A 142848-nucleotide genomic window follows, 5' to 3' on the forward strand; every position below is an offset into this window, starting at 1 on the left:
GCCTCAAGCTGGTCCTGGGAAGCAGGGCCGAGCATCTTGGCTTTTCTTGGGCAGTGAGAGAGGTGGTGCAGGGAGGTGGGATGGGTTGGTGGAGGCTGAGCTGTCCAAAATCTTGCTATTGGCATCTGGCGGCATCCATGTAGCTCTGCCAGGCAGGGTGAAAGGATAGACAAAGCTACTATCCAAAAATCATCTGCAAATCGTCAGAGTGTGCACATCCACTTTTCCTCATAAATGAAGACACCAGAGGGGTCTGGGGGTTTTTACAGAACTATTTTTTCCCAATTGTCCTAAATTCTTCAAAGACAAGCATAGGCTCCTTGTGTGAGGGCTTTAAGGTGACTGCCAGAAAAGTGAATTTATGGCCTTGCAGGTGTCAGAGAAGCAAAAACCTGATTGCCTGGGTCAGACTGGGGCAATTTTAATGTGTTTGAGCTCCTCTTGCTTGACAATTGTAATGTCAGATGCTGACAGAAAGGCTGGGTGGCCACAAGTCTCTCCATGGGGCCAGCTGGACACCAAAGGCAAAAAGGCAGGTGAGGAATGATCCTGGGCCTGGGTGATGGATCTGCTTGCAGGGACAGGGTGAAGACAGGGACTGGTGTCACCCTCAGCAGCACAGGGTGGCTCAGGAGGGTCCCTGCAGGCCCCTCCCCTCTGCTCCAGGGCTCTCCATCACTCTCCTGCCCCAGAAGGGGACAGCCAGATCCTGCAAATCTCAAGGTGGTCCCCACATTTCTAAGCAGTTTTTTTTTTTTTTCCACCAAAGCAGGAATATGATGAAAGTTGGGTCTCTGCATCCCAATTTTCTTGTCTGGCTCTGAAGCATTAAAGCCTGGTCAGGGCCTTAAACCATCCTTTGTTTAGGCTTTCTCAGGCAGGTAATTTCCCTGTGCTGGGGTGCTGATGGGGATGGCAGGTTCCCCCTCCCTGCTTTCCCCCCACCTCCCCAGTCTTTGATCACAGCAGCTCTGGAAACTAAGCTTTGAAAATACAGTCATTTCATGGATGTGTTGATTAGGAAATGAAATTCCAAGAAGCAAATGACAGCCCAGCTGCACTGCCTGACTCTGCAAGGTTGGAGCTCCCCACCAGGAAATGTATTCTCATATTTTTTTGACACATCCAGGATGTTGTATCATTAATAAAAAATGCAGACAGAACTTCTTAAGAGAAAATGACTTAGAAAGAAACTACCTTTTTCCCCCCTAGTTTTTCCTGTGAATCTGTAGGCTTCCTTGAAGACAGCTCAGTTCTTTCTCTCTTTTGCAGAGCAAAATGAAGCACAGATTTACCCTGGAGCAGTGTCTTCTGGACATACAGTAAGACCCCAGGGATTTGTTTCTCCTGGCAGGCTGCTAATCAAGGTTTCCAGCTTCAGAGAAATTTGATTTCACTGGGGGACAGAGAGAAGCTGTGGGCCTTCATGGTTAACTCTACAGAAAAATGACCCCAGCCTTGCAGGGCTGTGAGGACTGCATTCTGTCTAGTCCATCCAGCTGGGATAGGGAGAGGTCTAACTGATGTGTCTGCCCCCACTGCAGCCGTGATGCCATACACTGACTCCAATTAAGTCTTTCTTATTCAAACAGCCCCAAATCCATCTCTGAAAAACAATCCTTTCTCCTTCCCTTCTGTAATAATAGCACTGTGCTTTTTTGAGTATATTTTATATTATAGCGTCGTGCTATTCTGAGCATATCAGCCCATGGTGGGAGGATGTTTTGGGGCTGATTCACCTCAATTTTGTTTCTGAGAAAGCAGGACATTCAACAAGGCTGATGGCAGATGTTGGGCTGATTTGGTTTCAAAGTGGGTTCAAGGAGCTCCTGAGGCTTCTCAAGACTCACAGAACTACTGCAGGGAGGAAAATCCAAAAAAGGCCATGCCTGTGTGGGGCAGCCATGTATGGGGCTGAGGAGTGGTTCAGACCCACTGGAGGGTCACAGCTGCAGCAGCAAGTGGGACTTTGCAAGTGTCTAGATTTGCTTAATGTTTAATGTAATGTTGTTTAAGAAGGTCTGAAAAAAAGATGAGGTATTTGGAAGAACCTTTTTGTGAGGAAGAAATACCTCTGCAGGAAGAAGATTGTTTGCTGGGACACAAAGGAGCACTCAGTCCCTGGCTGGCAGTTCAGGTTTGTTGTGAAAATGTTATAAAGGGCCTTCCTGTAAAAGGCAGATCACTTTTTCCTGAATGCAAGGAGGAAAGAAGAGCCAGGGAAGCGATACAAAGGAAACCTGTCAAAGCAACAAGCCAGGAAAAGCAGCTTTGCAGAAGTGCTTTGAAGGGCTGCACATGCTGTGACAGGGGATGTATCAGAGCCAGAGAGGCCAAAGCATGTAAGATGAGAGATGATGCTGGCCTAGACATGAAGGGCCTTCTCCTACTCTTCTCTAGCTTGTATATCCAGAAATAACTAAGCAGACAGGGTCTGACTTCCAAACACTCTGAGCAGAGGTAGACACCTACAGCCTTTATCCCTGTAGACCTTCCTTCTCCCCAACACAGAATGGTTAAAACTATTTCTCTCTCGATGGGCTGCCTCCTTTCCCTGGGTGCTGCTTTAAAATCACAAAAAAAAAAAAAAAAAAAAAAAAAAAAAAAAAAAAAAAAACACAAAAACAAGGGAAAAAAAAACAAAAACAAAAACAAGAAAAAACAGGTCAGCCCTTACACCTGTGGCTCGTTTTGCACAAGACACCCGATTGGGAAGGGAGTTTTACTGGTGATGGCAGGAAGTCCATTTAGAGCCCCCAGCACTTGTGCTGCAGCAGCCCCTTTCCCTCCCACTGCTGCTGCCCACGGAGGCACTCCCACAGTGCCAGAGGCTCCCCCTGCCGCGGTGGGGATGCAGGCAGGGGTGGGGCTGGAGGTGGGGATGGAGGCAGGAGTGAGGATGGAGGTGGGAATGGAGGCAGGAGTGGGGATGGAGGTGGGGATGCAGAGTGGGGTGAGGAGGGAGGAGGCTGAGCAGCCCCAGCCCTGACCACATTCCCCTGGGGTATGAGGCTGCTCTGGCTCCTCCAGATGGTTGCTCTCACCCATCTCCATCCCCATCCTATCCCCGTCCCCACAAAGAGCAGCTTGCAGGTGACATCTTTGACACCTCCAGCTGTCTTTCTGCACATTGCAGCTTTTCATCTCTGGCAGCTAATAGCAGAGTGCTGGGGGAAGGGAACATATGCCAAAGCAGCTCAGCTAAGGTACATTCTCACTAATCCCATTACCTGCCCCCTAGTAAGAGAGAGGGTTTGATGTATGGCCAGGGAGGTACCAGAATACCTCCCCTCTTTCGGTGGTGAAGGGGATGCTTTTGCATCTGTGTGGGTTGCAGGAGGCAGATCCGAGACGGGACAGGGAATGGAGAACCTCTGTGTGGAGGGATACCATAAAAAGCAGAGGCTGGACACAGCCAGGAGCACATGTTCCTGACAGAAGTGCCCCCGGGAGTGTGCTGGGTAGGCAGCTGCAGTGCAGCACGGCAGGGCTGGAAGAAAGGCAGAGGCTGAATAGATCTGCAGGAAGAGCCGCCTTCCACCGCTGCTGCCTGCAGGGCATTTGCTGAAAGGACAGCCTGGGGCAATTAGAGGGCATGAAACTTGGGCTCAGCTCAAGGAATCTCGCTCAGCTGCAGGGAATCTCACTACCCGCACCCCCCCCCCTTCCAAACACCTTTTGTAGCTCGACAAGCTCTTAGCGATGTATCCCATTAATGGCTGATCCTACACAGTGAATGCAGGTGTCAGGATGCATGATTCAGGCAGCAGCAGCAGCAAGGCGATGGCTTTGCATTGTCAGAGGGGAGGAGCTGTCCTGGTACCCTGGGGAGCCCAAAGGAGGGTGAGAATCTGAGCTGCCAGGTGATGCTGTCACCATCTCCAGGTCCTGTCTGCTCCCCACTGCTCCCGCCTGAGCTCAGCTGCATCCTATGTCAGCCATGATTTCAAATGGAGCTGGTGCCCAGGGCCTGGCTGTGGGGATGTGGCAGTGACAAGCTATGGTGCCAGCGGGGGCTTGGGAGATACTGCAGAGCAGTGATGGGGCTACCTGTGGGGCTAGGCCCATGAGCATCATAACAATGCCAAAACCCTCTTCTTGCCTTTTGCTGGCCAGCCTGACAGGAGGTGAGTAGCTGTGAAGGATGAACTGGTGGCCTTTTCCATCTCTCAGTGCACAAGAAAATATAACTTCTGCACCTTTTCCTAAAATACATGGGAGTGCCAAATGTGCAGGTCTGCTTCTCCAGAGCCTGGGGCTGTGTAACTGTTGGCTCTGCTGTGTGGCTGCTGGAAGGAGCTGAGGACCAGCCTGAACAGGAAAGAGACAGACTCTCCAGGTTTGCTTTACAGCTGGGAGAATCCTGACCTGTTTCTGCTCTCTTCTGATGGATAACTTTTCCATAACTCCTGCTTGTGTTTGGGACTCCTGCAACCCCTGCCAACAGTGTGTGCTCTCACCTTTGCATGCCTGGAGCCTTTCGGGGTCTGTGTCTCACCAGAGGAGTTACAACAGAGGGTTTTCCAGGGACTGTCCCCTTCCCTACTCTGCTTGCCACTATCCAACTCATTGGCCAGAGAGGAGGCACGGGCATGCACATGTTTCAGTATGTGTCTCTTTTTAATGCATTTATTTTTAGCTTGTTTTTGTGGCCCATAGAGGATTCCACAGGAAATCCTGCAGCCATGGGATCATGAAAAGCTCAGGTTCCCGATTGTGTTACATACGTTAACAGAGATGTGATCTATACAGGGTTTTTTAAAAAGCAGCTATAAATACTTCCTCCAGCTGCACCAATATCCCCTCGTCCCTCCTCTCTCCATGGCACCTGTTGACACTCGTGTACCCAGTTAAGATTAGCTGCTTCACAGGGAAGGGGAGCCCAGACTCTGGAGCCATCCCTCCCAGCCCTGTAGCAGGAGCACCTGGCTCTCCTGTTTTGGGACACGCCTTGGGCTGTCAAAATTTGCAAAACCCCAAATGACCAACTCCCCTGATGGGTTTGCTTGGGTGGGGCAAGACCCAAGTGGTGTGGGGCAAGACCCACAGCAACCAGCTCAATATGGTGTGGTGGCACTTTGCCATCTGAGCCTCAGGCTCTGTCCAGGCAGCCCAGAACTGTCCAGTTCTCAGCCCTGCTTCTTCCCAAGCTCAGGCTGGCCAGGGAAGCAGGGATGCTCAGTGCTAGTGTGCACACTCACATTTCATTCTGGAGCCGTGGGGTGTGCTGCCAAGTACATCATTTCCCTCCAGCTGTGGAAGCTGATGGCTTTTTCACACGACCCCTCTGACCCCTCCAGGCTCACCAGAAAGAGTAATGCCTGCAGGGCTGGCCTGTGTTTGTGAAATAGAGAGATATGCAGGCATGGAACTTGAGTTCATGGCATTCAAGTGTGCGGGAGACCTCTGGGTCCTTTTGACTGGATGCAGAGGGGCTTCTCAACTGAGAGAGGCAGCTCTCAGTCTCCCCACTGCCTCTGAGCATTGTGGGGGAAAGGTGCTGCACAGGGTGTCCCAGAATGAGCTAGGACATGCCTGGAAGAGGCATCTGCTGGGAACATGTTCCATTCATTACATGACACACGCAGCCTCCAAGCTCTACCCTGAAACACTTTTCCATGGAGAGAAATCCCCAGCAAGGTAAGAGGGACCTGTGCCAGGGGCCAGTCCCTGCTTCCCTGCAAAGATGCCAGCCCGTGCACGGGGGATACTGCTGTGCAAAGTCCAGCTCCAAGCTGTGCCTGTTTTTTCCCTGTCCACGTGTCATCATTCCTGGCTGCTGGTGAGTCAGCCCATGGCACTGCTGGGTGCCTCCACAGCAGCTCTGCTCTGCTGCTCTGCAGGAAACCTCAGGCATCAGGGGAGCCCATAATATAGAGGCTGCAGACAGTATTCCCCTTCCATGCTGGGAGGGAGCCAAGACTTTCTTAAAGGTTTGTTTATGCAGAAATTATTCAAATCATAACGAGAGATTCCATCATTTGCCACTTTCTCCCTTATGCAAGAAGCCAATGCCATAACCCTTCACACTCCTCTGGTCCTGGATTTGCCTAAAGAGTCTATCCTGGAGCCAGAAGAGCTGTCTGATGAAATTCAGTTGAACCTGAAACATGAAATATTGGCTGCAGCATGAGACTTGATGTGGGAACAGGAAGATGTATTCAGTTCACAGTTAAAGCAATCAGAAATTTACCCCATCACTTGGAAACTCTTCTGATCCCCGCCTACACTCTCCCAAACTACACCTCTGAGTGTGCCACACTCCCAGGCTGGAAGCTGGGCTGTGTCCCTCTTTGCCAATGAGGAGGATGGATTGTGAGCCAAGCAAAGTCCTCCTGCCCGGTAGACCCTGCTGAGATCTCGATGTGGGTCTGTACAAGGGGGTTCAGACATGTCTTGTCAGCCCTGATATTGCTGTACTCCAGCAGACCCAGAGCTTGTACAGATGGGATGGCAGAAATCCAAGGAAAGGCTCATGATACCAGCTCAGAGAAGAGCAGAGAGGGGAAAATGGGGTTGTGCAGGCTCAGCTGATAGAGAAAAAGGCAAAGTCAGAATCAGAAGACAGAGGGTTAGAGGTAAATATATTCTGTTTATGTAGATCTGATGTTCATTAATGGTTTGGTTGTCCAAAACACCACAGTGAAGCCCATCCTGGGGAAGATGCTGTCACACACTGTGGGACACACCAGGACTGCCCTGGTTCTCTGACTGACCAAGGCCTCCTGGATCTGGAGAAGGTCTTGCCAGCAGGATCAAATATAAAGAGTGGAGGAAAAGAAACAGAAGTATTAGCTTTCTTCTGCCCTGCTCCTCCCAGGCTGTCACTTAAGTCAGGGCTCCTGACAACCCTTTCAGATGAAGTATACTCCAAAAATGCACGCTGGGGTTATGTAAGACTCTGGTACCTTTGGTGACTCACACGCCTTGCCCTAACACGCCATTCCCCAGAGCCGTTGTGTAACCTCACCGGGAAAGCACGCAGTGGCCAGCCCCAGGATGGGGAGCTGCTCTGGGATGGGCAGCCATGGCCCCAGAGATCTTCCTTCCCAGGGAAAGGCTAACCCACTGAAAGATTATCCCATCCCTCTCAGACATGGAGACAAAGGAGTCCTGCTGTAGTGTTGGTCCTGCCACTGGAGGGATGGTCGGGGAGATGAAAAGAGTGAAATTCCTGAGATGAGAAAATTTGTGGTTGCCATCCAAACCTATGGTTTTCCCTATTGTGTGCTGTAGTGAAAGGTCTGCTAGTACTTGTAATTAAAGGGTTCATTGGTAAGAGAACAGGAATAGGGATATCTTCTGCCCTTGTCCAGGAAGCCTTCTTCCTACAGTGAAGGAGCCTGAGCTTTCTCTTGTTTAAGCATGGAAACATCAGGATAGACTTTGCAGCCAGCAGTGGAGATACTGACTGTCCCTCTGGCACAAAATGAGGATGAGGCCTTTGAGCTCCTGGAACTTGTGGGCACAGCAAGAGGCAGTGAAGAGTGCAAGCACCCAGAGGCAGCTGCATTGGAAGTGGGGACAATATTCCCAGCAGTGGTGTGGGGACAGAACAGCCCAAGGATGTCAGGATGGATAAGCCCATGGGGGAAAATCACATGTGTCTCTATCTCAGTGTGAGAGGCTGTGCAGGAGAGGGACTGTGTCTGTGTACTGAGAAGCAGCCTTCCTGGGGCACCTTGCACACAGGTCCAGTCTGCCATGTTTTGCCATCTCATGGGACGGCATCCCCAGTAGCACAGAGCAGAGGGCCTCAGCTTCCCTCCTATTCAGACTCTGCAATTGTTGGAGTCTACACTTGCTGGGCACAACTATCTACTGGACAGCTGTGCCTCAGCATTTTGTGTGGCTGTTGTTTGGTTTGGATTTTCATCCTGCCCATATTCTGTGTTTGAATGCATGTGCTGTGAGTCCAGCTCAAACAACTCAGCCCTCGAGGCAGCAGAGTTACGGCAATGTGGGTATGTTTGAGGAAGGCTGGGAACTGGCAAGCCAGCAGCAACCTCTGCTTCTCTGAACTCACAGTGCTGAGAAAGTTCAGACTTCATCCTGCCTTGCACTTGTGTCTGTCAAAGAAATGAGAGGCAAAGAACAGCATGTTGCAGGTTTGGTGCTGCCTTGTGACTCCAGGGCCAGCTCATCAGCTGGGACAAGTGAGGTAGCTGCCCTGAGGCAGTCCAGATGAGCAGGTATTTTCCTGACATCTTGCCAGTCCTTGATTCCTGTCCAGGACTCCACACCTACCCTAGCCTATCTTCTGGAGCAAAAGTGATAGGTTTGAATCATGCAATGGATTTACTGCCTGGCTCATAAGCTGAACTGAAAAATAAAGTTAAAGAAACTTGTCTTGTTTAACTAAGGATCTGTTTTCCACTGTTTTGTAGGTCTGTAATGGAGTGATAACATATTAGGGCTGAGTCTTGGCTTCAGGACTCCACTTTTAGACTTGTATAAAATCACAGTAATACAGGCATCAGACTAATTATTTTTTATACAGTTATAAATGATACAATTTTGCCCCCTTGGTCCATAGCTAGAAATCACGACTTCCCACATACAGCATATGCAACGCTTTATTTTTAAAAAATAACTTCCATCTTTCTAAAGAGTAAAGGCAGAGCAAAAAAAATGAATTAATATGACCTATTATTAAGCTATGAAATGCTTACAAGCTCATAAAACCATGCATGGACTCAGCTTCCTCAGGAAAGAGGGCAACTGCAAGGAATTTCAGAGCCAGCACCTTGCCTGATGGAAAGCAGAAGCCACTGACTTCGCAGGAATGTCTGTTCCTAACTGCAGAACTGGTTCCCAGAACCAGCTCACCATGAAGCCCAGAGCTGGTGGAGTTGAAGGATATTCATGAGAAGCAAGCCAATTATTTTCCCCGATTAATAAGGCAGAATGATCCTCAAGCCGTGCTCCAATGGCTACAACCACATGGGCACCAGGAACCAAGGCTGCAGGAACACGCCCTGCCTCTGCCAGCCTCGCAGGCTGCTCAGGCACAGGATGTCTCTGCTGACTGGCAGCATTCCTGCTGTCACCATGGCACGGGGTTCTTTCTGTAAAACCTGTTTCAGACATATTTTGTCAGGCTCTAACCACCAGGGCTGACCCTAGATATGCCAGCTGGCTGCCACACCAGGAGATCTCAGTCAAGGTAGTCTGGCAAGGGTGAGGCTGGGAGATGACAGATTTGTCCCTGACCTTTTGGGATAGCTCTGGGATGAAGAGGTAAAGAGAAGAGATGTGGGCATCCTGGAAACAGATGGGGAACATCTGAGGTGGGGTGGGATGGCTGATGAGGGGCAAGTTGGGATAAGGAGCTAGGGGAAAGGAAGAAGTGGACCTCAGAGGACATGGGACAGCAGGAAAGAGGAGTCCCTTTTCCCCATTAGGATATGTCCTCAGCAATGTCTGGGGAGAATCACATGTTCCCACCTGTGTTTCTCTCCTTCATCAGCTGGAACCTTCTGGTCCCATGCCTCACACTGGTTGACACTTTGTGGATGGCAGCCTTTCACTGGGACAAACACACTGCTAGATCCCAACACACTTCTCCCCGGTGGCCTCTATACTCTGGCTGGGCTGCTGACCCTGTCACCCCCCAAGGTGGGCCTGCTGGGCACTGCCATGTGCTCTGCTGGAACCCAGGAGCAGCCCCACAGGTGTGAGCATGTGTGCAAGTGACCTTCAGAGAGCTGAGGTCACGCAGCAGGCCGCTCCAGGGGCACGAGCAAAGCTGCCTCTGCAGGTTTCCCATTTCACTGTTTCCTCAAGGCTCCCCACCCAGGCTCATCTCCATGCACAACATGGATGGTTCCTACCAGCAGAACAACACCAGAGCCACAATCCTGCTCAGAAAGATACCTGAAGCAGCTCTGTGTGAGCCCTAAAGCAGTGTAACTGCTGAGCATAGAGGAAATCAGCCCATTCTGCTGTGCTAATATTGCATTTACATTGCTCCTGGTAGAGGTACCTGCTGTAACCCAGCTAACCCAGCAAAGGGAATTCCTCTCCCACACACAGCTCTGCTCCCAGTGCAGGGAGAGTGTGCAGGGGCCTCTGGGAAGGCAGCATGAAGTCCTGTAATTAAAGCCTGGATCCTAATGTGCAAGTACTGAGAGACCACATGCTGGCTGGTTTTCTTTGTAGCTTGAATAGTGTTCCTTTAATGTAGGTGGGTTGTTTTTTTGGTTGGAGGGTTTTTCGTGCGTGTGAGAAACATAACTAGGCCTTCATCTTTTATGCATTTCCTTGTGCCTTCCAGACCCAGAGCTCCTCTCCATCATTTGACATCATTTCTAGTTCTGAAAGATGCACTTACTAGAAAAAGACATAAGGGTGTTTTCATTGCAGTACATCATATTCACATACATAAAATATTAAAAGCAATATAGATGAACCCAAAAACAATGCATCACTTTAGAAATAGTATTAGTCTTTTCCCTAGGTGTTAGAGAAGGAGATAAATCCTACCCTGTAAGACATTACAGCCTCCATGGACTCCCAAGGGGAGTGTGTGCCATGCTTAGAGATACCAGGAGGGTCTGTTACAAGGGGAGCAAAACATTTCCTGCTATATGCATGCAGACACAGAGGAATATAAACATGTGTGTGTGTATGGATGCTTACACAGCATTTGTCAGCACTGCCAAGGAGCACTGGTTGTGCCTGCCTCACGCTGCTGTCTTTTGAGGACAGAATGCATTTCCTGAGTCCTCTCCCAGTCTGTGCTGGGTCTCCCCAGAGGTACTGAAATCCATGGCACAGTGCCACGGAGAGGCCTGCAGGACGTGGCACTGAATGGCAAATGTAGCCCAATGGAAACAGCAAGTTTTTCTCTAATGGACAGCCCCACTAAAAGAGCCTTTCAATGTCCTCCAATATCTTTGTTCAATTCACTGCAGTCAGACTTTGGCCCCAGGTGAGCCCAGGCTCGGTCTCAGGGGACTAAAGGTGATGCATCTGACCTTCAGCAGTGTCCCCTGGAGACAAGTGCCCTCACAGGTCATCTCCCTCACATAAGAAAGCAAAATGGTTTTCTTCCTCCTAAAGGGTATCCTAGAGGCTCAGCCCCATAATAACCAAATGCAATACTCACTGAAGCCCAGTAGGATGAGGAAACAAGAACTCAAACCACCCAGGATCACACCCAGCATGGGACCTAATGCAGCCTGTGAGTTCACTCCTCTTTGTGAGAGGAGCAGATTTACTCCCAGGGTTAGAGTCTGCATGTTTTTCCAGCTGCTAGCTCTCTCCCCATCCCTCAGATCCATGTGTCTTCCCAGTCTTTCAGTTCTTCATTCATGTCCACATGTGTGTTCCCTTCTTCCTCTCCCACTGGGAAGCCTCCCACAGCCCACCCATCTTCTCCAATGCCATCCCTCACTTCCCCTCCTGGGGCAAGGCAGCAGGAACCAGCACTGCTCCCACGTCCCTGCTTACTGGAGTTAAAACCATCCCATCTGCTAATGTAGACACACAGAAGTGCTTTCAGGAAAAGCTGTTTGGAAAACAAGAGCAAGCATTTAAAAACCTGCAAAATCCTCTCCATTCCATTATCTTCCCTTTTTTCAATCTTCCCTCTTTTATTCCCCTTTTTTCAACAGAAAAGTCTAATATTAATAATTATTGGTGTCTCTTTTTCATGGGTATTTGATTCCATGTTGCTGCTGAAAAAAAAGGGTAAATATAAAAAGGTTCCTAAAGCATTCAGAGTCATACACCCACATTTCTCTCCAATATTATCTTGCTTTTCAAAGTTAGACTGAAAAATCTACAATTATTGTAAAAGTTTTAAAACAAATTTAAAGGTCTGATTCCTCGAAGCTCAGGTGGTCCAGGATTCAGTAGCCACCAAAGAAAGTAAAACCAGAAGCAATAGAAAATATGAAAATCCTTTTACAGGCAGAAAATGTTAATGGGAGACATGTTAAAGGTGTTAATAGTGCCAATGCCATATTCAGCATCTCCTATAAATGGGGAAGGGAATGTTACTGTTGGCGACCCTAGGCAATGACAGGAAGTATTTATTAGCTCAACGGGATCCTATATTTGCAAGGGTAAATCCAGCCAGCAAGAATTATCACTCTGCTGACAGACAAGCTGAGGGGCCAAGGAGAAGGTAGGTGGCAAAGTGGGCATTCACTGAGGGAAAGGGACAGTGCAGAGGCCCCCAAAAAGCAGCACTCTACAGGCAAGAGGGTTCTCAGGGCTCCCTCCTGCCCTGTTCAGAGCAGCTCACAGCTGTGGCTACTCTGATGGTATTTTTATGAATGGTGAAAAGATACTTTAGTCCAACAAGTCATAGAAGTACTGGGCTAAGAGAGAGAAGGGCAAAAGAGAATAAAAGCAGTGAAAGGTGATTAATGCTATGTAGTTGTAGGTAGATGCTTGCCTATAAATCATGTGATGGTGTGTAACATGAAAAGAAAATTGAAGCAAGTTATTCAAAGGGAAACTCCATGGCACATGGAAAAAACTCTTCAGCTATACATCACAGGTTTGATTTTCTCTGCTCAGAATACCTGCAGCAGACATGGACTTCACTGCCAACAGGGACTATTCATTTGTTATGGTTGTATAGTGCCAGGCACTTGAAGCAAGTCCTACAAAGCTCTGTGATTCATACAGACCACAGACCTAATCCCAGAATGTTTATTGTCATCAGTGAAAAAAGGCTAAGCTGTGACAGGCACTCTTGGCCAGGAAGAAGCAGAGCTGGTGCCCTGACTATTTTGGGACAAAGACGTCCTGTTCCTCCAAAGCCTGAGCTGGGAGTACATCTTTCCCACTGGGAAGCACCAGCCAGGCTGGCTACAGGGACAGCCAGGGGGAACCTGGCCCTCTACAGCAACTTCAGATGCCTGCTCAGCTAAATACAGATGCAGATGAATAAAAGACTTGAGTTTATTTCTTGTGTGTGTTTGAAATGATGATAGTCTTAATTCTTGCTTTTCATTTTGATAATAATAAAGCATTCCTTCTAATTCATCTTGCTCTTCTATGCATCTTGAAAACTGTCCCATGCTTAGATGATAAAACATCCCCTCTCCCTCCAAAAGTGTTTTTATGTTGTTGTGTGATGTGAATTATAATCAGGATCGGGGCAACAGCATTAACGTGATATTTTTCCAATTCAGTTTGAAGCTATTGACCTTCTACCATTTGTAGCCATAACACCAGGTTGTGATACAAAAACTCAGGATAAACATGCAAATAAAATATTTCTTCCTTCCTTTTGCAAATGTTATTTATGATTATAGAGTTATTATACTATATTGTTCAACCCCCCCCTTGTTTCAGTAGGACATATAATGTTGCTGACTTTGTCTGGGTAATTATCAGCACATAAGCACAGCAATACAGATGCCTGTGATATCCAGTAACTTTTTGGGCAGTGGGAAAGCTCCAAAGGAAAGCAAATGTTGGAGAAGGTTTCGGAAAAGGTAGAGAGAAGGATCTAAGTAATTATAGGCCTGTCTCCAGACATGAGTCCCAGCAGTATAATGGAATGACTCATATGGATCCAGATTAACAAAGAATCAAAGGAGGAAAATATCATTAATGCCAATCAACAGGAGTTTATGGAAAGAGACCCGTGCAAACTGACTTGTTATCTTTCACCAAGGAGATTGTAAGGTTGAGTGATAAACGTAACAAAGCTGATGTAAAACACTTGGATTTCTTTGAGGCCTTCAACTTGTTGCAGCAAGACATGGTGATTAAGAAACCGAAACAATCCAAAGCCAACGTGACACATACAAATTGGTTGTCTAACTAATCATCCCTGAGACACCACCATGGGGTTCCTGGAAGGGTGCTTGGGGCATTGTGAGCAGCAGGCACTGCTTACCCCCAGGGTGCCACCCTGGGACCTTCAGCTCAGTGTCCCACCCCAACCATTTATTCAGTCCTGTCCTTGCATCCCTTCCCTTTGCTTGCTGGAAGACCTCACTAATCAGCTGTGTTTTCTCAGAGTTGTTTATTTTTCCTTTCCCACCCTGGATGGTCTGTGCATTGTGTGAATTTTCAAGACGGCAATTACTTACAGACAATTTTTTAACATCAGAAAAATCCAATACGGTCCCATAACCCTGCACAATTGGTTCTTCATCTTCACCAGCTGATATTTTATCAAGAACTGCAAAGAAACAAAAGGATTGCTGATAAGGTTTGTGGATGACACCAAGACAGAGGAAAAAAGGTAAAAAATAAAGGATGTGTCAGCACTACAAGCAGACCAGTTTACAAAATTGCATTTAGATGAACAATACATATTTGAGTACAACCAAAGCTAAAAATCACACCTGTAGGAATAACAATAATAAAGGGTAGTTTCAATATAAGAGATACCAAAAGGGCACATGAGACACAGCTGAATGTAAGTTTCCAGAGTTCAGATTACAGTATCTGAGAGGGCTGAATGGGTTCTTTGGCATCAGCTAAAAAACCTACGTCACGTCTGTATTTGTGTTTCACGTTATTACAGATGAAAAACCATGTTCACATCTGGTATCCACAGCACAAACCAACGAATAATGTAGAGATGAATCAGAGGAAACATACATGCTACTGCTTACAAATTTGAATAGGATGCCTTTTGATAACAGACCCCAAGACTTCAGTCTCTTTAGTCTCTTGAAGAGATGGGTGTGGGCTAAACTGGTTCCCAATTTGGAGTAAAAGTCTGATCATCCATGACACAAAAACAGTGTGGGAAAGTTCCCATAGCTGTAAGATTCATTAGCAGGCATACCCAGAAGAGAAGCAAAGGTTTCTAAAAGCACAGAGGAACAATCACATGGACAGTCTTCCTAAATTGCTCACTGATTCCTTGCCTCTGGTAATATTTAAATAAAAGATACAACCCAAATCAAACACAAATTACTTCAGGGAAATATACAGAGGGACTTCAGGGCTTGGATCTGCTAAAACTTTGGAGACTGTATGAGGAACAACCTGGGTCTTCACCTAAAGTGCCTTCAGAAAATACTGAAGCTCAGCCTAGGTCTGAACCTCGACACACACTCTAGTATGAATAAGGTGGATTTAACAAGTGTGGGCTATACCAATTTTTAGGATAACCTTTACCCAAAAGCCCTGGAATTTATCTTACTGCAACAAAACACTTACTTCCCATTATTGCTTGGGCACACCAATTCTTAACCAGCACTTGAAAACATGACACGTTCAGGAGTCATCTATTCTTTTCCCATCATTGTGAATAGAGTCATTGATTCAGTATCAACCACACAGGAAATGGCATAGGAGGCACAGTAACATGCCTGACTTAGATGGCAAAGCATCTAGGATGTTGCTCTGGTGGGGTCATGTGCTAAGAATGGAAGAGGCTTGCTATAAAACACCTATTTTAGCTTCAAACCTACAGAGTCAAATCCAGAGCTAGCATCACCACCAATTGCCTACTTGTCCTTTACGTTGCCTTCGTAACCCACATGGTGTCAGGGTCATGGAAAGCCAAGGAGGTATTTTCAATCCCCTGTTTCTCTAACAGTGACCTTGTGCCAAGCCATGAGAGCAGTGCTCTCACTGTCTCTCTGCTGCACTGTGATTCTGTCCTGGAGCTATGACCCATACAGGCATTTGCATCAAATGGCACCGGAATTAGTGCAGATCAGGCACTTGATAGCAATCCCACCATGAAGGTTCACATGTCATGCACCACACTGCATGGCTCTGCAGGCAAAACACAGCATGCCCTGCCCTGCAGGAAGGGAATTACATGAGGCATGCAGTCCAGGAACCACCACTGTTTGCTCCTGTTTGTCCACAGCTGCAGCCCAGCCTCTGAACATCTCACTGGAGCGATGCAGAGCAGTCACAGGGCCGTGGCCACTCTGCTGTCCCCAGGCACTTGAATGGACCAAAGGGAGAAGTGAACACACACAAAATCTTCTCCCACCTCTCAGATCTCAGTCTCTGCTTGACACAAAGCTGAGAAGAAAGATCTTTTCCCTTTCCAATGTTTCTCTGCTGTCCACATTACATTTTGTTCTGGCCTTGCAGGAGGTTGCACTTGGGCCTCATCATAACTGAGCATGGACTATTGATTCAGGTTGCAGACAGTAATCAGTCCTTTTCTATCAACAGTTTTGTCATTAACATTTCAAAAATAATATGCTTTTTCCTACCATAAAACCCTGTTAAGATTATGTATTGCCTGGAAGTTAAGATTTTAAAACCAAATACAAATACTGATTTCAAACACAAGGAATGACTTCAGTTCTAAAGACAACACTAATGATAAAACAGCCCTGGAAATATTTCACTGCATGTGAAAGAATTCACTTCATTACCGTAGAATTTCTACTAGAAAAAGAAAAAAGGCATTGGAATAAGAATAGTATTAACTATATCCCAGTGGATGTAACATATTTTAAAATGTGTTTTTCAAAGGCTTAAGGAAAAAATGAAAAAGTTTCATCAGGGTTAATGACTATCAATCTAAACTGGAATTTTTGTACAAACTAAATTATTTAATACCTGGGCAGGTTTCCAGCTGGTAAGCACTGTCATAGCTGCAGAATACAACAGAGCACCTATAACAATTACATTAGCTGATTCTCTACTTGTCTATACCAACTGATGTCTTTCAGTCTCCAGCCTTTAAAGAGTGGTGAGTGGAATACAAATTCCTCAATCAGTTCTGCATTTGTAATCCTTCTTCCAAAAGTAAGACTCAAAACCTGTGCATATGAATACATTAAACTTAATCCTTATGTTTTGCCCAGCAATTGTAATCAAGTCCAACATTTTTTGCTCTGACTGCAAATGCTGTTGGAGTCTGCTCTGTGCAGTGCAGTGTTAGGAGGTTCTTAGTGTGGCTTTTAATGGCCAGAAGAAAAAAAATTCTAAATTCTTCACCACAGTGATGTCATTCTGTATCTTATTGTTTTTTCTATGAGGTGGCAGCCAAATGAGTGACATTCAAAAGCTACCTTAACTGGCAGAATCTGCTTCCTGTATGTTTTTGAGTCATATTCTCCAGCTCTACTGCCAAAACCAAGTTTTTATAACTGCTAGCACTGTAGCCAGTACCACTCAAAACACAAATTGCAGCCTATTCTGGTAGGATACAAACACTGTCATTGAAGTCTCCCTTACAAAATCACTGCCACCATTACTAGTGATAGCACAAGAACCAGAAACCATGATAGGATTATCAGACTGCTTTCTGAGTTTTCAAAACCTTTATATAGGAAAAGAAATCACCCTCTGATTTGTGAATGTGGCTTAAGCAGTACCTGATAATACACAGAATATTTATGGACAACAAAGAATGACGAAACCCACACCATCAGCTTTTTTCTAAGGCCCAATTTCTAAGAAGATCATGAATACATTTTGAAATTAACTTATCTGTTTAAATGGGAGAAGCAGAATTTGGCAACAATGAAATGCAGAAGAAAGCACCTGCTAGGCAGTTTGTCATTCCCTGTGCAAGTTTTGCTACACAGTAAAACCAGCTCTAATCAATGTTGTCATTTAATGGCAATAAAATAGCAAAATCAGCTACTGTTATTTTTGTGGTCTCAAGCATTTCTTCAGAAGCTCTTACTTCAAAATCCCTTTGCCAATCAAAAACGTGACTCTGAAAGATACAGTCATCCCCCATAGCTCCCCGGCTCCCTGTGCCCTTTCCCCAGCCCCTTTAAATTTGGACTGCAAGTATTAAATGTAGGTTTTATCAAGGGCAATAGTGGAACTTCTACTGTATCAACAGGCCCAGGAATTCCATCTGACTATCCACCATTGTACAGTTCAGATTTTATCTGAGTGACTACTGCTTCCACGGAGCAGAAATGCAAGTATGTAAAACACAATGCTACATTTAATGCCTCTTCATGCCCGTGCACCCAACTTGCACAGATCAGGACAGGCACACTCTTCGGTGCAAACAGCATTACGTGTACTTCCCACACTCTGCCAACAGCTCCAACGTGGGCAGCTCAGCCTGCCCATGCTGGCTGGAGTGCCCACGAGTGCAGGGTGAGAGCTCCAGGCTGGGTAACAACCCAAAGAAACCTCTGCCCAATTGCTGCCCTTTTTCTGACTTCGTCATAACTCAATTACAATTTTTTATAAACACATCATAAAGAACATATTCTACTGGCAACCAAAAAATAAAAAGATGAAGCAGCAGCAGTGGCAAAAGCAGAGTCAGGAGATCTGGATACTTTTCCTGGCTTTGCTTTAGATTTGTGACTGACCTTGACAAGGTAGATATAGACAAATCCCACTCCCTGCTCTGTGCAAGGGGTCCTGCCGGCTTCCCAGGGAGAGTGGCTCTACTATGAGTATGCATTGTCTGAGCAAATACACACGTGGATGTGCATGTACACACAGAAATACAAACATTTGCACAAGGGGTGAGTCCTGAAATCCAAAATACCCATCACTGACACAGAGCAAGGCATCAGCTTAATGAGAGGTCGGAAGGAAAACCTGCAAGTCAGATGTTGTGGAGCATTTTGTAGTCCTGATGATTAAGTAACAGACATACAACATTATTGGGCGGCATTCAAAGGCCATCTTTCCTTGTTCATGTCTCTAAAAGCAAGGGAAATATCACCTATATTGTAGGATGGATTTCAGTGTTGAGCTGGCAAATATTTATGAGAGCCATAAAGTTTAGAAGTCTAGTTTAGTCTTTCCACTTTAGAAAGACAAAATGTTACTGCTAGGCTGCCAGATCCACAGATAATGCCAAGTTTCTACAAATCCCACCAGACCCAACTTTTTTTTTTGACAGAGGTTCATATTTTTTCTGTTAAAAAAAAAAAAAAATACCCCAGAAGTAGGTTTGGTTTCAAACCACCTACATGCTGAATATACAGAAGTTATTTCTCTTTCTTGTTTTTCATTCATAATTAGATCTACTCATGACTATACCAAGATCTTCTTCATAGACTTAAAAAGGACTATGCAGAGTAACTACTGGATACACAAAGAATGTTTTGATAGCTCAGGCTTCCACCCTCCTTCAACAAATGAACCAAGCATCAGGCTGGTATGAAAATGCAGTGCTGTCACACTGTATGGGTGTCTAATGGCACCAGGTGAGATCTGCCAACAGCAGCCTCAGACCATCACCAGGTGTGAGCTCCCTTCTGTAACACACACCATCCTCTAGGCTGGGAAAGCCAAGAAAAGGAAAGACGTGCTTTGGCAGATGGCCCAAGGACAGAACCCTGAACACAGATGACCATTCCTGGACTATGCCTGCCTGTGTCCCTTTCCCTGGCTGTGAGTGGGCAGTGGGGTCTGTCCTCTTCCCCAGCCAAGGGCTGGCTCTGTAGGGAGATCTGCCATTTCTCCAGACACTCTGTGCACCATCCCCTCTGCCCCACAGTGCTCCCCAAAATCTGAACTCCCCACATCTCCTCCCACACTGGGGTGGGCACATCTCGCTGAGGGCCTCTTTATAGAATCAGAATCAGAGACTTTTAAGGCGTTGGAAGAGCCCAGTGTGCCAACCCACTGCCATGGGCAGGGGCATCTCCCACTAGACCAGGTTGCTCAAAGCCCTATCCAGGCTTCAACACTAGCAGGGATGGGGCATCCACAGTTTCACTGAGCAACCTGCTTTGGTGCCTCACCACCCTCACGGTAAAAAAGTTCTTGCTAATATCTAATCTAATTTTCCCCTCTTTCAATCTGTACCCACTACTGCTTGTTCTATCACTACAGCTCCTCATGGAGTGTCCCTCTCTAGCTTCCCTGCAGACCCTCTCAGACACTGGAAGGTTGCTGAGGTGCCCACACCACCTTCTCTCTACAGGCTGAACAGCCCCAGATTTCTCCATCTTTGTAGGGGAAATGCTCCAGTCCTCTTAACAACTTCAAGGTCCCCTCTAGATTTGCTCCAACCGTTCCATGTCCTCCTTGTCTTGGGGACGCCAGAACTGTATGCAGTGCTCCAGGTGGGGTCTCACAAAAGCGAACCCCGCCTCAAGCCGTGCCGCCCCGGGGCTGCTCCGATCCCCGGAGGACAGCGGGGCCGGCACGGAGGGCAGGGCCGGTCCCCCGAGGACTGCGGGGCCGGCACGGAGGGCAGGGCCGGTCCCCGGAGGGCAGGGGCCGATCCCTGGAGGACTGCGGGGCCGGCACGGAGGTCAGGGCCGGTCCCGGCCCCGAGGCCCCCGCACACGCCGGGCGAGGGGCGGGACCTTCCGGTTCATGTCGGCGCTGGGCTGGCGCGGAGGAGCAGCGCGGCCATCTTGCCTCGTCCGGGAGCGGCGGCGGGGCGGGCGGGGGGCAGGCAGAGAGGGAGGGAGCGGCGGGCGGGCACCCACCGAGCGTCCGCAGCCCGCGGGGCGCCGGCCTTCTCGGAGCCTGGGGCGGGCCGCGATGCGAGCGGCGGCGCGGTGAAGCGGGGCCGCGGCGGGGGAAGGAGAGGGCAGCCCCCCGGGCGGCGGGCCTGCGCTAGCCGTGCCCCGGCGGCAGCGGAGAGAAGCCGGGCTGCGCGGCGTCCTGCTGCCGCCTCCTCCCGCCCGCCCTGCGCTCACCCCCTCCCCCCCGGAGCCGCTCCCTCACCGCCTCCCTTTCCCCGGCTCCATCCCTTCCTTCGGCTCCATCCCCTCCCCGCTGGATGAGGCGGCCCCCTGCCCGCTGCTGACCCCTGCGGACCCCGGCTGTAGGATGAGCCCGAAGGACTCGGAGGGGGCGAGGCCGCTCCGCTCCCTGAGGAGGATCTAGTGGGGGGGCACCGACGCGACGCCGCCCCCCGCCAGGCACCTCGTCCTTCATGGTGGCTTCCTACGACCACCATCTCGGAGCAGACGCGCAGCCCGGGGCCCGTGTGTGTGTCTGTGCGCGCCGCCGCCGCGGCCGCCCGAGTGAGGGAAAATGTCCACTCGGACTCCATTGCCCACGGTGAACGAGCGCGACACCGAGAATGTGAGTACCGCGGCCGCGGGGGACCCGCCGCACCGCGCCGCGCCCGGCCCCGCCGCGCGGGCATCGCCCCGCGGGGCGCTGTCAGCAGCCGCCCGCCGCCTGTACGCTGCATAAATTGCCGATTTATTCTGAATTGATTGTTTTTTTAACCCCTCCACAGCACGGTTCGCCGGCTCCGTGGCGTTTGCGGGCATCCCTCCCCCTCCCAAACCCGGTGTCCCCTCTTTAATTCCCCCGGTACTATTTGAGTGTCGCAGGGTGGCGAGGATCGGGTTGGTTATGTCGGTAACGGGGATTCGCGGTGGGGAGCGCTGGGGGGCTGCTGCCTTCTCCTGATATGCAAACTTACTGCCAAAGCACCCGAATAAACCTCTGGTAAACAGATGGGAATAATTCAGCTTGCCTAGGGGTGGGCTAGGTGACCTAGATAATAGGCCTCTTCCCTGCTTAATTTGCAGGGTTCTCGATGGTAATGACGCTGTTAGGCTAGTCACCTGTTCAGATGACATTAAAAGGGTTTCTTTATTGGAATTACCCTTTGCGCAAGGGAGCCTGTTCCCTTCACACCGAATACCCCTTTTTTTTTTTTTTTTTTTTTTTTTTTTTTTTTTTTTTTACCTTGACAAAGCCAAGGTTTAGGAATTGACACTTTATTTACAATATTAAGTCAGGCACAAAGGTCGTATGCTAAAGGAAGAAAGAACAAAAAAAACAAGCTCGTCCTACCACATGAGCATATAGCAACAAACGAAGCTCGGTAGGAGACTCCCTTTCTGCAGATAGAAACTGTGTTTCTCCTAAGTTAAAACTTACTTGATCCTGGTGTGTCCTGTCTAACCATTTTTCTGCATAGGCTCTGACATGTCCCCAAATGATAAACAGAAGGGAGTTGTCACTCACTGTAGTCTAAAATGAGTTGATAGGTGAACTTTGTATTCAGGTTTTTGTGAAGGCTGTCTGATATTCTTTACAAGATAGCAAGATCGATGCTAAGCTTGACGGAGGAGGCTTTTTTTTTTTTTTTGCGTGGGCTTCTTATGTTTTGGACTGGCATAAAAGGTGGGAACTTTGGTTAAAGATCAGGAAAAACTGTTGGATTGTTCTAGACCATAAATAGTCTGAGAAGAGTGATGGTAGCCCCATTGTTTAAAACAAGACCAGACAAAGCGTTAGAAAACATGCTGCATGGAACAATTACTGCATTACTAGGGATTTAGATTTTATTGACATAATAGGCACTTCTGACTTCTGTGATCTTTATTTGCTTTAGCACTACAGGCAACCTGCAGGCTAAGGGCTGTATTGAGCAAAAAGCCAACTAAGCATATTTGGTTGTAAAATCTCAATGAGCTTCCTGTCTTGTGGAAGAAAATAATTAAAATATTATGCGGCCCTTCCTATGCCATGGGGAGAGTTGAAGTTGAAACGTACTCTACAAAATACTGTGCAGAGTTTATTTGGATGATTTTGGTCTGTACTAAACCTGACTGGACTTTTCAAGCTCCATGTGAATGTTTGGAGGCCACATAGTAAATTATTTTATAAAATTTTCAGATCAGATTCCCCAATTAATTAAAACTCTGCTGTGGATAACTTAACAGTGGAAAGACTTAATATGTGCTTGAGGAAACATAATTATTCAGAAGCTGTGTGTTCTAGCACTTGAAGTTAGGTTTTTACATGTCTTCCATTTAAGGCACCTTGTTCTCACTTCAAAATATTGGTTTAACACTTCTGTTTAGATATCTTCATAATTTGACATACATGGATTGTCTTGCTTGCAGATAAGTTGCCTTAGGTTTAGAATAAGGCATATTTTTAAACTGCTGTATTCTGTGCCAGTGTCCATAGAAATACCTGTAGGTAGTGATATTGACAGGGAATGATTAATCCAAGTACTCGCCAGATCCAGTCAGCCAAGCCCTCCCCAGTACAATACCATATTCCTCAGGAAGCTCTCTGATATTTTGGCCATCAGCTATCTAGAAATTTACCAAACTCTATTTTGTTATGCCTTGCTTAGAAACTGCATTTTAATCTGACATTTAGTCTGTCTGAATTACCCCTACAGCTGTGAACGCCAGGTCTGTTTTTAAATGCCAAATGCAATAATTTTGATACTTCAGCTAACTGTTCTTTACCCCAAATCTGGGTGTGTTATGTGGGCAGGTAAATTGAGCCTTGGTTCATTCTCTTTCACATAAGAGAAGTCTAATTAATTAATATTCAGAGGGCTCTTTGAAGAGGCTTAGGAGGTGCCAAGGTATTCAGCTAGCCTTTGGGCCATGGTTGTGGACCCCATTAATGCCTTCTCTCTGCTTGGAAGGTTACTACTGCTGACAAAGGCTTGGCTGGTGTTGAATCTGGTTGAACTGTGCTGATCATAGCTTATCCATGCCTATACTTGTAGTTTTGAAAATGAAGTTAGCCTCCAGAATGACAGTGAGTGTAAATTTTCATTGTCTGTGCTTGCAGTTAACCACATTTAGTGGTTGGCAGGTCCTGTTGAATAAAAAAGTGTAATTGCCAGTACTTGGTTTTTATTTTTTTTTTCCTAAGGCTTCTTATCAAGACATGCTGAAGTGGAAATACTGTCACAGTGACTTTCCCCAAAAGTTGCTCAGAGCTACCAAGCCTTTAGTGCCTTTGAGATTAAAGAATTTGGCTGCGAGTCACCTGGTTTTGAGAGGAAAGGCATCCCAGATGATCTGTGATCATAGGAACTTCACACTTGGACAGTTGGAAGCTGGCTGGTGGCCTGCGATGAGCTGGCTCCTCACCGCAGAGACACAGCAGCTCCTCTCTGGCCATGTCTTGTGCAGCAGTGGCTGCCAGCTGCTTAGGGGACAGAAGTGCAGGACAGGATCAGATCTCTGTCTTTTTCAAAAATATGTCCTGCATGTGAGAAAGAAAGCAACAGAGACAGCAGAGACCTCCTTCATGCAAATCTGGGAGACAGGATAGACAGAGAAGAAGGACTTTAGATGACAGAATGAGTAAACCTGTTTTACTAGTGATGAGAAGGAATGGAGAGAAGATGGAGGAGAATAGAGTGTGGAAACACAGTGGAAAAGGAAGATAGAAGGTGGAAAACAAAAGATGAGAGGAGTCACAGAGGAATGTGCATATGGCAGGATGGAGGACAGCCAGTGACAAAGAAATAGGAGCAGAAGGAACAAGATTGTGAGGAGTAGGACAACTATTCATTAAAAAAAATATTCAAAGAGTGGGAAGATGATAGCAAACTATAGATAGAAACAAGGAAATACAGGTGGTATGGAGGTTGGAAGATTACTTTTTTTAACAGCATGAAATAGAAAAGAAAAATCTTTGATTAAAGAGTTTAATTAAAACCTCCGTGTTCGTTGCACAGTTGTGGTTTTTTTTGGGGGAAAAAAGGTCAAGTCTTTTGAATGTGTTGGTTCTGCAGGCCAATCTGAATTAAATATTTAAATAATTACAGGAAAAGCAAGACTAAAATATACTCTTATCTCCATGACTGTGCCTAATGTGAAAAATTTGCTATTGAAAAATGCCAGCATGATGGCAACTGTGCTTGCACAAAAGGAATCTGTGCAGCAGAAGTACCACCCCTTTTTGTTGTTTGTTTCTTTTTTTTTAAATTTCAAAAGATTTAGCAAAGGCAGAGTTAGGTACAAAAATGTATTTTAAAATAGTGGGAAAGTTAGTGCAGTATGTCTTAGTTTATTACCAATTAACTATGAAATGCATTAGAGCATTTGCAGACAATATGCAAGCTTGCATTGTTCTATATATTATTTATCAGTCTTCTCCTATTACAGATAGATCTGTAATTTGAATGCTTTCTTCCGTAGCATGAAATCCTGTGGGTTTTTTTAAAGAAGGGACTGAGGAGGGAAGAGTTCCTGTGGCCAAGACTTCTGACAGATTTTCTTCTACTGGACCATCTACACTATTCCATATTTTTCACCAGTTGTAATAAATGTTCTGGTTTGAATTAAATTGGGCAAAGATGGCAAAATAACTAGAAATGAAAAATATTTTAGGAATTCACCTGGCATGTATTTTTTAGTGCCAAAATTCCCCAGAGCAGAAAAAAATGCTGATGCCCGATAGGCCTGGTACTGTGCCCTCAGAAAATACCTGGTGAGGCTGCATGACATTGCGAGTCTTCAACTGCTAGTATTTTCACATTTTTGCAGTGAGACATTTAATTCTCAGCTGTGCTGAGCAGCCTGTGCTGTGGTGTTTAATCCCTTGGTTTCAGTCAGCTCTCACTGATGGGAGGCTGCTGGGGGCATCAGCCTCGGGTGCCCCTTCCCACCCGCGGTTTGTGCCAGCGCTGATTATCACGGGGCTCTGAGATGAGTCTGGTCAGCTCTGATCCGACTGCTAGAAACTCTTAAGAAAAATGGAGTTATCCCCATTCTGTGGCTGTAAAAAGAATATCCAGTGCAGGTGGGGAAGGTTAGAAATGCTTCCTAGTGGTTTTGTTTTGGTTTGAATTAAGCCAGTCATAGCACCCTAGAGCTAGGGTAACTTGAGTTGTGCCTCAACTACAAACAGATACATATTTACAAGTGTAATTTGGGATGTTTTGTTCCTGGAAATAATATTTTTTTCCCCCTTTCTTACATTATTTCAAAAACAGAAAAAACAGGTTGTGGGACCTTACTCCAGAAAATGTTACATAGACTTAAATCATTAGCACCACCAAATGTGGCTTATATTGCGGGCTTAGAAGTAGCAGTCTGAAAAGCAGAACACAGCTGCATGAATTGCTGAAAGAAAATAAATGAGAGTAAATACAGTATTTAGTACACTGAACTTCACAGTCTTCTTCCTGGCTTTTGTTACCCACTCACCTGATATCCTTACCTGCTTGGTTCTCCATTTTAGTTCTAGCCAAAAGATATATTCATGTTGATGTAAGCGGACAGTTCCTGTTGACAACATGTCTCAGGTGACTCAAGTCAAAGGAATTCAAAGAGTGGAGGCATTTGTCTCTCCCAATCTCCATTTCATATGATATATAAGTAGCATGTGTCTGCAACTTCCTCTTCTCCTCAGTCAAGTAATGCTGCCTCATGGGTGTCAGCCAGATCAAAAATGGAGGTCACTTTTTTTTTAGGCTCATGGCATATCAAGGTTGGCTCTGCTTAGCGTGGAGATCTTCTGCCACTAAAATTCTTTAGAACATATGATAAATAGGTGCATACTGCTCTTAAAACAAACCTGAAAGATACTGAGTACACCTGTGATGAGGAAGAAACCCTTGGGTTAGGAAGAATTCTTGCCCCATAAAGCAGCAAGTTGCTGAGCTCAATATGTGTATATATACATGTAAACAGAAATTGACTTTCAAATAAAATTTGTTCCTGCAGGGTTAAAGCCTAAGCAAAGCTTTCTATCTGCAAGCTCAATGTGGTTTTTGAAAACCAACTGTGAAGTGGTTGGTTTTTTTTCTTTTTTTGTTTAGCATGTAATTACTGACAGTGATGATTCTGGAAACAACTTAGTTGGCAGTATTGTTGATGAAGAATAGAATATGGTTGGCTCTTTAGCTATTATTCCCCAGGCTGATGTCAATAAATATCCATTTTAATCAGCAGTAAAGGAACTTTGGCTGGAAAGATATGATGAATGTCAGATCTTGATAATGTGAAGCAACAAAAGAGCTTTTAAAGAGCTTTTCTAACCGGCACCAGACTTATCTTTTTGATTATATAAGCAGGATTTCTTCACTGTTGTGTTGTTCAGTGCTAATCATGGAATTACAGATTCACTCTCTTTCATATGCTGTATAGAGCATGAACCAAATACTGCCAAATACATCTCAGAGGCTGTAGTGGTTTTGCATGGGAGGACTCTTGAGCCAGACCCTGTATGTCTGTGGGGGGAGCATCCTGCCTTTGCCATGGACTGTTGGTGCTTGGCTGTCAGTGCTTCCCCACTCTGGTCTTCAGGGCACTGTTGCACTTGTCACTAGCAATTCCCGCTCCAATTCTCACTGCTGGTCAGTAGCCAGAATTCGGGGTGTGCTAGTGTTGCTTTGGGTAGCAGTGTTTCCTTTGCCAGGTGAAAGTGTCCTGTGTCCCTACTGTCCCCCTCCGTCAGGCTGCCCAGTGTAGGCTGTTCCATTGCTGTGCTCACTTTGAGCTGGATCTGCTGTGTCCTGAGCATTACCCCTGGTTTTTTTATTTTATTTTGCCTTCCCCATTGAGGTGTGGAGGAATTAGGAATGTGTGTCAGAGGTATAGCTTCCATGTGCTAAAGGCTGTTTACTCTCCAGGTTCCCCCTTTAATCCGGTGGTTTGACAGATCTGACCTAATTAGAAGAGCCACTCGTTTTCATGAATGTCATACCAATTACATGAATGAACACTGTGACAGGCTGAGAACTGCGCAGTGAAATCTTCCCCTTTTGACAATGGAAGCATCCCAATTAGTGTTTTCTCTCCCTTAACATCTATATTATATTTCTAGAAGGTCTGCTTGTCTCCCTTGATGAATTCTGACCCTTTCAGTTGTTCCACTCGATCACAACATCCATAATGGTTGGGCTGTAGCCTGCATCAGTGAATAAATCTGCCCTCATGGGTTGATAACTTCAGTGCCATTTTAGGTGAATAGCATTTTTCTTCTCAGGAGACCCTTTAAAATTTTGTGAGATGGAAGCGATGACTGTTTACCCTTAAGATTGATTATGGAGTAAGCTAGTCTAAAAACTGCCTTTTAATTATAAATGTTGGAACCAAATAATTGGTTATGTAAACATCAACATATGCATACTGGGTCTGACACAGCCCACCTCACTCCATATCCTGATTTGTGCCTTGGTCGCTGGTAGAAGGGAAGTAAAATCAGGACAAGTACAGGACATCTTCACCTGATGCATTCCTTTCTCATAATCTAGGAAAGTACTGTCTTATAATACATGATGATTTAGGGAATCCCAGAGCAGTAACTGGTATATAAACAATTGTGGATGAGTGTTTGCTGTGACACCCTTTGGTGGCTGCCAGAAACGTAAGTCTGTGTTTTGACTTTCCAGCAGAATTCCTTCGTCAGCAGTTGCAGGATGCCCTGCTGTGCTGTTTCAGGGATATCTGGCTCAGTAAGATGCTACCTCTGTGCATATCCTTAGGGCTGCCTTTTTGCTCTTACACTGAGTAGTACTCAGCAGTCTGTGTGTTCTTGAAGATACTAATGAGAATGGGAAATAAAATACAACACCTTATTGGGAAGGGCTGCAGTGAAATTTTGTCTTTGCATGTTTATTTAAAATATTTTTGAGTTTTTTAAAAAAACAAACTATGGTATGTTTCATGTTAAGTTTTTCTGTAAATGAGAGTGCTAGTGGGAAGTGTGTAGACATAAATTACCATTTTTTAATATCTTGTGTGCCCAGGTTAAGGTAATGAAGCAATTTAGTGTCTCAAATGTTCATGTTCTGGAATGCTTACATTATTAACATTATAAGGTATAGGCTTTAAGTACAGTTTTTTCTTATTACAGTTAAAAAAGCTGAATCAAACGAGGCTGTCATGATTGTTACTGATCTGACAGCTTTCCAAGAAATTCTATAATATCACTTTGTAGTATTTCATACAGAGGTTAGGTAACAGCTAAGGTAATAAACATTCCTAGAGACTTCAGTAAGATTAAATTTTATTTGTTCATTTTTGCTGATGATAAGCTAGTTCTCACTATTTAATTAAATAAATGCTGTTAAAAAGTTGATACCATTTGTCCCCTACATTTCAGAAAGAGTTTCCTATTTACTGTAATTAAACATGGATTTTTGCAGGTCTTGGACATTCTGATTTCTTACTGTTTTTCAGCTTTTTGAATGGATATCAGATTCTGTTTCTTTCAGGTTTTTTCCTCAACTTTTGGCACCTTCTTAAGCAGTTCAAGAACTTTGGTACTAGTCATCCCCTGCCCTGTGTGTTTCTAATTCTCTGAATGTTAAGATATCTGAAACCATATGGATGCTGGATAAAACTAACATCTACCAAAAAGATTTCAGTTGTTGACACCCTCATACTTCATTTGCTTTTTACTTTTTTTCCTTTTCTTTTTTCTTTCTCTTCATGCTAATCATTATCTGGCTATGAAAGGATGTCGGCTCATCATTGGGGGAAGGCTTTTGCGAAAAGGTGGGTTTTGTGTTGTGTTCCAAATGTAGTTGGTCTTGAATTCAGTCCCTCCCTTGCAGTAAGGTCTCTCACAAATGTGAGATGTTTTACTTCATTTTCTTCTGGGTTGAGTAATAATAGGGTGGGGTTGAGGGGAGGAGGAGAATGTTTTGTTTTGGGTTTTTTTTTTTTAATGACAAAGGTTGTCCTGTTGGCTTGAAAACAGATGGTGCAAAAAAGAACAAACATTTAAAGTATTTAAAATATTTTTAAATGCAACCTGATGCATGCCAAGATATGGAAAAAAGTGCTTTATTGTCATGAGTGGATTTCAGGAAATTTTTCTTTTAAAAGAGGTGGTGACTGGCAAACCTGAAGTTGCACAAAGTACCCCATCACCTTGCCTCAGTTTCCCTCTACAGTGTAATGGTCTTGCTTTACATGCAGACAGATATTTTGGGAATCTCTCAGCCATGGTGAGTTCATTAGCAAGTGTAATTTATACACAGAAAGCACCTCCAGGGAAATACAACTCACCTACCACAATGTATGGAAACTTATTACAAATGAACACATGCTGATTTTAAATTCTGTGTTTTTAAGACAAAGCCCATATCTTCTTGCAACCATATAAATGTGGACCTGAAAAAGAAGCCTGAAATTGAACAGAGTTTTGGGGGGTCAATATAGTGAGGAAGGCAAAATCTGGACATTTGAGGGAAAAGACAAATGACATTCATCTCAGTTTGGAGAGCAGATGATGATGCTATTGAAATTTCTCTGGGCTGAGATTGGCACTGTTGACCTGTTTGCTGAGGAAACTGCCCTGGGAAGTACTTGAGCACAGCCAGATGCTGTACAAGCCAATGCATGATTTGAGCTTTTGTTGGACCACCATATTTTGCTTTTTGCCTACACCGTTTAGCTTTCCATCTGCCTATCACGGCTTCTTGAAAACGACTAGGCTGGGAGGAACGCTTCCGCTCAGTTTTGAGTTTATGCTCTTCATTTCCATATGCAGAAGAAAATCCATGTTGAAATGGACAATCTGTTTTCTGTGGTTTTTAGAAAGCTTGTTGTCTGTTCAGTATAATAATGTAACTGACAGAGGAAGGACTTGCTGATAGATTTATTTATGTGAAGTGGAATATAGTCAAATTAGATATGGTTGCAAATGGCTGGATTTCTACAGAGGAAAACATGGCTTTGAGCAAATCAGTTGGAGAGAACTGAACTGCTTAGGAACACACAGCTTGATACTTAAAACCCACAGCTGAAAAAGATCATTTTCTTGTAAAGAAACAATCTGGGTTGGAGTGGAAATGCAAACCTCCATACAAGGAGATTGTGTTCAGTTTATCAACCCTAGTCCAAATGAGTTCACAGCTATTCATGCCGCCCATTAAATGCAAAGCTGGGAAGCATGAAAAAAATTATAGGACACAAGAAGTCATTTCTCAACAAGAGGACAGTGAAGCTCTCAAGACACAATTACTATGTGGAATAGAGTTTGTTAGTATAACAGAATCTTTCCTTTTCCTGATAGTGCTTATGTGAAGTAGGGTGTGAGTCAGATCAATTTTGGCTAACCTGTTCTCTGGCTTGTGACTATGTCGTGCCTGATGCCCACATCTCAGCTGCTTCTTAGGCTAGCTCAGGACTAACAGTGATTTTGTTCAAGCACAAGGCAGCACAACTACTGTGTTTTCAGAGTCAGCTGTTTGGTTCAAAAGCTGTTGAATTCAAGTTGTTGAATCTATCTGCTGGAGAGCCTAAGCTAACAAGCCCTGCTGGGAGGCAGTCTGGCTCCTGCTGAAGCCAGCTTGTGCCAAGTGCCCAGGTGTGGAAGGGCTGGAGTTTAAATAGTTCTGATACACTTCTTTTTATGAGGAAGGTTATCAACTCAGTGAAGTGCAGTGTAAGTAGTACAGTTGTATTCCTGGGATGCTGTACTTGAACTGAAATGAACTTTAATATATCCAAGAAATATCCTTACAGCCCTGTACAGAACATCCTGGTCCCTGATTACCAGGGGGAGCAATGTAGGAGGATGTTAACACCTAGAATCAGCAGTTGCTGCTTTTTTCTAGCTGGTCTGAATAATTTGACACTGAAAGGTATGAAAGGAGCTGACAGAGAAGTTTTCTGCATTGCGTGTTGCAAGGTTTGTTAGAAGTCAAAGTTTAGGGAAATACAGAGGATTGGCATTGCTGTGCCAGTGCACACGGGGGTGGCTAAGGTGGCCTGAACATTCAGCACCAGCCTGACATTAAGGACATGCAAAATACTGAAATTTTTAATATGGGATTTCACTGGCTTTAGTAGATCCTTCAGTTGTTGCTCGTCCTTCCTTTCCTTGAGAATTACTGATTGATAAACACCCATTTGTTGCAGGTCTCAAGATATTATTGAGAACACTGAATTAGTATCAGGCCTTGAATTTTTACTGGATGTTGTTACAGACGTGCTTCTTGTTCTTGTGCCAGTTATTAGTGGTTTGGAAAAAACGTGTACTCTTGCTCCTGAAAACTGTGATAAAATTGCTAGACTATGAAATAGGGCAGGATAGGCCTCTTATTAGGAACACTTGATATTCTGCATGAAAAGAAACTTTGCATTTCACTTCAGCCAAATGTGATTGTGCATGTAAGGATCCAGGAATGAGAAGCAGTAAATCAGGGTTGGTGTTGGGTGGTCAGGTACAGATGGTCCTCTGCAAAGAGGGTTGGTTCTGCCCCTGTGAAGCCAGTGGAGTGTTGAGCAGAAGACGCAGCCTCTGTGTTTAGTCCTGCTGCTCCTACTCTAGGTATGGTAGGTCCACGTCTACCACCAACCCCACAAAAAGGTGTTGGAAGAATAGAGGACGGTTCTCAACAGAAATACAGGAAATGTTTCCTTGTCTTTACTCATTCATACAGCAGCCTATTTAGGGAGCTCAATATACATATAACTTACTGAAGTGAAAGGGTGTTGTGACCAGAGAAATGAAGTACCTCAATGGAAAGTGCAAATCTTGTGGCAATGCAGTAGCAAGGCAGTAAGGAGAAGCTAAAGCTAGATTGATACTAAAACATTATGTATTTTAAAATAGTAACTATTGAAACAATGTTCCAGGAGTTGCCCTAGACTCCTATCAGTAGCATTTCTTAAATGAAAGTGTTTTTAAAAATAATTTGATCACAACTGTTGCACTCAAGTTAACGAATCAAGGAACCCAAGATGTGAGAGTATATGGTCACAAGGGTACGTCAGGCAAATGAAACTTGCCAAGTGTCATGCAAGCACGGATTTGTTAATTTGTGCCTGTACCATGGTTGTTAGCTCTTGAGGTATGATCTCATCCTCACACTACAGTGATTTGCAGACTGAATGTTGCTGTATGCCAGTTACTTGGTTGTCCCAAATGGGTTTCAGCAAGAGGAGGAGTAGTAGAAGAGCAAGATCTGGGGTTTCTGGGAGGACTATGAGTTTGATGTGTCATCTTTGGTGGAGTCAGGTATCTGTTCCACATTTGGAGGCTCCTAAACATTTCTAACTAATACTTTAATGAGTGTGGTTGGTGTATGGACCTCAACCATGAGTTAAAGAATGTAAGAGGGCACCTGCTCTTTCATAACAGATTATCAGGAAGTGAAAAAATACTTCAATCTTAACCCTGTAATCTAATGAGTAAAGACTTATAGATAATATATAACCATTCCTTTTTGCAATCAGTAGCTGTTCAGGGAAATGAGAGTGAAAGGAACTTGAAAGATTGCAGACAATGTCTCAGATCTCTGTAACAGGCTTTCAGCTTATCAATATTCAAAGTTTCAGTATATTCGGTAAGATTTCTTTCCTTGTTCTCCAGGTCATCCTGGGTGTTTGCAGTCATGTGGATCTGTAGGAACACAAGTTTAGTACCACAGGAAAGAAAACCCTCCTTTTTTTTTTTTTTTCCTTGCTAAGTTGTTTAAGTTGGCCAATAAGGGTTGACAATTTGTGATCTTGGAAAATCTGTATTTGCATTTCCTTTCTAAAGGCTTTCCTACACTAGTTATGCACAGTAATGCAAATGGGTAATACCATTCAACACCTCTATATTTTGTACCTGATCTGGCAGTCCATGTAAGTTACTTAGAAATGCTCAGCTGTTGCTGCAGTGCAGGTGATGTTCCACTGTCTTGACCAGGTGATGAGGTGAATACTGTGTCATGAACTGGGCACCACTTTATTGCCCCCATCAGAACAAAGTTTAGCGTGAGTGTGAAGTTTCAGTTGGATCCTTTGAAGGTTTCTTCAAAGGCATTGCTGATGTTTTTGAATGCTGTCTGCTTCTCCTCATTGATGTGTTTTGTCTGTATTCCTCAGCCTTACCGTGTGTGTTTTTGTTGCAGCACACGTCCCATGGAGATGGACGGCAGGAAGTTTCCTCTCGAACTGGGCGCTCTGGAGCTCGCTGCAGGAACTCCATAGCCTCCTGTGCTGATGAGCAGCCACATATTGGAAATTACAGACTCCTTAAAACCATTGGAAAGGGGAATTTTGCAAAAGTGAAGCTGGCAAGGCACATCCTAACTGGCAGAGAGGTAAAGTGGTATGGGTGTAAACAGCAGTGAGTTGCTGTGGGTGTGAAGGTTCTCTTGGAATAGCATCATCTAAGTCGGTGAACACAGAGCACATTTTACTAGAGATATTGCCACTGATGTAGAAAAAAGTAGAAATTGAAACCTACTTTTTTTAGTAATGATTACAAAACAATTTCTCTTGGAAATAGTTTCTTAAACTTGTATTTTTGGTGAGTCTCTGTCCAGCTGAATTATGTTAAAATTTGCTACTAATATTCTTGGATAAATCTATTTTCAAAAACCAGATCAATATGCAGCAATTAAATAAGCTTGTTGGAAGGACTGCCTCTTAGTGTCTCTATACTGCAGGGCTGTATTGGAGGCAAAGTCAGGCATGAGAACTAAATGTTGTCTTAATTATGTTCCAAGTAGCCCAAATGCAGTGTTTTCTTGCCAGAGCCGTATATCTCCCAGGAATCCTAGGGTGGATCATCCCAGTGTGTCTGCAGTGCTGGGTGGCTTTGGGAAGATGCTTCAGTTTGTTCAGGGATGGTCTGTGTGTCAGTGATGGTTTGCTCAATGTGTGCAGTATAGACAAGCTTTCTCTTGCATCTCTTCTTTCAGTTGAACCCGGCTCCATATTTAGTTTCTGCATGCCATTGCAATGTAATTAATCACTTGCACTTAATGGTGGCTCTGATTTGGTGAGCTATAGTCCTCTCTGCTTGTTACAAGAAGGTGTTTCTTGGTGCTGTTTTATTAAAAGCAACTCTGAAGTACTGAAAGAGGGAGAAGCACCTTGCTAACCTTTTCTTGCCAAACCTGTCTGATGAAGTAAATGTTTGCTGATACCAGCAAGGACTTTTACAGAAGCTGTGTTGCTGACTGCAGTGCTTTAAGGGAATTTCTTTTCTGAGCTAATACAGGGTTCAGTAGCAGGAACAGAGGGAAGAAAAGAGGGGACATCGTTTTGCAAGAGCTGTTGAGATAGATTTTTTTTTTTGGCTGACAGTTCCCATTGTCTTCTGATGTTAATGTTAGTTCTCATTTGTGGAGAAAGTTTTTGATTAATTCCTTTCCACTTAAGTTCCCTCCTCTTTTTACTGATACTTAAGATGGGATATGCAAGTACTTGGTTAGTATTTCTTTGCTGTTGTTATAGGTATAGAACTTGGAGATAGATATGTGCCACACTTTGCAAAAAGTGAAGTACATATTTCTTTACTTGCAGATATCTGTGTTGACCTCTGGTTCATTATTATGTCATTATTTTTGTTTGAAATTTCAACAAATAAAGGGGACAGTGTAAAATTTTTGGCTAAATTTGGAAAGATTTGAGTACTAAGTTTCTTCCACTCTCACAGAATTGATGTAGTTCTATCAGTTCAGAGCATACATACTTTCTGGGTTGTGACCACTGGAATGAGTGTCATTCCTTAGAAGGGAGCAATTAAGCTTATTTTATAGGAATATCTTCAAGATATTTAATTTTTTTAATAGGGAGAAGGGTAAAATTTCTCTTCTTGCTGGATAAACTGTACAATGTTGATAATTTTAGACGTCTGTGACCAGAATTGTTTCCAATCTTCTGGACAGCAATTTCCCCAATCTCATTACTTCACCCTTGCCCTTACAGAAGTATTTATCTGATCAATCTTCAGATTTTGCTTGGCTTTCTCAGGGCTGTTAAATTGATGTGTTTTGCTTGTGATCAGCAACAGCACCAACCTTGTATGTTGATTCTCAGTTTCATTGCTAACTCATCTCCAAGGTTGTTTAAATTGGTTTTCCATTGTGTTTGATGGTGCCTCTTAACTCCTTCAACATACTTAATCATCATGCTTTGACATCCTCTGCCAAGGCCACTGATACACATATTAAACAAGATTGGTCCCAAAATCTTGTCCTTGAAAAACTTACTCATTTATTTCCAACTTAATATCTCCTTAGCCTCATTTTTTTGGAAAAAAAAACCCACAACAACTCTGTGCACTTTTCCGCTTATCGAGTTGAAAAATTTCCATGCAGCCTCTTAGATGAGGCTTTTCATTAGCCCAGGTAGTCATATCTTGTGTCTTTCCATAGGGTACAGTTAACTGTAGGAAAATATGTTGCATTTAAACCTTCTCTTTCCTTGGTTTTTCCCTGCCAGTTTTGAGTTCAGGAATTTTATGATGAATTGGAAAAAAAAAAAAAAAATTGTCTGCTCATTTCTAAACCCTGCTCTGCTGTTCTGTTCTTGGTAGATGCTAGGAACCTGTGCTGCAAGAATGCTTTTTTTTCTTTCTCCTTTGAAAATCTGCTTCTTGTAAGAATTCCAGGGTCATATTCTCAGCCTGGCCTCAGCCAGATGGCACTTAGCTTTCTGAATTTGTGATTTCCTGCTTTACACTCTTTCTCCTGCAGTCTGTCCTGTCTTTGTTCCTGTTCTTTTTTCCATCTTATGTACCAAAACCTAATCTAAATGCTTAGTTTTGGGAGTTGCACTTAAAGGAGTTTTCATCTCTGCTGTGTTCTTGCTGTATTTGAACCCCACTTATCATTTCCTTGTTATCTGTGTCTCTGTTCTGAATGTCCTTTTAAGTGATCATGTCAGATTCACTTTTTGGCAATTCCTTCTTTATATTTCTGTGCTGAGTAGCTTCCAAATCCTAAAGCAGATCAGCACTTTTCTGTCACTTCCTGGGAGGAGGATATGTTTGTTTAAGCATTCTTTTAGGGTAGTTGCTCATCTCCTTGCATCTGGAGTCCTTCCCTGGGAGTTTTCCTGTTGCCTGAGATGAAGATTTCATGTGTCCATCTGGAGTAAGTTCTAGGACTCTTTTGATTCCATTTTTAGTGTGTCTGCAGGATGCATGATGAGTGCCCATCTTCAAATTACTGAAGGGAAGAAATGTTCAGTCCTTCAGGGGATGATAGAACATCAGCCTAATTTGAGGGGGTCAAATTGTCTTGCAAGGAGTGTGTGACCAGAGATTAGGTTCACTGCATTAGGGCTGGTGCTTGGACACACCATCCTTCTTGGTCCTCTGCCTAGGAGAGTGTTATTTGTAGGCTGTCTGCCCTTTTGAAGCCACAAGTCTTCATTGTCAGTCTGCTTTTCTTTATTCTTTGACTGCAATCCATGTATTTTCTGTTGTAGTTTTATCAAAAAGTGTTTCCTCTGACAAGTTTTTCATACTTGGCAAAATTAATCTAAAAGATAAAACTACCTTCTGCTATTACTGAGGTGGCCAAAATTATTATGGACCCTTCTGTTCTTTAAAGACATGTTCAGTTAATAGCCAGGGAGCTGAAGTTTCCCAGTGAGGCTGAATTCTTTCAGAACCCAAGTCTGACTCCAAGGAATCTATTGTCATCTTTCTGTTCTTCTCTTGGAAAAAGTGAAATTTAAGAGGGAGAAAGCATTCTGAATAGTAGCAGTTTGGCCAATTTGCTCAGTGTCCCAACTGATTTCTTTAACTCCGTTATTCAAATCATGTAGGAGGTATGTTTTAAGTCACATTATTGTGAATGGTGAAAGCAAACTCAGTTTTAATTCTATTAACAATTTCACACAGAATATCATGGCAGTGGTGTAGTAGTGTAGGTGAACTTGCATTTTTCCAGCACTGGCCCCAGCTCACAGTGCATGAAACCATTCCAAATGCACTTTATGTAAAGAGAGCAAAGTTTCTGCTTTAAAAGGCAATTCAGTGTTTTATTAATTGTACTTAGAAAATTCTCCATGTGACTTTCTCAGGCTTGTCAGAGCGATTTGGAGACGTTATCAAGGCACCTGAAGTTGTTCCCTGTTCTGATGATGGGTTCAAGCTCTCACAGCCCATGTTAACACATTGTACTCTCAGTGTTCATGTGGGTAGTAATTCTCTAAATTCATCCTGCCTTTAAGGCTATAATTAGTGCACTGAACAGGCCTGAGAGTCTGTCTTCTGGAAAACTGAGGTCTGTACCTTCCCTGTATCTCCAGGGCAGAATTTGTTTGACAGTGTCAGAGCTGAGGTGAGCTGGTTTTGCAGTAACATGGTACCTTAAGGCTTGGTGGGTTAAAAGAAGTTTACATCTTTTAAAGATTCACCAGAATGGTACAGCCCAGAACAAAAATGCAAACTTTTCTGAGTGGAATGTGCTTACTAAGTGAACAGCTGTGGGTAGTCTTGGGGCACCAGGTCACTTTCAAATAACATAATCTGCTATTGACAAAGGCAGTGCTCACTGCATCCAGCATTATAAGAGTCCAGCATCATAATCTAGAATTGTAAGAGATTGTAGGAAGCGAGTAATTTTGAGCTATTGTCACAAAGTTAACAACAAGCATAAAGGTAGAGATAAAAATCTTTCTTGGTTTCGTACACAGCTGCTAATATAAAAATACCTATTGCTTAATGTCCTTCTCTCTTGTATTTTTGAAGTGATTTCTCAAGGTTTTGCAATGGAATTTTGCCTTGGGAAACAGTGATCTATAATTTCAGTAGCTTTCCTTAGAAGAAAACACTCCCCAGAGTAAAAACATTCTTAGATGGCTTCTCAGTCATGTCTCATCGTATCTTGCAGCTAGAAGAGCTCAAAATAAGTCTTGAATATCAGTTTCAGAAAACACCATATCCATTATGTAATTCTGTGATGCACCCAAGCGTTGAACACTGTTCCCCTCTTACCCTCTCCATCGTGACAATCCATCCCTGTGTTTTTGCACTTGAATGTAGGGATATAAATTGGCTTTGATGTAAGATGTTCTTTATTCCATATGTCACCAACCCCAAGTCAATGAGGTGACAAAGATAGCTCAGAGTGATGCAGGGAAATGGGAGCTGTGGCATGGGAAGGAGCAGCATCTACTGTTTGAGCCAAAAATTGAAGTGGAGTTGAAAGCCTTTGCTCTGCACCAGTGAGGTATTATAATCAGCTGAGTTGCAGCATCTTGCCTCTTTGAGAGGCACCATCTCCTTCTGTAGAGTTTCTTCTGGTATGTTTAGTCTCTAATTTAGAAAGGAAAAATACCAATTGGCATGTAATTCTAGAAAGATTCTCATTTCTTGTTCTACCTTGTCCAGTATCCAAACAATTGCACTGAAATTTCTGTTGCCTATTCATTGCTTCAGATCTTCAGGTTCTGACTAGTTAGCATGGTATGGAATTTCTCTTCTGCTTTTTGTGTGAATTTTTTATTATGTTCTTTAATATTTCTGTGCAGCATTTACTGAAAAGAGGAGAACAACGGCCAACATGTTTTTGTGGATTTCCAAGTGATACTTTTTTTAATACCCATCAGGGAGCAAATTGACACAAATATTTAGTGAATTTCCAAAGATGAACTTACTTCTTGCCAAATATGTGTGGAAATGCTTTCAATATGCTCTGAAATCTCTGCTTTTAGAAACTGCCAGTGCCCAGTCACTAGTGTGTAATCTGTTGTGTAATTACACTGTGTAAATATTATCTGTAGGCACACTGCTCTCTATCGGGGCACTGTCTGCTGTTGGAGCTTCCACTGTCATGACTGTGATGGTCTTAATGTCAAGTCAAAGACTCAGCAAGCTTCTCATCTTCATATCCTTAAAATACCAGGGTTTTTCTATTCCTGCTTCTAGTTTAAATACAAGTATATAATTTGCAGAAGGACTTAAGTGTTTTTTGTGTAATTTTCATGTTTTCCATGTCTCTTACTGGATTTGAGCATGTTGTAATAACACTGTATTGTTCCTATGGAAAATACTGATCATGAACTCTTCCTTTAGGTTGCCATAAAAATAATTGACAAAACACAGCTGAACCCAACTAGTCTACAAAAGGTATGTTTTTACATTTAATCTTTCAACTCTATTATGACTTGTTTCTTCCCCACCTCCTTCCATTAACCCTGAATGCCTGTGCTGGAGAATCTGAAGCATTGCATACCTTTGCACACATCTGACTACTGTATTTAATAACTGGTTTTGTAACAGATATTTCTGACGGCCCTGCAGTTGTTCAAGCTGAATTCGTGTGGAGCTGTAAACTGAGAAAACAGTGGTATTTGCCACTTCCTTTGTCTCCCAAGCAGAGCTGACTCTGTAGAGAGGACCTGTGGTTTGGTGTCATGCCCCCATGTCTCCTTTGTGCCAGTTGCTTTGTTAAACTTAGAAATGCAAAACTTATGTTCTGTCCTCTTAAACTGGCCTTGGAAATACTGCCTGTGGACTGAAGCCAGGCAGTGTGTGTGCCTTTCACGTACCTTGCAGCAGGAGAGGTGATGCAGTTGTATGAGACAAATAGGGCCATGTCTATTCTGGTTTCTTCCCTCTAGCTCTGAATGTTTAATGTGCTGTTAGAATTGTATCACCTTATCTTTTTAGTACAGGTTGATAAACCCTGCTCTTTCATTAAGCAACCCAGTCTGTTTGGGAGTCCGTGCAGGAAGTACATTTAAATGTTACTTTTACTTGGGACTTCTCTAACTCTGTCCTTTTAAGTTCTGCAGTCAAAGGCTTTTTGTTTACTTTTGAGTACTTTGATAAAAACCCCCTTGAAATATTTCTGTTTGAACAAGAGAATATGCAGAATTTACCTGCAAACAAAATGAAAGAGAGTAACTAGAGTAACCTGGAGAATATACCCATTTGTATTTTATACAAATACTAAAAAGATCACTTGAATAGACTTTTTATCAAGATTAATGGTGCAAAAGTAAATTGGAAAAACACACAAGTTCTTACATTTTATGGTTTCATTGAGAGGCAAAGAATAACCTGTAGAAGAAAGGCTCCGTCATCCGAGCAGGTGGCAGCTTTGCATGACTCTGTAGACAGGGTAAAAGTAGATATTCTGGTTCCATTTTTCTCAGAATTTTTCTCAGCTTAGTCCCTGAGGTTATTGGTGGTTTCTGGGCAAGCAGGGGGAAAATAAAGTGCAAATCAAGTAATATGGTAGATTAGATAAAATTGATTTCTGAGGCAGATTGCAACTTGGAATGCCTAAATAAAAATGGTTGAATGCTTGAAGCGCTTGAAAGTGAAACAAAAGCTATGTGATAAAAATGGGAAATATCAGGGCATGGGAGGAATAGTCAGAGAGAAGTAAAGAGGCCAAGTTTTCAGTTAAAAATGTAAAATCATAGTCCTTCAAATGGTGTTACTTGAGAGTGGGCTCTAATGCCAGTTTTAGCTCATATGGGGGTACAATACAAGCCTTTTACAAGTCACAGGTGTTCAGTTGGAAAAGCTACAAGCTGGAAGTGTGCGTGATTACTAGGTTTGGATTACTAGATTTCAGCTGGCTCAGTGTCCACTCATGGCTCCATCTCTGTTGTAATTTAATTTTTATTTACAATTTATAAAATTAGATTATGAAGTGTGATTTGTAGTGTGATCTTGTGTACCACTGGATTTCTTAACTGGGAGTCTGGAAGAATAGTACCAAATATCAGGGCAGATATCAGATCAAATTTATGGAGTGAAATTGCAAATGTGCTCTCCTCTCTAAGCTCATTTGTTACACGAGCACAAAAAGAATTTAGTAAGATGTATCAGTTTTCAATTCAAAAACTGAAAGCAGTTTTATTAAATTCCTGCTTGCCATAGGAAGCAGAGTGAATGCACAACATACAACTTGCCAGCTTTGCCTGACCAAGGCTTTTTATGTTGCAAGCCTTGGCCCCTTCCCCCAGCACTGCCGGCAGCGCCGCAGCCTCGGTGCCTTTGGAGCCAACTGCACACACGACCTGTGGATGTGGGGGAAGCTCAGATGGAAGTGCTTCTGATCTTGCACTTCTGCAGAGAGAGATAAAATATTTGAGGTATGGTGGGGAGGGAAGGGCTGTGCCCAGAAATGGGTGTGGTGTGCAGCGTCTCAGCTGCGGTGTAGCTGCATGCCCGAGTCATCCTTAGGTGGGGAAACAAATGGTGATTAAAGGCTGCCAGTTCTGATTTCTTTGTGTTCCATCTTGCACATCGATGCTTCAGCTGCCAGGAAGAAGTTAACCTTGTTAAGGGCTTGCTTTGCTTTCCGGAGCAGTAATTCTTGGTATGCCCTCGCTGCAGCCCCGACAGCTCCATACTGACACTCAGCAGCACAGCTCTGAAGGGTCGCGTTTCTTGTCTGCTGCTGAGGAAGTCCTGTGGCAGCCACATGCAGCTACTCTTTACTGTTGTTTTAGGACCTAATTACTGCTCTGCTGCTCTTGCTTAGTGAAGAGGAAGCTGTAATTGGTACTTCCCTGCTTTGAAATAAAGGGAATTCTTAGAGGTTTTTTCCCATGCTGGCGGTGTTAGTCATAATCACTGTTCTCCGCAAATGGACTTGTGTATGCAATTCTAGTGGATATTGGTCTCACTGCAAACAAGTGCTGATGCTACAGAGTTCACTTCCTCCTAGACAAAAAATAAAACAGCTTGGGTTTTTTTTTTTCCCTTTGATTTACCAATGCCATTATGTGCAAGGGTTTTTTTAGCAAGCTCATGTAATAGCACTAAATTATTTCTCATTTTCCTGTTTTAGAACTTGGCTCCTCAGCCAAATATTTTTGTTCATTATGTGCAGATGTTTTGCCACTTACTTGGGCAATACTTATTGTTAAAGAATTTAAGTGTTCTTAAATTCTTAAGTGTTCTTAATCAATTTTAACATGGTTCATGTCCTTTCTGACCATGGGTCAATCAGTGTTTTAAGAACTGCAAGAAAAGTATGAGAATTTTAAATGCCCAGGCTCTTCTGTTTGTAATGAGTATCTCTTTCTGTTTCCAAGTTGTGCTTAGTTTGAGGCAAACTTGTATTGTGTAAAGGCTTTTTGCTTGAGGCTCTTTATTAGATGTAGGGCATATTTCAGTGAGCAGTTACCAGGAGAAGCCTAATACACAGGTCAGGCTTGAGCTGGCTTGGGACAACATCCTGTGAAAAGCCTCCTCCTTTAAAGGAGAAGGTGACCAAGAGATGTTGGTGTTCTGCAGCTGGCACCGACTCACTTTTTAGCAAACTTTTTCAGTATTTTTAAAATAATTTGTTACAGTCTTGTGATAGCTACTGTGGGAGCACTTCTAGTCTGTCTTTTGCTGTTTTCAAAGAGAGTTAGCCTAAAAGAACCAGCTCCATTGCTGGTTTGTTGGGGTTTTTTTTTTCAGTTTTTTGGCTCACAGCATTAATTAAATGGCATTCTTTTCCTGTATCTGACATGGCTTGCACTCAAAGGACCAGACCACAACAAAGCTGAAAGCCATTTGTTTGGCAGACTAAGGATGTTTGTCTTTGCTTGGAAACGTTTGTAGAGCTCCTGTTGACGGAAAATGAGCTGTTCAACAAGCTGGGAGTAGTTTTGGTTCTCAGTATTAGAAATTAAACTTTTGAGAACTGTTTTCAATTGTGTGCCTTTATAGTTTCATTATGACAAGTAATTTCCTAATACTAAGAAAAGAAGCTTCTGTATTGAGAACCTTCGTGTTATATTTTCTGATATTACACCTTGTTCTGTGGTCCTGTGGGCAGGGAACCTCAGAGGTGTGAGGTTTTATCATACCTGGCTGTTTGCAATGAAATTTATTGTGTGATGATAGCTACTATGTCATTTCCTAGAAGCTGATGCACATAATGAAATCTGTAAAACCTTTATCCAGCATACTTTGGGAAAGTTGTATAATGTTGTACATTTTATTCCTCTGTCAGAGGAAATAGACCACAATATGTATTATAATGTCAGGCATTTGCAGATATCCTGTGTCAAAATGTGACATATAACAGCTAAACTGACTAAGGGTGCACAGTCTAAAGTGCATTTTTTAACTAAAATTACAGTTTGGCGATGGTTGTATCCTATTCTCAAGTAATTTTATTTTTAATTTCCTCTGAAGCAGAAATAGTCTGTTTTTTAAGAAAGCTTGTTCCTAGTCACCCACTTGAACAAATGGCTCATGAAGTAGGAGCTGCTTTTTGACATTCTTCATTTGGGTTAGTAAAGCAGAGTAGTCATTTTGTGGACCAGCATTTTGGTGAGGGTCTGACCCAATAGGCTTTATCTGGGTATGGAGGGTGGAAGATATCAGATACCAATTGAGAGTGAATTAAGCTCTCTTTGAAATTGTAAAAACTGATAAGAACCTTTCAGTTATATAAGCTGTGACTAAAAGTATTAATGGAGTATTCAGAATATATTATATACCAGTTTAGCTGAAATGAATGAAAAGCAAGAAAAAAATAGCTGTAGATTCAACTGCTTTTAAATTCCTGATGATCAAGAGAGGGATGATGTAGTCTACCCTGTCTGATTACATATGAAAAAGCTCCAGAAATAACATAGTTTAAAAAAGAAAAGAAGGCAATTTTACCTCTCTGGAGGATAAAGAAAACGTGTGCACAGAGGTTTTGAAACTATTTTGCATGGCCAATAATTTACTTGATCAATCAATTGTGATTTCATTTAAGCAGCTTGTCATCTAGCAGAGTGTCAGGCACAGACCTGGGTAACAAGATAATTAAAGCATTTGGAAAACTGTTTGTTTTTTCTCTGTTCAGGTGGTGTGCCAATCCCAGCTGGTGCTGTACCAGGGAGGCCTCCTGGGCAGTGCAGTGAGGATTGCTCCTCAGATGTTGGCATTTGCAGAAATTCTATGATTCTGAAATATCAGAAAGCAGAGAATGGTTAGAACATCTGGTCTCCAAATTGTGAATTTGTCCTAGTGATTTATTTAAAACCCACCCCTTGCATTTTCTTTTATTAAAAATCACAAAGGCACAAGGATTTTATTTTGTTGACTCTTTGGTTGTTTTCTGTTTGTTTCTAATGTTTCATCTTTTTTTTAATTACAAAGCTTCACCTTTTCTTTCCTTTTACTGAGTACATACACCTACAAGTTTTTGAGTGGTTACTAATATGTGTAGATGTACCAAATTCCTTCACTTTATCTGAATCTGACTCGAGCCAAATCTTTCAGCAGCACTTTTTTTTTTCCTTACTGTAATTAACAATGCTGCTATGCCTATCCTATATTTACAAAACTCTTGGGTGTTTTCCTATGTCTGCATTCACTTGGAGCTGTAGACTTCTATTCTGTTTCAGTCTCTTGACATGAAGTTCAATATGATGTTAGGTTACTGATATTCCTGTAGAAATTTGTGTTAGGTTTCTAATAAAACCTCTTGATTACTCCCACGTTTTGAAGCATGTTGTTAGAAAATAATTTACACTGGAGAACATCAGCCCTCTGCAGACTTGGGCTGGCATGGGTGAGCTGCAGAGAACAGCTACACACTTGGCTGCCATGTAGTGTTGTGCATAAAAAGAGAATTCTTTGGTTCTCTGAATACAAGAGTATTTGTGCTTTAAGTTTTATTTGTGATAATATTTTATCTTGGAACTGCTTTAATTAATCTGCTATTTACCAGCTTTGTTCAAAGCAGTGTTTCTTATTGCAGTAACACTATCCGTGGCATTTTTAGTATTATGGTTATGAGTTTTTGTGTGTCTTACAATAGTCTTTTGCAGAAGAGTTTTGAGAGGTAAAAATGATTAACAACTCTTCAGTCATGACTTTGCTTTCATTTCTAGTTTGTTAAATGTCACTCCATATTTTCATTAAGTTGCAGAAGGACAGAGTTTGCTCTGTGTGACAGGCAAAGTTGAAATCTTCAGAAATAGTCACTCAAGCACAGCCCTCTTCACATGAGTACTGGCAGTGGGGGAGGGACGGACAGGACATGAAACATGACAATATCCTTACAATCAGTACACTGTCTCTGGATTTAGGGCAGGGGATATAATGTCATCCTGCAGCTTGAAATGGGCAGCTGTCCCTCACCACCATCCTGCTGGGGTGGGCTGGAGATGGAGTGCTTTTATATGGGGAAGTTGTGTGTTTTGTGAGAGATTTCTGTTAAATAATTGCTGTACCTTGTGTGTCAGTCAGGGTTAGCAGCAGTGCTTGCAGAAAGGGAAGCAGCACGATGGGGTCAGGAAAGCACCATTTGTGTTCTGCCCTATGCATTTTGGCGAGTATGTTCAGCGTGCTGCGCTGTCCCTGCAGGCTTCAGGCTGGGTCTGGGAGTGAGTCAGGGGGGCTGTGCTGGCAGAGCAGGACTGCTGTGCCTTGCAGCAATGCTTCTGAAGGGCTCAAGGGTGGTCTTGTCTTCCCTTCTCTCTGTAGAAGTTGCTCCTTGCTGGTGTAGTTGGATAACATGGTTTTTGCACAATATAAACAGCTGATGTTTCACCTGTGAGCTGCTGTTGTAGCACGGTAATTCTTGGGCTTTAACAAAGTACTGGAGAGTGCTGAACTCATACCAGTAACATACTGCAGTGGTCTTCTAAAGGTGTTCTGGTGGGGATTCACAAAAATTTGGAGGTATACTTTTTGTGAAGGGAGTGAAAGATGTGTGAGGTGTACTGGTTAGCAGGAAGTTGCATGGGCTCACAGTGCTCCTCTGACCCCAAAAATCTGCAGACCACAGGGCTATGGTCACTTCTTTCCTGAGCAGTCTAGAGTTCTTCCTGGGTGTTTGCAGGTTTTTGAGGGTTCATTTGTTTGGGAGGGGTGTTAAGCAGGCATTTAATTCTTCCCTTCAAAAAGTGCTTATTTAATGAACTTCATTGATAATGTTTAATAATGTTTGCCCTTTCTGTTTCAATGACTATATCAAAGTCTTCAGTCTTTAAGGAGAATGGCTGTTTGTTAGTGATTTCATTAACTTATCTCATGTTTTATGTTTATTTCAGCTCTTTAGAGAAGTAAGAATAATGAAGATCTTAAATCATCCAAATATAGGTATCTTGTTTCTTTCACATAATTTCCATCTCTGGAGAAGTTTTAGCTTTTTCACTATTAAGATTGCTGTAGCATGAGTTGAAAAGATTATTTTGCACTGGAGTGTGAATTTACTCTAAGATAGCAGTAATAACTGGTATTTCAGAACTGTGTGTTTAAAAAAACAAAATAAACATTGTGATCCCATTGCCCAGAACTGTTATTTGCACAGCTAACTGATAAATTTGCTTCTTTTGAGTATAATATTGATTTTTGACTGAATTCAGGCTCTCATTAAAAATTAGCATATACACCAAAACCAAGAAGTGGTCAAGAATTTTTTCGAGTTTGTGCATTCAAATACTGTGGTACTCCTATGGGACTGGCAGCAGGCTGGTAACTGATTTGTCACCACACGTGTCAGTTCAGTGCACATATGTGGCTATTGCTGATGCTCAAATCTGTGCATGTTCTGCTTAGTTTAGTTATGTTCCCATGTAAAAGAACCAAAGTATTGGTTCTTGAGGATATGTTGTTCTGTATGAGTTGACCAAATGTGTTATAGTATTTTCTACTTAGGAGCATTAGACAGAAAGCTTCTTTAGAGTAAATAGTCTGATATTATTGAGTGGCAGGCAAACAGTTTGGGCATTTTTCTCTCACAGAATTCTGTGGGGTGTTAACATAATGCTTCTGCAGCTAGTTAACTGATGACTAAATGTCTTCTTTCTTTTCTAGTGAAGCTATTTGAAGTCATTGAAACTGAAAAAACTCTCTATTTAATAATGGAATATGCAAGTGGGGGTAAGTACCTCTTTGCTGCAGTGACACTAAGCAGATTGCCAAGTGGTAGAAAGCACTTGCTTTCTTGAAAGTTTTGCTTCCTTTTTCAGCAAATATTTATGTCAAAGTAGTCTTAAATATTAAGCAAAATCTTTAATATTCACTGGGACTTGTTTGGTCAACATAAATAATACATGTAACTTGTAAAACCAGCTTCTAAACTTACTACAACTTAGTAACATTTGCTTTTTTTTGCACAACTCAAAATAACTGGGAATCTTTTCTCAGCCACTGATTGTTCCTGCCCATAACAAATACTAATGTTCTTAATTTACTGTATTCAGTTCCCTACCTCTGGTGTCCTATTTTGTATAAGATATTTGGTAAAATCATGTTCAGATGAAACATTTCTGTGTTTCTTTAATTGTTGCTTTCAAAAGCATGAGCACTGCAACTTCTGTTTTTAGATGTTGATGACATCTTATATATCTTAATCACAGGCCTTCTGCTGTCATGAATTGTTAGGCTTAGCCTTATGCCATTTTAGAAGGAGCTTAAATGCTCTTCCTGATTCTACAGGGGATGGAAAAATGCACATTGTGCAGTGTCAGATATTTTCACCAGAGCCAGAATTAAGGTACTCAGGCTTAAGTTACTCCTTGCTGGCTAGAACTTAATATCACTCAGCTTGTCAGTGTGACCCTTGAGCACCAGCATCTGGGAATCTCAAGCAGTTGGGGCTTTTCTTTAGGTGCAGGAAGAAGACAGACTTTTTTTCAGAGAAAATCAGTGTTGAATTCAGACTCTAACATTAGATTATGTGAAGTTTAATCAATTGCTACAAATAAAGCACGATTCTCTACCCACCTGCCTTTTTTTCCAGCAGCTTCCTAAATGCTCATCCAAGGTTTGCCTAAACAGGAACAGAGTGGGTATTATACCATTAAAATATTGACTGGTACAGGTGGTTGGGGAGACCTCTCTGTTGTTTGATAGTACTAGACTTAAAAGTGAAGTCTTATTGCCATCTAGTGATTGGCTTCTAGGAGGTAGAAAGGCCAGTGGTTCTCTGAAGGGGTGAGGACCTTTCCTAGGGTGATAAGGGAGAGGTAAGTGCTGTACTGGTCTAAAAGGCCTTTTGATGTGCCATGCTGTGCAGGACAGGAATGGCTGGCAGTCACAGTGGCAGGCATCAGCTTCCCTGTTTTCTCTTTATCAAGGTAGAGGTCATCATGATGCACATGAACTCTGGCTGCAGGATGAAAGACATTATTGCTACAGCTGCAGCACTTCACATAAATTGGGGATAATTCTTTCGCTGGTGTCTTTTTCCCTGAATTATGAAGTGTTCAGGTTTGCTGCTTCAAGGTTTTTTAAGAAACAGCTGTGAAATACAGCTGGGAGAGTTACCTGAGTTGAGTATTACAGAATACACTGCAGAAGGAAGGCTATTTTATGGGAAGTCCTGACATTCCCTCAGATGGCTCAGTGGTTGCTTTTCCTGCAGTGTGAACTCCTTTTTTTATTGCAATCTGGTGGAGTTGTGTCTTTTAAAAAAATAAATATGATATTACTCAGCTCTTCCCTTGTCAGGTGGCTGTCTACAAAACCATGTTTCCTTGCTCAGTAGGGAATGTTTAAATATTTGAACCACTTCTGAAGTTTTTATGGTTTTTGCATACTAGTGAGGACTTTTTAAAACCGTGTTATTATTCTGTGTTTGTAGTTCTTACGTACATGACTGTTGGTTTTTAGTAAAAAAAACCTCCCATGCTTTCACAAAAATGTCAGTGTTTGATGGGCCAGTGGCCTGCACCTAAAGCTCAAACATTGTAGTCTGTATTGATGTGTTCTAGAAGGACTGCATTGATTAAAGAGGGGAAAAACTGAAACACAGATCTTCAGCAATCTTTGGTCATCCACAGCTGTACAACAGTGGCCTTGTTCTGTGTGTTTTACAGGTATGATGGCTGTGTGAGGGATTTATCAGTGTGTCCTGCTGTGCTCATTCTTGTGACCCTCCTTGTGGGTACCTCTTCCAAGCCTAGGTTAAAGCTAAGATTTTTGATTTTGTTCAGAACCATTTTATACACATGCACAAATTGCAGTTCTAGTGTTGGTATGATGGCATTTACAAATAACAGCAGTTGTTCTCATATATGAAACTTTTTTTTTTTCCCTGAAGCAAAAGAAACTCTTGTGAGAAAGTCTGTGAAGGGGTAGATGTCATCTTTGTTTACAAAACAGAAGTATGCTGCTCAGTTTCTATCCTGAGTAATTGGAAGGAAATGGTTTCCTTTGTGTATATCCAGTCACTCATTATTTTCTTGTAAAAGAGATGATGGTGCAGTAAATTGCACAGCAGTTGTGCCTTGTTCTCTTGAGCTGTCCTGTAATCATAAACTTGAAGTACAGTAATTCCAGTGAAGCTGCTGTGGGCAACTGCTGAGAAGAATCTCTGCATTCTGAAACTGGCATTAATGTATCTCATTTTTGAATTGTAGGGGAGGTGTTTGACTATCTGGTTGCACATGGAAGAATGAAGGAAAAGGAGGCTAGAGCTAAATTTAGACAGGTATGTATAACATTCCTATATGTCAGCTTTCTTCTCACCCCTGTTTTTAATGCTGAAATGAGTAAAACAGCTGTCCTTTGCATTTGACTTACAGCAGTGTTCAGCATGTTGTGGGCTTGTAGCTCTGAGTAAGAAAAAACTTATGTCACAGCAGTACTTTGATGGAGTCAGAGTCTGTTCAGTGGTTCTGGTTTCCTTAGTGCTGAGTGCCAGGGTGTCCAAGAGTGCCAGAACACAGAGACTGCTTGGTTTGGAAGTGTATTCCATTCCAAAATGCATTTCCTCTAGGCTGATTTCATATGTCCTTAGCTCAGCAGGTCTGTAACATTTTGGAAGTTGTTCAAATGTAACAGGCTACTAACAGGCCAGTTTCAAACTGCAGACAGTGCATGTAGTAGGGATCCATTCACATTCATCTGCTTACATGAGAAGATACTGTTTAATACTTGTTCTAAAAAGTCACTGAAAAGTAATGTCTAGACTTGTTAGTTTAGCTTTCTTTATGATGGATAAGCTAGCCCTGCCAAGGTGTTGGAATTTCATTGATCTGCAAAAAGCATTTCCATTCTACAGTCAAGCAGTACTGAACATAACCAGATATTTTTGCATAACTAATTTAAATCCCAACGTCTGCTCTTGTAGCATCTGGAGTTTCAGATCTGACCAGTCTTACACACTTGTTTTCTGCTCTTGTGCTGAAATTTATAAATGCCTATTCCCTCTGGCTGCTTGGATAGCCTCTGTAATGTTGTGACAAATAATAAATGTCAAGATTATGCTCCAGCTTAATGCTACTTGAAAATAATGAGTAGGGACAAGAGTGTTTTTTGAATGGTATATAGGGGTTTTGAGCTGCTGGATCAGGGCAGTGATGTGTCAGTCAGTTGCTCTGTTGGAAGGGGAGGCTCTGATGGTTTCACTTCTTAAGCGTAGCCATACATAATTGAAATTTGATGTAAGATATGAGACTTCAGGAACCAAATTCATGATTTTGCTTTGCTTTCTCTCATCTTATTAAATCTTGTATTTACCCTTTTTAATCTTTTGGGGGGAAAAAACACACACCAAAACCACCACCACCACCAAACAAAAAAACCCAAAAGCAGCTGTAGATTTCATCTCCCCATCTTCATCTTCTTCATTTGTGATTACTGGAGTTACACAGCTTGACAGTAAGGAAAACTTTTCTTACTCTTCAACAGTCTTACATGTCTTTTTAAAGCTGCTGCCTTCACTTTCATATTTTGGTAGGTAGAGAGTTTTCCTTTGTGATTGAAGGTTTCTGGTTTGTGCTTCTGTGCAGTGTTGGCAGTAGAAGTGGTGGGATGTGAAACAGTCATTCCCACTTCAGCCATCTCTTCTAAATCCATGGCTGGTGCCTTTGTAATGTCACTTGAAGAGCTTCAGAATAACTTGAGAGGATTGACTGTTCTCTCTCAGATGTGAATATTGGAAACTTCTGCTGATAGACTCCTTGCTCTCAGTCCTCAATTTCTTTCATCAGGAGCTATGTGGAAAAAGATCTTGCAGTAATTACATTAAAATTACATGTTTCTTCAATAAATACCTTTTTTTTTCCTAACAATTTTACTCCCCTTTAAGTTAAAACATACAGAAACAGGTCAAACATGTTTTACAGGTACACTTAGTGCTTAATTTTATGGGATAATGTGGGTAGTACAGGATATATGTAGCTTTCAAAAAGAAGTGTGGAGGAAAAGAATTTAAAAGGGCCTTACCTGCTGAGCTGAGTGTTTGACCCATCAAAAATTGGGTTTATGTACTCTAAGCCTGATGATTTTTTGAGTTGGTTTGTTAGGTATTTTTTGTATTTCAGTAGAATAAATGCTGTTTATAAAGATACATAGATGGCCTCCCTTGTTTGCACTGGAATGCACCGTTCAGTTTTTTCATGCAAGTCTCCTGGTGCAGACAGCTGTGCTCTGTCCTCCCCCAACAGCTGATTTCCTGGTTGCTGAGCTCAACCAGTTTTAGAGGACCTTGATCTCAAAGAAGGGAGGTTCTTGAAAGCTTCAAAAGCTTCAGTTCCTGGGAAAAAAAGAGAGAAGCCTGGAAATAAGCAGAGGAGAGAAACTGTAGCACAAGCTGATTTGGCTTAGCTAGAGAGAAAAGCATTCATGCTGGATGAAAGTCAGGCAACTTTGATCAGAGCTTGGCATTTTATTAGATGCTAAAGCTCAGCCTGAGGGACAGTGTCAAAGGAAGCAAGGAAATTATATCTTGCTGGGTTCACAGGTCATGAAGCTATTCATTTCACCTTACTGTAGCCCTGGAATAGCTTTGTATCACTTTTGGTCATTGTTGGAGGAAGAATGCACTCTGCAGACCTTTATCTGATGCAGTGCAGCTGTTCTCTGTTAGATAGAGACTTATGACATAATAGTCTTCTTTTTTTTTAAATTTGTTAACTGTTTTAGCAGACAGTGGCTCTTTCTAAACTGAAGAAACAGTTGTGCCATGGTATTGAGATTAGTTCTTACAATAAGTTGTATTATATCTGGTTTTCAGATCATGTTTCTTCTTTCACTAGATGTGATTTCTGGATCAAACCCTTGTGTTTTGTCTGAGGAGACACTTCCTCTCTAGCAGGCAAAGAGCAGGATTCAGTAATTCTCCCTTCTTTGCCTGTTGAAGATAAAAAGGAACTGGATTTTAGTCCATTTTGTTAAACACGTGTAAGGTTTTTAGCAGGAAAATAGAATGTAAAAGACAGTAATGGTATTATTTCACTTGAGAAGGTACAAAGTCTAAGAATACAACTATGCTATCCAGTTCTTCATTTCAAACTCCTTTTGTGTAGCCATGTGTGAGAAATTCAAATTGAGAATGTTTTGCATTCTTAATGTCACCTTAATTATTCTTCCCCATTACAGACTTCCAGGCAGTTCTGGTTCAGTTTCATCCTTTTTCCACAAAAAATCTGATGCAGAGCAGCAAGTCTTGTTATATTTGTGTGTATTAATTCCCTCTCTTTTCTGCAAGCAATAAGATCTGCCCTTTTTCAGTGTTCTCACTGTTTCCCTGCTGAAGATGTTTAGAATTTTTAATGCTGGTAGATGTTAGGACAGATGTTAGAAAATTATAAAATCCAGAAAATACATCTTATTGGTGTGTTCCAGTAAAGCAGCAGAATGCTCTTAGCAGTGTGGAAGGGGCCTTGAGAGGTCATTCATCCTTTTGTCATTTAATCCTTTTAGAGAATGGTTCTTCTGCCTAGAGAGAACTTCTTCAAAACCTATATTTATACAGATTTTTTAAATCACTCTTTAGAAAAGTTTTTCAATGTTCCAATTGTTACTTCTAGCAAAAAGCTCAGATGCCTTTTCTCCCCTTCTCTTCACCTGCCAAGTGTCAGAAAATTCCTCACACAAAAAGGTTAGGAAGTGAGGGAGCTGTCAGTGGAAACAGTGATGGAAGCTGGAAGACAAGGGTTTCAGTCTGGAGCAGCCATGCTTTGTGCTGTTTTTCATTCAGTTATGTTCTTCAATTATTGATGTCCTACACATTTCATTATTTCACTTCACATGGATTGGAGTCACTTCGGCAGTCTCTGTGCCATCCTGTTGCAATGCAGAGGAGTTCAAAAGCATCTCCAAAGGAAGCTACTGATTGATCATCTGCTCAGCCTTCTGCTCTTAGGCAGTCACAATAAAGCAGTTCAGGAGTGAGTGGTGATAGTGCTGTGTCTCTGCAATCCTGAATAAAGCCTGAGGTGTTTGTCATGCTGTCAGCACTGGAAGCCCCTGCAGAGTGAGCTTGTGACTGGGGCTGAGGTAATGGTAGCAGAGAGAAAAGGAATGGAAACCAAAAGGAGGGGACAAGTGGTGGCATGGGAGCACTTTGGCAGTTTCAGTAACTGTAAAAAGCTGAACTTGGAGTCTGAAAGAGGGAACCAGCATATAAAGGAAAAAGCCAAACCAGAATGAATGTGTAGGGAATGGAAATAGTACTTCAGCTTTCCACCGTCTGCTTGGTTCCTAAGGTGACATTTTGCATGGGAGTGATTCAATATTACAGGGCACAGAGATCACTTTGGTGCTTAGGTTTCAAATACAAAACTTACTGGTGCATCAGTGATTTGACCTACCAAGAACCTACCAACACCTTTCATGTGCTCTAAATGCTGAGGGAGAGAACCCTTGCTCCTTCACCAGTACAGGAGATCCTTACACTAGACTGGTGATCTGATCAGGAGTTTTCTTGGAACAGTAATGCTACCTCATCTTTCTGCTGGGGAAGTTCTTACTCTTGAATGAAGACTGAAAATATATTTATTTAAATGTAGTTACTATTTTTATGTGCAGTTCCACTTATTCTAACAAACCACAACATCTGCCTCAATTCTGGCCATGCGTGCATGACAAAATGCATTTGACTGCATTTGTGGTCATGTAAGAATAATACTTTATCCAGCTTTTCCATACATGTGAAGTTCTGCAGCAATGCTTATGACTCTGAGAAGCCATGTAGTATGACACTGCACTGTGTAAATAGCTTCTATGGTTTGCTATATAAAGCAGGAAAATCTTTATGATATTTGGAAATTATCATGGAGGAAATTGTTCCATTATGCTTGAGAGACACAAGAGAGTTTTTCCGTTGAGCTTGCTATGGTATACAAAACACACTTAACCATATGTACTTAGACAACAGATCTCTGTCAGATGCCTAGTTGCTTCTCATTCCACAAATTTTGACAAACTGGCTGTTTCCCAGTAGTTTCTCAAGTAATCAAAGCCTATTTCTTACCCTTTTCTCTCTGGCATGGCATGAAAAATCACCTTTGGAGAGGGCCTGGAAAACCTCAGTCTAGGGGGAAAGCTTTTATAGCTGTATACAGTATTGGAATGGAAATACTTCAGTAACCTTTCTGAAAGTCATTGCTTCTACTGGTCTATAATTAGCCCCACAGGAAAAACAAAATCCTGGTTCAAGTATAGGAGAAAGCAAATAGATCAAATAACATTGAAGTTATTCAGCAGCTTTTTCCTAAATATACTGGTCACTGTAGGAGTTGGTTATGTAGCTCTGACTGGATAACTTCATGTCAACTTCAGTAATAAATGTTGAAATCTTTGATTAAAGCTCCTGCTTCTTTGAGTTGTCACTTACATAATTTGGCTTGTTTTCTATCCAGATAGTATCTGCAGTGCAGTATTGCCATCAAAAGCATATTGTTCATAGAGATCTCAAGGTGAGTAGGAAAAAGTGTGTGCAGTGTATGTGTGTCAGCTTCTGTACCTGTGGGTGTGACCTGTATTGTTTATAAAATACAGCTTATACTGAGCTTTCTGATTTATTTATTTATTTACATATGTTATAGTGAGTCTTGAGAAATATTTGCAGCTTAGAACCATTTTAAATAAAAGGAAGAGGATTTATAAAGCTTTTAAATGCAAACATTTAATGGCTGCTGAAAGATAACCTCTCCCCCAGTGGTCGCATTCAGATCTGATGCAGGTCAGTGTTAGCTGAGAAATCTTTTTTTATTTTTTTTTAAGTGGTAATTTGATAGAGATATGACAAGAATTGATGTTGAACAGAATGAATTACCAGTAGTGATAATGAAACTGAAGTGTGGCTTCTTTGTAGCTTGGCATGAAACAGCATAGCTTTTCTTTAAACTGTGCCTTTTATATTAATAGTACTGCTACGTCATTTGTTCAACTTGTCATAGCTTTGGAACTTTAAAAAAGCAAAAAACAATACCACCACTAAAAAAAAGAATACTTGAAAACACTTTAAAGGTTATGTTTATTACCAAAGTATTGCAAGAATACCACATGCTATCAAGTATGGATAGTGAGACTTTATCTTATTTTCATCTGAATAGATCAAAATGTAAGATACATTTCTGTGGAGAAAAACAGATGGTAACAAGCTTTCAGGCAGTGAAACAGCTCCCATAGTCTGAAGCCATTGTACAGAGATTTTTAAAGCAGGACATGCTAATGATTGACTAAAGCACACCTAAAGACCTTGCAAGGAAGGGAATGTTAATGGATATTTTAGTTTCTTGCCTTTTAAGAACGAGTAAAAGCAACGAACAGCATTCTAAATCAAGTATTTTATTCATCTACAAACCATTCTTTCTCTTCCAGGCTGAAAATCTATTGCTAGATGCAGATATGAACATTAAAATAGCTGACTTTGGTTTTAGCAATGAGTTTACAGTTGGAAATAAACTGGACACCTTTTGTGGCAGCCCACCATATGCTGCTCCAGAGCTCTTTCAAGGGAAGAAATATGATGGACCTGAAGTAGATGTTTGGAGTTTAGGTGTTATTCTTTATACTCTCGTGAGTGGATCTCTTCCCTTCGATGGACAGAACTTAAAGGTAGCTTTTTGTGGACTATGTTGGCCATGGTTATCTAATATTTGATCTAATGTTTTAAGGGACTTGCTGCTTACAACTTACTGTCTGTTCTTGTTCTGTTACCAAGGAACTTAGAGAAAGAGTGCTAAGGGGAAAATACAGGATTCCTTTCTACATGTCCACAGACTGTGAAAACCTCCTCAAACGTTTCCTGGTGCTAAACCCAACAAAAAGAGGCACTCTAGAGGTAATTGCACAAATGAGGTGCATGAAATTTTGCAAACTGCATTTTTGAGCTGTAATTTATTATTTCCATACTGTTCCTGTGCATTTTTGGGGTGGGCTTTGAAGGTGGTCATGTGCTTTCATTGTTGATGAAAGCACATGACTCTTCAAAGATACTGTTTACTGGGGTTGTAATACATCTGACTCCAGTTACTTTCAAAATCAATGTGTCACAACACTTTCTATGTTATATAACTTTTTTTGGTGGTTAGCTTGTGGATTCCTGCATCAATGGATGATCCACCACGTTGTTTTCCACATTTTCAGTTGTGAGCTGGAGGTATTGGCTCTTGTAGTTGCCTTTTGTACCCTCATGGAGGAGTAAAGTCCAAAACAGGGCTTCCATGGAATTCTGTTGGTGAAGCTTGGAATTCCAAGCCATGTCAAACTTGTCACACTGCTCCTGGTCTGCATAGCAGGCTTGTGGCTCTCAGCTGTGAGCTGGAATACAGCTGACTGTAGGGAGCAAAGCAATAGTTGCTGAAAATGTTCTGGAAAATAAAAACTAGGAAAGACCTTAGTGTTTGTTGCATAAAGAAGTTGTTCTTCTCACAGCTTGTTTTCCTTGCTGCTAAGTGTACTGTAGTAACAAAACTTTTTTTTTTTCGTAGCAAATTATGAAGGACAGGTGGATCAATGCAGGGCATGAGGAGGATGAACTTAAACCTTTTGTTGAACCAGAACTAGACATCTCGGACCAGAAAAGAATAGGTAATAGAGTCCTTTCCAGGACCACAGTACTGTTTGCATGATGTGGGAGGGTTGTTTTTCTTTCCTCCACCACCACCCTGTATTTGTTTGACATTTGGAAAAAGTAACTAATCCTTTCAAACTGATCCTTGATCAGGTTTATGCTCTCAAAATTAATAATTCTGTTTTAATTCTTTAAATGTTCCATCCTTTCTCTTGAACACTCAGCCAGCCTGAACATCAGAGTTTCAGGTACTTACAGAATGTCTGCTTGGTTTTAGATATTATGGTAGGAATGGGATATTCTCAAGAAGAAATTCAAGAATCCCTTAGTAAAATGAAGTATGATGAAATCACAGCTACATACTTACTGCTAGGAAGGAAGTCATCAGAGGTAAGTACCATTCTTAAAACTGCAAAGAAGCAAATCAGAAAGTGTCCTTAGCAGAGTCAGAAGCAAAAATTAAGTCAGTTACTGTAGGCATTGTGTTCCTGCACAAAAATCCATTGCACTTAAAGTCATGTTGTTCTACTCATCAGCAGTCCAAGTGAAGCAGATTTGTTCTCACCTAATTTTGAGCCATAAACTCTTGCCTTTAGGCTCTCCAGAACTGCCCTGTTTGCTCAGCAGTTACTGTCCTGGCTAGTCTAGGAGCTCTGCTGTGAATGTGCCAGCTGTAACTATTTTAAGAGAACCAAGGAGCAGGACTGACCAACCTGAAGAAGTTCTTGCATTGTACATTGCCTTTCCATACAATGCTGAGAGGGCTCAGCATCAGTAAGCTGCTCTTGGTTCCTCTGCTGGAGGAGTTGGTGTAGTGGCCTCTACAAAGTGTATCCTCTCTTCCTGTTAAAATCTTGGAGAACTCTGAGGGAAGAGTTCTGAAAGGAGAAATGGATTTTCTTTACTGATTATCTTTGAGGAGCTGCAAATTCCACTGAGTTTTACCTAAGACAGTTGTACAACAACCTTGAAGAAGGAGGGACCTCTAAGCAGCTGCCCATGCCATCAGTAATTTCCCATGTAGCAGAGCCACCTTCCACCCTCCTGTTCCTGCTCCCAGAAGGTGGTGGATGTTTTGTTTTGTCTGAACTTCTCGTTTTAATACTCTCGTTTGTATTGTAGTTGGATGCAAGTGATTCAAGCTCCAGCAGCAATCTTTCACTTGCCAAAGTTAGGCCAAGTAGTGATCTTAATAATAGCACTGGACAATCTCCTCATCACAAAGTTCAGAGAAGCATATCTTCCAGCCAGAAGCAGCGGCGGTACAGTGATCACGGTGAGCATTTCTCATTTTCAGTCTTGCCGGGTACAGTGACTGCCAGTTCTGCTCAGTTTCTGCATTTGTCTCCATCCCCCAAGTGTAAGGAGCATAGTTCACAGCATGGTGCTTAAATATTTCAGTGAATAATTGATTTTTTAAATTGGTTTTGTTATAAAGGCTTCAAAAGAGCTTTTAGAGGAGCACTGAATACACCAGCTTAATTCTCTTGTTCTGCCTTGTGTTGTCCCATAAATTCCTGACTATGCTGGCAAAATCTTGTTACACAAATTGAAGAGAATGTTGCAACCCCCTTTTTCATGAAAAGCACAGCACTCCTCCCCCATGCTCTTGTATGTCTGTTCAGCTTTTGTTTTCTTTTGACACTAGTAGGTCAGCTTGTGTCTAAAACTTGAAGAAATGTCAGTTTGCCAATATTTCTGGTTTCCTGTTTCCTGAGGCTAGTGTCACTTGGTTGTCCCCCAGGAATTCAATTTCTAAAGAACAATGACTCTGACAAACTTACAACTTTTCTGCTTAATGAGAGTGCAATGTAGTAGATTAGGACTTTCTAAATGTCTTAAACATCCTCCTGCTCAGACAACTCATGAAAGGAAGCCCAGTTTAGGCAGTTTCTCTGCAGAGATTGTTTTGCTTGGGTAGTCTTCTGGGATGCCAGTTACTGGGGTTTTTGATATTGTGAAACAAGTTTTAGCTACATAGTATATATTTATATGTTTATGTATTTATATGTGTTCTTTATGTCTGTGTATATACATACATACACTTTTTGATTAACTCTTATTAAAACATTTAACTAAGAAGTTGATGTAACTTGATGTTACAGAGGTAACATCAGAGGTGTGAGATGTCAGAGAACACAATCCTGACACGCCCCACAGACTTTACCCAGCCTGAAGAAGGCTGTTGAAGCAAGAGGGAGCTTGGCACTGTTGAAGGGGCTTCCTCATTCTCAGGTGTGGGAGCAGTTGTGTGTTCCTGGCACACTTGGGGAGGCTGAGCCACTGCCACTTCTGCAGGAGCACAGAGCAGCAGCCACCAGTGCTGCTGTGCCCCAGGGCTGTGTCACCACCTGCCTGTCTCAGGAAATTGGCCGGAGCAGCACATGGCAGCACTGTGCTAATGAGGGATGCTCTGCTTTGAATGAGTCAGTTGCTTGTTAAGTGACTTTAAAGTGACTCTAAAGGGTTCTTCTAGCAAGCCAAATGAGAAACCTTAATGAAATTCTTGGAACTTTCATGGAAATCAAGTTGTTTTTCACAATATTCTACTGTTTCCTGAAATACATGTATTTCAATAATTTAATTATCTTTTTGCAACTCTGGTTGTCAGTGTTAACTGTGTTGGTTCTCATGTGTGAGTACATTTCCATTGTGATAAAAAATAGTCACTGAACTTCTGAGAAGAAAAATCCTTTTCCTGTTTCTTTTGTTTGTTTTTTAAGCTGGACCATCCATCCCCTCAGTAGTGGCATATCCTAAAAGAAGCCAGACTAGTACTACAGACAGTGACCTCAAAGAGGAAGGAATTCAGTCAAGAAAATCCAGCAGTAGTGCTGTTGCAGGAAGAGGAATTGCACCAGCTAGCCCAATGCTTGGGAATGCCAGCAATCCAAATAAGGCTGATATTCCTGAACGTAAGAAAAGTTCAGCTGTCCCTAGTGTAAGTAGAAACATTTATTTATCAAAACCTTTAATTTTTTTGAGGTGTAAAAAAGTGTTAAATGTGTGACTTACAGGTGGTGCTGATTTTACTTTTCATTTATCAAGAGTAAATGTAGGTATTTTTTCCCTTGCAATGTCAGCTACTCAAGTCACCTCTTAATAGTTTTGAAGTAGTCAGTATTCATAATTAGCACTAGTAGCTCTTGGTAAACAGACATGATTTGGGTATTAAGAAAAAATAAAACAAAAAAAAAGGTAGTTATGTTGCTCCTGATATCACCAACCACTCCTCTGTGGCCTCTGTACAGAAGAATGAAATCTCTATTTTTGTTATCCTGTTTTATAGTTTCATGTGTATAAGGAACCACCTAATCTTTGTCCTCAAACATTACTATTTTATGTCATAGTTATGTTGTTAAGATTATCAAAGAAATGTAGTTCTAAAAACCCTTCAAAGATGTATTTCAGCCTGTATTCAAAAGCAGTGTGCCTGGCTTTTGTCCTTGTGGGCTTCCCCCACCTGCCTCTAAACCACAACAACAACAATAAAAACATACAAAGGAGCACAAGTAGTAAATGGTTTAGCAACAGGCAGTGTGCCAAAAGAAAATCCTTTGTTCATTTTGGCTTTAACTTATGTTCTCTGTGGTTCCTCCCTCAAAGGCAAAGTTGGAAATCTGTTTTCACATAATGCTTCAGTCATGTGACATTTAATTTCTGAAATGTTGGGATTTTGTATTGAAAAACTTCCCTCTTTTCAGAAGAAAAAAAATTTCAGTCCTTTATTCAACTTGTTCAACTTGCAACAGAACTTTAATTTTTTTTTTTAACTCATCCCAAAAAGCTGTCACAGTTCTTTGGCCATAATAATTAGCACCATTACTTACAGCAAATGAGAACATGACTTCCTGAGCTGCAGGACAGTCTGAAGCAAAAGAAGTGAAATTAAACTTACTTTACTTTATTGGCCCTGTATTGTCAGTTGGCTGAGTGACTAGTAGTGACTTGCCTCAAGGATATCAGCCCAAGAGTTTCCTTGGGAAAACACATCTTCTACTGTAGCAGCAGTTACTCATAAATGTGAACAAGAATTCAGGATTTTGCGGACCCTTTTTGTTTTTGTGGTCCTCCACAGTTTCTCTTTGTTCTTGATCAGTCCAGAAACCCTTCAGATTTGGTTTTCTTTTAAAAGACAGTTCTTAGCTATTGAATCTCAAAATTCTAGGATAATCAAATCAGTTTTTGTCCTACTTTGAACTTCACATCGTATTGTATGGTGCCTTGTTCAAAAGATTTGTGTCACAGTTACAACACACTTTACATTCAGTATCTTTTCATCTGCTATTCTGTGCCACTCCCAAATATTGGGGATTTATTCCAGTAGGCTTATTTCAAATTTCTTACTACTGTACCTGAAATAAAATTTCAGCTCCTAACCAGACAATGCTTCCCTGTCTCAGTGTGCAACTGATCAGCAGTGTCCAGCTGATCTTTTACCTGCAGGGATACCAGGTGGTGAACGGGAAATCAGACTTACGTTGTCACTCAATAATTAGTGTTTAAAATTCTCTCTGTTTATAGCTCTTCACACCAGACAGTTCAAACTCTTTTTTTTTCCTTTCATTTTTATCCCCCCTGCAAAAGACTGCAAAGGTGACACTTTGGCTTTCTGGTTGTTGGGAATGATAGGAAGCACTGAGTTTTTACTCATTTCCTGCAGCTGAGTAGGGAATTCTGTTTCTTACACTGCTGGCATGCATCTAGAAGGAAAAAAAAAAATCGAAGGAGTTACCATATTGTCCTGAGGTTGGAAAAAGTTTGAGGTGAAGAGAGTTTTTGTTTTACTGAGCACTGAAGTCCTGAAATCTGCAATATGATGGAAAAACACTGAAGAGATGTAAAAATATCCAATAAAAACAATTAATATTTTCACAGAACAGCAAAAGTAGTAGAACCAGTCCTTGCTGGAGACCCTTAGTCAGATGTGTGCTGCTGTTATTGAGTAACAGAGCATAAAAACCTGCACTTAAGGATAAGAGTCGTGCTTGGAGAGCAGATAGCTGAGTCTGGGACTGGAGTGAGGGGCTCCAAGCTGTACTTCTAAAGTTGATAAGAGTGTTTAAACTGTTGTAAACAAAATTGTTCTGCAAGCTGAACAAGTACACATCAAAAATCTTCAAGCTATTTGGGCAAATACCAAATTAATAATGAAAACCTGCTACAGACATTGGATAGTTACCAGGAAGTGGTATATCTGTGTTTTAATAATTCTTTGTTTGTTTCTTAGAGCTTTGAATTTTTTCCTCAATATTATAATAAAGCTGTCCCAGAACCCTTAGAATAGCTTTGAGAAAACTGGAAGAGGAGAATAGGTGGTACATTTGAAAAGTCATCCAGGACCAAAAACCATACTAGTGTTCTTAACTAAATAGATTGGTTCACTGTTGTAAGTCAGAAGTTTTTTATGAAAGTTTTTCATCAGTACTTCCTCTGGTGTCTCTTAATGGGAAATAGCCTGCCTGAGCAGTGCACACAAGACTCTCTCTAGGAAAAGAGGAGGATTCTGTACCACAAATTCATCCTTTGTGCAGTGGACCTTGTGCATGTGCTCACAAGTCTCAGCCTGTGCTGGGCTGTGTCAGCTTCTCCTGCAAAGAAGGCAGACAATGCCATGAAGATGAACTGAGGCAGCTACCCCTGACCCTGGGAGCTGTCATTCCATCAGGGAATGGGGTGCTGCTCACACCAGTTTCCAGTGCTGTGCACCTGTGCTATTTAGTCATGTCCAGAGATTAGCAGTCTGTAGATGGGCTGAACAAAAAGTCACAGCTGAAGAGCTTCCTTGATGAATCGCGAAAGGTCACACACTAGAAAGTGGAAAGGCCATAATACCAAGACTATTCTTGCCAAAACTGAAATTTGAAACCTTGAAGTGCTTAAGCTCTTCCTCTGACCTCTGAAATCTGAGTCAAACAGGAAAAAATGTATACTGATGCTTCCATCTTTGCATCTTTTCAGAATGAGCTGGGAGAGCGTGTCCTTGCAGTCCTCTCATTTCAGATATGAATACCAAAACTCCCAGACCTGAAAATGCATAGTCTTAAAAGTCTGGTCCAGCACAGAGATTGCAGTCTTGTCTTTCCAGATGTGCCACATGACGATACATTGTAAGGTTATGTGGTGTTTTCTCAAGGGAAACCAACATTTCATGTTCAAAGGGGGCAGGTGGAAAGAAGGAAGCCACTGATTATTGTGCTTATTTCCCACCAGAAGACCATTGTTGGATGTTTTAGGTGCCTCATCCCCTAATATGTTCAGAACACAGAACAAAATTATCTGCAAATACTAATAAGCAATATTTCACTGTACCATTGGTTTGTGAGGCCTCCAAGAATTGTCCTGCTCAGTGTGACCTCCCAAGAGCAAATAAACAAAACCTCACCTTAGGTGCACAGCTTTCATTGCTGGCATGCTTAGTAAAGAGAGAGGTGTTTATACAGTGATAAATGTCAAAGTGGAAGAATTGGTGGTGAGTTTTTTTTAAATAAATAAATGATTATGAAGACAAGGGATGCATAAGGAATAAAGTGTAAGGAAAGGGGCAGGAAGGCTTCTGCTGATGCTTGGCACATGCTTATCCCTAAGGAATATCTAGTGAAGAATACTTGAGAACCCTTTAGACAGCTGCATGCATCTAACATGTTAATTAATTGTTCTGCCAGTCTAAAATATCCTTTGTCTTTGTGCTTTTTAACACCAGGAGGTTGTGCACTTCACTGTACATTTGTTTAAAAAGATGTGTAACAGACAGGTCAGCAGTCTCTTAGACGAGATGGCTTCAAGGTTAAATAGCTCAGGGAATGTGTTGCTTGAGACTCCCTAGATAACAGATATTTTGCCTTAAGGCACTGGAGGAGCTTTTGGTATTTATTGAGGATACTCCACTTTAACAGTTCTATTTCAGGTTCGGAAACAAAAAAGGTTTGGCTACTCTGCTTTTGTGCTTGAACTAGTTTTTCCTTTCTTTTTTTTAATCCTTCTTGCCATGATTCTCTCCTGTGACCGTTTATGCGAAACCTTTTCTTAATGCTATTTTTAAAATCCGCTGAGTTTCCCTTGTCCGTCATAGCATAATTCTTCAAAGAGCTCCAAAAGGTTAGTTGAGCATGAAGTCCCCTGCCTGATTTTTAGTGGCCCTCCTTACTCAACATGTGCTTATCCAGGTGCTGACCAGTCATTCCCTTAAGCTGACCTCCTCCAAGACTTTCCCCAGCAGTGATGTTTGAAGTTTATAGCCTTTTTTGCTTCCTGCTTTGCCCCGTGATCCTTTTCTTTAAAGAAAACTTTTCAAGGTTTTTTTCTACTTTTCCAACCATTTGCAGTTTCCTGTGTTTTGTTCTTGGGGTGGGGAGAAAAAAATACAAAGGCTTGCCAGCTTTTACATCCTCTACGACCTGGGGGTGCATGTTTGTCTGGACCACCCTGCTTTTCCTACAGTAATTGCATCTAACTTTTTATAATTCTGTTATCTGTGAATTACCTATAGCTTCTCAGTCGTTCCTGGAAAATTGACCGCCAACTTGGGCATATCTCCACCCTCTTTCTCTGTAAAGACAGAGGCAAAGTAATTCTATTTCTTTTCTCCCCTCTAAAGTAAGGTCTGTAGTTTAAATCCCCCTGGTTCTCTTGTCCTCAATGTATTATGCTCGTATCGAAATGTGTATTTTAAAAAATGTCTTACTAAAATTCTCTGCAATTTGTCTCTTATTCTTCCCTGTTTTTAAAACTTGTCTAGTGTTTCATAGTATCTTAATATTTCAAAGTCTATGTTTACCTTCCCACTGAATTTTACCACATTTGTTTGTTAAGTCTTTGCTTTTCCTATCTTGTTTAAGGGTATGGTTTTAACTTAAAGGAAAATTCTACAATCTACAAGTGGTAAAGTATTCAAAAATAGGCTATAAAGACACAGGCTATGCAGATGTAGAAGAATGCTGTATATACTCAGAATTTGTAATTCAGAACATTTGTAATTAAAACCTTTAAGGAATATTAATTTTGAGCCATCATTATGAAATACATGAACAACCTGTTAGAATTATTTTTTCTGATTGCAATATTCCTTACAAATACTAGATGGAGTTTGTATATTAAGTTATTTAATTACTGTAAGTTTAGAGCTGCATAGAACTAGCATTAAGTACAAAGCCTTCAGTTATATGCAGACTAACCTCAGAAAAGCCTTCTGTGGGGAATAACAAACCTATGTTTTTTAATTGTAGAATAATACTACCCCTGGAGCAATGACGCGGCGCAACACATATGTTTGTAGTGAAAGAACCACTGCTGATAGGCATTCAGTGATACAAAATGGCAAGGAGAACAGGTATATGAAATGTCTTCCTATGGTGTATGTCACTTGTCTTCACCTTTCCAAAAAAATTCTAATGCCTAATTTAAAAATAAGTGGTTTTCTAATGTAATTCATGATAAAAGGTGAGTATAGATCTTTGGTTATGGAGCACCTGTAAGTATGTTGGGGCTTGATTTTTTTTCCTATATTTAATTTGATAGCCTTTATACTTAGAATGTAAATGGAAGTTTCTGATTTCTGGTTAAATACATGAAATGTTTGTAGCAGCCTTCATCTTAAATCTGTTGTGAACTCCTGTGGCCAAATTCTTCTGCGTGTGCTTGCAAAAGAGCCTTGTTTAGTGTCAGAGTACAAAGTCAATCTCTCTTAATTCTCTTTTTATATTTCACTCTAAACTCGTTTCACTGGGATTATTTGAAATACCATTTTTGTTACAAAGTCTCAGGGAGAAGGTATTTTTTTCTGAGCAAAGATGAAATGGTGATCCACCATTGTCTGGGACTAACAGTGTTCCTTGCTGATCCTCTGGCAGTTTAGTTTCCCAGGATTTACAGAACTCAGCTGCTTCCCTCCTCAGGGTATCTCCATGTTCTGAATGAAAACAGTCAGAGAAATAACAAATCCCTTTTAATTTACTGAATGAAAGCCTGAGTAGAGCATGAGAACTGGAGCTAAACACTGTATGTGTTGGCACTGTGGTCACATCATCTACTGCCATCCTGTGAAGACTGAGAAGAGCTGTCAGAAATAAAATTATAGTGAATATAGATATCAGGTACAGAGTAGCAGTTGGGAGGAACACCACCAAATTTCCTGCCTGGCTGAGGTATTTTAATTTCTTGTTAGAATTTTACTGCTGTCAAAAGATGGTAACAATTAAGTAGTTAACCCTTGCCAGGAGAGCACTCAGATAGCTGGTACTTAAAAGAATGTGTACCCCTCTACTATGCTTCCAAATTTTCTCCAGCCCTTCCTAATATTATTCCTAATATTATAATATTTTATAAAGGGTGGGAAGAAAATACCTGTTTTCTAACTTGTGTTTTTGCACAAATTTTTTCCCTCCTTTTGGCAGTTGATGAGGAATTGTGATGTTGACTGGAAAGCCTGTCTATTCCCTGTTTGATTCCTGGAGCCTAGGGATAAAGAGCATGATTTTGATCCTGTCTCTTCCTCCTAGCTTTCTGCAAATGGAAAGTGATTAAGGAAAGAGTCAGGTATAAGTTTGAAGACTGCCAAAAGTGTAGTTGGCCAGCTGGGCCTGCAGTCACCTGTCTTGTGAAGTACAGCACAGCTCTTTGGTGCTGTCCCTTGGTGTGTCTGTCTCAGCCTTCACTGGTTACTCCTTGTTAATGTTACCAAGTTGTTTATGGTAAAGGTCACCATCCTTTCTCTGATTTGATGTGTTAATAGCTTTTTTTCTTTCCAAACACTCTTTGAAAAAAATTAATCTTTCTGTCCATAATAGTTTTGATAATTTTTTATTACTTGATTACTTGGTTTAGTACCATTTCTGCTGATCCTTAAATTAATATCTTGCCTACAGTTTCTTAATTACATTTTTAAAAGCTACTAGATATTGTTTACTAGGAATGCTTGAGATTTAGATGTTTCCTTAATTTGGGAGTAAAGTTCATACTCATAAAGAACTATCTTATGAAGTAATTTCATTTCCCCAGCTTTCAGTTTCTCAGGAAACTGATGTTTTTCTGGTTTGTCACATATAGACCTTAAATTCAAAGTTAAGATTGAGTAGCACTCGACAGATACATTAGTTGTGGTTTATATTCATAATTGGTTATCCTTCTGTAATTTACTTTTTATTGTCAATATGATATTTAAACATCATTTGCTTTTTCTATAAACTAGCCTTTTTTGGGTCATTATTTCAAATAATGAAATAATGTCTGAGAATTTATATTTGCATGGGTGAAAAATGTCTTTATAGCTTTTATCATGCATTTTTTATTATTACATTCATTACTTTTTATAGAGGGTTAGAAACAGAAAAGGTAATGAGAATGCATTGCTAATTGTATTACAGCTGGAGACCTTTCATTGTCTGAAATGCTTCAATACTAAACTGCATGTTCTTTTTGGCACAGTTTCAGAATTACCATGCTTTGGCACAGAATTTACATCTGAATGTATTTTGTTGCTGTAACTGGGTAAAGCATTGACTGGTCACAAAGTGCAGGGACCTTTAATGCAGGAAAAATCAACATGGTGATTGATGGGACTGGCTCTTCTGAATTAATCTTTAATGATGCTGTACTCTCAGCTTGGCAGAAAGTAACTCTAGAAACTTGTTCTTTTTTCTTCTGTAAAGCAAGATCTGAAGTTGAACCTGGGCTTTATACATATCCAAGGTTTAGTTAAAAATTACTTCTATGCTTTTGAAATGTCTCTTGGTGGCAAATGTTGCAGGCTAGAGTAATTGCAGTAATTGGTTTATTACAGATTAGATTTTAGATTTTCCATAGCTACTCAGACTGTGACTCACTGAAAACTTGGGAGACTTACCAAAAAGGCAAGATGCACACGTTTAAAATCTCTAATTTTTTCTGTAGAGAAAGCATTAAAACATTGCTTATTCTGCTTTTATCTCCCACATTGAATTCTGAGAGGGCACTGTTTCTGAAAGTATGAAACCTTTAAAGAATCAATAGTCACTAGATCTGATGTTGGAGACAGTAGTCTTGAAGACCCATGCCAGACTGATAGAAGCAAAGAGTTCTGAGTCTCCCATCTCTCTTTAACACATTGTGTGGCTGACACAGGCGTTCTGCTGGAGACAACTCCTTTGGCTTTCCTCCAAAGCCTGAGCATTAATTAACACACTTGGGGACTCATGAAATGCTCTTCATAATGATAGGCAATTGCTTTAAATCATTTGTAACACAAATGATTTACAACAGCTTCAGATTTTTAATAAGCCTTGGCACTAATTGGTGATTGTTAGTTCACTGTTCCTGTGTTCCCAGGCTAGTAATCCAAAGAAGCTGATTTCTAAGCATCAGAGGAGGAGAAGGTCCTTTAGTGATACCTTTAGATGTCACATCTTTGGAGGCAGGTGACTAAAAATTTGGGTCTTGTATTGTAAAACTAGATTCTTTATCTTTTGCAGTAAATATAGAGGAAATGAGCTGGAAGAGCTTGAGAGACTAGTGACCAGTTTTGTGACTTCAGGGTATTAGTTTTGAGATGAATTTTCATTTTCTGAAAATTCCTTAAAACCCTGGGGTAATGTAAATGCTGGGCCTGTATTGAAGGCTTCATTGTAAGTAGTGCTTGTAGTTGTCATCCTGATGGATTCAGCATTGTTGAGATGCATGCATGACTCAGGTGAAGTTTTTCAGATCCTGAAAAGTTAAAAACAAACCAAAACCAAGTATGTTTTGCTAAGCATTTTAGCTACCAGTTCAGATGTCTGAGCTGTGTGGTGCTTTGCACTGGTGCTTTGGGAGCCAAGCCTGAGAAGTGGGGGAGCTGACACTTGTAGCTGCACTAGCATTTTTCTCTCCAGAGTCTGATGTACCAGAATTCAGTAACAGGACTTGGGGTTTTGTGTGTAACCAAGAAGTAACTTGGAAGTGAACATGCAGTGTCATGAAACTGTCACTGAGAATTTTGGATTTCTTAACCTCGACCAAAATTTCTGAATTATGGCTGTCTTACTTTTAAAGCAAACTTCAAATGAATGAGGTGGTGGTGTAGTCTGAAAGGCCCAAAACATCTTGTGGCTTCTCACTTTTCTCCTATCCTTATCATTACTAGATAATGTGAAGGCTGCAAAGAGTATTTTGTCCTAAATAAATAACTAAATGTAATTCTCCTATTTGAACATACCATGCAGCTGGCAGCTTACTGGCCATTCTGCTAAGACAGTGCTCTATACTTTCCTTCAAAGCCTGAATAGTAATTTGGAAAATTTAATGTTCATGGTCAGAGCAATACAAGATGCTCTTCAACAGTCATTCTTCTTTCTTCAGGGAGCAACAAGCATGTTCAGTGCCTACTAAACGTACAGGTTCATTATTAGCAGCCTTTTTCTTTTGGCCTCTCTGGAGTTGTTAAAGATGGTGGTATTTTTGGTTTTGATTGTACTTGTGAAGTGTCTCAGTTATCTGATGTAGATTTAACAGCTTGCCCAGCTTTCGCTAATTTCTTTTAACATTCTGATACATTCTGAAAACAAAGGATTTTGCTGTAGTAATGGAGCTATCATGAGTCTTTTGGAAAGTACATTTGGTGGGGTTTTAATGCATTGTTTACTGTTAAGAGCAATACAAGTTAGATCAGTGCTTTATCGTAGAACTTTGGCATAGAATTCTGAGTTATTCAGGTTCTGTACATCAAGGAGGGTATCACTGCAAACTAATGCTAATGGTAAGAGCATGGGCACTTACAGATGTGCAGTGCCATGTAAGTAAGGATGCTTTTTAAGGGGAGTGTAGGGCAGTTACTGCTGTACTTAGAAGAGGAGGGCTGTTAGAGTTCGTGTTCTTTGATAAACCAGTTAATAGAAGGAAAAGTTTGCTTTTTTTTTTCTATGCAGTAGTTTGTTGTTGGTCCATCATGCTCTTCTTTCTGCCTCTGCCTGAACCCAAACCCCCTCGCAGCCTGACAGAAATGTTCGCTTACGCAGCTAGCCCTGCTTCAGTTTGTACCACATCCTTCTCCAGTGTTCGGCTGCGACATCAGAAGTCGATGTCCATGTCAGCCTCTGTGCACACGAAGATGATGTTGCCTCCAATAGACAATGGCGCAGATAACTTCAGGCCTATGTAAGAACCAGAAATCGTTGTGACACTAACTTATACCCACTGCTTCTTAACTTTGTGCTGTGGAATTTTAGTCCTAGATTGTTCTAGTATATTTTGCCCACAAGATGTGTGTTTCTTCATTTTTTTAGTCTCGTTTACATTTGTCTTGTGGTGTGTCAGGCTGTCTGTGACATAATCCTGCAATAGTGAACCTTAATTTTTTCCTATTGTTAGGAGTATTGGACATTCCCTATTGTCAAAGTTTGTGGGAGACTTTAACTGTGTATCCCGAAGGACTTGGAGCGGTTTGCTTATAGAGAATTTTGTGTAGGATACTTTCAAATTAGCAAGACTTTCAAAGATGTACGCACAGAACGTGGAGGGAGAGACATTAAAGTTACCTATTCTCTTTCCTGGGAGGAAACTTTACCGGTCTATTCTTTTATCAGTCTTCTCAGCAAAACACTGTAGGCCTGGTTTATCTGGTCTCTTCCAGGATACTCCTGTTGCACTTCTCTGCCTATGTAGGTTTCTGTTTCGGCAGCCTCTTAATCCTAACTTCTTACAAGTTTTGATTCCATACGGTGCTGTAATAATGTTGGTATTTCCAACCTTGGCCTATATCAAAGTGTCTGCTTACGCTTTACCGTAGAACGTAGCGTTTTGTGTTTCCTGCTGAGCCGCAGTGCCCGTGCGAAGGCGTTCTAGCGTTGGTTTCTTTGTTTTGTTTTCTGCCCTAGCGCTATTCCCGATCAGAGAACTCCCGTTGCTTCCACCCACAGCATTAGCAGTGCGACCACCCCTGACCGTGTTCGTTTCCCCAGAGGGACGGCCAGCCGCAGCACGTTCCACGGGCAGCTGCGCGAGCGCCGCACCGCCACCTACAACGGCCCGCCCGCCTCGCCCAGCCTGTCCCACGAGGCCACGCCGCTCTCGCAGACCCGCGCCCGCGGCTCCACCAACCTCTTCAGCAAACTCACTTCCAAGCTCACCAGAAGGTAAGCCTCTTCAAATGCCAGTGCAGCGTGTCTGGTTTTTTTTTTTTCCTTTTTGTAGTAGAAACACTTCATTGCTGAGGTGATTTTTGTCCGCGTTCACTGATTAATGGCCGAAGATCTGCAACTTAAAATGCAGTTGCTTGTGATTTTTTTCATAGGTCTATTTTGGTTACAGAAGCCATTTGTTTTTGGGAGTTGAGTCAAATGGGATTAAATGGGAGACAGTTTGGTCTGTGCTGTTTCTTCTGTGCTCTTCAGCCTAATGTCTGCAGAGATTAAACATTTCAGCTCAGTTGAAAAGCTGCCTAGTGGCTGCATAGTCCATCAGTAGATGGCATGAACTAGGAGCCCAGTCTAGATATTTGATGTAGCATTAGAAGGTCAGGTTGTGTTTCCTAGTCACTTAGTCCATCAGTGTTTCCAGCATAACTTTGCTGACAACACAGAAATATCACAGGTGAAAAGGTAGGGGCAGGAGACAAAAGCTTCTGTTGGCAGTAGTGCTGTCACAGGCCATCTTAAAATAATGGCAGTATTAGTGTTTCAGTCTAGGCAGGAGTCTGGTTAAACCTTAAAAAATGTACTCCTACTTTGGCCTTTAGTTCTTGTCCAGATTCTGTGTTAGCTGTGAAGGTGTGGTGTTCCAGCCAAAGCCAAGCTTCAGCAGGTGTTGCTCCTGCACTAACAATTTTTATTCTAACTGAACTTCTAGCTTCAAATCCATGTATTATTTAGATTAGTTCTACAAACCCTAAAATTGAATTTTTTTTTTCCCTTCTCTGTTTAAAACCTGTCAGTTCCCATACCACACACTTCAGACCATTGATCTCCACAACTTGCATTTGCAGAATTGAGAGCTTGTTTGTCTTTGCTGTAAGATAATCATCAAGCTTTTGTACACTCCTTATCAGGTGAAGTTTTTTGGACAAGATCATTCTGATCTTGGCCTGCTAGTTTTTGTTTTAAGCTTATACCACGTCAGCAGCAGGCCATTTCCTTCCTGTCTGACTATGGATGCCTCCCTCTCAGCATCACCTTTCCTCCCATTCCTACAAAATAATGCCAAGCCACGCTCCAGTTTTTCACAAATGGCTGATTTCAGTTTAGAGAGTGAATTTCTTTAAAAATGTAGAAGTTGCTTCTTTGCAAAACAAGAACATGAGAGTCTGGCCTTTGTTAAATGTTTTAATTAGCTCAGTTCTCTGCCAGGTAACACTTCTCTGGGAAAAACTGTGCTGTAGGAAATTTCGTTTGGGTTTTTCCCCTTCTTTTTATGTTGAGAGAGAGAGAAGTTTAATTTGAATATTTTTTAAGTGTTAAAGCATCTGCTTTATGTCAAGTGAAGTCTTAATCAGCCACATCCTTTTGGCATGTCTTTCTTTCTGTACTTTTGTTTGTAATATCCTTACTTAATTTTTCATTTGACATTCCAAATGTGGATGCTCAAACTGTGAACATGCAAACTTTTCACTCAGTTGTTTAGGCAGCTTTCAAACTTCCATCATTACCTCAGAGTTTCAGCTTTTGCAGTGCAGTGTGGTTTTCTTGAAGAAGTCTTTCCCCAAGACTTTTGACAGTAGTTTAAATTCCATCTGGACTTGATTAAATAACATGTGTTTGTAACACAATAGCACAGTTACAGACTATTAGTTTGCTCTTGGAGGATCTCTTGCAGCTGAGGCTCTGTTATATTCAGTGCTGTACAAACTACTGAGGAGGTGGATAGTGCCACTGAAGGACATGGTTATGTTTCTTCCTGTTAAATAGACTTTTTTTTAACCGTATTACTCATTAATTTACTGTAGCATTCTTTATGTGGGATCAGAATTTTTTTGGTTATGAACTGCTTATGTTCTGGGGTAGGTAATTGTTACAGCTTCTGCCACTAAAATAGCTAAATATTTAAGGCAGTTTTTAGCACAACATGGCTGACCTAATGTTATGAAGAAAGAAAGAAAGAAAACTAACTCTGAAGATGCTCAAGATAGAATTATGGTAGTGTTACTGATTTTTGCTTTCCATGGTAAATATATGAAGAAAATCCAGACATATTTTTATCTGACCGTACAGATTTCAAGTTCTAAAGTGTTTTGACACCAGTACATATTTTAATTCATAATAAACACTGGTTACATATTTCCCAGAAAAAATTGAAAGTTACAGTGCCAGGAGTTTGACTCTTCAGCCCCTAAGTCATCTGCCTAATCTGAGAATGTATTAAAGTGTAATTTAATTGTGCATTTAAAATGAGATATTTCTGCATGTTTCGCTCTAAATGCCTTTTTCAATTTATTTTGTACAAATTTTTTTGTTAATTATTATTTTGGCTTAATTTCTTTTAGAAACATGTCATTCAGGTTTATCAAAAGGTAGGATTTATTTATATTTAAAAAAAAGTGGCTCCTGCAATTAACAAAAGATTTGGCTTTTCTAGCCTTGGTTTTCTGAAAACTAAACTTCCTGCTGAGAACTAAATACTTTCTTTCTTCAGAGGAAAGCATAGAATAAATCCATTAACTCATGATGATACCTAAGAATCTGTGGCACCATCTGTGTTGTATAACAAGATGCTAAGCATGCCTTGTGAATTCTTCTTTCTTTGATAGAGTCGGTAGTGCCAAAGTAATTCTGTTCTCTGTACTAATACACTTAGCATGCTTATGTTTGAAGAATGAGGTGTTTGATAACAATGATGAAAGTATAAACAAAACATAAGGTTACAAGCAAACTAAGGTAAGTGTTGTTAAATTTATGTTATCTCTCTGTTTTATGATATTGAAGAGAAAAAATGGTTTGAAGCATTGCCTGCAGCTGAGCACAGCTGTGAGTTGAAGTTTTGTGTGGAAGATTGAATGAAGATTCAATAGCTGTATATTTATTTTAAAATGGGGTGCATTTGTTGGAGTGAATTGCAGCTGAAGTGCAAATAGAGCTCTTCAGTTCTAAACAAAAAGTACAACATTTATGCAAATTTATCAACAAAAGGGAAAAGCTCAGAAGTCTGATTCACATTTCAAGCCAAAGGATTGAATTTCGTTTTGCAATTTGGGAATGAATCAAGCTGCTGTACTTCTCATTAATCCATTATGATTCATGAAAATTGCTTATACAATTTTGATGTGCAGGTAAATTTTCCACTGGAGTTCTGTAATAGCCTGTTTAGTTGTGCCACAGCTTGGAACTTCTTAAAGGGTGGTACTTCCAGTTTCCTACTACTGATCAAAAGCAGGGAGATGGGGCCAGGAACCAGGCATCTGTTTTAACCTTCAGAATACAAGGCTCTGCTTGTGGCTGTAGTTTGGAGTTAGACCATTTCAAGGAAATGCTTAGATTAGGGAGTCCTGCCATATGTAAATTGCTGCCTGAATGTGGATTTATTATGTACAGTGCAAGGCTAAAAGTACCCTACCTGATGAACTGAGTAAATCCCATGCCATGGTGATGAAAATCAGTGCTCTTCCAAACATGTCCATGTTTGGAACTGGTGTTGGTTGGCTTGGCTGGCATTGTCACAGCTGACTTGAGAAAAGCAACAGCTCAGTTAAGGAAAGAAACCATGCAACTCAGCCTACAGCTGGAACTGGGCAGGGACAGTGCCTTTAACCCAGTGTGCATCATCAGCTGTGGGGTGCAGCCCACTTCTACAACAAAGCACTTTGATCTGTGCAACCCTCCACAGCTGGATGCATCTACATTTGTTCTGAAGAAAGATGGGAAATGCTAATATGGGTACAGTTTTAAGCTAGCAGGTTATTGTTTAAATTTGAGACTTCAGGTAATTTTTTGGTAATTTTTAAAAAATTACCTTTGACTTGAGGCCAGGAGTCTTAGACATGGTGGAAATACCTACTACATCTTCCATGAATGTGTCTTTTTGAATAAGAAATTTGTAAAGTCTCACACAACCTGCGCAGGAGCAGTGTTCTTTTTAAATGCTGTTTTAACAATGTGTGGTGTCCCTCCATACCTGATCTGTATGTAGGTACAAAAACTGAAAATGCTGGGGCTTTTGGCAGTTTCTCCTGGCTATATTTGCTATGAATTCTACTTGAGCTCACTGTCTTTGTAGTTCTGAAAGCACTGCAGTAGCCCAGTAGCATGTGTACATTGTGCCACAACATCAGTTCTAGGGAGCTGAATGAAAGTGGATGATCAGTCACTCCTTGTTGAACTGCTGAGTTTTAATATTGTGCTCAGTACACAGAGGTATCAAATATATATATATGTGTGAGTATATATATATATATGTATCTTGTACTATGCACTGTCTTTACCAATCTGCATATTGTGGAAGTCTTAACTTTTTTTTATCTTTGACAGCAAAAATGACTCTGTTCTGGATTTTATTGCAGCATCATTTCTCCATTTCCATAAATTGATCTTACTTTATCATCTTGCACTTTTTGTTGATTTTCAATATCTTTTTAGACGGTTTTCTTTGTGTTTACTTGGATATTTAAAACAGCATACAAAGATGTAAAGAACAGGAAACACAGCATAATCTGGGACAGATGTGTGGAAATAATCAGATTTGTGAAAGCCCTTCATAAACCATAAGGTAGATAATGTGTAAGCATGGCATGACGAATGAAACAGAACTTGTCTATGTATTTGTTCCATTCTCAAGACCAAGGAGCACCTTAGTCCATAAAATCAGTTTATGTAAAACACAAGCAAAGGCAGAAAATTTAGAGCATAAACTAGCACAGAAGTGAAGATTGTATTGGCAATTGAGAAGGCCTCTGACTCACAATCCCCAAGCAGAACAATCCTGGCAGCACAGTAAGTGCCTGTTCCCAGAGCAGCAGTGCTGGGCTCTAGAGCTGGACCATAACCATGTCTGTCGTGAAGGAAGGAGCACCTTGAGAGGCTGGCACAGCTCTCCTAAGCTTGGCATAATGGCTCACATTTGAAGTTCTGTGTCACTTTATGCATCTCCTCCTGTTCAATGAATGGAACACTGAAGCATGGAAAAACTGAGCAAAGTGAGGGTTCTCTGAGAGGCTTCCATGAGAATGTTTATTATTTCAAAGTGGCAGGTATATTTTAAATAATGACCTTTCTTAGATTTAGAGTACTGTGGTTTACAAACTGAACACTTTGGCTTAATTTCAAACTGAAAAGTGTGTCAGAACATCACTAGGGATTTTTCCTTACAGACTTTTCTGGACAGATTCCAGCAACAATAAGGCTGTTCATTGTTGGGGAAACTGGTTGTGCTCCCATTTTCTACAACCTTTGGCAAGCTTCAAAACAGAACACCAAAAACCCAACAAAAATCTGTAAATGGTTGCAACTCTAAGCTGCCATCTTCCACTTCCTAGGAACACAGAAGGCTCTCTGAAGTTTAAGTGCTTTTAATTTTTCAGTTGAGAAGTGTTTTCTAACTTGTTGGTGGCTTTGCCCAGTAAAATAATCATCTGAAAGGGGAGGATCTGTTCAGCTGGTACACGTGGTGGTTCCTACCTACCCCTTTTTTGGTCCTGTAGAGCTCTCCTAGGGGATGACTTCATGCTCTTGGTATATACAGGCATGAAAAATCGTTTTCCACCTTCTCTTATATCCACCATAGATTAGCAGCACGAGATCTCATGAAAATAAAGTCAATAACTGCCCACTTTGCTCTGGGACTTCCAATTGTCTTCTTCTCATTTTTTCTGTATCTCTTTTGCTTACAGCTGTGCATTTGCCAGTGGCATTGTCCCTGTTGTACCATGAGCTGTGTGGTACCTCAGAGAGCTGGGTCCTGCTCGGATGCTGCCAAGACCAGCAGCTCTCAGCTGAGCAGCTTTGCACCCTGTTAAGTGCAGCTCTTTGCAGTAGCCCCTGAGTTGAATTTGGGCTGATTCTGTGGCCCATGCAGCCAGTGCTGCCACCCTGCCCCTCACAGTGCCAGGACAGCTCCTGGTCCCCTGTCACACGGACTGCCAGATTCACCTTGCGAGGCTGATCCCTCACCAGAGCTCTCAAAAGGAAGGAAAGGAGGAAATCACGCCTTGTAACACCCCACACACCCTGATATAAATACCACTCTGCATCAGAAATAAGGTTACTGTCTTACATTCCTGTCCCTAGACACCTGCCACCCAAACTGCAGTGTTTGTGTTGCTCAGGGAAGCCATGTAGTGCCTTAGTCTGGCTGAAAGCAGTGTACAGGCAGCATCCCCCTGAGCAGAGGTAATGCTGATATATTGACCCATCCTCCTTCAACAGTGGGAAGGTAGAGAAAGATAATTTCCCCCTTAATTCTTTTTGACCCTGGGCTTTCAATAGATGGTAGTGACCAGCAGTGTAGCCTTAAGCACTGCAAGAAGACAGAAAGCTTAAGCTTGCTCTTGGGTGGGGAAGATGCATCAGTGTGGAATTACTGGGGTGGAGTTACCACAGCTAGAGAAATCTTGGATTTGCCTCCTAAAGTTCTGTTAAAATGTATATGCATCTTCTTCTTTTGCATTAAGGTATTTTGGCATTGTTTGAACACACAGATCTGATGAGCATGCAAATACAGATGGTGATCAGGCTTGTCTGTAAATAGTTGTGGGGATTTTTTCAAATATATACTTTATTCCAAATAAAACTTTTAAATAACATTAGCCTAAAAATCTTTGGGAGTTATTTCTCTTTCAGGAGGTTATTAGTAAATAATACAGTCACTTCAATATGCTTTGTAACTTTATTTTCACATTTTCTGCTTTTAGAACTTCAGATTTATTCCATGAGTTCTGCAGATTTAATGCATAAACATATACTGTTAAAATTAGTTATGGTCAGTTTAAAAACTTTAAAAATGGAAGTTTATGGACTTCCATTTGGTTTGACAATATGTTACTTTCTGAGTTTGTCCTGAGCTACCAAGTTCTTTACATCTTTGTTGTTTTGTATTTTAACACACTTTGGTATGATTGCAGTATCTTTTAGCAACTACTCAGATATTTTATATTGTAGTGAAAGATTTGTCTTCTCTTTCCCACTTCCTTTTGCTTCTGCATTCTTTTCATTGAGGCTCCCGACTGAATATGAGAGGAACGGGAGATTTGAGGGCTCAAGGTGAGGGTAAAATTTTTGTTTAAAACATTACTTAGGTGAGTTTGAACCTTTCTTCCCTTGATTATGTGGCATAGTGGCTTCAGGCAGCAGCTTTTTTTTTCATGTAAGTCATTGGAACTAAACAAAGAAGCATTTCTGTCTGCAAAACAGCTATTAAAGCACTGACTGACTTGGTTCTAAACTTTCATCTTTCCTGTTGCCTTTTTCCTTGTGTGGTTTTTCTTTTTTTTGCATTTTAGTCATTGTAATTTGCTGTTGTCGTGTAGATGTGTAGATGAGTGGTCTCTAGTGAGGCTGCAAATGTGTGGGATAACCACTGAAAGGTGATAAGATATTTCTCATCTCCAAAATCACAGGTAGTTAAATATTTTTCATGTTATACTCTTCTTGCAAAATCAGCATATCAAAAAAATATTAGAAATTATCAAACTGCTGGGTTTGCCGACTGCTTTCAAGTAGAAAAAGCTTCCAAAAATTAAATGAGCGTTGAATAAAAATTGGGGGTTTCCCTGGCCCCTTACAGCCCTATTAAATTAAAACCTTAAAACAAAATTCTCTTTAATTTGTGTGAAGAATTTTGTAACATCTGGCAAATCACATTGCATAGTCTTATGATTCTCACAGTCACAAGAAATCTTTTAATAGAAGAATTATGAAATAGGGTATATTTGAGAAATATATTTATTTAGTTGTGGCCTTGCTATCACTTTTTATTTAACTTTTTCATAATTGCCTGCTTAATGGTAGTAGAAATAAAATGTGATGTAACCATTGCTATCTATTTCAAAGAGCAGCTTGGCTTAATATGGAGGCTCAACATGAGACCTTAACTGCATGGTTGGGGGCCAGTTAGGTTAGCTAATAGTTAAATATGACAGTCCATATATTTAATTAAATTTGAAGAGGTGACTGACAGTGTACAAATATTCACAAAGCAAATCTGTGTTTTGTCCCTAGAGGTCCAAATGTAGTTCCTTATTCTTTAGCTGCATGACTACTGATTTTAATTTAAGTAGAAAAATGCAGACTAGAAATTTCTGGAACATTTCCTTTGTCCTGTTTAACTTCACTTACCCATACCAAAAGGAAAGCTTCTTTATTAAAAAAAAAAAAAAAAAAAAAAAAAAAAAAAAAGTTGCAGACTTGGGAAACACACCCTCAATATTTTGTGCTTCATATCTTATAAGTGTGGCAATAATTGTACCCTCTCATCATCTTTACAAACTGTGTTGAAGAGATGTCTAATAGTGACTTCCAGCTCTCTTTATGCACATCCCCCTCAGAGGCACTTAACTGCAGAGCTTGTAGCTGCAGAAGATTTCATCACTTTGCCTCAGTCAGTGGTTGGTATATGATGAATTTCTGACCAACTCAGGAGGAAGCATCTCCTCTCTGAGCAGCCCCCAGGGCTTGCAGCACGGTGTGTCCCTAGGGATCATCTCAAACACGCCCCAGCAGGGAGGCCAGAGTGGAACTGAGCCAGCCCAGGTCTGGGGGCTCAGGTTGACCCTCGGCAGCAGGTGGGTGACCCTGGTCCTGCTGTCCTTCCTTCTGCTTGCAGCCAGCTGCTGTGGGGCTCCAGGGGCCCTCCCAGGGCTCTGTCTCCTGGCTGCTGTCCAGGAGGAGGTGCAGAGGAGCACCCAGCACCTTTGTGCATGGGCTCACCCCATTCTGTGTAAGTTGACACCTCCCGGGGCTGGGCTGAGCACCTCCTGCCACAGGGAGCTGTTGTTTCAATGTTCCAGAAACTTCTAGCACAGAGCTGGTGTTTCAGCTGCCCACATGGCCCGAGAGTAGAGTTTTGAGCAGAACCTGCCTTAAAATCAAGTTGTAGGTGCTGCATGTAGTTCTGCCTCTAGAAGGTTAGAAGGTCATTGCCCCCGTGCTCCTGAATCCAGTGAGTGCCAGTTGTGTCCCAGTGAGTGCCAGTTGTGTCCCAGTGAGTGCCAGTTGTGTCCCAGTGAGTGCCATTCCTCCGTTCCAGCCCCAGCAGCTACAGCTTTCCCTGACTGTGTGTGCGTACAGCAGCTGGGGGAGCTGGGCTTGGCCACAGCCAGAGCCTCCAGTGCTGCTCTGGTGTGCATTGAGTGGTGGCTTCCCTAAGGTGGCCCTGGGGAGGGTGGCTGGCGCTGCTCACTCCGGAATTCCTGTCTTTCAGCCGCAATGTAGCTGTGGATCAGAAGGACGAGAACAAGGAAGCCAAGCCTCGGTCGCTGCGTTTTACGTGGAGCATGAAAACCACCAGCTCCATGGATCCCAATGACATGATGAGGGAAATCCGAAAGGTCCTGGATGCCAATAATTGTGACTATGAACAAAGAGAGCGTTTCTTGCTTTTCTGTGTCCATGGAGATGGGCACGCAGAAAACCTCGTACAGTGGGAGATGGAGGTGTGTAAACTGCCAAGACTGTCCCTGAACGGAGTTCGCTTTAAGCGGATATCGGGAACATCCATAGCTTTCAAAAACATTGCTTCCAAAATTGCCAATGAGTTAAAGCTGTAACAAGAAAAAATAGTTAAGTTGTAAATTAGTTAGCAATTTAAAGTGTTTTTGAGAATTCCGATGGAAATGTATAGAATAACATTTAGGCAATAACTTCTGCATCCTTCTGAATAGTGATATTAAAAAAAAAGCTGCTGAGCTGGGAGGGAGAGTTGGACTTTTTTATAAGTGCACTACAGCATTAAAGTTGCCTACTATGTAAAATATTACCCCTTCTGCTTTATTTCCATTGCTTCTAAGTCTTTGACAACAAATTGAAACACAGAATATATTCATTTAAATATGCCTCCTGTTTGTGTGGATGTGTGAATGTACAGTATGTGTGTATAATATATAAAGTATTATATGTAAACGATTCATTTACAACATCGAGCTGTACCAGTACCTCTTTTTGGGCTAATTTTGGTGCTAAAAATTGAAATGGCCAAGGAGGAAACACTTGAGTTAATATTTAAAATGACTGAAGCATTAACCAGTAAGCGCAGGTTTACAGTTCACTGCTGTGTTAAGAAAAAAGTGTGTGAAGGGTTTGGATTTATGGTTGTGAACATTATTAGTCCTGTTTTCTAAGTAGATCTCATGAGATGATTAAAAATTCACTTCTACTGAGTAAGTCTTGCATTATATTTTGCCCACCTATTTATTATTTAAGTCTGAATCAAATTTTAATAATGTAGTTAATTTGTGCATTAATATTTGGGTAAACGCTTCCATTCTTCTGCTTCTGCTAAACTACTAAAACTGTATCTTTGTCCTTTTGGCTTACGAGTATTGATCGCAGCTAAGAACATTTCTCTGTTGTTCCTCTGGGGAAGGAGGCAGTGTAAAAGGAGGTGCTAATTGTTGAGTAGTGGTTTTCTTTCAGCGCGAGTTTGCCACCTCAGACTAGGTCAGGCTGATACAAAGCACAAAGGGGCTCCCAAATCATGGCCATCCTCTGCCAGGTCCGAGGCCTTGCTGCACATTGGGGAGTGCTGTCCCTCGCCTTCTGGGCACCCTCAGCACTGAAACCCAAAAGTGGGAATCAGATTGGCTCCTGATCTCCTCTGTCCAAAGGTCCAGTTTGCTGAACTACAGCCATAGGCAGGAGCAGTTGAAGCTTTTCCTCGCAGCTCTCTCCCAAACCTTGGCTCGGTTTGGATGGCTCTGTGCCAGCATGTCTGGCCATGCTGCCGGGGGAGTCCCCTGTCCCCTGTCCCTATGCAGTGTGGCACCTGCCCCGATGAGCTCTGATGGCCAGCTAGCTTTGGGTAGGACGTGGAGCTGCTCTGGGATAGCCCCCACTTTTTAACCATCACGGCAGTGAAATGGATTTGATTTTGCAAACTAGAATGAGGAGATTTCAGGCGTTGTTTCCTACTGATACTCAGTTTATTTCATCGAGGACTTGTGTAGATAATACCCTGCATTATCTACTCCACTTTTTGTATTAATGTTTTGTGGTTATATTTCAGTGAAGCACTTACGCATGTACTTAACATGTGCTTTAAACTGGAGCCTAAATTTGCATTTTAAATTTGCAGTGAGCTAATAGTTACTCTTAGTACACAGTTCAGATTTGACCCGAGGTGAAAATGCAAAGTCCTTAATATTTTGCAAGTTAGCTCTTGTGATCTGTAGTCTGTGAAGGCAGCAGACTTCCCCTCTCTTTCCCCCCTAAGCATTGGTATTGATTATGCTAGTTTAAAGGGTAATCATAGTTGTTAAATGTAGTAAATATTCCTGAATTTGCATTTTATTCTCTGTATATTCTGTATCATGCCATGGCTTGAGAACTCCAGGTGCTACCGGAGTTCAATTGGCTTTCAGTGCTCTGCCCATGCCTGTGCTGCTCAGTATGGGTTTTTTCCATGAAAACTCCATTTTGTAATAGCAATAAGACATTTCAGGGCAGTCATTGTACTTTCTCAGGTGAATGGTCACCTATCCTTTCACTCCCTACATTTTAAGCACTCCTCCAAATGTATTTTTTTCACCTGGCAGTGCACTTTGTTGTCTGAACTGAAAAAGTGTTCTGATAAATTATGTAAATCTGTATTTGATGGAAGTTCCAAAAGGTTTCATATTAAATGTTTTCTGAAATACTCTCTTCCTACTTCACCTGTTAAGTATGTAAGTGTTTCTAAAAAGTGCACCAGTATCATACTTTGGATATTTAAAGTTTGTACTTTGGTATTTTTCTTAAAGTGTTCTCAAAAGGTTCTTTCAGTAAATCTTTATTTGAGGTATTAAAAAAAAATCACCTATTATAATAAGGAAAATATTTTTAACAGCTTCCTTCCCAAATGCCTTGTAAAATTACCTTCTTGTGAGAATATTTAGCACCCTGCATGCTTGCTGTTCAAGCCTCTGGGAGCTGCCTGGGAAGGAAAATTCTTTCTTCACCTCTCCAAACCAAAGATGAACTGCTTCCCCAGCACAGGCATTTTACCTGTTCATATTTCTTGAGAATCTCTGTAGTTTTGCAGGCACCACTGCTGATGGGACTCTGCAGAACCACACTTGGTTTTTCTCACCTTAAGGGACAAGTTTTAAAAAGAATCAGAGGTCAGTGTGTGGCGAGGAGGCAGCAGCAGGTCTCGGTGTTTTGTGACACCTGAACAGCAGCCGAGAAGTGTTTTTATTTCATGACATGGCTGAGTCCTGGAATGTGTGGTCCTAGTGCTGTGTTAGGGGGGGATTGTAATGGGCTCATGGCTGAAGGTTTGCACCACTGAAACCTGTGTCAGCCTGCACTGATGACATCATCTGTTTGCTGGACAGCAGCCGAGAAGTGTTTTTATTTCATGACATGGCTGAGTCCTGGAATGTGTGGTCCTAGTGCTGTGTTAGGGGGGGATTGTAATGGGCTCATGGCTGAAGGTTTGCACCACTGAAACCTGTGTCAGCCTGCACTGATGACATCATCTGTTTGCTGGATCTGGCAGAGAAAAATGTATTAAGAGTTTGGGTTGTGGGGTTTTACTTTATTAAATAAAAGCATTTAAAGATACACACATAAAACAAAACAGTGAACACTGAGCAGGAACCAATTCAGATATACTTTTTCTTATGCAAACCTTCCCTGTACTTAAGATTTCTGAAACACTTCAGTTTATTTGACCTCTTTACAGGACCTGAGGTCCTTGACCATATTGAGAAGTAGAGGGAGGTAGGCTGGAGGAACAGCTAGTCCTTCTGGGCTAAATGTTTTGCACACTACTTCTGTTCAAGCTACAGCATCTGGTCCAATCTTTGGGGATTTAAGGACTTATAGTACAGATTTGGGCAAGGTTTAGCTTTTTTTTCTTGAATTACACTGAGGCTTCAAGATCAAATATAGCAAGATACTGTATCCTATTTTTTTAATTACAGAAGTTTGTGTCAAAATAAATTAGATTATTTATAAAAATATGGAATTAATATCCACATGTTTATGTTGCAGAAATGAAGTGCAGGGTTCAGTAGTCCTCCCAGTCATATGGAAAGACTGTGGCATATCTGGAATTTAAATAACAGCTCTCCAATTCAGTTAAAAGCTCAGCTATACATGGGCCCATTGGGATAATGTTTGGATGCTTTTAATCAGTATTTCCCACAGCTGCTGTGTCACAGACCATGTTGTGGATTGCAATTTAATTAGGCCTGCAGCCAGCCCAGAGAGCTGTTCTCCCTGTGCAGCCCTGGAGCAGCAGTGTGTGCCCGGCCCCCTGGGCTGGAACCTGCTCGGTCACAGTGGCCACTGTCCCCAGAGGGCTCAGGTACCCCCTGGGTGTGGGCAGAGGCCCCTTGAGCCAGTGTCACTCTCTGTATTTCAGGGAGGGGCTGGTTGGGTGTTTCTTGCTGTGCTATCCAAGACCACATCTTTTCTTAGTAACCTAAAGTGTTAAATATTTAGAGAATTTCAGTAGTTGATGGTATTTCTGCCATCTGGGCTGGGGGTGGGGGGGTCATACTAATGTAACATTTTGGTTTCTGATTTACAGCAGATGTTTAGGAATAAATACAGTTTTGGAAAGCTGGTACCACTGTGGATTAACATTTAATTTTAAACATGTAGGCTTGTAGCTGTCTATACTATCTCATTTCTGTAAGTTTTCACAGAAAAGTCCTGGAGCTTTCCAGTAAAGACAGGCTCATGTTATTACAGGTCACTGGTGCTGCCAATTAAACCCCTGATTTCACATTCTGATGAAGTGGAGTTTTGAAAATTCCACCTTTGACTGGAGTTTTTCCCCCCAGTAGCAGTGAATCATTTCATTGATTTCACCACTGACAATTACTCTATCACTTCATAGAATAAACTGTTATCCAGCAGGAGGGGGCATGAGTTTTGGATAAAGCTCAACCTAGAGAAAAGAATAATTTGTTAGAAGTTCAGCTTTTTCATACCCAAGACCAGAGTCCTTCATTGCAACAGCAGTAAATGCTTAAAGAAAACCAAGACCAAGGGGGATATAGGAATTGCTGTCTCTGTGTGTGCTCCTTACTTCTGGCAAATTAAACAGCAAGAAAAAGTTTAATTTTTAAAATTTTTGCCTTTAAGAAAAAGGCAAACCAGTAAACTTGGATAACTTGATGGTTTTCATGTTCCTGTTTCTGCCAGTGTCTTTTTAGTGCGCTACCAGGTACTGCCTACCAGCAAAGGGGCTGGATAAAATGAGCAAAACCATGGAGGAACAGTCTCTTGACCACTCAGTGCTTCTGAAGTTGAAACAGTTTGGTATTCAGAACAAAGGAATTTGAAAGACCCTTAACTGTTCTCTTTTAGCCTTCTAAGGATGCTTTAACCTTTGGTACAAACAGCAGGCTCTTGTTCCAGCACTAACAGAAAACAGAAGGGTGTCAATACCAACGCTGTGAATCCTGCGAGTATCTCTGCACAGAAGCCACAGTCAGGGCATTAATTGCCAGCTCTTGGGGGTTCACCTTCACCTAGGAGTGCCATTAACACCTTGTAGTGGTTGTGACTTAGCAGGTAAGATGTTTATTGCAAGGGAAAAAAATGCTTTTGCTTGGTTTTTGCTTATGTGTGCTGAGCACTTGGAACAGCATCAGACTGGGATGTAAAATCCATGAGAAGTGGCCATGGTTATGGTTGCTGTGGGAACCACAGCATGGAGTTTCAAGGCATAGATATGTTGCAGTTCTCATTCCATTTATACCCTTATGTTATCATTTAGCATCCTTAAAAAATTCAGGGCATAAAACCAAAATATTTGTACAGTTTGTGTTTCCTTGTAGTTGCTGATAGCACTGAATGTATTAGGTGAATAAAATCAGATAACAAAATAGCTCACCACGAAAATAATTCTGTTAAAACATAGGGGATGCAAAATCAGAAAGTAAAATTCTACTGGCATTTCAATCACATGGTTTTCAATCATTTTCCTGTCTTGAGGTAAACTCTTGTTTGCTTGGAGGTGCCTCTTACCAAGACCTGAGCGCGAGCACCACAAACAGCAACAAACATCAGTCTCTGAGCATGGAATAGGTTCCTCCCCTGGCTCACACAGTCAAAAGGCATGAAATGAAGTGTTTTCACACGTGTTTCCACATGGATGGGAAAAGCACACTGAGAGGAGCTTGGAGGCATTGTCACAATGGTCCTGTGTCTGTGGTGCCCAGAGGAGCGGGGGCTGGTGGCGAAGGGGTGCCTGCTGAAATGTCAGGGGTGGGTGGGTGGGTGGGTGGATGGATGGATGGATGGATGGATGGATGGATGGATGGATGGATGGATGGATGGATGGATGGTCGGTCGATCCCCTCTGCAAGGCAAAGCGAGCTGCAGAGGGACATGCAGTGTCTGCAGCGGCCACAGGATGTCTCCCAAACGCAGAAACAGCTCTGGTAGGGGTTCTCCTGGAATTTTTTTAGACAAGAACTCCATGGATCACTCCCTCCCTGTGATTTCACATCGGTTATCTGTGTTACCATCTGCTCAGACACCTTTCACTTAATTACAGAGGAAAACTGACCACAAGGTATTGATGGAAACTGTATTTTTCACCTTAAACACACCCTAATGATACTTCTTTTTTTCCATTAAGTTGTATTGCTTTCTGAGCTGAAAGTTCCAATGGGCTTTACCTCTCCCATGGAAAAGCTATAGGGCTACAAAGTCCTTTTTCATTTCTTTGTTAAGCCTTGTTCACTCTCCTTTCCTAAAAAATGACCATTTCAGGCAGCATGCTCTTCTGCTGAGAAGGGCAAAAGTCATATTGAATATTTAAATTCATTTGCAGCTCATTTTACGAGTAAGAACCTTTGGTTTCCTCTTCGGAAATTTAATTACTGAAGTTATTTTGCTGTTCATCCTTTAGTAATCAGTCTAATCAAGGCTGTAAATTGCAGCCAGCCTTTTCTAAAATAATCTGGGATCGCTTGCCATTTATATTCCACAGTATTAGTAACTCTCTAAAGCTTTATGCCTGGCATTTTCCATGCCTGCAGTCTATTTTATTCTTCAAACAAATCATATCACATGTGCTTCAAGTAAGCAAGAAGTGAAACTTCCTTATTTGCTCAGGAGTTTTTTTCAAATTGCATATTTTGCTCCAGCTTTCACTTGTATTGTAATCCAAGTTTTGCTGTTGTGGGATTAATAGTGACTGGTACTAATATTTATCACTGGGGTGCTTGGACTTGGCAAGTGGGAATGGAGAAGCTGTTTATTTCAGGCTCCTTGGTGCTTGTTCTGTGAAGGAGTCCTGTGTCTCATCCCCTCCTTCCTGCAGTCCCAGAACCATGGGCTGCTGCTGAGCCCTCTTCTGAGCCTCCCTGGAGAGTTGGTTGTGGTGAGAGGCGTGCACAGGGTTCAGCCCACTGTGTGTGACAGCAGCGGGAGCAGCAAAAGCAGAGTTCTGCTGTTGGGAAGTCCTGTTCCTCAACACTGATCTGGGAGCAGCCACCAGAGTCACTTTGTTAGGTCAAATATATTTTTGTGGTTTTATCTAACTGACCCCTTGATGAACCTCTTTATCCTTGGCTTTCAAAACTTGTTGCTTACTCCTTATCTCCAGAGACAAGCCTTGGCTGAACCCTTCTGAGCTAAGTCTTGCTTCAAGGGACAGTCCCTTTTTAAGGTCTCCTGTGGCCTCAGAGCTCCATGAGTCTCTACTGACCAGATCTGTGAGTGCTTTTCTGGCTGGAGAAAAAGTGCTCTGGAGTCCCTGAAGCATCTCCGTGCTGGCCCATGGTGCAGAGCATGGCAAGAGCAGCGGGATCTCCTCAGTGTTCAGTGGCTGAAGTGAATCCAGACCTGCAGGATGCTTTAGCTCAATTAAAGTCAAGGCTGTAATGAATCTAGAATTTACAGCAGTCCCTAGGATAGGGGGAAAGAGAGTCATCAGTTCTGGATAGCTTCAGTTCCTGGGTGTTTTCCAGGCCCCTCATTAGGGAATCAACCACCTCACCAGAACACTATTGGGTGTATTCTGTAATGCATGGGGGCAAAGATGGGCAAGGAACTCATCACCAGAACACCCCATAGGGGGCTGGGAGGCCTCTGGGTGCTCATGGACAGGGCAGGGCTGTCCTGCCCTTGGGGCTGTCAGGGAGCAGCCTGCTCCCACTGCAAGGCTGCCACAAGCAGGAGCAAAAGCTTGTCCTGGCCATGTTGCTGTGGGAAACCACATCCATTTCTCTTCCTGGTTGCCCTTTAACTCAGACATGGAAATGAATACTGCAAGGTGAAAAGGGAGACATGGTGGGAGCTTACCAGTGACAGAAGAGGAGCTCAGTGAGCCCCACTTCAAAGGGCCCTTTGCTTGTGTGGATTTGAGTCTGGAGCTCAGTGCACTGTTTCCCATATTGTCTCACAGTCTGTTGGAACAAACAGCTCTTGGAGTGAAGCTGCAGCCCACAGGAGCTGCATGGAGGAGCTCCTTCCTGCTCTGAGCTCTGCTCAGGGCACAAGCAGGGAGGTTTCTCTCTGACCCCTCTGCCGTGCTCACTTGCAGGTGCCACAGCTCCAGGGGGCACAGACTGAGCCCAAGCTCTCACACACAGTGTGTAGCCACATGAGGCTTGTTTCTCTGGGAAACCAGCCCAAAAACTGTGACAGTTCACAGCAGGGACCAGAGCTGCTGGCCAAGAGGCATCTCATCTTTAAAGGTCACTTTTTAGGTCAGAGCTGCACTCGGGGTGAATCCTGATGGAACAGAAGAGAATTCTGCTGGGTGCAAAGGGGAGCTGAGCTCTGCTTTGTGCACCAAATAACTTGGATAGTTTAAAATATCAAAGATGCTTCTCCAATTTTCTGTCTACTGCTGACATTATGAGCTGGGTCTGCCAGGGTGGGCGTTGCATGCTGCAAAATAGTCAGGGAAAAAAATGGTCTTATGTCTGGCTAATTCTGCTGAAGAAATGGAGAATTGTGGAACCAGGTTTGCAAAGCAGTAGAAGCAAAGGCAGTGACAAAAGCATTCATCAAGGATAAAAATAAAGCAGAGGGACAAGAGCCAAGGTTTATAGGGACAGACACATGCTGTTTATTTAACCAGCATCCAGCACTTCTCATTAACTTACTATTACCTCTACCTTACCCTCCCCTTCTGTCCTCCAACAACATGTGAGAATAAAGACTGCTTCATCCTTGCGTTTTTTTGTCACTCAGATGATGCCTTTTCCCAGTTTTCTGTCTTGGGAGCAGTAGCATTCCACATTTCATTGCAAAGCTGAGTTTCATTGATCTAGCAGCAGAGTTCAGGGAAGGCAGGGGATGAAAACAAGTCCTAAATTGGGACTGAACCAAAGATAGACATGCTGCTAAAGGAAAAACCAAAAGCCTGGAAGTAAAGCTCTGGATCTGCTGCACTGAAATTTGTGGTTATGCTGATTGCACCTGTTACACTGGCTATGCTGGAGGATTTTCTGGATGCCTCACAGCCAGGCTGTAGGTGTGGAAGTGCAATGCAGAAGAGGAGGCACCCCCAGTCCTGATGGTGACTAACCAAGGCTGGCACAATATTCAAGGCGAGAACTGAGCCTCAGTCTCTTCTCAAAGGGGACTGAACTGGCTGCAGAGCACCCTCCAGCCTGGCTACTGCTGCAAGAGGCATAAAAACAGGTTGCCCATGGAAAAGGTTGCCATCTCCAGTTTTGGATGCCCTATCTGTGGAACAGTTCAAGGCCAGCTTGGATGAGGCTTTGAGCAGCCTGGTCTAATGGGGGCTGTCCCTGCCCATGGCAGGAGAGGTGGAACTAATGGACTTTAAGGTCCCTTCCAACCCAAATCATTCTGTGACTCTATGAGCAGCTTATTTAGCTCATAGACTCAATTTATGCAGCCTGGGAGGACCCAATGAGTTGCTTGTGCTCATTTAGAAATCAGTGTATGTGCAAAGAGTCTGCAGTCACCAGCAAACCTGGGCTCCCAGACCAGTTCTTCAGCCCATAGCTGCCAGTGCTTGTGTGGTGCTGTACAACTTACTGTTGAGCCTGAAGGGCACAGAGCCTCCTTTCCTCATGTTTCTGGGGCAGACAGCAAAGGAAGTGAGGTGTTAAACACAGTAGGAGCTAGAACACAGCCCTGCTCAGCCTTGATGCCACCGGAGACAAAAAGGGCTGCCAGCAATCCCACTCACCAGCTGCCGTGTGGAAAATCCTAGACTGTGCTGAGATTTAGGGAAAGGTACTAAAATCTGTCTTTGTGGGTGATGGGGGTCCCTAAATAGGCCATGTCCTGAGGCAGGACACTGAGCAGAAATGGAGGCAAATCTAGAGGAGGAAAGGTTGGGGTGATCTAATCTTGGCTTCTATTTTCCAGCAGGTGAAATAGATCAATGGATTTGAAAAAGGAGTGGCAGCAGCTCCTTCCCTTGGCACACTTCTCCCAGGCATTGCTGGAGGATTGGGTCAGTTTTTGGGACAGTCTCTTGTTCCTCCTCCCAGTGCTTATAACAGGGACCCACTTCCAGTGCGTGCTCACAGTGGTTACCCCTGCCTGCAGCAAGGGTCCAGCCTGGCAGTACACAAGAAACAAGAGCCCCACTGGCACATCCCTCTCCAGGTGTGGTTTTCCACAGCTGAGCACCCTGGTCTGCTGCTGTGTTACCTTGTATCCCAGAGCTCTGGCTGGCAGGGGTGGCAGCTGCCCCAGGCAGGGGCGAGCGGGAGGGTGAAGGACAAAACTCTGCCTGATGATAGCAAAACGTCTCTTCCTGTCCCAGCTGGTTTCATTTCTCTGTTCTGGTCTGAATACACACTGGGTTGGGGCCAGGACACTTCTGAGCCCTGGTTTCTTGTCTAGTTGCTAAACCAACTTCTTCTTTGGCTGGCTGGATGCTTTTCGGCTGCCCTTCCACATGGCCAAGACTGGTGCCTGTGTGAAAGAGGAAGGGAAGGTCCTGCTCTCTCACTCAGAGGGAGTGGTGCAGTTTGTACAAGTGTCTGTCACAAGGCAGGAAGAGTAGGAGTCAGACTTTCCCAAGGCTCAAGTTAGATCTCTGTCTGGCCACCGCGCTGACGTGTAGGACAACAAAAGCACTCTGTTGGTAAATGGAAGTGGAGTAGTTTGAGAAGGTCCCAAATTTTCTTCTTGACAAAGTGAGGTGATACATTTTCACAGTGCTATGAGAACCTTCCTGAAATTTTCTCTCCTGGAGAAGGGATTCGCAGTATGCAAGGAGGACCTTCAGGTTTGTTTTATAGTCACAAAACTCAGCAAAGAACTAGGAGGAAACAAAATACCACAGCCCTGTGGTTACTTGTCCTGTGCTCAAGCTGCTGCTGTCCTTCCTGGAGGACATAAATATTCAGTCAGCTCTGAGGGTCAGCCACTGAAGTCTCTGGGGAGCCAGAAAGTCCCTTGGATCTTCACTGTACAGAGCTGGTGTCTGTTTGAAGCTGCTGAAAAGGACTGTGCATCTCACTGACAGCCTATGGCTGAGGCGTGGCTGCCTGTGTCACTGGACCTGGGGAATCCTGTGCATGTCCCAGGGAGGGAGCTGGTGGATCCATGCTGAAGTCTCCCTGGATGGGTAACTGTGACTGCCTCACTTCCACTGCTGAAGGAAGCAGCAGGCTGTTTTGTGAACCTCTCAGCCTGCAGTGATCCATAAAAATCTCTAGCACAGGCACCTGCTCAGACTGTCTTATGCTTGAATTCAAGAGAAGCTTTCTCCTTTGGCAAAGAAGTGAAGCCACCTCTGGTTTGCTGCTAGCCAGGAGCATCACCCCTTCCCCTCCTGCCCCATCCTGAGCTGTTCCTGAGCTGGCTGCCAGAACTCCATCCCTCCTGCCATGGTCCTGCTCTCTTGGGCAGCACCTCCCTACCTGTGACATGCTGCACACATTGTCCCCGGAGAATACAAAGGAAGGAGCACTTGTCACCAGGAAGGACAGGTCTATCAGACATCTTTTGAAGCCTCACAGCCCTGGGAGTGGGCAGGGCTGAAGTAATTTGTTCCTGGAGCCAGAAGTCTGGAGGAAAAACAGTTATGGAAATAATAACAACAGTGACAATCAGAGTAGGTGGGATCGAGCTCAACACTAAGACAATGTGTTGGCTGGAGGAGGCATCTGTTTCTGTGGAAAAAAGTCATCTGCTCCTGTGATGAGCCTGCACCCCTCCCTGCCTTCGGGGAGCTGGGAGGAGGAGGAGACAGGAGGGATGGAGGTGGCTCAGTGCACACAGACCTGGCTGTGCCTGGACTAAAGGCAAAGTTTGATGCCTTGGTGTGTGAGTAGGAAAAAGCAAGGGAGCTCTTTGCCCCTTTCACTGCTCCTGGACAGCATCAGCTATGGCTTTTGTGAACCTCTTAACCAAGCTACATCTCAGTGAGGTGGAGACATCAGCAGAAGCCCTAACACTTTGCAGGACACATCATGTCAGATTTGGCCCCACTCAGCTTGGTGGACTCTGAGGTGACAGTAGGGACCATTTGTGGTTTAAAACAGCTCAGTTCACAAATTGCAGTAACTCTTGGTGACCTCAGGTGTGGCCTGCAGGTGAATGTCTGGAAACAGAGCTTCAAAGGCAAGTGGAATCCTGTCCACAATCTGCTGCTATGGGGTCAGCCTGGGGGGGGTGAAAGCAGTGAAATTGGAGGTCACAAACCCTGGTCAGTGAGGGACTGGGCCCTTCCTGCTGGCACTGTTTGATCATGGCTCATGGTGCAGGCAGCTTTCTCCTGCACAGCCCAGTGTCCCTGAGCCCAGCCCAAATCCAGGCAGGCGCTGGGGTTGCTGGTGCACCTGCATGCTGTGACCCCTCAGTGTACGCTGTGTCTGGTGGGTGCTCATCTGACCCGTCACCCCCATGGTGGAGCTTGTCCTGCCAGAGCTCAGGGGGCCATGTCCCCCTCTCCTGACATGGTCTTGTCACCTGCAGAGTGACGTCCAGGCTCACAGAGCATCCCTCAGAGCTGCAGGACTCACAATCCCACACCAGTGTGGGTCTGTCCCAGGGCAGGGCAGGGGGTGCAGCCCCGCACGGGCAGTGGGGTGGAGGCTCAGCACGCTCGGCGGTGGCAGCAGCACCCATCCCGTTTGGCATCCCAAAACAAACCTGACATCCTAATGACACTTGCCAAGGATTTCTCCTGGGCTGCAGCTTCCAGGCTGCGTGAGCATCAGCCCGGCTGGAGGTTAAAGAATATCCTTTAATAGGAGCAGGCAGCGCAGAGTGCAGCGCGGGGAGCGGAGCCTCCGCAGCGAGGCAGGGCCGCGGCCGCGGCGGGGCCGGCATGCCCTGATTTGGAAGTCTCTTGCTCGACCCAGCTGCTCGAAATGCGGCTGTTTCCAACGCAGAGGCCAAGGGAGGCTTTTTATTTAGAGGATGCTTGGCCTGCTCAGTGTAGAGGGGAAGTCGAAAGGCACCAGCTCTGCTCCTGGGCTCCGCCGGCTGTGACTGACCTGGAGCAGGCCCAGGAGCATCCCGGGTTTGCTGGCGCTGCCATTTATGGGGCTCCCCCGCCGAACAGATTAGATAATGCTCTCCCTCCCGTGCCCCGGCCCTGCCCTGCTCCTCCCCGGGAAGGGGCTGCTCTGCCTACACAGGAGCTGCCTTTAAAAATAACCTGAGAGAAAACAGCCAAGCGGGAGGGCACCGCTCCCGTTTCCATGAGAACACGGGGAACACAGCCTGCCAGGCAGCTCAGCCCTGGCCTTGGCTTTCTGACCCCTCTCTCACCCTGCAAGGTTTCTCCCCAGCTTTTCCCCCCTTTCCTTCTTGGGGCTCCTTTGGGTGGGCCCTAACCGTGTTCCCTGCTCTCTGCAGCTCTCCCGCTGCCTCCCAAGCCCTCTGGGCCCTCCTGGGGCAGCAAAGCCCCATCCCGCCACCAGCAGCACCCCAAGGCACGGAGCACAAAGGGTCCCACCCCCAAGACGGGCACAGCTTGGAGGATAAAGCTCACTGCCTGAAACAATGAGGCTGGGGCTGCAGACAAGTGTTCCACCACATCTCTAGTAGGGTGATATTGCTGCCAGCACCTGGGCTGGCACAGGGATCTGTCCTGAGCTGGGCTGCAGGATGGGGCCCCTGAGATGCTCTTGTCATGCTGGTGGGAGGTGACCTGTGGGAGGGACCAAGGTGTCCAGCTGCGAGTGGACCACCAGGCTTTTCACTTTTGATAGCCTGCTTTTTACAGTCTTTTCCATTCCCAAGAGAAATTCTGCAGGAATTTTCTATTTCTGCAGGAAAGGCAGCAGGGAGAGGAAAGGTTGATCTCTCTTGAGACCTTTGTACTTTATTTTTACTTTTGTTGTTGTTTTTATTTTAATCTTGAGGAAGGAACAGGCTAAAAGGGGCATAAATAAAATCCAGCTAGTCGGGACAAAAATACTTGGTTGAAATCTTTGCCCAGCACTGTGGGTGAGTTTGTATGTGAGAGAGACACTCAGCTAAAGGAGGATTCTGTGTCTCAAACCAGGGGTTTTTATCTTTCTCTATGATCTGTCTGGAGAAGAAGGAGAGTGACCAGGTTAACCTTCACCTCTGAAGAGGGTGAGCAGCACAGCAGAGGTTCATGTCCACAGCAGAGGATCATGTCCAAGAGCCACCTTTGTCACCCTGTCCCCAGCCTCAGCAAAGCAGCTTCCTCCCTGCTGTGAGATGGGGCTAAGATACTCTCCAAGGGATGGTTAAAAGCCTGAATGATGCTTTGCTAAATACAACATTACAGAAGTACAAAGTACTGTTAGCACTAAGCCTGCCATAAGCTGAAGGAGCAATCTTGTTTTCTTTTCCAGGACAGACTTTGGGATTTCCTTCACCTGGGTCAGCACCTGGGGGTGTGTCAGGAGGCTTTTTTGGAAAGAAGAGAAAAGGCTGTCAAGCTTTCATCTGCATCTAAAACATGTTTTAGCCTCATGCTTCATGCAGAGTATAGTGCCATTGCTTAAATATATATATATATAATTTCCTTGTGTTGCTTCCCAAAGATCCCAGTCTTAGTGTGGCTTGTCAATAGTCTCTCACCACAGGTTGCCCTTACTGAGAGGTTCATTTCCAAGTCCCAAAATCTCTCCCACAACAGTTCCTTTGGAAACTGCAGTCCCTTGGCCGTGGCCACCATGCCCTGGGTGCCAGTGTGAGCCTGGACTGGCCACTTCTGCCAGCACTCCAGGGCTTTCTCAGTGGGGTGGCAGGACAAGACAGAACATGTTGAGAAACAGCAAGGAGAGAATTTTCATGCCAGGTTCAAAGATTAGTGGTTGGCTTGTTAGGTTTTCCCCTGAGCTCAGTATTAAGTAATTCTTAATGACCCACACAGAAGTCAGAAGGGAGGATTAGTAAGGTTTAATGGTGGAGGTTTGAGTTTGGAAGTGTCATGGGACTAAAAGTACTGGCAAACAACAAAAAGTTTCCCCCCTTCCTGGTAGATGTTTCTTAGTATCTTAAAAATTGTTTTACCTCACTTGCTAGTTTTCTGAGTCTTTTTAATAAGCATTCCCATGCCCATTCAGCCTCAAATAGCTCGAGGGTTTCTAAATGTATTTCATTGTTTCTCTGTATCATTTTGATACATTTATTCCAAATCCCTTTTAGGTAATCTAATCTCTGGTTTTGATGTTCCCTGCTCAGGGTTGGTTTTAACTGGAAGTGAATAAACTGAGCTGAAAGGCAAGTCAGGTAAGCACTTAAACAACTCCTGCAGAAGATGATGGCTCTCCAGGGAAGTTGCTCTTGGTGGGACCTTCACTGTTGAACTAAGTAGTATGAAAATAATATCCATGTGGCAATGTCAATGGCAGTTATCTTAAAAGAGAAGAAGGTTGTACAGATACCCCAGGAAAGTCCAGGCTGATGGAGATCATACACCAATCACAAAAACCTGTCATTGCTGGTTTTGACACTGATTTTTATATAAAAGTGTTTGGAAAGGATACACTGGCCATCTGCCACTTCAGCTGACCCACCACTTGGTTTTCTCATAAATTCTCATAAATACTGTTACAGGGACAGTCCTTTATTCCTTGTGAGGAAAAACAAAATACAACTTCAGTCTGCCTTTAAAGCTGCATCTTATACCACATGCAAGGGTCTTCCCAGACACATGGGGTGTCACACCCAAGCAGCAGAGCCACCTGAGCCCAAGACATCTTCAGGGAGCAGGAGGGAGCTGCAGGGAAGAGTGCTCTGCCCCTGGAAATATCCTGGTACCCCAGGAGAGGAGAGGGACATGGTCTCTTTCTGGCAGTGGGTAGCAGCTGAGGGCTGCATCCCAAAACATGCAGTCCTGCTGCTTGTGTCACACATGCTGCCAAGCACCTGTGACTGCCAGCAGGGAAAGAGGCTGGATGTCCATGGGTGCAGACTGATGATTCCCAGTGGGACTGGGGCCTGGTTCTGTCCAAAATTTAGGTCACTGCCAGGAGGTGATGCACATGAGCCAGGGCAGAGCCCTGCGCTCCCACAGGGACCCTTCCCCACTGACACACTCAGGATCCAGCCCCTGTGCCAGGGGTGCTGCCCTGCTGCAAGGGACAGGTCTGGCAGAGATGGATTGTCTCCATGCCATGCTGAGGTTGTCCTCAGCCCTGTTTCAGTCCTGCAGTGACCCAGGCTGCTGCCTGCAATCTGAGGCAGGCAGCTCCCCCCACATAAGCTGCAAGGTCTCTGTCCTGCTGACAAGTCTCTGCAAAGCACAGGGTTCATTGCAAAAAAAAAAAAAAAAAAAACCCACACAGAAAAAAAAGGCCAAACCACCAAGTAACAGAAAACACACAACCTGGGGCGCTGGGCTGGCCAGTCCCTGCTTGCTGGCTCAGCCTGGTGCCCAGGTGAGCCCTGCCCCACTTCACAGCAGCCCAGGGAATGAGCTGGAGCAAGCACAGCAGTAAATGGGCAGTGGGCAGCTCAGCTGCTGCACGAGGTGGATGCTGCTCAGGTGCAAGGTGTGATTCCCAGCAGCTGCTGCATTAGGTGCCTCACACAGCCCTGCCCAGGGCTGGCTGGAGCAGCCCTGCTGATGATCATCCACCTGGGTCTCTTCCACCTCATGCAGTCAGAAGGTGGCTTGCAGTGAGCAGCAGTCTGTACAGTCACCAGTGTGACTGGCTGGGGACTCTGGCCAGGACTTCTGGGGCTGTGGGGAGGTGCATCCATCTATCCCCAGCACTTACCTCCTGCTGCTGGGATAGGGCTTCAAAAAGAGTTGGGAGGTGGGAAGCATGGACACTGTAGGATGCTGTGAGCACTACTCTGCCTCTGGAGAGCCACAGGCAGATCTGGGAGGTGCCCAAGGACCTGCTAGGCACAAGAGCTGAGCACTGGGGCAGCTGGGCACTCTGCTGCCCCTGCATATGTGGCCATGCGCATCTGACCATGCATTCCCTCCTCAGCTTTCCTTGGCATCCAGGACAGCTGTAAGAAACCCTCAAGCCTCTCCTGAAGCTCTCAGCAGTAGGAAACAGCTGAGTCGTTTGATTTCTCATGGCCCTTCCTGCCCTTTAAGCAAGTGCAAATTTTGGGGGCCCCACTAGCCATCCCTTGGCAAGAACAGAGAGCACCCTGTGCCACCCACCAGATGGAGGAGGGGAAGGGGCACTGACAGGGGCAAAGGGGGGACATGCCAGAGTGAGAGGGAAGGAGGTATGTACCCATTCCAATCAGGAGGGAAAGAACATCCTCAAGATGCTCAATGCCATTTTCCCTTAAAATAATGGCTTATTTATTAAAAAAAAAAAAAAAAAAAAAAGAAACAAAAAAAGCCAGCCATGACTCTCCCATGGAGAGGAGCTGAAACTCTGGGGCCATCCATCGCAATCCCCTTGTTATGCATATTCCCACAAGTATTTCTGGAGCCATCTCTCCCAGACAAGTTCCAGCTTGGAGGCTGTTACAGCAACAATCCAAGACAAAGCTATCTCGATGTCCTCTGCTGAGCACGCCCCACTCTCTCATGGAGCAGAGGGGTTCCATGGCCCTCCTGTGTCCATTCCCCCTGGAGACCTCTCCTCTCCTGCCCACCTGGACAGGTGCAGTCCCTGGCTCCAGCACGGGCTCTGGGTTGGTGGTGCCAGCACGGGATGGCAGTGCCAGCCCTGGTAATGGCAGGCACCCTGTGCCGGCAGCCTGGGAATGCTGGCAGCCCCAGCAGGGATTAGTGATGATTCAGGGGATTTCACCACAGCCTGCAGGGAGAAGGGCCAGTTTCTGTGGGCAAACTGCAGGGCCTCAGTGAAACACCAGGTTCCCTGCCCAAAATGGCTTCACCACCCATGCCCCAAAGCCACCTGGTTTGCATGACACTGCCTCCAGCCTGTCCCTGGCTAGCTGGGACAGCGCAGCAAGAGGAGTCACCTCTGTGCCAAAGACAGTGCCCAGCCTCCATCAGCTCCCATGGGCAGAGCTGGCACTAGAGAGAACCCTCCAGCTTCACTGCAGTTTGGATGTGCAGCACATTTGAACTGCAAACAGACACTACCCACAGCCCAGCAATCCTGCCCTTGGTCAATGGGCTCACTGCTCTCCTGGACCAGGCATGGGGTTTCAGGTGAGTTAATTCAGTAATTTTCCAGTCTCACTCTTTCCCATGTAATCCAGGAAAGCTTTGCTGTGCTTGAGTGCTACCACCAAACACCATCACAATAAGGCACTTCTGCTGACACTTCCAAGGTCTTCCAGGTTATTCTCAGTTTCACTCCCTGGTCATCAATAATGGATGTGGAAAAAGCAACCAGACTGCAGCTGTCAGCCAAACCTCACACCCACCTGCACAAAACACAGGGAAAAGCTGAGGTCTTTGCAAAGATCTGGAGCTTGCATGTATATGGTAAATTAAACTTCAGTTTTGGTTTTATTCTGAAATTGCATTGAAGAAAACTCAGGGTAGCCCATTCTTGTATATTTTTAGCTGAACTTTTCACATTCATTAAAAACTTCAATGTTAACATTTTCTACCCATTTTCCTGAGTGTTGAACATGAGGCATTCTGCCCTTTTAAAAGTTTAATTCATATATATATATATATATATATATATATATATATATATATATATATATATATATATAAATGGTATCTCAGAGTCTTACTCACTGGCTGAAGGAGAAAAACAAAAATCTTTGGTAGGTTTGGATGCATCTGAGTTTATTTTTACCCTGTCTGATGCTGCAGAATTTCCCTGCTAATTGTCAATCCCAGGCTGCCAATTTGATCACTAGACTCACACTGTGGGTGTAGCAGGTACTACTTCTCACCTGGCACACTCAGCCTGGCTCTGTGCAGCATTTGGGCAAAAAAGCCTGCCCAGATGGTGTTTCAAAAGGTGGGGGAAGCCCAGTGGTTCAGTACTGACACCTTGGGCAGCCCTTGCCTCTGGCCAGTGGCTCGTGGCCAGTGAGGTGCTCAGGGACTGGGAGTCCAGAGCAAGTGGCCCATATGGGCCTTCAACAGCAGCTGGTCTGGGGCTTGTGTGATTTCTGTGAAAGAAAATAAATCTAAAGTGTCATAACCAGGGGAAAAGGGTCAAGAAATGCAAGAGGCCCAGCTGTGATTAGCTCCTCATCTTGTGCTGTGGGGTGTTCTCCATGGCTGGGCTGGGCTCCCCTCCACTGCAGACAAATAAAGCCCAACAAAGCGCCATGATGGTGGGGAAGTGCCCTGCCCCACTGGGGGAGAGCTGGAGAAAATGTCACCAAGGCTATTTCCAGCTTTGTAACTATGTTTTTTTAGGAGGAGGGAAGGCAGACTAGCCAGAGGAATGTGGAGCAGCCAAAGGAGCCTGCTGGCCTGCTGCTTCCCCAGGGGAAAAGCAAAGCAAACAGGAGATGAAAAGCCTGTGATGCCATCTCCATCCTCAGAAGAGTGCCTTGCCTACCACACTACCACATTTTTTGTGTGTGGGTGGGTGGGAGGAGAAAAGAACAAAGATCACTCAAAGTCTTCTGCTCAAGTTATTCCATGTTGCGTAAAAATATGGTAATGTTCATCTGAGGACAGGCTGGAGCCTAAACCCTCCCAGGTGAGTGCTAGAGACATTAGGCAATAACACCTTCCTTTTCCTTCTTGGCCTAGCCATGGATGCTGAGCAAAATGGAAAGCTGGAAGAAAGCATTGCCCTGCCCTAGGCTGCGGTTGGAGCTGAGCAAGAATCCTCTGCGGAGAGCCGGACTGGAGCAGGAGCCTCCTGTGCCCCAGGCAGAGCACTCACCAGGCATCCAGCAGGTAAAACCACCTTGCTCCATCCTTTATTTTTGTGAGAGAGGAGGGACACGGTTCGGCCACCTTGTCCTGGGAAGCAGGAGCCTCCCTGGAGAAGCTGGAGCTGCTTGGGAAGCAGCCATCCTGTCCCTGACCTGGCCAGAGGCACGGGGAGAGCGCGGGGAGCCTGAGCACTGCTCTGAGGGCTGGGAGCCTCCCCCGCCAGGGCCCTGCTGTGGCGCTGAGTCCACAAGAGGGTGAGACACCATGAATCATTTTCCAGTAGATAGCACGGAAGTGGGATAAGGAGCATTTAAGCTGCCAGTGAGTGTAACATGAGAGGCAAATGGTTTCCCAAACAGATTGATTTCTTGAGCAAGGACTCTGGGGTGCCAGCAAGCAGCGCGCTGCCTGTGCCACACGTGTCCAGAGGCAAGGCTTGGCACCACCCCAGCCAGGGCTGGGCAGCTGCTCCCTGAGGGAAGCAGAAACAGAAGGAAAATGTAATGACAAACAGAAATTTCTCTTTAGAACATTATAAAAGTGGTGCATGTCTCACAGCACCCATGGGACAACGTGCCAGCCTAGGAGAGCAGAGGCAGTGAAACAGGACAACACAAGAGGCTGCCTTGCAGCAGCAGGATGGCAACAACCATCCCTGCTCCCCAGCCTATAGGGGAGAAAAGCTCAGCTGAAATGTCACAGGAAAGCCCAAAGGGCTCCTGGCCCACCTCCCCCCCCAGCACTGCTGGGACCAACACAGCAGTCCCCACTCCAGGCCTGGTGAGGACAGTGCCATCACTGTGGGGTGTGATGAGAACAGGAGCTGCACAGCTCCTTTCCAAAAGCTACGGGACACAGGGAGTTAATGCAGTTCCCTGGATAAAGCACAGCACTGACTGATAACCTTCCTCTCCTCTCCTGTCCCATGGCAGCCTGCCAGCACCTGGCACCATTTTGAGTGCCCAGAGCACAAACAAACAAGCGGCTGCTCCATACAATCCATGATGGGCACCCAGGGCACCAGGGTGAGTAATGCCAGAGACCAAACCAAAGCTTTTAAGGTGAGGGGGCAGGAGCTTTAAGCTCTCTCTTGATCAGAGGTTTTTAGAAAGTCCCACCTGGGGTTGGTCACAGTATCCACCTTTTGCCAGGACACATTCTTTCTCTGAAATACTTGCAATTGCTTTGTACAAGCTGAAACAAAAGCACGGTCGCATGGCAGCAACACGAGGGAACACAGCAAAGGTAGTGCGTGGGAAAGAAAACCAATTAAAAAGAAGTATTTTCTAGTTGGATGCAGGCATTAAAGACTGGCTTGCTGCTTTGAGCACAATTGTTTAGCCAGCTACAGGTGCTGTCTCAGACTGCAGGGACTCAGCGGCTGAAAGCAGACAAATGTAACAGCTCTGATGGGTTAAGAACATAGGGAGAAACAAGATGCATAGAGAGAGAAATGTTTTTATTAGTCCAGCTGATATAGCTAGAAAAAAATAGACAAGTTTTCAGGCAACTCCTTTCATTAGGTAATTGCTGTGAGCGCAGTAACGACGCTGTGTTGAGGAGAGGCACCACTAAATGAACACTCTCTGATTATAAGAAGCAAAACCAGCTATTTGCCAAGCGTCTGTGAACAGTGACATGAAGCACAGCATGGGGGATCTAAAGAATATACAGAACCAACCGGTTGTCTCTTACACCATTTTCTCTTCCCTGCTCTCACAAGCTTCATACAGAAAACTCCTGTGCTGATTAACTCAAATACAGGAACACCCAGTACAGAACAAAACTCTTACATATGATCTCCTCTCCCCCACCCAATTTGAAACACATACAAAGCTGTATTAAAAGAAAACAAAAATCTTATCTGAAATATTCACTCAGCCTTTTCTTACCAAAATTAAATTAACTTACCCCAGCTGGAATCATCTCTTCAGCTAAGTGACAGCCTGCAATCACAGCCTTAGAAATATCACAGCCTTTACAAAAGAAAGCTTCAGTTATCTACACAAATCTATATAAAGCTGCACGCCGAGGAGCTCTGCATCAACCTCTCGTCACGCTCCCTCCATCAAAGCTGTGTTTTAGCAGTGAGTAGAGCTGTTGAGCAGGTGCATCTGCATGAGCTGCAAAGGCTGCTCTTCCCAAGGGTCTGATGCTCCAAGTTAGCAATACCTGTGGGAAATGCTGCTCCTTTATGTTAATAATGTGATGCTTCCACACAGCAAGCACACATGTACAGCCATTCTGGAGAACAGACCTACTTGATGCAATCTTGAGCTCATACCCAGAGAACTACCTGAGCTTGCAAGCCAGGCCCAGTTTGGAAAAAACTATTTAGCATGTTTTAATTAACTATACTACACAGTTTTAGGTTCATGGGGCAACGGGTGCTGGGGCCAACAAGTCAGCTGACTAAAGCTCATTAGCTGGTATTTTCCTGTAAGGGGCAGCTTCCAGCTCCCATCTCTGCCCTGGCTGAGCTGAAATCACTTGAGAAGCATAGGCTGAATTAATCTCAGTTTCACCTCACCCCTTACACTCAAAAGAGCAACTGGTTGTTTACACTAGCTAGGTTGAAGACACGCTCCTCCCCACAAAGCAGCTCAGGGTCACTAATACCATGAGCTGGAATCTGACCTCAGAGCCTTGCCCTGCACCCCCCAAGGGCCCATCTGAGAAGAGCAGCAGCCCTCTGCACCCAGCCCTGTCTCCCCTCCCTGGCAGGAACCAGCCTGGCTTGCAGTACTCAGGCTAATGAGAGTTTACAGTTGGCATGAGCAGATGCACAAGTCAAAGCCTTGGAGGTAGGGCATGTTTGCAGTGACTCATGTTTAACATTAGTTCTCAAATTTACAGCAACTACAATCAAGTTAAGAGGTTTAACTTCTGAAACTGCTTTAACATTTCAACTCAGCTGGTCTGCAGCAGCACACCTAGGAAGATGCGCGTGCACACAAAACCAGATCAAGCATAGCTATGAAAACCAAGTCACTTAAAGACATTCAGTTAACATATCTAAGACATCTCAGGCCAAACAATAGTTTATTTCGTTTCATTTTCAGCAACATCTCAACCATCAAAAAAATAAACTCTAACACAGATGGATGGAAGACTTCTCTACAGTGTAACTAAGTGGGCTCTGACCCCAAGGGTTTGAATTGGAGTGACATTTTATTATTCATCCAATAAGTTAGGAAGCATGAGAATAAAGTGCTTTATTTCTGAGCTGGCATGAGGTCATCAATGGACTGGCCTTTTTCAAGGCGTTTCTCCATTTCAATGAGAAGCTTCACTCCATCCACCACCATCTGCACCAGCTCCACCTCAGAGAAGCCGAGACGATCAGCATTGGAGACATCAAACACTCCTCCAACAGCAGCTGTGTCCACACCACCTGCAGCAAGAGATTCAGTTACAACATTGACCTCAGCCAGAGCAGGTGAGTCTTTCTTCCCTCACTAGCTTGAGGCAGGGACACAAGCAGGACCATTCTCTACAAGCTGCCACTGGTGCCTCATCCTACATGCAGGAAGATAAAGCCACGTGTGACTGCCAATATGAACCACAGAACATGCAATTAGGCCAGCTCTTTATTCTTTTGACCCATGAGCAACCTAACCTAAGGTCACAAGTACCCACTGGAGCCATCTCTTAGACATAGGTTAAACCAGGATTCCCACCCTTGCTTAAGAACAGGAACAGCTGTCCCCAGGTCCACCTTATCTGGTGCTCAAAATGACAAACAGGACACTAACTAGATAGCCAGACAAAGTACATACTAAGTATGCATCCTCAAATCATCCACTATACAATTTGAAAACGCTTTTCTCTCCATGTGCTTTACAAGGGTTTCTTTTAGATGGTGTGACGGGCACTGACAGTGTGAATCAAGAGATGGCTCTGGTCATAACCAGGCATTTGCTGGTGTCTAAAGGCAGACTGACAGCCCATCAGTGTTATCAACTCTCACCTGTGCCTCGTTTCTGCAGCCGAAGTCTCTTGAGGACTTCCCCAAATTTCTCATGTTTCCCAAGGTGTGGGAGCTTGATGTGCACACCAGCACGGAGCCCTGTTCCAAGGTTGGATGGGCAGGTCAGGATGTAGCCCAAGTGTGGATTCCACATGAACTCATAGTTTTTGGCCTTGAAGAGACTTTCTATCTATAAACAGAAAGAATAAATGTTTAGAGATTGTTCTCTACCCTAAGATTGTAGAGCATCCATTAGTGCTCACTTGCAGCTTCAGTCACTCAGCAACAGCCATAACACTCAGAACAGCTATTTTAGCCACATAAGTCCCCTCCCTATGGAAAAAATGGCCACCAACAAGGCACTTTTAAGGCCTTCATCTTGCTCCTAGCAGTGAGACAGGCTAAGTTTAAAAGTTACACTCCTTATGTCACTATCTGTTGGGAAGCTGATTTAATGCATGTCAAGCTGGCACACCCCTTAGGATCAGGGAAGGGGCTGGTAAAGCTCAAGCTCGTATCAAGACTAGAAATAGAGAACTTGAGTCCAGCTTTGCCCATGCATATTCAAGCAATTTCTCCTCCTCCCCAAGGTGTCTCAAAGCTTTAGAGAACTATGTAGAATTTCTTTAAAATACAGTTGAGACATTTGGATAAGGATGCCACCACATCAAGCAAACACTCTAGATTACACAGCTACAAGGCTTTTTGCCAAAACACCTGTTTTGGAGCCCTCACAGCTCTGGATCTCAGTTTTCTCAAAGATCCAGGCTATGAAACATAACCATGGAAGACTCCAGAGAGGGCTTGAAAACTGTGTTTTCAGCTCTAACCAGAGAACCATGCGCCATTTGAACACATAGCCCAGACAATGGTGATTTACCTTTGTTAGTCCAGTACAGAAGCGGCTGAATACTTCCTTCATGTTGCCACCCTTCTGCATGGAAATAACTCTAAGGTGATCCTCCTCATTGATCCAAACAAGGAAAGTCTTGTTATCATTGTGCCTAGGAGACAAAGCAATCAGTTTGCTGTCTTGCCCACCTCACATTTTGAAGATGGCCCCAAATTGGTCATCACTGCAGTTTTTAGTTCAAGATACTCACTTAGCTGCTTCAACAAGATTGATCTTCCTTCTTTTGCCCACACAGGACCTGAGTTAAGCTGGTAGTTGCTACCCTGCTCTTTTCAAGAGGTCATTTGAATTGGTCTTTATAGAGTGAGTAATAACATGGCATTACCTAGTCTCACAGTATCAAAATCTAAAACAACCTCACATCCCCCTAGCTTAGTTATGGCTCCAGCTTACAAATTAAGGTATTTCTACTCAGTAATCTGCAGAAAGGTGACCAATAAGACTTGGAGGGAGTCCTGTACAATAATGTTCATAATGACACCATGTATAACAAGCCTTTATAGTAGTATTTTGTCAGATTATGTCAAACTCCAGTTTGTACCTTACATTCACTATGAATTTTAGATCAGGGCTCTTCAGAGATGCTATATAAAAATCCTCTGAACAATGGGCTCCTCCTGCCCCAGCTTGCAGCTGACAGCAAGTACTATCATCCATGTTTATCTGGCTAGTAATTTCTGAACCTGATTAGGATCAAAAATTAGCTAGTACCTGAGGAAAGTTATTTATGCAGACAACACTAAGACATTACACACTTCAAGTCTGTAGATTAGTCATGCTCAGATGACAGCGCTATCTGGTGCTGGCAATCTGCAGGTAGATGATGCAATCTTAAAGGTGACCTACAGAAACAAAGCGTGCTTCCTCAGGGTTGTACTGAAACAGCTGCAGCAATAAGACTGGAGCATTCCTGTTGATAAAAACCTAGCCCTTACCTTACAAGGGAGCAAGTTAATTATGCTGCAGAAGCTCCCGAGATGCAGTTTTATGTAGGTGACCTACATTTAAAACAAGCAGAATCCACACCTCTGCATCAGTCAATTCCTGTCACCAAGTGTCTGGGGACAGGGGGGAGATCTCATCACTAGCACAGATAAAGTCATACCAGTCCAGCACCACTGAGTTTCTGCAAGCAGAAGTGAAGAGACTACAAGGGAGTAACTATGCATCCAGGATCAGCCCTGAGCTAAGACAATGCTATGGTTTGTACCACAAGTTAACTCTCAACTCTTGTGGGAAGAGCCGACTGTAATGGCACATCTGCTCCTTTACAAGTGATCTACTTCCACAAGCTGATTCAGTTTTTGCATGGTAGCTCACTAACCCATGCAGGCTCTGGTTCTGGGCTAACCAAGCTGGCTTGTTCTTACCAGCATAAGAACACTTGTCCAAATTTTGCTGGTTAACTGCAAGTTCTCTGTAGAAGTTCCTCATCAAATACAGTAATATAAGGTGAGAAGCTACTACCTTTCCCAACAGTACAAGTCAGCACCAAAACCGCAAGACTAACTTCTATGACTGCTTCCTCACAGACATACTCACCAGATACCCCTGGCATCAGGCCAGTCTCGTGCCATCCCAGATGCCAAAAGAAGAGGAGAAACTGGCTTGTCAAACAAGAAGTGGTCATCAATCAGCTGCTGCTGCTCTGCATCAGTCATGTTCCTCAGAGCATAGTACTTCCCCTTGAGATCACCGTCCAGACTACCGAGAGCTGAAAGAGAGAGATTCTTTTAGAATGGGACTGAAGGTTCTACACTTTCCCAGCACTTTGGAGACCACACACAAAGTATGGCAATGTTTCATCTGCTGGGTCTGGTTCCTCCCTTGCTTTCATCTCAACGGCAATGCCCTTGTGGCAGAACCTGAGGCAGTATCAGATGATTTGTCTGCACCTTCCAGGCTTATACAAGTAGCCTTTGTTCCCTTACATGCAGTATAGAATCATTACTGCTGAACTCTACAAACAGAGACTGCTTTTCTTCCAAGGAAAACCAAGGTTATGAATATAACAAGCAGTATTATTCTAGTCAAGGACTGTTACCCTGCCCTTGAAAGGTTTTGAAACAACTACACTCTCAGCCTCCAGAACTGCACCTTGGGCACTGGGAGGCAATAGACAAAAAAAAAAAAACAACCGCTGAAGAGCTTCACTGAAAACCAGCTCTTATTCTAGTCAGCTGCAGATTTGGAACAAGACTATATCTCTAAGCAAGCTGAATATTAATGAAAGTCAATTAAATGTAGCCACAAAACACTGCACCCCATGACTCAAGCCCTGTAGTTGCTACATACCTGTTACATTTCAGGTTTGAGCCCTGATGAACCAACCTCTTTCCCCACACACACACAGACAGAAGCTTTTGAGATCAGCAGAGGTCAACTTTAATGCAGTCCAACTTCCCTCTGCCATGTGCTCTTGCTCTCAGCTACAAGCTGCAATGCTGAGGCAGCTCTAAAGCAATGAGCCTTTTCCAGGGAAAGCTCCATGTTCAGACTAAGTCTCCAGGGAGGTGCCTTTTGCCAAGTGCCTCCATTTTCAAACTGCAAAGAACACCTCTTGCACAGAGGACAGAACGGTGTCCCGCAGCACCCAATTCTCACCTTACCTTCAACAGAGAGCTTCTCAATCGCCCGCCTCTCTCCTCGACTGCAGTGCGGGGGAAGGCAGAACCCACGGATGCTCCTGCCAGTTCTGACACGGGAACTGAGCACGTAATTGGCATCCAGGTCATCACCTCCCTGCAAGGTTAGGAAACCAGCAAGTACAACCCTGTTACCAAGATACCTAAACACATGTAGCCCCCATGCATGTAAGAATGCACTTTACACCTGAGGCACTGACTCCCTGGCTTGTAAGCCAGGGCCTCACTTCAGGGCTATTTTCTTCAGCATCACATCAAGTACCTGTGTAACACAACTCTTGCTCTGAGGTCAAGGCTACAGCTACTAAGTAGTCCTAGAAGACAGGGATATGACCAGAACATCAGTTCCAGGTCCATTTCAGACTGTGGTCTGGACTTCTCTTATCCCTTACAGATTTGCAATCTAGAGATATCAACATGAGGCAAAACCTTCTTTAGGAATGAGAATTATTCCTTACAGTTCTCCCAAGTCTCTTTATTTTCAATAGGATTTATAGCTAGCGAATCAATATGGAGTTAGGAACTCCCAGAGTTTAGTTTACAATAACATTTAAAATCCATAAAATTATTAAGAATCCTTACACCTAGCCATAAAAATATTTATTCAATAGCATGACACCATCAGCTGGTAATTAATATCCAAATCAGACAGAAGAAAATGTTTAAATTTTATGATAGTCATTGACTTCCAGGACAGTGTTGTTTAGGTTGACTGTTAGAGCCCACAGCTCACAGAAACACACACTGAAGGTGTTTGGCACAACCCACACTGCAGCAGCACCTGAAAAAAGCTCCTGCTGCACACAAGCTGCACAGCCACTGACATCCCACAGCAGCAAGTTCTTCAGGCTGATTGCACCAGACTCACAGCCCAAGTGTCCATGCTCGGTGGAAGCAAGGGACAGAGCCTGAGCAACCAGCTTAGGCAGCTGCCAACAACTTTACAGTCCTCAGACCAATAATGTGTAACTGATCAAAACTTTATACCTGCAGGTTATCAGCATTGAGGTCAGTCTTGTGCTGATCACTTGGTTTGTAGCCACCATGCCTGTCTTCAATAACTGGATCAAAGAGCTCCTTGAACACTTCATAGGATTCTTCATCACCAGCCACACATCCTACTGTCATTATGAAGGGATGGCCTGGAGTGGTAATAAAGTCAGAAGAGCTAAGTTTGGGTGACATTTGGCTGTACTCCAGTGCAGCACTAACCAGGCAAGTTCTTTAGGGGCAAGTCTAGTCACTTAGAAGTTCATTCTTACATAGAAACATCTGGAAAGACCCTACATTTTACACTTCATCCAGTTCATCAAATGCAGTGCTATGGAAACGAACAGCTATTGTCATTAAACCAGGCTCATTTGTCAAGCTTGGTTTAGGACAAATTTGCACAACACATCTAATTTGACTAGCTAATTTAGATCCCTGCATAGAACTTTATGTCTAAACAATCATGCTTTGCTGCAAGCAAGCATGCTTTGCTTTTTGCTCCTTCTGCTACAGAGCTATAATTCTGTAATCTGCTCATAAATGCCACCTCCACAAGATTAGTTTTAAGTCACCATGTTCAAAAGCACCAGTTACTTCAGCTGGTTCACACGGAATATTCTCAATGCATTTTACCAGGATTATCAACCCCAGTCTGAATGACATCATCCAGGGTGAAGCCACTGGGCGTGACTCTGTCTCTCAGTTTCTCGTATAAATCCAGGGTTAGAACTTTGGCCATGTGGTTGTTGTGGCTGCTCAGGTCCGGATACTCCTCATCAGGAGGCAGTCTCTGATTATTTAGTTGGGCCATTTTGATATTGCTAGAGTAAAAATAAATACTGTAATGTTAACATGTAAACACATCTGCTCCCCCTTTTTCATAGAAGTGCTAGAAAACATCATGTAACCAGTTTGGAATAGGAAGAGACCAAGACAGCCAGGTAAACTGACATTTTTCCCCCCCTCCTCTGATGAGTTATAATTAGAATGCATTTGGTTTGACTTTTTTTTTTTCTCTCCAGATTGAAAGTATTTAGCAGAGCAGTTACATAATTGAAGTGTCTGGGAATTGGTATGTCAGATCACAGCATGAAACATAGCTTGATGGAAACATGGCCTCCCAACAGAGCCATGCCTTTAGAGCAGTCTCTCAATGCTTTAGCTTTGTCCCTCAGTAGCTTGAGAACTTTGGGCTCTCAAGCACTGTCAAGAAGCACTTCCAGTCAGGAGGGAGAACAGATCATTATGCAGACCTAACGATCCCATTACCTGGGTTGTCAACCCCAGTCTGGATACAATCATCCAGGGTAAATCCACTGGGAGTCTGTTTATCCCTCAATTTCTTGTACAGGTCCGGGGTCAGCACCTTAGCCATGTGATTGTTGTGAGCTTTCAGGTCAGGGTACTCCTCCTCAGGCTTGTACTTCATCTTCAGGAGGTTGTGGCTGTTTGAGAAGGGCATGGCTGACCCTACCGCAGTCACTAGGGGAGAAAGACGGGAAGCCTATCACTGGGGGTTTGGCAGCCTCAGGACCGCACGGGGGAATGCCAGGCACCCAAAAGGTCACCTTGGCTCACGTTCCACCCGCGCCCTTCACACCTTTGCTGCTACACCGCCTTCCACAAGCGCCAAGGAGGAAGGAAAGAAAGTTCTTCACCTCCGGCAGCCTTGCCCTGTCCCCACCATCCCGGCTGCAGGAGCACAGGCTCTCCCGCCTCCGGGGCGCGGCCCGGGTGAGGGGACGCGCCCAAGGTCGCGCGGAGCAGCCGTTGCAGCAGCGGGCGGACCCCGCGCGCGGCTCCGGGGCAGGGGGAGCGGCCAGGCCGCCGCGAGCCGGGGGGTGCGCGGCCCCGCCGGGGCCCCGGGCCAGCCGGCAGGTGAGCGGGGCGGCACCGCCGCGCCCTCGGTGCGCGGCCGCGCCTCCTCTCGCCGCTGAAGGGCGAGGGGAACCGGAGGAGCGACGGCGCCCTCCGCGTCCGCGGGCACCCGGCTGCTCCCCGACCGGGGAGGGGAGGGCAGCATCCAACAAGCCCTTACACAACAGACGGCTCCCTCAGGGGACCTGGACGGGGCGAGCGTATGTAACTACCCTGCTAAATACCGGGTTAATCTGGTTTTAGAGCCCAACCAGCCCGGCGAGCACCTGCGCCGCTGCCCGCGCCCCCCGCACCGGCTGCGCCCCTGCCCCGCGCCGCCCCTCGCGCTCCTCCTCAGCCGGACCGGCTCCACCCCACACAGCGGGGGAGAAAAAAAAAAAAAAAAAAAGAAAAAAGGAAAGAAAAAAAAAAAAAAGAAAAAAATAAAATCCTTTGTTTAAAGGCTGCAGAACGGCTCGGCTGCCCCGGGACTTACCGCGGGCTTCGCAGCTACAGCAAGAACCTCCGCGGCGCTCCGCGTACCACACCACCCGAGACGGAGTGAAGCTCCGGCGGCCCCGCCGTGCGTCTTTTATATAGAGTGCAAGCCCGCACTCCCATTGGCCGTTATTTATAGCCCATTCATTCCATTGGGCCGCGCAGCGGCGGGCGGGGCGAGCGTTGCGCTGCCGGCCGGGCCCGCGCTCGCCGCCATTTTGCTCGGCGTCGGGGAGGTCGGTTGTGGGTGGCGGGACACTCCGGGCCGCTCCCGCTGCGCTGAGGCAGCCTTGGCGCCTTCCGTTACTGCCGGCGTGAGGGCAGGAATTCATCTCGTGTGCCATCGGCCAAGGCATGCCACCTCACACCAGCGTGGCTGGTTGTATGCTTCACACCTTTGCCAACACCTTGGTCGGGGGTTCAAACGCGGGTCTGATAACGCATCATCCCAAAGTAAGGGTTATGTGGCGTGCGGACTGGCCGTGCTGTGAGCCTTGTGAGTGGCAAGGGCCCCGAGCTGGCAGAAAGCCCTGAGGCGGCTGCGGATGTGGCGCCCAGCCCCCGGCAGCCCGGTTCTGCAGAGGGAGGACCTGCACCTCGCCTCCAGCACCTGCGAAACCGTGGGCTCATTTTACAGTTTAAGTTGAAAGGAAGTACGGTGATGGTGTAAATCGCAGTGAATCCTCTGCTCTTGTCATGTGCCAAAAAAAAAATTTAAATCTTCAGCTTTTATTGGAGAGAGGGTGATTTCCTGCTAAAGACAGGCACAGGAACTCTAGGATCTGACCCATCTAAAGCTCACCTGAAATTCACAAAAATAGTAACTTCCACTGGTCTTTTTGTAGGAATGAGCAGGTTTGTCCCAAAGCAAAGATGCTGCTGAGAAACCTTCTGTTTGCAGAAATTGCAATGTTAACAATGTGAATGAGTATTTTGATTTGACTTTCACCTTTACATAATAGTATCTTTATCTTTCTCTGACGTGTTTCTCACAGCAGAACCCATGTTTATCCTCCTGTCCAAACAGAGTGTATTTATCCATGAGAGTGCAGATCTGAGTTCCAGAGTTGCTTTCCTTGACATGAGCTGTGAATGTCAGGAGACATCACCTGAAACTCCCCATCACAATCCTTTCAGCACCATGACCAGTACCCTCACCCTAACAACAAGAAGCATGTGCACTTTACAAAACTGTTTAGGAATTAAAAATAATAATATACATATAGAGGAAATCATTGCAAAATAAAAAGCCTAGACTGCTTCAAATAAAAATGTGCTATGTTTGGCTGCCATCCAGGTTTCCGAGTTATTCCAGGTCTGGTAGACTGAGATGCTGAGTATACAGATCTCCAGGAGAAGCCAAGGGCTCAGCATCTGTGCAAGTCTGGTCTCAGCTTCCGGATCAAAGAACAAATCCTCTCTTGGTCTCCTCTGCACTTTTAACCCCACAAAGTCTTCCCCTACACACTAATAATTTCACACAATGCTCATGCTTCAGAATAGTGTAAGTTGCAAATAATGCATGGCTATACAAGTATTAAATGATTATAAGTATGAAATTGTACCTAGAGTCCTCAATAAATTACAATATAAATGTAATAGTACTGGATTACCTCAGCTACAAACATAATTCTGATTGTGGAGTTTTTTTTTTAATGTAAACCACGAATATTTTATTTTTAATTTGAAACAGAAATATACTAAACCCATTTTCTTACATTATGGCATATTTTTGTGGTTGTGTTCTCCACAAAAAGAAAAAAAAAAAAAAAAAGCCAGTCAGGGTAGGTTCTGAAGGCTCCTTTTATCTTATTCCATAATCTATTGCCACACAAACAAAGAAGCAATCAGCTGTTCTGTAGTTTAATTGTTCAGGAGATTTGTGGAGTCAAGGTCACCTCAAGATCCAAAATCCAAGGATCCGTTTCATTGCATACGCTTTTTCTCCCAGTCTTGCAGAACAGGGAATACCAGTCATGGTGAGCAGGTAGAAGTCTTAGTGTGCCAGTGCCAAATATTACAGCACTTCCAACACAAACACACACCTCTTTTTTACAGAACTTGGGTGACATGAAGAGAGTCAGGAACACAAATTCACCAAAATATATCCAATTTACACGTTTGACAAACAATGCACGCTCTATCTCCCTCTTCTCACCACTATTTGAAAAATTTCTAGCATGCAGTAAGTCAGAAGTGGCTGAGTTTTACTCAGACAGCATTTAAAGATTTGCTGAAAGCTGTGTGTAAATTGGATCCTATCTTTGTCACAGCATTCTGTGCCAGCTTCCCTAGTGACTTAATTACAGATGCTGTGCCCTGTGTCAACAGCCTCTGATCACCCGCTTTATCTGCCTCATCTACTGGGAAACACTGGCTTTGGATAAGCCTGTATGGCCTGTTAGACTGTGATAAAGGCACCAATACTCACTTTCCATACTGGGATGGTATCTTAGTGAATACTGATTTATATGCTACATTTCCAGTTGGAAAGGTGGGCTGATTTCTCCAGAGATCTTTGCACTGAGCTTTAACAATGAAGAATTAAGGGAAGTTAATCAAGGGCCATGCAGCTAACTTCCTAAGAGGCTTAATTATAAATGTTGTGTGGTGTGCAAGTGCAAGAGGAGATGGGTGTTAGTGAATGTGTCTTCTGCAATTACTTGCGTGAACATAATATGAACCTGAAGAATTAGGGGATAAACATCATCTTGGAAACACAGAACAGTATTCCAAATTAGGAAACAACAAGAGAAAGTGGTTTGCTGTGAACAACTGAATTGTTTCCAATTCCTAATCTACAACTAAACACCACTTGAAAATTAAACATAACACTCATGTACCAGTAGATTAAAGAAACTGGACATAGCTCCATCTGCTTAACTTGTCAAATGAAACATCTCTTCCCATTTATCACTTAAAATGTATTTGCTTCGTTTTTATCCTCGGTGTATTTTTTCTCCCTGCTTAGGCAGGCTGTTGAAAATTACTGATTGTTTCCAGTGAGCTGAGTGCCTATGAAATGAGGAGTTGCTGAGTGTCTCAATCTTGCACACAGTCAGGCCCACAGTGATCTGAACAGCAGCCCATCATGGGAAAGAAAGGACATGAGAACATAAACAATGACAAATATAACCAGTGACACTAAAAATGACAGAAAATTAAACAAAGTGGGTGCAAATATAAAGGCACAGTAGAGCCATGATTGCCAGTCAGAAAAACAGCTGAGTAGGAGTTTGCAGTTTAAGAAACCTCTGAAACTGCATACATTATGTTTAGATTAGATGGAGAAGAGTTTCATAACTAACAAAGACTACTGCAATTATGCTATGGGCAGGTCAACACCATAACAAAAAATATGTTCTCTCTGAAGGTAATGGGAAAAAAATCCCTTATTCTTGGTGTAACCACAGTAATTTAAAAAAATCACAGATCATCATCTAAACAGCTCTCCGTTACTGGGTTTGTGATTGTGAAAGGATGACTTTTTCTCCATTATTGTGTATTACAGGTTACTGGTGAATGCACCACAGAACAGAGTGTTATCTGATTTAGCTGGGAACACTACCTGCACGTCCAAGGTGATTCACATGCTCCCTGCTATGCCCATACCGCTCCCATGCCAGGTGGCCTGGGCTTGTTGTGAGCAGAAGATGAGGCAATATTCTCCTCCTTTGCTCCTCCTTGCCTCCTGACTACAGCCCCCGTACCACAGGGCAGGCAGGGCTCTCCACATCACTTCGATCCTAAACACGAGACAGAAGTAGGAGTTAGTACCATGCTGTTAGGGGGTTAGATAACAATTCTGCTGCTTCTGAGCCCACAGTGTGGTTTCTCCTGCAGCCTTATGAAACCCCTGTGAAGAGCTTGGTTGGCCTCGAGCTGCCTTTCCTTGAGGCTGCCCTGGGGGAAGGGCATGCAGAACTTTCTGAAAGCTGTCTACCTGGGGGCCATGGAGGCAAGGCCCAGGTCTGCCAATGGCAAAGTCATTCCCTGGGGAAGGGGCTTCAGCCCTGCTGGCGGTGGCCCTCAAAACACCATACACCTTCACCGGGTGATGAACGCCAAGTTCCCACTGGGGCTCTCAGTCCCCACTGCAGCTGTTCCCAGTGACCCACTGGGACCCGTCACGTTTCACTGACAGGGCAGCTGCCCGAGGCAGGAGCACGCCACGGGCTGCCTTGGGGGCTGCTGAGGGTGGTCAGTGACCGTCCCCACTCCGCAGAACCCAGCAAGGAGCGCTGAGGGGACGGGGCGGGGGCGGTCAGCCGGGGACAGCTGGGGACAGGCGCCTCGAAGTGGCTCAGGGCACGGGTGTGCTCAGGGGGATGGATGCTTCGATGGCACTATGGGCATGACGGGCTCAGGGGAACGGGCGCCTTGATGGAGCTGTGGGCATGACGGGCTGAGGGAAAAACAGGCGCGAAAAACCAGGGCTGCAGGAACTAGGTCTGATCGCGCCGGGCACAAGCGGCAGCGACTCCCCGACTCCAGGCAGGGCTGGCGGGGGCGGAGGCGGTGGGAGCGTCAGCAGCCTGCGACCGAGGCGGAAGAAGGCGCTGGGCTGCTCCGCGTGTGAGGAGAGCCGGGCCGGGCCGGGCTTGGGGAGGTAAAGGGCTCGGGGCTCGGGGAGAACCGTCCCCACGGGGACGCGGGGCGCTGGGGCCAGGGCGTTCCTGCCCCGCGGAGCTGCCGCCCGGGGCCGTTACGGGTTAACGCTGCTCTCCAGCAGGCGAATGCCGCCTCTCACCCCTTCCCTGCCCAGTCCGTGCTTCTCACCTGCCCGCAGCTGAGGTCCCCGGGTCCGCTGGCACGGGCCGATGCGCTGCTGGGTGTAGGAGCCGCATTACCGCCCTCGGGATACGGAACGGGGCTGAGGGGAGCCTGGCACCGGGGTCACCTCTGAGCGGGGGCACGGAGCGACTCCCCAGCCTGCGTGCGCCTGGGTAGGGAGAGGGCTGTGCCTGCCTCGTCTGCCGGAGGTTCCCCGTGCCAAGGAGGGGGCAGGGGCAGCCTGCCAGGTCCCTGTGGGAGCTGGTCGGGGAAGAGAGATGTGTACCTGGGTTGTGATTGAAGGGAACACACAATCATGTTAGTGCTTTTGTTTGTGAGGCTGCGAGAGATCCCTTGGGGCGTTGGGTTTAGGTCGCTGCAGCCATGGCAAGCCCAGAGGGACGTCCTGACCCCGTGTCAGGGGGCACTGCCTCAATTTCCTCCCACCGCCATTCCCCCCACACCGTATGACGAGAACGGTGCTGCAGCAATCCCCTGCGAGCTGCCCGGGGGAAAATTTAACAGTGCGGGAGCCTCTGCACTACCAGGCAATGGAGAATACTGGAAGTGGTGGTAGCTCACTGTGCTCCTTGACAAGGGGGCAAGGAAAAGAAACTTCCAAAATTTCTCAGATGCCAATTATACCCCATATGTATGAATATAATGTGGCAGGTGAGGCCTAAGGGATGGGATGTCACTTGGTATGTCAGCTTGCACTGATATGGATGGACTTGCTGGACTTGATGATCTTATAGGTCCCTTCCAGCCTTAAAAATTCTGTGATTCACTGCTGTGACTATTAGCCGTGGTAAGTGTAGTGGCTCAAAGGGAGGCAAGGAAGCTGGGAGCCAGTTGGTGTAATCAAAGGGAGAGGAATTCGTTCCTGTTCCTGCAGGCTTGCTACAGGATTCTTTTGTACATGGGTGTAACTGCAGTAAATACTGTGAAAGAAATGGATTCTGTTTGAGGTCCTTTCAGATGACACTTGTGAGAGCTGAAAGCTGCACTGCATTGAAAGTATCTGGAATGAGAACTCTGAGTATCATTTATGAAAGATTAATACATGAACATAATCATAGGGTGCAAGCTATAAAAGACAACATTTGTTCTATCTCACAAAGTCCTTTATCTGTACATTTCTGAATTCATGGGATGCTCTTACTGTTTCACCAGATGTCCAGACAAGCCTCCTCTGCCTTGGCATCTGAACACCTTATGCAATAAGCATGTCATAAGCTTTGGAAGTTTCAGCCACAAGCACATCTGTTTATCAACCTCGGTGACTGCAGTGGAAAAATTATAAATCTAGCTGCTTAACAGCACATTGAGCTACATGGAGTTCCAGGCAGGAACCAGACTACAGACACCAGACTGCCCTTTGAGAACTGAATGTTTTTAATTGAAGTGATGAAGCAGGACCAAACTCTTAAACATTCGACACAAAAGTGCTGGAATTCAGTAATTATTCTGAAACTAAAAGTAACACTGCTTTTGATTCTAGGGATGGTGTACCAGAAATCTGACTTTCAAAGCCTTCTGTCATATGCTTTAATTTCTAACTTTGGGATCCCTGTTACTTCATTAAGCAATTCTTGCATGAACTGATCAACCTGCAGCTTAGACAGTTAGCTGCTTTATCTGAAAGGCAATGTCAGGTTTCACTGTAAGCCACCTTCTGATTTCTAGATTGTCTTCTCAAAGCCACCAAAATTTAATTGTAATTCTCTTAAACAGCTCTGAGGCCATGGGGCTGAAGTGATTCAACTGTTGGCCTTAGCTTGCAAGTGGTTATTTACATTTAGTTGGAGCAGAGATCACTTCTCAGACAATTACTTTGCACCCCCAATGGCAAATTAAAGGCCACAATATTCTTTTATTTTTCCATGTAGTTAGTCAAGTTTATGTATAAATTAATGGCCTTAGACTATCTCTAAACATTCATTTGGAAAACTTTCAAGTATACTTTTGTTAGTGGTCCTAATAGAGGTGATTGAGGTACAGGCAAGTAGCAGAATGTCTTTATGTTGTAAATCATCAAAAATAAACAAGAAGATGGGAATAGAAGTTAAACTTAATAGCATGTTCTGAGTGCTCAGGAACTGTAATTGAACAGGGTGCTGAAATTGGTACTAACCTGCAGTAACGTTTTGGAGCAGGCTGAGTAAATTATAATGTGTTTCCTGATTTTTCTTTAAAATGTACCATAAACCAAGAAAAATACTTGGTATTTTCAAATCTGTGGGATCCTTCCATTGATTGTAATTGGATCAAGAGTACAGTGGAGAGCAGCTCCCTGAACTGCCTGGAGCTCTCTTGTAGCATCTTATTTGCACAGTGTGGTTTTGTTCTGTATTGGAGAAAATAAAATTACTTGGTTTTATGTCTGTAGGTTCAGCTCCACCGTGGTCCTGTGAAACTCTCCTGACATGTTTATTCTTCTCTAGGTGACAATCATCAGCCAACTACAAGATTGTCACCATGAGTTTTGTTGAATATGGAGATACGATAAAGGATGGTGACACAGCTATTGTGTTCCTGGGCCACGAGTCCATGTTTCCTGTGAAGGTGCAGCATGGCTCTGTAACACAGACTAAGTACGGGGTCATCAGGCATTCCACAGACCTCATAGGCAAGAAGTATGGCTCCAAAGTGACCTGCAGTAAAGGAGGATGGGTGTTCATTCTTCATCCAACTCCAGAACTGTGGACCATGAATCTCCCGCATAGGACACAGATCCTGTATTCCACTGACATCTCCATAATCACCATGATGTTGGAACTGAAGCCAGGCTCCATAGTATGTGAATCAGGTAATAATTACTATGTTGAAATCCTTTATTAGGCACTAACACCAACACTTTCATGAAAAAAACAGGGTTTTCTTTATATTTTGCAAAAAGTTGCACTTTCTTCCCACTGTGATACAATTTTCCCTGCTCACATGTTGAAGAATTCTGTATCATGTGCACATGTTATCAGCTGCTGTTTCTTGAAAAATTGATGCTACCAAGGTGTGCAGCCTCATTTTTGTGGGTATAGCTCTGAGCATGTGTTTGGTTAATTCATCTTCTTAGGAAAAATATGTAAACATTTTCATTTCCCTTTTCTAAAACTGTTGTTACGTACTTAAAAAATGTTTGTAAATACATTATTTAAATCAAGATTCAGGCTTTGAATTTGCAGTTTCAGAGGATGTAGTTGAGATAACCTGGTGAAAGAGACTCTGGTGAGAGTGTTGAACTAATAAGAGAAATAAATTGGCAGTATTTATGTTAGTAGCGTGTAAGTACGTAAATTTCATTCTTCTTTTCCCAAGTGTAATCTACTTCTAGCACCACAACCTCATGCAAAATCGCTGATTAAATACAATGGATGATGTGTTCATCAAAGGGCTGTGTTTTATTTCTGAACTTGATTTAATTTATTACGGCTTTCATAATTTTGCTTAATTTGGCAGTAAGGAGTGAAAATTGACATAAATATTATCTTGGTTACATAGAGTTTATAATAATGGCCTCATAACTTTATTACAGGCGGTATGAGGCTTGCTTCATTTGAGTGAATCTCTGTAGTTTGGAGAAATAGCAGCTGAGGTAGTTTGTCCTTGTTTTTTCTGGCTGTTGGAGCAGTTTTTGAAGCAGTTTCATACACCTCCCTCTCGCATAGATATGGCAAAGGATCAGCATGATAGGACTGTGATGCACTGTACTTTCTTACATTTACCATTTCCTGTTCCCACTCATGCATAATTTTGTGTGGCTTTTCAGGCATAATGACCACTTTCCAACACAACTGAGACAGCACTTATCTCTGCACCCAGTTGAGAACCAGGCAGTGTGTTTAGCTGGTTGCTGTACAGCATACTTGAAGCAGGCAAAGCCCTGTGCAGAAGCTTCTGATACTGTGAAAATAGCTGGATCCTGTGAGTTTGTGATTTGGTTTGCAGGACCATCAGACATTTTTAGTTTTGTCTTGGGAAGTTTCTGTATTCATCAGCTCTTCCCCTCCCTGCTATGTTTAGACAGGATGGGAAAAATAAACAACAAATTATTTGGGGGGGCAGGGGGAAGAGATTGGAATTGCTCCATGTCCTGTCTCACTCAGACTAGTCAAATGTACAGAGCTGTATATAAAATATTTTCAGTAATGTCAAAGGTGCCTAGAGAGGATGAAAATGTTTAATCTCTTGCTTATCTGAACAGCTAAGAAATGGAAACACTTGATGATTTCCAAAAATGTTGTGAGTCAAAAGTCATAGCCACAAATCAATCCTTTTTGCTAAGGGGAAGCTGTCCCTAGGTTCATTTTAACACTTGTACTGACATTGTATTGCAACTTCAGCTTTCCAGGCAAAGTGAACAGTTTACAGCTATAGTTATGTTTGTATTGCTTGCAAGGTTCACTGTTCACAAAGAAAAGAAAGAAGAAAGAATACTATAATAAATCCATCTGGCTAACCTTGAAGCAAGAGATTACTGCAGATTTACTTTGAATTAAAAACTTGACAGGTATTGACAGCTGGAGCCTGCAGTGTGGTGATGTAGCCTGCTTTGGTGCCATCCTAAATTCTGTGGTGTTTGGTGATCCAGAATCATTAGCTCTAGATTAACCTTGTGTGGGCTAGACAGAACCAGCCCAATGGTGATGAGTAGAAACAAGACAGGAAATCTGGTATAGTAAAACTTGAGTCTGCTTCCTGCTACTGCCAAGTTTAGGTGTATTTTAAGCATTAATCAGCACAGAGTATTTTTTGTTATTTGAACTTAGATATACAGTTGCTGTATGAACTGGCAAAGCAGGCTCTGTAAAACATGCTGGGCTGTTTTCCTCTTGACTTACAAACTCAGCTGTAGAGGTGTGTCTTGTATTTAGCCATTGTAAGCTAGCAGAATTTTGAATTGGTCTCCCCAGCTGTGAGAAGAAATGATTGAAAAAGTAAGAAGAAATACCCTCTGTGTTGTGTTGAAATGCTGTGAATATAAATGTTCTTCTGCATGTGATTATAAAAATGGAGTAGAATAACCAGAGGGATTAATTTTATGTTACTTTAATTATATAGTTTAAATTGATTAGTCATGATTTGTCCTAAAAGATATAAACATATTAGTATAGTTTTCACTATGTTTAATCATCTTCAATAAACACATAAAGAGCAAGCTTGTCAGCAGCACATGCATAATTAAAATGACCCAGGCATACTCTGTTGAGGAGGCTATAAGGAGACTCTGCATCTACCTGATGTTTCATGACAGAGGTGTAGGAATACGATCCTTTTTCTGTCTTCTGCTAATTTCTAATTTATAAAGGTATGTTGAGTTTTAAAACTGTTAGCACTGTTACTAGAGCTAAGATCTCTTTAAAATATTGGTCCCTGCTCTAAGAAATTCCACACTTGGATACAGTTTTTAACAGCCCTATCTTTCCAAAATGATGGTACTCAAAATAGCTGCTTAAATATCTGCTGTGAGTGGCCCAATAGTATGAAAGTTTCATTCTTGTCAGGTAACTCTAATAATCCCATTTGTGTTTATTGCATGTGCAGCAATGCCTAGATAGAAGAAAAGGCTAAATCTTTCTCTTTTGTCTCACCCCACTCTCCAAATTCTCAGCTTCCCAGGCTAGGCTCTCTGTAGGATAATTCCATTTGACAACTGATTTTGAGGGGTTTACATTTATTTTTAATACTATACTGGAACCAATATGAAACCTTTCAAATATTTTTTCCAAGCAAAATCCTCTTCTTTCCAGTCCCCACAGATCAAGGCTTTTTTACTGTTCTCTCTCCATGGTGAGATGTAAAAGAGTGCCTGTCTTAATAGTACAGCATGTGAAATCTCATTTAATCTGATAAATCTCAGAAATATTTTGGCTTCCATGGAGTGTAGTATTTAGACAAAACATAATTTAGCAAAAAGTACTTTAACCACCATCCCAGTGATCCTTCTGCATTCACAAAATCAGACTCACGTGAGCAAAAACGTTAATTGGATTTTTTGTTTCCCTTCAGCTAAATCCCAAATTAAAAATTGCTAAACCCTATTCATTGCTACACAGCAATGGGTTTCTGAGCTGAGGGACTGGATTTCTGAAGGCTGAGAGCGGTGTTCTGGGTTCTCATGGTTTCTCAGAGAAGGAGTAATAGGAGCTGCCACCCAGCCTTACACTAGAGCTTCTCAAAATCAATTATGAAATTTTCAAACTCACAGCCTGGGTATAGATTTTGTTAAAGAGTTCACTCATAAAAAATTAATGAGGACTTAATGATTAATGGATACTTAATAAATGATTAAGAGTTTATTGTGGAGTCCCAGCAAGTCAGCTGTATGCTTATGACTCTTCTGAAGTGCTTATAGACTTTTTGACAAATACTGCTCATGTCTTCATTATTTTTGTGTTATAAGTACATCTAAATTGTTTGCAGCTCTGTTTTTAGTGTGAAGTATAGATCAAAGTTAATTTGATTCTGGAATGTGCCCAAACAAATTATGTCTGTGTTTTGTAATGTCTCCCTTATCTACCTCTTAGCAGCTGTTCTGGCTAGAGTGAGAGAAGAATTGAAAAACCTGATCCTTGTATAGCACCTCTTCAAGTGCTAGGAAGGCCTCATCAGTACAAATGTCATAAACCACAATGTTGCTCTTGCCACACCAAAGCACTGAAGTGGTGCTGGGCCCCCAACAGAGGGGCTGTAGAAAAGATGTGGATCTATTGGAACAAGTCCAGAGGAAGCCATGAATATGAGCAGGGGGCTGGAGCACTTTCCCTGTGGAGACAGGCTGGACTTGTTCAGCCTGGAGAAGAGAAGGCTCTAGGGAGATCTTATAGCACCTTCCAGTACCTAAAGGAGCTGCAAGAGAGCTGGGGAGAGGGAATTTGACAAGGGCACTGAGTGATAGGACAAGGGCTAATAGGTTTAAACTGAAAGATGTATTAGGAGGAAACCCATTACTGTGAAGGTGCTGAAGCCCTGGCACAGATTGCCCAGAGAAGCTGTGGATGCCCCATCCCTGGAGGTGTTGAAGCCCAGACTGGATGGGTTTTGAGCAGCCTGGTCTAGTAGCAAGGTGTCCCTGCCCCAGACAGGTGGGTTGGACATCTTTAAGCCCAAACCATTCTGTGAGTCTGTGATGATTCTGTGAACCAAATCTCTGACCACATGAGGCATCACTGTAATGTATTCAGACTTGTGGCTGTCATTAGCTGATGAGGAATGCTGTTCCTACCCTAAAGTGTTTGTTTCCAGACTTTCTGGACTCACTTTGATCTTGTAATTTCACCTGACCAGCAAGTACACTTCTCATGCAGCTCTGAACCTAACCCTCTTGTTAACCATATTATGTTCATTCTGTAGAAGATTCCTTCCTAAAAAAATTCAGACTTTTGAATCTATAAGGAAAACGTATTTATTCACTTGAATCTCTAAAGAAAAATTAATTCTTCATATTCTTTTGTAGGCAGTGCCAGCCTTGAAAACCTCCCTACTGTCCTTCACTCAGCTTCTCAGTCTGGTCAGTGAGCAGAGGCCCTCTCTGGCCTCCAGCCCGTTGCCTAAAATTAAAATGCCTGCTTCAGCATGGTGTCCATGACAGATAGGCAGATAAGCTAATTTTCTGTCATGGGAATTTCTTGACTGTAAAGTGAACTTTTTTTTATTAGGTGTTTTCTCTTTCATCCATCAGTTCAACTCCCTGAAATTCTCTCCCTCCCCCTCTTCATTTTCTCTGTCCCTGCTCCTCCTGTGTCTTACCTCTGTCACCATGATTTGGACCCTTGACTATCTTCCCAGGAAGATATTTAGGATAATTTCCATCAAATGCTTAATATCTTTTCATGTATTCATTATAAGTCATTACAAAAACTTGTCATGTAGAGTGAGCAGTCTGTTCAGTGTTTCTTGACAGATTTTAGCTGTGGAGTTGTTAGCTCTGTCTCAAGATTAATTTTCCCTTGGTTTTGAGGCTCTTTCCGTTCTCATGGCTGATTCATGACCTATCTTACTATTTGCTAGTACTAAGTGGTGTAGCTAGGAGACAAATAGAGCAACACTGTCATTGTTTTGTTGTATTTATGCATTTCAGAATATCTTAGGTAGCCAAATTTTGCATCAGAAGCTTAAGCTCTCCTAAAATGTTACTAGATATTTTAGAGACCCAGTATTAAATAACACTTTGCATACTTTTCTTTTTTTCCTGTTTCCAAGCAATACGAACCTTTTTATGCACTTAAGAGCTTATTCAGCTTTATTCCAAAATGCTTTTGCTTACACACAGTGTACACATCTATAAATCCTAAATGACAGTTTGTAGCTCCTTTTTTAAAAAGAAGCACCATGATGAGAAACTTCTAGGGAAGACAAGCCAAGCAATAGCCTGCAAAGAGAAAATGTAGTGGAACACAGAATCAGGTCACTTATATTTATGGCATGGGTAGGATTCCAGGGGATTAGACAAATATCCTTTGCAATAAGGAAACCAGACTAACAGAAAACAGTGTAAAATGTACTTTGTATCTTATATCAGTTAAGTGCTGTGATGCTGTGGTGACAGTCTTGGCAGTATTCTGTGCTGAAATAACATGCTGTATTTTTGAACAGCTCAGATATTGTCCACTTTTGAGAAGGTGAGAAGTTATTTTAACATGGTCATTGTTTCAAGATGGCTGAGGTGTGTGGAGGCTTCTCTGTAAAAAACCTCACACTTGAATAAGAGAGAAAAGAACAGATCTGTTGGAGGTCAGGGCAGTTGAGAAGTTCATCTGATTAGTACTTGCTTGTCTGCAAATCAGAAGGAGCTATCAGTAGGTGCTGAGCTAGAGTGTTTTATACAGATGTCCACTTGCTAGGACTGAAATCCTAAAACTGCAGTGTTCTGCTTGTTTTGGCAGAGGGGCAAAACCACTCCCCAAACCTTATATGTATCACAGAAGGAGAATGTTGTGTGCTTGAGTCCAAGAAGAAGGAAAGAATACTGCATCAGTGTGCAGGGCCATTAGCCACCTAAATCATGGATGTAACACAGGAGCTTAATTCCTGCCTTTAGACTGAAGTGGAGCCCATTCCTGGTTTACACTGTGCTGATCCCCTGCACAGTGCTGCCTCCTCAGATGTTGAGCTTTGAGTGTGGCATATTGGGGCCCCTGCGGTGTCTCATTAAATGCCTGCAATGCAGATGTCTGCTTTTTGACTAAGATGTTTGAGATCACAGAAGAGTCAATGTAAAAGAGCATCACATTTTCTGAGTGAAAATTAGCAATGACATAAGTGCTCACCTAAGTGAGCTCTAAAGCAGCAGCTCTGCTGCTAAGGTTGTCTTCAGTACAGTTTGAATTGTTGTTGTTTTACTTCTTTTCTGTAGAGTCCATTCATGATTAAAACATGGTAGTCAAGTGAGCATTGTCCTGTGGTAGAGAGCAACCAGTTTCTAAGGCTATTTATTGTGCAGGCTGTCAGAAGGGGAGCATCCTGGTGTAAAAATTATAAATTAGTTGTTCTAGTTGTCTTACCTTCTGCTTTCTAGGTCATATCAGGAACACAGACATTTCACTGCACCTCTATGAGAAAGAAAATCCACTGAAGTTCTTCCAGTTCTGATCTTGCCTCTTCTGATACAAAATGTTAATTTTTGAGTATCCAGTTTTTTGGTTCAGGTAATTTGTACACAGGTAATTCAGGTGTGCTGTTTCTGGTTTGATAGCGTTCTGCTATGTCGGCAGTAGTACTCCTCAGGTATTGTTGCTGCCCTGACTGATTCTGTGTCGTGCTAGGATACATTTCATTTCCCAAGGAAACTTGTACCCGACTAGAACTTACTCCAGACAGGTGCCTAAGACTCTTAGAGTCATATTTTGCTTTTCATCAGTAGTGATTTTGAAATAAGGACAAAGAGAAATTGAGATGGTTGCAGGAGGACAAAAATGTTGAATGTTGCACCTTTGTGGGGAAGAAGGTAAATATAAACATTCATTTCCCCTTCTACAACATCACAAAAACATAGGGTTGAACCCCTGCCTAGTGTAGACAGTGCTGATTGGGCTTTAGGGCTTGTGGCAGGTGTGGACTCCTGCCAGACTCATATTAATGGGTCACATCAAATGTGCTGATCTATTGGCACATGAGAGTTAAGGGTCATCATCATGTCACATGTCTGGGTTCAGAATATATTTTCTAGGAGAGATTTTTACAACAGTAGGTGATTCATAACCATCTTGTTTCCTGCAGTTTTCAGAGTGCTGTCATGGAGAAGACAGGCAGCATCTTCAGAAATGCTCCCATTAATAATATTAATGTGATAGAATTTGATATGTTAAAATGTGATACATATGTATTGTTCTCATGTTTATGGTAGCCAGTCAACAATAAATAATTCCTGGCAACCTTGTTTAACAAAAGCTCTGTCTGTAATACGCCTGCAAGTGGTGACTTCCAGCTTCTTGGTTTTAGTTCAGGGTTTGGCTTGGAGTGTTTGTGAATAAAATGAGAGTTTTAGAAAAGAAGCCAAAATATCTTAATGGATTTTCCTCTGGAGAAGACAAATGGTATCTTCTGTGATGTTTTTAAGAGCAGATTTAAAAGGAAAGTGATTAAAAATGTAAAAGAATATGAACAAGGAAACTGGATACATGCACAAGCTGCCTCACTCTTCTGCTTACAGCTCAGGCTTGTTCCCTCCTGCAGATTAGCAGAGAGAGATGCAGAAAGTGTGCAGCACTACACATTTGAGAGGTACAATAATTAAATTTCCTCATTTTACAACAGTTCTCAGTTGTGTAATCCTCCCTTTTGGCATGAAATGCAAAGGCAACATTTCAGTCTTTAGCATCCTGGGAGCAATAGTTCCCTGCTTTTGTCATTAAAAACCTATCAATGGAATGCTGTTTCTTTGTTATCCACATATATCTTTGTTATCCACATATATTGAGTTTTTACTACCGCATGGCTGCTGTGCTACTGTTACTCCTTTGACCAGGGAAAAGTTCACTTTGACATTTAGATCCTTCAAGTGCTGTGGCAGGGTGGTTTTTGCTGTATGCACATGTAGATGTGTTTTGCTTTTTCTTTGTTTTATTTTAATATCATCTTGAATGCCTGTATTTTCACTGTACTAAACGCATGTGCGTAAATATTTCTCTCTTCTCTTGGACCTCTCTTAAGCCAGTGCTAAAATCTGTAGGTCCTCTCTCCATCCATCCCTCCCTTCCTCTCCAGCGTGCCCTGCTGGAGCTGCAGTGGGGTGCCCATCTGCCTGCTGGGGTCAGAGCCCTCTCCCAGGGGAGCAGAGGAGCGGTGCCGATCCTGCGGTGCAGCCGCTTGATCCGGTGGCAAACATGGGCCCTGAGCTCTGTTTACAGTCTGAATGTGTCCCCTTTCAGAGCTGTCGGATTAAATACAGTGCCACAGCAGTGTTCCTCCCCTTATGTGACTAGAGGGCAAGAACCTGGGATCTGCCAGTGAACTCAGACTTCCTGGATGATTATGGAAAGTACTGCACCAATTAAGCGGCTGTACCAGCCCCTGTGCCCCCTAATTAATTTCTTTTCTACTTGTTTCTGAGCTGCTGTACTTCAGATTCTGTCCTTTTTATGTTTTTTAAGATTTATGCTAGCTGAAAGGACTTGCCTCAGGCTGAACAGTCATTGAAAATAGCTAGAAATAGATTTTATTTCTACGGGAGAAATGTGTTCTAAGCACAGGATTATGAATCAGTAAACACAGAGAATTCAGGCTTGCTGTGGGGTTTTGAAATTGGGGGATTACTCCATTAAATGCCACTTGAGTGACTAATTTGCAATGGGAATTGGTGTATGGGTGTTTTCTTAAGTGAAAATCTTTGTTATTAGTCATCCATCTATTTAATATGCCAATGGATCATTTAAAGTAAGTTTCCTAAATTATCAAACTAAAACAAAGGAAAAAAAATCTTTGTATTGTCAGTCCCTGTTTGTATGTGGCAATTGTAGTTACCTACAATTGTGTGATAGACTTTGTTAGACTAAGTTAAGCTTGTGTAGGTGAGTATGTGTGTAAGTGACCTATGAAAACAGCTGTTTGATCAGTGTGGCTGCCAGGAGCCAAGAGGCCTTAGTCTGGGGTAACTCCAGTGGGAGTTGAGGATGTCTCTTAAGAGATCTGTGCAAAGCAAACCATATCCTGAAGGCCATTTGTTTGCATGGATATTAACAGGAGTTTCAAGCACAGACCCATGCTAACATCTTTCTTTGTTTAGTAAAGTGTAAGGTTTTGAAAATCCGTTAAAATTTGCCTTAATCTCTTCTCACCCTAGAAGAGTCTGACACTTTGAAAAAAACCTCTCCAGTTAATTTCCCTGAATTTTTCCTGTTGCATTTACTTCCTCGTGTTCTCATGTGGCAGTTGTTAGAGCTATGGCTGATCCTTAGCATTAGTTCCCTACTCCAGGGAGATAGGACAGATCCTGGGTTTGCCAGATTCTGTAATGAATGCTTTGAGAACCCGGAAGACTGTTTCCTAGGACACTTAGTCCCTCCCTCCTTGTGAAGGAAGGACTGTTCTCTTTCAGGAGCTGAACAAGTGGTTTGTGTTCATTTGAGTTTTGAACAAGTGTTCCAAGCAGGAAGATGAATGCAGAAGACTTTAATTCTGATGTTTGGCTCTGACAAACCCAGTTTCATGAGTTGTTTGTCTTTCCTAGGTACAGGCAGTGGGTCCCTCTCCCATGCTCTCATCCGGACAGTGGCTCCCACGGGGCACCTGTACACAGTGGAGTTCCACCAGCAAAGGGCTGAGAAGGCGCGGGAGGAGTTTCGGGAGCACGGGGTGGAGCACCTGGTCACTGTGACCAACCAGGATGTCTGCAAAAATGGCTTTGGGGTCTCAAACATTGCAGATGCCGTGTTCCTAGATATTCCATCTCCGTGGGAAGCCATAGGACATGCCAAGTCAGCATTAAAAGCTGAAGGTAACTGCATTTTTCTCTTTCTGTTCAGGAAGCACTGTGCACATATCTCTGCCTTTGAGCCATACACTAGATGTGCTCCTTTCCCTTGTGTGATCACTGTTCTCAAATGTCAATCTCCAGGCATTTCTAAGGCTATAAAACCTTCAAAAGGCTTCTTCAATTTACAGTGGAGGATTTGAAAGGAGAAGAACAATTTTTTCCTGCAGGCCTGTGAGAGCTGCTACAATTAGCATGGGCAGTTTATAAAAACTCCTTTGAATCATTCTCAAGTGCATTTTGCTAGATCTGAGGTGTGTGGGAAGCAGAAGTAACAATAAATGCTGAAAACAATTTTCTTTGGCAATTCAGAGGAAAGGTGTTTGTATAAAAGGTGTTCAGCCTCAGTTCACATCCATCATTGCAGATTTGTACCCATTTAACAGAGCACCCCAATGGTAATGTTAAGAAAAAATGTGGTTACACTTAAATATGCTCACTAGTTTATGTCCCAAATCTTTGTGGTTGGAGCTAGTGAGAAGTTTGCCATTGGATGCAGTGGGAACGGAACATAAAGGATGTTTTAGCTTATGCCAGTTACTCTGGGATTGTGACAGCAAGTGAGAACTGATGTTGAGATTTTGCACAGATTTCATCACTTTATTATACCTCTTTACCCTATTGAAAAATAGGCTTCAGTGAATAAATAATCCTTTTATCCTGGAATAAGTTTTAATTAATTTCATAATTGTGTGCATCTGAATTAACTTTTGCCAAATTTCTTCCATCTACAAAAGTGACTTCTCTAATCAAGAGAGCACAGAGTGCTGAACAGTGTCCATGCTGGGACATGAGTTTAAAAAAACTTGATTATGTGCCAAGGCCCAGTTCTTTGTTAAAATATATAATCACAGACTGGACTTCTAGTGAATTGCAAAGTCTTCTTGAAATCACAAGATTGAAGCTTGGTTTTAAAGGTCACTGAATGTGCACTGCCTTGCTGAGTCAGGACCAGCCCCGCTGTTAGGCTACCTCAGCTACTACTGAAAATTTTCTAGAAAGCTTTGTGATACCCACGTAACACACTTCCTTTAAAAAGTGAATAAATAGAGTGAGCCTTGTTAGCACTCTGTACCTGCAATGGTAACAGCTCAATTTGTAGCAGCTTTCCAGTGTGTCCTGGGGGGGAAGAAAATCACTGCACTGTACAATGCCCTTCCCATGCTCAAATTATCTAATCTAGTGAGCACAACACTCAGCTGACTTCCCAGCTTAGAAGGCGCTGCATTGCGCAGTCCAATTTGAATTATTTAAGTGGTGCATGCTTAGAATACTAAGCAGGGCTGCTTGAACAGTTCCAAGTTTTGAATCCTTGTCTCACTCCAGCATTTGAAATCCTAGAAAATGTAATATAGTCCCAAACCGGCCATGCCATCTGGCTATGCTTTTCTGTGCTATGCTACAAGGTTACATCTGCTTAGGCAATATAAATAATACTTCAAAATCCCACATTTTTGTGTTTGTGAAATGGCATCATTCACTTTATGAGCCACTCAAAAGGAGAAGTTGCTGATCCTTGCTGCAGTTTTTGCTGCAACCAGCCTCCCATGTCTGAGATGTAGTACTGATCTAAGGCTCCTTTTTTGGGTAACTTCATACCTGACTGACTGGGTGCATGTTTTAAATTTTGCTATTTTGCATATACACAAAAACCGGTTTTCATATAAAATATAATTGATTGTAGTAGTAACATGTAAAAACTTACACACTTTCCTGTTTTATCCTGAGTCATGCGGGTAGTTTTGTTGTGGTTTTTTTACTGCTGTTAAATCTAAAATATGGCAGAAGGTTATCTGTAACTGCTTCCCTTTCCCTACCACAGGCAGATAATTTAATAGTGCTCCTTTGTTTTGTTTTCAGAGAGCTAAACCTCTTCTGCAGTACAGCCTGTGCACATTCTGCTGTTAGTGAACCCTGTTCCAGGGTTTGTGTAGTGAGAAAGCATCACTGCAGGAAATGAGTTTCACTCTTTTCTGTCCATGCCCTCTCTCTCAAATCTGGACAGGGTCACATTTGAACCATTCACACTGTGGGTTTTGTGGTGATGTGCCCTGCAAATGTCACAGCTCTACTGCCAGATAGTGGTAATTTAGTCCCTGAAGTCTTAAGGTATTTTGAATTAAATGAGAACTAAGCAAATTCTATATATAGCATTAGCTACTCTCTTCCTTAAAACCTCAATACTCACAATAGACTTCAGCTGAGACTATATGGGAGAATTCTCAGCCTTAACAAAACCTTATCAGATCAGTGTTTTCTCTTCCACTTCAGCTCCAGGTCCTGAATAGTGGCTGCTCCTAGTAGGCTGAGTGTTAATGATCCTGTTTACAGAGTACAATTATCACTCACATTATGCCTTGCAGGATGCTGTAAATACACTACTTAGAGCAGCTTGGCCTCCCATTTAAAGCACTGCCAGCCTCTGAAGAGCTGAACGAATAAAATGGCACAGTAGGTTTGTGACTGGAAGGTTCTTGTTCTCTGGTGATGCTCTCTGCTGACGTTCAGGTTGGCATCTCAGCTGCATCTTTTTGTGCTGATGTCACCAGTCACACTTCTAGCAGAAAAGCTGCTTGTAGCATCTCTGAGGCACTGCTGCACTGCAGAACTTCCTTTCATTTCCAGACCTGCACTGTTTTTCTTCTGCAGCATCTGCTGATTAATGTTTTTCTGTTGTCATAGCTGCTGTTCCCAATATCTGACCTTGGTTTTTGCGAAGTTGACATTAACCCCTTCAGGCTAAACTTTTAAAAATTAGGAAAATGAGAAAATTGTGAGGTAACAAAAATATCCTCAATATTCTACAGTTCTTAAATGCCCTGAAACTTTTGACTCACAGTCATTTCTCAGCTGAATACTGTAGTGCTTTGAATATAATTCTGCACCCACCTACTCTGCTCTCATAAATACTGTCTATTTCTTCCAAAGCTGTGGAAGATGAGGGAGAAACCCACTGGTACAATAATTTTCATACAGATTTTAAATTTTAAGGTAGGGGGATGGAAAATTACAGCCATGTATTAGGGTGGATTAGCCTCTTATATTTTAAGTTGCTCCTTATGATGTTTAACAGTCTGAGTCACAAAATTATTAAAACCACCTCTCTTTTATTTCCTTTCTTTCTTTAAAGATTTTACTCTTTAATTCAGATTTTCTATTCCCTCTGGAGCATCGTAAAGCCCCTAAATTATGAGTTTATCAAATTGTGATCCTTGAAAACAGCTGAATCAGGTAACATGGTGTTGTCAGTTGTCCCCCCAAAACTCTGCAGATCAAGTTCACTTTGAACATCTCCCTCTTTGGGCCTCTGCACTTCCATGTCCATGTAGCAAGCCTCACTGGCTATTTTTCTTGAGCTCCAGAGGTTATTCATGGTCCCAGTTTTAAACCACCCAGGTATGGCTTTGAGGCACAGCTTCTGTCCCTCACCGTGTGAAATACTTGGACTCCGAATTCATCCCTGGCTTGGGTCTGTCAGGGCTTGGTAGGTCAGGTGCACACAGTGGGCCTGCCTGAAGGACCAGTGATTCTTTCAGGTGTAGAGAGTCAAGCAGAAGGATTCCTGCATCAAAATCCTCACTGGCCAGTCAAAGCTACTGGCTTTGACGCAGTTTGAAGGAAGTAGTTTGGAATGAAAGGATCACTGAAGAAAGTTGTTATGTTTTCTTCCCCAGTATGGAGCCAACTGATTCTTTAATTTCCATGTTACATGCTTTTACCAGCCCATAATAACGAGCAGGAATAAATTCCTTTTGAATGATGCACCTACAAGTGCAGAGGTTAAGGTCACATTTGCAGAAAATCACATCAAGCTCCTATTAATGAGCTGGCAAGTGATTTGGAGAAAATTCTCTTTTCTGAATCAAGAAACATCCTTTAATTTCTTCCAACAGCCAAATCCTCTAATTTCACTTGTCAGGGAAGCTACATCAAATCGCCCACGAGCACACGCACTTAAAGGACATTCTGTCCCCTTTTGCAGAGACAATATTTTTGTCACAGAGTAAATGCCACAGTGATGCTGCTCAGTGACTCTCCTGCCTCACCCCTACTCAATGATAATGCCTGTGTGGTTTTTTTTCTTCCTTGAGATCTTTGTAACGTAATCTTCCAATTATGACAATGCATTGAAGTCCCAAAACCCAAGCTGTGTTCTTTTGCCAGAGGTAAAAATGTTGTGCTGTATTCTTTATGTCACAGAATCATTCTAAAATTACTGGCCCTTTTCCCTAAAACTTAATGGTGCTGCACTACATGTGCATCATCTGAGTAATACTGGGATGGTGAAAGAACCTGTCAGAGCACTTGTAACACATGCAATAACCTACAAAAATAAGAGCATATTTCTTGGACTTGATTCCTCTTGTATCATAAGCACACACTTTAGTGCATAAGCACAGAACTGGTAGAGATGTTAGTCTTACTCAGACAAACCACAAACAAAATTGTTTGTTAGAGTTGCACAGGAATATTCTGGCAACTTTTGAGGCACTGGCTTCTTGTAGAGATGCAGTGGTGGGTCCCTCAATTATCAATTAGATGAAGTCTGTTGAAATGCACAGTACTGTGTGGATGAAAATCTTCTGCTTCCCTCTTCCCTTAAGCTCACTTTTCTAATCATGCCAGTTGGAGCTGTACTTGCATTTTCATGTCCTCTCGACCCTATTGCTGGTTACAATGACTGCCAGGACTGTGTGGGCTTGTTCCAGGCTGTGGATTCAGGACATTTAACCTCTCCATTAATGCTTCAAACTAACTCACTCCCTGTAAAACTGAAGGTAGAAAAAAACTTAAGTCTTTCATACAGTCTCATTATTTTCTTCTCCTCAACTGTAGCACTTGTCAGATGCATTATACATGAATAAACACATTTTTAGACAGCTCTTGAGATCAAAAAGCTCACACAGCTTCCCAATGTGAACAGGATTAATCTCTCATAATTACTATATCAATTTATGATGACACACAGATCTCATTAACCAAATTTAGGAACGGTAGCTCTCCTAAAAGGAGAGCTCTGAAAGAACACAAACGCAATTTGTACAAAAAAGTTTCCATTCAGATGTTTTCACTGCTCTCTAGTCTAGTCCATCCCTTTGTGATCCACAGACAGAGCAATGTGCCCCAGGGAGGAGAGGGGGGGAGTTCATGTCTTTTCTTCATTCACTAAGGAATCCTTGGCAGGGCAAGACAAAGCAATGCATATTCAAGTGCTTTAAGCCCTAGAAGCCTCTTGGTGTCTAAAGGACAAGAGGGCTCTCAAAGAGTCTGAGAACTGTGAATGCTGAAATCTAGGTTTGTATTTGTTTGGTGATTGTGGCAGAAGGGGTGTTTCTAGCTAGTAGTCCAGCTGGGTACAGAGGGCAGCCCACAGAGTGCAGAATTCAGAAGCATCTGCTCTGTTCAAGATGACAGTGTCTCTGCTCCTGGGACAGATGAGCATGTCCTTCTAAGTGCTGGTTTTCTTTTTTTTTTTGCTGGTCTAAACACACCATAGGAATTGAAACTTCCAAATGTTTCTATTTTAGACAGCCTCTCGCAGTCTGGAACTGCAATTTCATTTTTGCCTTCCAGCCTTCTGCTAACTGTAGCTTTCCAGTCTTCACTCCTAATATCTGCTTAATCACATAATTCCAGCCTGTAGCTGCAAGTCAGATCTGGCCTGCCTGATGGTACAGGAAAAAGCAGAGGGGACTCCTCTCCCACTTGTTTGGATCTGTAAGGACAGATGCTTGATGGGTTTGCTTCTAAGCCCTTTGTAGGTATATTCATTTGGGAGGGATGTATAAAAATAAAGAGCTGTAGGCATGAAAGGGGAAAACAAAATTGACAGAACTATTAAAACACATTGGATGGTCTCAGGTAGATGGAATACCAGCAGTTCACTGTTTTCTCATCTTTCACACCTGAGAAACTTCCTGCAGTGCAGGAAGTAAAGTTATTTTTTGTGCTTGCCTTCTGGATATTTGCTACTGCAAGCAAGAGCTTTCTTCCTTATTAAACACCTTGAAAGCCTGTTTTCTGTAACCCTACTTCCCCCAGCAGCTGTGAGGAGGCAGCCTGATAAATCTTCACCAAGTTTGGTGTTGAAGTGCTGTGCTCAGCTGACCAGCCCCAGGCAAGAGGAAGGGTGCTCTGCCTTTAATTGAAGGCTTGACAAGAACCGTAGGTGGCTTTGCAGTTTGTATGGCAACAGCTGTGTGCAGGCTTTGAGTTTTTGACTGTAAATCCAGAGCAGCATGTGAATTCAAAAGCCTAAACCTATCTTCAAACTCTTAGAGTCAGAATAAATAAGAACAGGCTTACTGTAAATGTAAATATATTTTGCTTTCTTTATTGCGATATAAAACCTCAAAACCAAAAAGCCTGAATGAAGTAGTAGTCTCTGGTCTCTCAGATTCTTGCTTTGCAGACAAAGAGTTATTGTGAGCTGACATTTCGTTAAGTCAGACATTTGTTCAGTTCCCTACACAATAAGAATATAAATTCTTTCTTTGTAACATGTGTGCATCATAGTAGCTTTCTTATTATGTAACAGAATTTTTTGCCTGAGCTTTTCTGTTTTACATCTGCAGCCAGGGTAGAGTGTGTAAGTCTTTGGCCAGAAAAGAGTAGCTGTCAGATTCAGGAACATTTTGGTACTGCTGGCCATCCTGATGAACATACAAATCTAATTTCATGGGAGTTAATGGACTGGGCGTGCAATTAAATCAGCATCAACAGATTTGGTTCATAAAGACACATACCAGCATTAGTTTTGCAGGTGATCATTAGATTTGGGTTTTAATTGTCACTCCAGGGAATTACTTGTCCAGGGTACTTTGTTCTGAAGATTCATGATAAGAACCCCTTGGTGCAGAGACTTTATTTGAAGACTCAAATTAAATCCTGCTTAGCGTATGGTGGATTAATGCTTGTGGAAAGTGTTCTTCCCCAGGCAGTACCCAGCACATCCTTGCTGCACAGCAACTGGAGTGCTACAGTGACGCTTTCAGACCTGATGCTTTCTTTTTTTAGAGATCTGACTTTAGAAACTAAAAAGAAAAAAAATAAAAGGGGAGTTTGAGATAAAGCAGGCTTCATGTAGTCCTAGCATTGCCTCTATTTTTAGCAGGATGCTTTGCTCTGGCTTGCACGGGTTCTTTAACTGCTTAGATGACTGGTATTGTAAGGTTTGACTGGAGCCCCGGAGAGGACTGGGGAGGAATGCAAATCAGGTCAGCAGGCATCTTCATCTAATTGTAATAAATGAAACAATAGCTGAAGCTGCATTGCCCAGTGTTCCTTCCTCCTGCACAAAAGCTTTTCAGGAAGGGCAGTTGCCTTGGGGGGACACTGTGTCCTGGGTGAAAGCACATGCCCTGGCCTTATGGCAGACAGTGTCCTTATAATTCTTTGATCTGATTTGGCTGTGGCTTTTCAGAGTAAATCTGAATCATTCTATTCTCAGCTGTTAAGGTGACATTGTAGGACTTAGAAAGGTGTAGGGGGCCTATTAATAGCCCGTATTAAGAATCAAAAATCAGAACTCTGCATAGACAAGTAGACCAGTGTTAGTTTATCGCTTAAAAGTCCTTGAGTTTTACAACATTTGCTGTAAGCCTGCACGATGTGATATCCAATAAACTTCAATGCTCAGGAGACATGCTAGTCAGCTTGACTAAAAGGGTAAAGCCTTAACAGCACTCCATCTATGGCCTGGAGAGCTCCCTTTATTCTGTCCACGCATACCATCGTCCTTGGCTAAACACAGCCGCTTTGTCAGGGGCGTGTGCGCAGCGCTGGGGCTCCAGCGCTGGGCAGTGTGTGGAGAATGACTTCTGCCTTTGTGTACGTGCCAGCTGCAGTTTGGTGCCTCAGTCCAGAGCAGTGGAGAGTGATTCCAAAAGAGTTGTTGCTCTAAAGGGATCAACTTTAACAGTTTTGCTTGAGCAAATGTCGAGGGCAACATTGGATGTGGAAGATGAATGAAGTTGCTGTTGCTGTTTTTAAAGGGTCTGACGTATCGTGTGGAGTTGTCCCTGTTTGATTTTGTGCTGACATTTTAACCCAACAAAGTTGCCATGTGAAGATTTTCTTGAAGAATGTTTCCACTTTGTCTATATAATAGTAATTCTATGGGTATCTGGGAGAATTTGAAAAAAGATGAAAAGTGCTTCATTTTGGCTTTTGCCCTCTTTTCCACTACCTGTCTTATTTTGCAGGTGGCCGCATCTGCTCTTTCTCTCCCTGCATTGAACAAGTTCAAAGAACCTGCCTGGCGATGGAAGAATCTGGTTTCACAGAGATTAACACCTTGGAAATTCTGCTCCGAGTGTACAATGTAAGGACAGTTAGCCTGCAAATCCCTGACCTTGGAAAAGCAGCTGAGGATAATTCTAGCACTGGCTTTGACAGCAGCAGCCCATCACATCAAGGCAGCTCGTGTGCTAATCTGCAGCAAGGGACTGTGCAGTTCAAGAGTGGCGTGCCACTGAGGGAGGTGGTTGGGCACACTGGGTACCTGACCTTTGCCACCAAGAGCCTGGTGTAGTACATGCCCAGTTTGCGCAGTCTGGAGTGGAGTTTGTGTGTATTCTGTTTTCATGGCTCTTTTTTGTATGGCATCCAAAGTTTTACTTGTCAGGGAATTCCATATATAGTCAGATTTGGTTGGAATATGCTTTGTTTAAATAGCACACAAGCATTAAGCAGAGCAGCATCAAGGGAATGTTGAAACTCTGGAATGGTGCTCCACTTGCTGTCAGAAAGAAGATAAATTAATAGCAAATGGCCGTTTACTGGAATGTGCTGAATTAAGATCTTTCATAAGAAAGCAAAAGAAAAAACAGACAAATTACAAATAAGTTGGATTTTTTCCTCCTTTTTTTCTGAATTACTTTTCCAGGTTTATGTTTTTATTTTTTCCTAGCATCACTGGACGCTGTTCTTTTAACTTCTCTAGTGTCTGTGTTGCTCTGAAGAATGTGCAAGTGCCTACTTCCTCCATTTTAGATAAGAAAGTTCCAAGATTACAGGGTTGCCAGCACAACTGTTCAGAGAATCAGTGTTTCCGTGGAATAGTGTTCCAGAGGAGTATTGGCAACACTCAGGAACACAACCTCTTACTCCATTCCAGGCTGGCATCTGCAAATCATTTTGACTACACAGAGGTCAAAGAAGTGTGGTAATTGTTGGATTTCATTTAAATTGGTATATTGTGCTGATCAGTTTGTAGTAGAAATTTGAACCTGGATCCGTACGGTCATGTTCTAATAGAACAACCACTTGCATAGTTGATGAATCCACTGTGAGAATTAACTGAACAGCTGGCTAATATTATCTGAGCACCTCTTTGTAAGTGGTGTGGATGAGGTTCCAGTTGTTTGGTGGTTTATTTCCATTATGGTGTATTGTTTTCCTGCAGCTGAATGACAGAAAGATTGCTTTTGGCAGGATTTCTGTCTCCAAATCACATCAATAATGCAAACTTAGTAAAATCCTCAACCAACCTTATTAATTAAGTTTTCAGATCATTTACTCTTTGGTCTTCCATACAGAGCTGGTGGGTGTGATGAACTGTTTGAATGCTGGATTACATTTTGTATTTATAGATTAAAATAATAATGCAAATTTATTAAAGTTCCTTCTTTTTTTCTTATTTTATTTTTAATAGTAAATTCACAGATATTCCTATTCCAGCAACTAGTGCTGCCACTCAAAGCACTTAGCTGTGCCTTGCATTCAGTACCTGAGCATATTGATTGCTGTGCAAGGGAAGCAGCCATTCATAAACTGCTGCCTGAACATTTAACCTGATATCCCTCCCCCTTTCTTGACAAAAATAAACAAAGCTAAGCTTTTAACGTGTTTCAGCAGAATGCTAATCCATAACGGTTTAAAGAGAGCTCAGCCGATCACGGCTGCAAAGATAAACTGTTGAGCAGATTAAAGGCAGAAAGCAATTTTGTTCAGCTAAATCAGTTATGTAAGTTGGCCTACAACTGCAGCATATCCCCAGAAATTATGGGAAAGTTCCCTTTCTGCTGCTGTTCATGTTCTCCAGGCTGTGCAGTAAGCTGCTGATGCCGTGTGTGGGGTTTGGCGGCCGTGTTAGTGTGTGTGAGTGTGTTTGTGTGTTTGTGTTTGTGTGTGCTGGGATCACCACCCAGCAGCACAGCACAGCTACTGACAGACTCCAGAAGAAAGGATGGGGAATTACAACCACATTGTTCTCCTTAACTTCCTTCAAGGTGCTCCTCATTCACTAACAAGGGGGATCCCCAAGCTTCTCCAGGGATAATTCCAGCCCTAAACTTGATTGGTCTTTCCAGACAGACTTTATTTTAAAGTAATGTAACATCTAAACAGGACTAAAAAGGAACAAAGTCACGTTTCTGTGCTACAAATAGATGTGGAATGGAAATACCAATGTGTCTTCCTGGAGTTTGAAACAAGGCTGATGCCTTTTTTCCTACAAAGCCCAATTCAAAACTCCTTGAAATAAGCCATTGACTTTGCTTGTTCCCATATTGATTTGACCTCTGCTGAGGAAGGGCAAGCATTGCATAGAAGAGAAGGATTTCATTTCTGTCTTTGCAATATTTAAAAGGCTTTCTGTGTTTTTGTTGCTGGTGGCAGCCATGGCCAGCAGCACTGCACCACTTCCTGCTGTTGCTTTGTTGTCAGGGTCACAGGGAGGATCCCACACTGTCCAGTGTGGACAGTACTGTGCTGCCAGCCTCCCCACTGTTTAATGCTGCTTATGGTCACCTGTGTCCTCCATTCTCGCTGCACTCCCTGCCAAAAGTGGTAGATCAGAAAAATGGGTCTTTCCCCCCACACTGGGGAATCTGCCTGGGCCATACTTTTAGAGACTCATTTCTCTTCTGAATACATTTTAGTCTCCAGTATGGAACAAAACACTTCTTCGTGCCCTGGTGTAGTTCAGTCACATGTTCAGTGCACCTTTTCGCTGCTGCCATGCACCAGGATCCCTCAGGCATGGACAAGCACTAGGACACAGCCCTGCACAACAGCCAGGTCCTGGAGTGCCCCGTGCCCTGCAGGCTGGTGTGGAGAGCAGGCTGTGACACCTGGCAGCCCACAAGGCACACAGCAGTGACTAAGATGAGTGACATAAGAAACACTCAGAGCTCTGCTGCTGTTCACAGTTTACCTGTGCTTTAATTAAAGCATCACAGATCTGCATCTCACTGTGGTTGTTCCCTGCCTACCTGTTAGCACAACACCCTTCTCTGAAGATGATTGTAAATCCTGCTTGAGAACCTTAAAGGGATAAAGTGGCAAAAAACCTAGGAACTCACTCTTCTGCTGCATTTCCTGCTCTGCCTTCTCCTTAGGTACTTTGGGATACGTGATGGTGAGGAGATGGTTCTTCCTGGGAAGCGTTCCAGAGATGAGGGTTCTGGTTCACACTCACTCCCTTGAGAGTACATCTGTGCTCCATTAGTCCTGGTGAACAGGATGTCATGGTGACCTAGAAACAAGGGGAGCCCAGAGATGCAGTGATGTATTTGGGAACGAGTGCTCATCCCTGCAGGGGCTGCAGCACTTGCCTTCAGGAGTGTGCTGGGCAGCTTGGGTGTTCATGCCTTCCCAGGTTTGTTCTGGTCAGATACTGGAGAACTGTGCCCTCCTGGGCTGCAGTTCAGGGGTGTTTGGTGGTCCCAGCTCACCTCTGTGCCAGTGGGAGCAGAGCAGGCTCGGGAAAGGAAGCTTGAGAAATGCCTGAGCTCTTGGAGGCCATTGTTGGACTCTGTCTCAGCTCTGCTTGCACAAGTGGGAGAGAGGCACGGTAAGAGCAGAGTGGGAGAGTCAGCATTGCATAACCATGATGTTACACCAAAGGTACGTGCAGCTGTGACCAGTCAAAGGGAGGAAAGGGGTTGCTGGAGTACCAGAAAGTTCTGTCTGTGTCACCATGAGGGAAAGCATTTACATGCTGCTTGGCCTCTCGAGTGCTCCTGAGGAATGATGTTGTTTAGATGCCAAAAGAGGGGAGCCAGACTGTGTTATTTCCTTTCTCCCTTCGTGACAGCTTCTGAACTGGAATGAATCTGCATCAGCACCAACACAGGGAATGGAGAAACCTTGAATTAAATAGTGAAATAAAAATAATTCTCCTCACTGGTATCCAGCCCTTTACCTGCATATCTCACCCAGGAGATCTGTGTCCTTTTGCAGGCTGTTGTCCCCTGCAGGGCAGCAGCTTTGGACTCTGAGGTAAACTGGCTGATATGCTGCTGATAGGACCAGCCACAAAGCCAGCTGGGAACAGTCCTGTGGGCATCTCCCTGTACCTTGTGCTTCCCCCTGGCTGCTAAGGTCAAGTGCCCACAACTGGGCTTCCCCTTGCTGTGAGTGGTCCCTTCCCATCATCCCTGATATGCTCCTGCCCTCAGACCCAAAGCCAACAGCCATTCCAACAGCATGCACCAGCTCTTCCTGCTGCTCCGAGCCCATTGAGATTGCACAGCCAGGCTTTGGGCAGAGCATTTTCCTCTCCTCTTCACTGCAGTGCAGGACAAGGGCTATATTTTGCCACCCCATCAGGACCTGCAGGTACAGCTGAGTGCTCCTGACCGGGCACCCTGCAGAGAGCAGCACGTTGGAGCTGCTGAAGACCTGAGCCCGAAGTTATTTCAGTGGGGGCTGTGTGGGTTGATGCTAAATACTGTATTCCTTTGTAGTTGTTAAGAGGGCAATCTGCATGAGTGGTTCCAGTGGAGCTGTGGAGCTCTCCCCAGGTGTTCAGATAGCTGCAGGATATGTCAGAGACCAGCACTGAGTGAATTCAGAGCTTCTGCTGACAGAGGTGCAAGCTGAGTAGTCAAAGCTACATAAGGAGAAGAAGGAGCTTTTTCCATCTCTTTCTGAAAGCTGATCCTAATTCACCATGAAGCCCATGTGCATGACTAGGTCTAGCCAGCTCAGAGAAACTGTTGCTTTAGCAACCTCCCTTTGTATTAGGCACCATGCATGCAAGGGAAGTCTGCAGTGGGATTTTCCTCCCTCGTGTTGCTTTGGGAGAGCTGTAGTCCCCCCTCCTAGCCTGAGTCAAAAATATATTTGCAGCAGTTTTGCCTACCATGTGTCTGCAATTCAGCGTGGCTGGTCCCTGGGCACGTGGAATGAAAGTTTGTGATGTCAAAATATTCCGAGACAGGAGTTTATTCCATTTGAGGGGTGAGGATGTTAAAGTTGTAGGGTCTGATACTTTTTACACTGGTCCCCCACCCCCTTAGAAATTGTCCATAAAGTACCATTTCAGAATAATTAAAGAATCAAGGGCCACCTATTTGTAGGAATCAGCTGGATTTGAGAACCAAATCTGCTTGGAGGAAGCAGGGGAAGGAGCAGTAGCAAGGTGGAGAATGATTTCTAGGAGAAAGCTCTTCCTTTCCTGGCCTTTTGCAATAAAGAGGCAATTTCCCAGGAAATACCAGATTCTCCTCTTGAAAGCTGTGGCTCAGAAATGCTCATTAGTGAGGATGTCAGTTCAATCAGGCTGTTTTAACAAGGGATGTAGGGTGGGATCTACAGCTGATGGAGTGGAAAGGAGGGAGGGAGAGGGAAAGAAGTCTGCAGTCAGCTCAGCCTGTTAGATTACAGGTGCATCATGTCACAATGTTAGAGGAGTTCAGTATGGTTCAAATTATGTCAGCAAAATGCACAATGTAGTTATGTATTATACAATAAAGAATCACCCATTTCAGGACATTACTGGGCAAGAGCATTGAGTAAGGGAGAGATTTGATTGCTTGTGTTGAAAAATCAGATTTAAATAAGAAACCAGCTACAGTTTCTGCATGTTCTCTTGATGTGTTTTTGTGTCCTCTGTCAGATAAGGTGGAAACATGTAAGAAAATGGATTATATTTGAGTGGAATACAGAACCTACAAGCACATCAATCTTTCCAGACAGGAGACTTGACTTCCAGTTTTTACCACCCAGTGTTCCCAGGAGAATCCTTCATTGCTGACATTTCCTCACTGATTTTAACAGCCCTTTAAAGAGAGAGGGGAGTGCCCTTTTGCAGCAGGGTGTGCA

The 142848-nt window shown here is 43.3% G+C and overlaps 3 protein-coding genes across 16 annotated transcripts; 2 read left to right on the forward strand and 1 right to left on the reverse strand.

The window, feature by feature from the left end:
- Positions 1 to 20324: 20324 nt before the first annotated feature.
- On the forward strand, positions 20325 to 81225 carry MARK3 (microtubule affinity regulating kinase 3). Of its 13 annotated transcripts, none has more exons than XM_059850395.1 (20): positions 20325 to 20931; positions 29037 to 29075; positions 33431 to 33622; positions 39340 to 39393; positions 46278 to 46326; positions 47044 to 47109; positions 49593 to 49663; positions 54822 to 54878; positions 55786 to 56022; positions 56129 to 56248; positions 56898 to 56997; positions 57258 to 57370; positions 58103 to 58256; positions 59704 to 59921; positions 65206 to 65309; positions 69920 to 70084; positions 70804 to 71061; positions 73404 to 73430; positions 78064 to 78108; positions 80267 to 81225. In XM_059850395.1, exons 1-20 carry the CDS (start codon positions 20881 to 20883, stop codon positions 80610 to 80612), a joined length of 2466 nt encoding a protein of 821 aa, XP_059706378.1. In that variant the 5' UTR covers positions 20325 to 20880; the 3' UTR covers positions 80613 to 81225. The 13 variants fall into 13 exon arrangements, with proteins under 13 accessions (XP_059706378.1, XP_059706381.1, XP_059706379.1 ...); XM_059850398.1 differs by having other exon boundaries at positions 70846 to 71061; XM_059850396.1 differs by lacking the exon at positions 73404 to 73430.
- A 20400-nt stretch (positions 81226 to 101625) lies between these two features.
- CKB (creatine kinase B) lies at positions 101626 to 111212 on the reverse strand. Of its 2 annotated transcripts, none has more exons than XM_059850409.1 (8): positions 111055 to 111212; positions 109971 to 110183; positions 108699 to 108853; positions 107676 to 107808; positions 106609 to 106780; positions 105034 to 105157; positions 104154 to 104343; positions 101626 to 103577 (listed from the first exon to the last, which is right to left on the reverse strand). In XM_059850409.1, exons 2-8 carry the CDS (start codon positions 110161 to 110163, stop codon positions 103399 to 103401), a joined length of 1146 nt encoding a protein of 381 aa, XP_059706392.1. In that variant the 5' UTR covers positions 110164 to 110183; positions 111055 to 111212; the 3' UTR covers positions 101626 to 103398. The 2 variants fall into 2 exon arrangements, with proteins under 2 accessions (XP_059706392.1, XP_059706393.1); XM_059850410.1 differs by lacking the exon at positions 109971 to 110183 and adding an exon at positions 109335 to 109522 and having other exon boundaries at positions 111055 to 111155.
- A 4355-nt stretch (positions 111213 to 115567) lies between these two features.
- TRMT61A (tRNA methyltransferase 61A) lies at positions 115568 to 138417 on the forward strand. Its single transcript, XM_059850412.1, has 4 exons — positions 115568 to 115665; positions 118274 to 118638; positions 128494 to 128760; positions 137001 to 138417. The coding sequence occupies exons 2-4, from the start codon at positions 118308 to 118310 to the stop codon at positions 137327 to 137329; spliced, it is 927 nt and encodes a 308-aa protein (XP_059706395.1). The 5' UTR covers positions 115568 to 115665; positions 118274 to 118307; the 3' UTR covers positions 137330 to 138417.
- Positions 138418 to 142848: the final 4431 nt, after the last annotated feature.

The sequence above is a fragment of the Haemorhous mexicanus genome, chromosome 6 (assembly GCF_027477595.1).
Source record: "Haemorhous mexicanus isolate bHaeMex1 chromosome 6, bHaeMex1.pri, whole genome shotgun sequence".
Lineage (NCBI taxonomy): Eukaryota > Metazoa > Chordata > Aves > Passeriformes > Fringillidae > Haemorhous > Haemorhous mexicanus.

Bases quoted from the DNA above. Each gene is read 5' to 3' on its own strand.
- MARK3 (XM_059850395.1), top strand. From the start codon at position 20,881: ATGTCCACTCGGACTCCATTGCCCACGGTGAACGAGCGCGACACCGAG. The intron at 20,932-29,036 runs GTGAGTACCGCG...TGGCTATGAAAG, and splicing joins ACGAGCGCGACACCGAGAAT to GATGTCGGCTCATCATTGGG. The intron at 71,062-73,403 runs GTAAGCCTCTTC...AATTTCTTTTAG, and splicing joins ACTTCCAAGCTCACCAGAAG to AAACATGTCATTCAGGTTTA.
- CKB (XM_059850409.1), bottom strand. From the start codon at position 110,163: ATGCCCTTCTCAAACAGCCACAACCTCCTGAAGATGAAGTACAAGCCT. The intron at 108,854-109,970 runs GTAATGGGATCG...TTACCACTCCAG, and splicing joins GACTGGGGTTGACAACCCAG to GCCATCCCTTCATAATGACA. The intron at 106,781-107,675 runs GTAAGGTGAGAA...TCTCTCTTTCAG, and splicing joins TGAGAAGCTCTCTGTTGAAG to CTCTCGGTAGTCTGGACGGT.
- TRMT61A (XM_059850412.1), top strand. From the start codon at position 118,308: ATGAGTTTTGTTGAATATGGAGATACGATAAAGGATGGTGACACAGCT. The intron at 118,639-128,493 runs GTAATAATTACT...TGTCTTTCCTAG, and splicing joins CTCCATAGTATGTGAATCAG to GTACAGGCAGTGGGTCCCTC. The intron at 128,761-137,000 runs GTAACTGCATTT...CTTATTTTGCAG, and splicing joins GTCAGCATTAAAAGCTGAAG to GTGGCCGCATCTGCTCTTTC.